This window comes from Nuphar pumila, chromosome 12 (genome assembly GCF_984573655.1).
Source record: "Nuphar pumila chromosome 12, dmNupPumi1.hap1.1, whole genome shotgun sequence".
Classification (NCBI taxonomy): domain Eukaryota; kingdom Viridiplantae; phylum Streptophyta; class Magnoliopsida; order Nymphaeales; family Nymphaeaceae; genus Nuphar; species Nuphar pumila.
Genome location: NC_143260.1, coordinates 106,534,284 through 106,678,462, shown reverse-complemented (window position 1 = coordinate 106,678,462; position 144,179 = coordinate 106,534,284). Strand labels below are relative to the sequence as shown.

At 37.3% G+C, this 144,179-nt stretch overlaps 2 protein-coding genes, 1 long non-coding RNA gene and 1 pseudogene across 5 annotated transcripts; 3 read left to right on the top strand and 1 right to left on the bottom strand.

The window, feature by feature from the left end:
* The first annotated feature begins 51,720 nt into the window (after positions 1-51,720).
* Positions 51,721-61,657, top strand: LOC149821491 (26S proteasome non-ATPase regulatory subunit 7 homolog A-like). The gene is made up of 9 exons (XM_089982986.1): positions 51,721-52,168; positions 52,956-53,048; positions 53,202-53,283; positions 57,511-57,607; positions 57,692-57,767; positions 60,038-60,096; positions 60,188-60,310; positions 61,041-61,184; positions 61,289-61,657. Exons 1-9 carry the CDS (start codon positions 51,982-51,984, stop codon positions 61,358-61,360), a joined length of 933 nt encoding a protein of 310 aa, XP_089839112.1. The 5' UTR covers positions 51,721-51,981; the 3' UTR covers positions 61,361-61,657.
* An 8,328-nt stretch (positions 61,658-69,985) lies between these two features.
* On the top strand, positions 69,986-82,715 carry LOC149821490 (uncharacterized; annotated as a pseudogene). Its single transcript, XR_016426385.1, has 9 exons — positions 69,986-70,327; positions 72,327-72,432; positions 72,779-72,839; positions 72,917-72,969; positions 74,053-74,143; positions 76,049-76,112; positions 76,241-76,345; positions 81,120-81,229; positions 82,512-82,715. The product of XR_016426385.1 is annotated as an uncharacterized LOC149821490 (transcript).
* An 11,343-nt stretch (positions 82,716-94,058) lies between these two features.
* On the bottom strand, positions 94,059-99,684 carry LOC149821489 (uncharacterized). Its single transcript, XR_016426449.1, has 3 exons — positions 99,546-99,684; positions 98,734-98,888; positions 94,059-94,333 (listed from the first exon to the last, which is right to left on the bottom strand). It is a non-coding gene; the product is annotated as an uncharacterized LOC149821489 (long non-coding RNA).
* Positions 99,685-117,913: 18,229 nt separating this feature from the next.
* LOC149821488 (sulfoquinovosyl transferase SQD2-like) lies at positions 117,914-134,697 on the top strand. 2 transcript variants are annotated; one of them, XM_089982921.1, is made up of 7 exons: positions 117,914-118,155; positions 119,215-119,281; positions 120,139-120,256; positions 133,266-133,321; positions 133,408-133,645; positions 133,755-133,830; positions 133,914-134,697. In XM_089982921.1, the coding sequence occupies exons 1-5, from the start codon at positions 118,059-118,061 to the stop codon at positions 133,427-133,429; spliced, it is 360 nt and encodes a 119-aa protein (XP_089839047.1). In that variant the 5' UTR covers positions 117,914-118,058; the 3' UTR covers positions 133,430-133,645; positions 133,755-133,830; positions 133,914-134,697. The 2 variants fall into 2 exon arrangements, with proteins under 2 accessions (XP_089839047.1, XP_089839048.1); XM_089982922.1 differs by lacking the exons at positions 133,266-133,321; positions 133,408-133,645; positions 133,755-133,830; positions 133,914-134,697 and adding an exon at positions 132,571-132,598 and having other exon boundaries at positions 120,139-120,330.
* The last annotated feature ends 9,482 nt before the right edge of the window (positions 134,698-144,179 follow it).

The following is a 144,179-nucleotide window of genomic DNA, read 5'->3' as shown; positions in this document are numbered from 1 at the left end:
GCGATTAACACTACAAATTTCCTTGATTCTTCTCTTTTGTCAAATCTTCCATCAATTTCTATCTTTTCTCATTAATTCTTTTTTTTCCCCAGTCGAGATAAGGGGGCAATCAGATCACATGCAAATAAATTTAGTCCTCTAAATGGTCATTCTCAATCCCAGGTGCGGTCCTCGCACTGGCAAATTTTCAAAACTCAATCTTTTGATTAAAAACTTTCTGTTAAAAACCCGAGTTTCCACTCGGGCTTCTCCCTCTATATCTTTTGTTCGAAGTTCTGAGTTCTGACCAGGACTTCCTTCTGAATTCAATCCTCGCATTGGAAACCCATCATTTCTTTAGAAATCCGAGTTCCACCTCGGGTTTTTCTTTTATTATTTTCGTTCGAAGTTTTGAGTTCCGACCAGGACTTCCTTCTGAATCCAATCCTCGCATTGGAAATCATACATTTCTTTAGAAAACCGAGTTTTAACTCGGGTTTTTCCTCTATTATTCTTCGTTCGAAGTTCTCAGTTCCGACCAGGACTTCCTTCTGAATCCAATCCTCGCATTGGAAATCCATCATTTCTTTAGAAATCCGAGTTCCAGCTTGGGTTTTTCTTCTAATATTTTTCGTTCGAAGTTCTGAGTTCCGACCAGGACTTCCTTCTGAATCCAATCCTCGAATTGGAAATCCATCATTTCTTTAGAAATCCGAGTTCCAGCTCGGGTTTTTCTTCTATTATTTTCGTTCGAAGTTCTGAGTTCCGACCAGGACTTCCTTCTGAATCCAATCCTCGCATTGGAAATCCATCATTTCTTTAGAAATCCGAGTTTCAGCTCGGGTTTTTCATCTATTAATTTTGTTTGAAGTTCCGAGTCCCGACTCGGACTTCCTTTTGAATCCAATCCTCGCATTGGAAATCAATCATTTCTTTAGAAAACCGAGTTTCAACTCAGGTTTTTCCTCTATTATTCTTCGTTCGAAGTTCAGAGTTCCGACCAGGACTTCCTTTTGAATCCAATCCTCGCATTGGAAAATCAATCATTTCTTTAGAAAACCGAGTTTCAACTCGGGTTTTTCTTCCATTATTTTTCGTTCGAAGTTCTGAGTTCCGACCAGGACTTCCTTTTGAATCCAATCCTCGCATTGGAAATCAATCATTTCTTTAGAAAACCGAGTTCCAGCTCGGGTTTTTCATCTATTTATTTCGTTTGAAGTTCCGAGTCCCGACTCGGACTTCCTTTTGAATGCAATCCTCGCATTGGAAAACAATTGTTTTTTTAGAAATTTAAGTTTTCAAAACTCGGGTTTCTCTTTATCTTTTATTTTCTGAAGATTCGAGTCCCAACTCGGACTCTCTTCTTTTTCAAAAAAATCCCAACTGCCAGGCCGGACATTCTTCCAAATTCCAGCCTTCCGGCTAATCCATTTCAAAATTCAAAAAATTCAGATTTTATTCTCTTTGAAAGTTCTTCTGCCCTTTCAGGATAAAGGATAAAACCTTATGCCTCCTGATAACAAGGTATTTCTTTCCTTCCTTTCCAGTTCAGGATAAGGAGATAAATCTTGAAAATAGACCACCACGCAGTTAGGATGTGACGGTCTATTGAATTCAGAATCTCTCATCGAATTTTACCTTTCTTAGCTCATCTTCACAACCCAGTCCTCGCACTGTTTATTTCTCAAATTTTTCAATCATATGTTGAGCTCATTTAGGAAATCCGGTCCTCGCATCGGTAACCTTCTAAATTCAGTGTTCTGATCAAATTCTTTCCTTTTTACAAAATTCAAGACTTAAATTTGATGTATTTCCAAAAGATCCAACATCTCGCTGGTCATGTATTTCCAAAAGATCCAACTTTTGTTGGTCATGTATTTCCAAAAGATCCAGATTTTGCTGGTCATGTATTTCAAAAACGTTCCAGCTTTCTGCTGGTCATGTATTTCAAAACGTTCCAGTTTCTGCTGGTCATGTATTTCAAAGGTTCCAGTTTTTACTGGTCATGTATTTTCACAATCAAAGATTGCAACTCAAGGTCTCATCAAAATCTATATTGAGTGATTATTTCACAAAGAGTTCATGAAAACTTTGCCAATTTGCTAAAAACATTTGTTGATTCTAAATATTCTTACTGCACAAAAAAGAAATTTTCTCAGATTACCTCCAATATTTCCTTCCAAAAGGTGAAACTTTTTGCGAAAAAGAGGTAAAATTCAAATCTTTTCATGTTGATCAACCAAAAGGATGTAAGAAATATCCTCGATATGATCAATGAAAGAAATCTTCAATGATGTTGAAAAGCCAGAAGCGAATTGATATTGATCTTGGCTATGGTGCATGTTTTAAAATGATTTTCTAGCAATCAGGCAGTGGAAATATCTCGAGCTATAGAAAGAATCCACTCGACCCATACCTTCTCATTCGTTTAAAGTTGCAATCAAATATCCGCAAAAGAGATCTCTCAATTGTCGTCAAGATGAAGGCGAATTAAGCGAGTAGAACCCCGGGGCCAAAGAAAATTTGAAACATTTCCAAGATGACGGAGTTTGTGACGGATCCTTCCAGGGAAAGTTCGGATCACCGTCGAGATGAAGGCGGATGTAATGGGCCTACCGACAAACCCTAAAAGATATTTGATTTCAGCTATCATCTAAAGACCTTTTGAGCCAATATCATATATAATCCTTGAGAGAAAGAAGGATTGAAGCATCTCCAAGATGAAGGAGTTTGTGACGTACCCTTCCCTGAAAAGAGAAAAAAAAAAGTCAGGACATCCAAATGAAGGATGATGTGAAAAACCGAAAAAGCCCAATGACTCGAAAAGAGTGCAAAAAGATCATCGTGGGGAAAGCACCCAAATATCAAACTGCCAAAGTTGCCAAAAGTCATCTTTTCTCATGCAAAATTCTTTTATCAATATCTATTTATTTCTTGCTTTTATGAAATTAAGAATATTTCCTCTACTTCTCATATCAGGAAAATGGATAGCTTCCTTAAAGAAAATCATCAGTGCTAAAATTTTGAATTTGACTCTTGGAACTGAGGAGTTAACCCCGATGGAGGAAATTCTCTAGGTAAAAGAGAAAATATCTTTGCACATACGTGCACATTTCCAAGCGCTTGAATCTACTATAATTTTATCTTATTGGCAAAATTTTCTAGTTATTCCAAGAACAAAATAAACATTCAATATCCATTTTGATGCAACCTAGCGTTGTTTATATTTCCCAAAATAGTTGCCTCTAAAAGAAGTATCTCTTCCTGTCCCATCACGGTTTTCTCATTAAAGAATTCCGTATGGACGACCCACTCAGGATAAGGGTTAAACCTGAACCATTTACGAAAGATCATTTGATTTTAAAAGCTATTTCAGTCTCAGCAATGAGACGCCCAATTTCTTCTCCCTTTTCAAAAGCTTTAGGGACCCTATATTTTCTCCTTTCGCAAAAACCCCTCTCGGATTTGTTCGTCTAAATTCCTAAGGTCCCATCGTGCTTTCTCCATTTCTGAGAAACGTGTATAATAGATTTTCCCCACTCAGGATAAGGGTCAAACCTGAACCATTTGCGAAAGATCATTTGATTTCAAAAGCTATTTCAGTCTCAGCAATGAGACGCCCAATTTCTTCCCCTTTTCAAAGCTTTAGGGACCCTATATTTCCTTCTTTCGCAAAAACCCCTCTCGGATTTGTTCGTCCAAATTCCGAAGGTCCCATCGTGTTTTCTCTATTTCTGAGAAACATGTATGGTAGATTTCCCCACTCAGGATAAGGGTCAAACCTGAACCATTTGCAAAAGATCATTTGATTTCCAAAGTTATTTCAGTCTCAGCAATGAGACGCCCAATTTCTTCCCCTTTTCAAAGCTTTAGGGACCCTATATTTCCTCCTTTCGCAAAAACCCCTCTCGGATTTGTTCATCCAAATTTCGAAGGTCCCATCGTGCTTTCTCCATTTCTGAGAAACGTGTATGGTAGATTTCCCCACTTAGGATAAGGGTCAAACCTGAACCATTTGCGAAAGATCATTTGAATTCAAAAGCTATTTCAGTCTCAGCAATGAGACGCCCAATTTCTTCCCCTTTTCAAAGCTTTAGGGACCTATATTTCCTCCTTTCGCAAAAAAAAAAAAACCCTTTCGGATTTGTTCGTCCAAGTTCCGAAGGTCCCATTATGGTTTCTCAATTTGAGAAACCCGTATGGTAGATTTCCTATCCAGGTTAAAAGTTAACCCGGAACCTCGCTTGGCGAGGTATCTTCCTTGCAGGTTTGGGTTAAACCTGAGTCTTGTTCCTACAAAATTCCTCGTTTTAACAAGATGATTTCTTCCAGTCCCATCATGGCTATTCTCATTGAGGAATCCATGCTTTGTATATCCATCCAAGAAAGGATTTTACTTGAGCTTCGTCACACGAGGCATTTTTTTCAAAAATGTCCCATCAAGGTCCTCGTGTATTCCTTTCCTCATTTCAAATTCACTTTCGATATATCTTCGTCCCATCCAGGTTAAGGGCTAAACCTGAATCATTCCAAAAGAGTATCTCGTCTCACCCATGAGACCGGATCAAAATTCTGATTTTCCATCATTTTTGGGATTTTCATCCAAAGTCCCATCACGATTTCCTCATTCTCTACTCTATCATATCATTCTCGAGGATTTCGTTTCCCCAAAACCATTCAGGATAAGGTCTTAAGCCTGAAGAGCCATATTTCCAAAATAATTCTTCCACACCCAGTTCAGATCTGCTGACTGGGGCATTTTCAAAATTTGGAGTGTTATCTTTGCCACTAAGCTCGGCTTTCAACCGTCTTAGTAGCAAAGAGGAGCATCTGTGAACACCCCAAATTTTTTAAAGTTTTGTAAAAATGACACTTTTGCCCCTAACCCCGTTTTCTGAGAAAATCAAGTCATTTCTTTAGATTCTCTGAATTAAATTCCATAAAGCTATATTCAAAATTAATTCTGGATCCAAATCCAGCGCTTTAAATCCATATTTCCTCCAAAAATCCAGATCAAAACCCATTTCTGAAGAAATTTCGTCAAAATAGCTTTTAAATTCTCAGAAAAACTCCCTTTTTGTAAATATTTTTGCAAAAACAAAAAAAAAATTAGTTTTAACCTTTATTTTTTCACAAACTTTAGGATTTTATTCTAAAAATACAAAAAAAATTGAAAAATAAAACAAAAAACCAAAAAAAATGGAAAATTTCAAGAAAAATGAATGAGTTTAAACTTTTTAAAGTCAATTTTGCTAAAAAAAACATTTTTTAAACCATTTTTATGATTTTTTTTTTTAAAGAAAGCCTCTTTTTTGAAAAACCAAAAATTTTCACAAATAAACCCTTCTAAAACCTCCCTTTTTCCTCTCTCGCCCGATTTCTCTCAGGGTTTTCCCTCAGAAACCCTAATCGCCTACTGATTCCCCTCTATCCCCTCCGTGGCTCTGCTCCTCCTTCTCTCCATCTCAGCCTCCATTCTGCTTCACCGTGACCCTCGATCGCCAACGGCATCCCTAACCGCTCGGCCCTTCCCGAACCTTCTTCTCCTCTTTAAAAAGAGCTCGCAAGACGCCCCATTCGACCACCCGTTCTCACCCTCCCATGTGCATTTCCTCTTCTTGATCGTCTTCTACCCCTCCATCTTCTTCATCTCGATCGGTTTTTCAACCTTCCCCTCTTTTATTTTCCCTTCCCCTTTGATGCTCTCCGATCGGCAGAAAGGTCGGTCATCCCCGTAGGGCCTCGGTGAGTAATCCTCCTCTTTCATTTTAGATTTTTTGTAAATATTCTTCTTCTCTTATCACCTTGTTCTATCACAATTAGATTTCTCTTCGTGCACACACGGTAAGATCGGTCTGCGTATAGCAAGACCGATCTACCAAGTGCTACAGCTACGGAATCCCCGATTCCAACACCTCATTTCTCTCTTTCATCCTTTATTTACGGTTTGTTCTGATTTTGATATTTTTTTTCTTTTTTTCTTTTTTTTCTTTTTGTTTGCTTGTCTTCTTTCATGTTTTCGCTACCTAGCGCCTTTCATCGCTCTGATCCCACTTTCGTTCGTATTAGTTTACCTGCATTTACATTATTAATGGTATATTATGCTTTACGTCATGCCATTTCCCCTGCATCTTCATGCTTTTTCTTTCAGTTTAGATTCAATCGTATCTGCATATTTCTTTTATTTTATCATCATTCATTTCCCTGTCTCGTTTTGTTTTAATCATGATGCATCATCGTGTTTAGAATGTAGCATCTCTTGCATGCTAAACCCAAGACATTATCGAATGTCATCCCCGATTTGGGTTCAACTCATCTCTGCAATTGGAATCGAGTGGGTTATCACCGATTTGAACATCAAGGGATGGCGGGTATTCTTCGTGGATTATGGGATTTATTGTGAACTCGTTGGAGGCTCTGCTGGATTCGTTGGTGCCAATGTTCTCTTTCCTTTCCCTCTTGTTGTTTGTTTTATGTATACTTGTCTGATTCAGTTAAAGGGGTATTCATGATGGGTCATTAAAAATGTTGTTTAAAACATCTTGGAATTACTGGCATCATTCAATGACCAGGTTCATGGGTATTAAACCATCTTCGTACATATCTCATCCCTGTGTTTACTTTCTTGAAATCTCTACTGAAGACGTATTCATTAAAATATGAAATGGTAACAATAAGTTCTGTTAAGATATCTTCAGACGACCATAAAGGTCGATCTTTTTGAACCCCTGCATGTAAAGCTTCTGCTAAAAATTTCCCCAAAGGCAAATGTTTGTTTATGGTGCTGCGGAGTGGGGATATGACAGCGAAAGAAGAAATTTCACACTGAATAAATCGGACTAGACTCCGGCTAAAAGGATATAATTGCTGCTAACAAGGTCATCAAAACAGGTAGCTCGGGTGATCCTAATTTGTATGACCATCTCCAGCCAGGTACAACTTATACAATCACTTTATTTGATTGCAGATTTCATACTGCCCCTCCACTTATGTTTACCTGATTCATAAGCATCAGTTCATGTTTTCATCGCATCAATTGAGCATTCCATTCACATTTCAATGCCCATTCATGCATTTGGTTTCTGCTCTCTGATCACATGATGACGATGACAATCACATTGTCTTGTTCCTACCATGTGTTCTCTCATATAATTGGAAATCTTTTTCAGTTTCGAACATAACGTCCTGGTCTTTTTAGGAGTTCTAGTGCTCTTTGTTGTCATTCCAGTGGTGAATTTGTTGGGTCCAGGGCAAACCTCGACTTGTTCAAGAGAGGATGATGAAGTATTACAAATCTGATATCAATAAAGGCTACAGGAAGCCTTTAGTTCAGATAGCAACAAAGGAGAATGCTGCTGCAAAATCAAAATCCAGCCACCAGATGGAGCTCACACTGCGTCATCTCTAGAAGGATTATGTTCCCACTGTTTTCAACAATTTTAGTGCAAATGTGGTGGTGGACGAACTAACTGTAAACTTGAGCCCATGGGACACTGCAGGCCAATAAGACTATAATCGGTTCGGGCCACTTAGTTACAGAGTTCCCATTGTTCTGGTGGGCACCAAGCAAGGTACGGCTTTGTCATTTCTAAAAACCTGATCGTGGTGTCAATCTTTCAGAAGCAAAAGGTAGAACTCGAAACTCAAAATCTTGTGATAGTATGACTTCTACTATGGTTATAGCAGCATGAAGTATCTATAGAATTCTGCAGCATTTGGTTCCCTGCAACACATGCCTTTCCATCACCTGTTACCAATTTTTTTTTTATGGTCACTTTCATTGTGGGTCATGTTAATCAAAAGTTACTGAAGGACACCATCAGCGCCAACAATTTCCCTTAACTTGAGGTCATAAATATTGGCCATCTCAAAGCAGTCATAGCTGCCTAAGGTATTGTTTCAAGAACTCGATGCAGGAAACACTCCTGTAAGCAGTGGCAGCCAGTGTCTGTCCCTGTTGTCTTCCTTTTCCCTTATGCATGTTACATTTTTTTTCCTGTCTCTGTTATTCTACTGCCTCACATTTAAAACTAGAGGAACATCCATGCTTCAGTTTTCGCCAGGGATGATGCTCATGAAGTCTGAATCTAGACAGCTCATTTAGGAAGTCTTGAAACCATCGTGATACCTTGATTTATGAAGATTGTTCAGATGATTACTTAAATATATGTGTTAGTCGTTTATGAGGGATCTCCTGTTTATTTTTCACTATGATTGTTTATTTTATTTCCCTCTGTTTGATTCATGCTATTTGCAGCATCACTTAAGCACTTCATAATCTTCACTACTCATTTACTGTATGTCCATAGCCATACTAATGTGATTTCTATTTTGGCACTTTTTAGTAAAGCTTAGCCCTGCTGTGACCCTCCTGTGTGTCCATATGGTTGTGTGTCCACCATTGTTGTTTACCTTCAGCACAGTGGCTCAAATGCCTTCATATATTCCTTCCCTTGTCTGATAAGCATCCTAGTCATAAAGCATTAGGAACCTGTTCAGATCTGATTTATGTTTCCATGACTTCAAGCCCATTGAAGGCTCGGCCATGTAATGTCTCTATCCTCAGGTAGGTCCAAGAATTCGGTTTATCATTAGATACCATAGAGTTCATTTGGCAAAGCCGTCGTCTGCATCATAAATAGCAGTGCCTGTTATGTGTCACGATGGTTCACCTTGAACCATCCTGGCCCTTGCCTTCATTCATTCACATAGGTTTCCACGACATTGCCTACATATATGTATATAAATATAGGCGCAGATTTTCTAACCAGTATGGGGTATGCTAGATACCCTTCTCATTCAATGTGAATAAAACATCCTATGCAAGAATTGGAATAGTCATTTACATTCGTATATTTTAAATTTCCCCTTTATGCTAATTCTATCTTGCAGGAATATATGAAAAACTTGAGTTAGAAGTTTTCGATGTTTTCAAATTCCGGTGTTATGATAAGCTAGATATTGATGAAAACTCTACATTTCCAGTCTTAGATTAGGATGTATGAGTATGTAAATCCCGTAAACCATGTGTTTCATCTCATTTTTATCTCTTATTTCAAAATTTCACAAATGGCAACACTAATGGCACGTGCACCATTTCGTAAGAGGTAATTGATACTAAGTTGATGATCCACATCAATGGCCATAGTCAGGATGTGGACAAAACTTAGTATTTCTATCTATTATAAATAACACTTGATCCACACTGGATCCTTTTTCAAAATCATCATATTTTCTTTAAATATTTTCCTCTTTTATGAGAATTTAATTTAAAATTAATTCAATATATATGCCAATGGCCATAGTAAGGGTATATTGAGAATTAATTTCATTTTAAATTCTATAAAAGCACAAAAAAAAAGTATTTTATTCTTCATTTGAATTTAGATATGACTATCATATAATACACTCAATGACCATAGTGAGGAGTGTATTATATCATTAATCTTATTTAAATTCATTCGAAGAATGAAATATGATTTTCAAATCCAATTTTAAATTCTTTAAATTCATTCATCACTTAGGATAAAACTGCATCATGTTTTCAAATATTCCTTTTTCAAAACTCCAAGTGATGTAAATATCCTCTTCAATCAATCTTCAATTCTTGTAAAATTCAATTCATCTTTTCATTTTCAATTTCTATTTCATTTCCAATCTCAAAGTTCAATTTAACTTTGAGATTTCAAATTCATTTTATATTCAAAAAACTCCGATCAAATTCAAAGTTCAATTTAACTTTGAGATTCTTGATTCATCTTCTAAATTCCAAATTCCAACTTCAAAATTCAAGGTCTAATTTGACTTTGAAATTCATTTGTATATTCAAGATTCGATTTCTAAATGTCATCTTTCAAATTCAATTGGAAATTCTGATTCATCTTCTGATCCCAAATTCTAAATTCAAAGTCCAATTTGACTTTGAAATCCATTTGTATATCCAAAATGCAAAATCTAAATGAAATTTCAAAGTTCAAATTAAAACTTCTGATTCGTCCTCATATTCAAGACCAAGTTCATCTTCAAAATCCAAAATCAAAGTTTGAGATTGATCCTAAATCTCAAAAAGCTTGGCCTTTTCTAAATTTTAAAATTCAATCTGGGTTTTTCAAAACCCAGATCCATACTCAAAAGTCCCATTTTGGACTTTCAAAAATTCAAATCCAAAATTAGATCAACTTGGATCCAATTTTCTAGATCCAACTCTACTTTGGATCTTAGACTTCAGATCCAATTCCATTTTAAGATCCAGAATCCAACTTCACTTTGGATCTCAGACTTCAAATCCAAATCCATTTTAGGATCCAGAACCCAGTTCTACTTTGGATCTCAGACTTCAGATCCAATTCCATTTTAGGATCCAGAGTCCAACTCTATCTCGGATCTGATACTTCAGATCCAAATTCCATCTCGGATTCCAAATCTTGGATCCAATTCTAATTCCAATTCCATCTCAGATCTCAAATTCCAAAAATCCTATTCCACTTTCATTTTCAGATTTCAAATCCAACTCCTATTTTCCAGGTTCTAAAATCCAGAATTCAATTTTAAATCTCCAACTCTATTTAGAATCCAGACTTTGGATTTAAATTTCATCTTGAATTCCAACTTTCAAATCAATTTTATTCTTCCCACATTTCATTTTGATTTCAAATTTCAAAGATAGAATTCAATTCCATTTCAAATATTCATCCAAGTTCAAACTTCTAAATTCAAAGTTCATTTATGACTTTGAAAAATCCTTTCTTCTCTTTTTATCTCAGTTTTAAGATCATTTCTCTCAAAAATCTAAATTTATTTTCCTAAAGCTCTGATTATTCTAAAAACTTAGAACTTTAAATCTTAAAGTTCTAAAATTAGAAATCATTTCTTCACTCCATTATCATATTGATCTCAAAAACTTGGAAAGTTTCAAATCATTTTCAAAAGGAGCATACATCTTTGCATTTGCACAAGCATGATTCTTTGTGCATTTAGACTTAGGATAAGTTCTTAGATAATTTCTTAGCAAAACAAAAGGCATAAATTCGACCCTTGGTTCGATTACCCCTGGTAAAAGCGCCAGGAACGGTCGAACCTCGTACCGACGAGCGGATCCCGTCTCCCAAGTTTTCCCGCAAATATTTCAAAAACGGAGGCGAGTTATTTCAAATATTTTTAAAATTAAGGTCAAGTGATACCCGCAAAAATAATTCCTCTTCTCTCTTCTTTTCTTTTCTTATCTCTTTTCTCTTTCCGTCTTCTATTTTCTTCCTTCAAAAAGGAGGACATAGAGGTAGGAAAGGAAAAAGAGAAGGAAGAGAGAGAATATTACGAGAGAAAAAAATTTGCGATGATCACAGTTTTGGCGATCGTGATGGGACTCATCTCCGTCTGGTCGAATTTAATGCCTTTTCTTTTGCTTTGATATTATCTAAGTCTTTATTCTACATATGTCAGCTTCATTTCCATACAAACCTTAGGAGCCTAGACTCTGTCCTAAAAGCTGACATCATTGCATATAGGATTTAAGTATGGTTTGGTAGGACCATATTGAGGAGATTATTCCTGGCTCACATTAGACTTAGGTCTTAAATACAACTCTCCTCAATTCTAGGGATTGAATGCAAAACAATGTATGCAAGTGTATGCTTCTATTTATTTAAATTCTATCTCTTTAGGACATGCATTAGAGCCATCTGTTTTATTTTGCATGTTGAACATGTTTTCAAAAACATCCCTTACCTATATTGTCCCGGTCTTCATGTTGCTGGGTTGTCTCACTGAACCATAGTTCGGGAGAGAGCCTCACAACTGGACCACTTATTTGGGTTCGCGCCCCCTACCACGTACCTAAGGGCCATAGTTCGAGGTATATCGGTAGATGCTCAAGGATGTTGTGAAGCCATTACCTTAGAACCGAAGAAATATTTCTATGCCACGTACTTTGAGTTTCGGCTTGGGTATATCGGCGTATCTTGATTGGAATCAGATGATCTGAGCCCTAGAGTTAGGATTAAGGTCCTACAAGCCATTTCAAATATTGCATTTAGAGTCAGCCTTTAGGGAGTGCTATTTGTGCATCCTTGTTTGTATATTTGTAATTGTGTAATATTTTATATTGCCCTTATATAATTTCCTAACAACCCTGGGTATATATTATTCAAAATTTCCTCTTTATTTTAAAACCCAGGTGTATTTTCCTTTTTTCTCTTAATTTCTTCTAATTCTTTTTTATCCTGCCTGCAATTCTTCAAATTTTTTCTTTTCTATATTCTATTCCTTACCCTCATTTACAATAAAACATCTTTTGTCAGGATATGTCCTTTTCAAAATTTATCTTTTTTTTCACATTTCACTTGTCTATCCTTTTTCAGAAAAACAGTGCGGTTGTCGCAAAATTTTGGTGACAACCCGATCCCTCGTAATGGGATGTTTTCATTTTCAGATTATGATTTCCTCCTTTATTAAAATTTCTTCCTAAATCTTTTTTCTAAAAGACCCATTTATGCTCTACAGAGAGCATCAGCGCTATCAGTTGAGTCAGGCAAAGCTCAAAGATTACACTGCTCTAACATCCCAAATTACAAGCAGAGAGAGTAAGGAATGGATTCTCAAAAATTTGTCAGAAAGAGAGTTCAGGACAGCAGAAGTGAGATCGATCCCGCGATATACCAATTATTCAAAAAGATGATGGTTGAGATCTTGTCTGAACAAGCTGAAGCCAATTGCGGAAAAGCTCCCACAGAAGGAAAGGCACCTGTCACTTTCCCCATGAATGAACATAGCAATATCAATGTAGGAAATTCCAAAGCCAACAGGGGCAGCAATCAAGGCAACCAGGGCAGCAACTTGAGAGAGTATAGAAGCCAGATTGGGAAATATTGCGAAAACCATGATAGACCTCTTCAATACAGTCCTCAGCAAAAAGGCAAGAAGCAAGAAGAACCAGAGCGCAAGGATTGGAGCAAGGGTCAAGAGTTTACTCCTTTAGATGAGCCGCTTGACAAAGTCCTCGAATACATGTTGTCTAGTGGATTACTCAGGCTCCCAAAAGTCGCCAGCCCTTCCACAATCATGGGAAAATATATAGACCAGTTCTGCGGGTATCATCGAGTAACAGGGCATGACACTGAGCATTGCTTCATCTTCAAGAATATAGTTCAAGACTGCCTTGATAAGAATCTCTTTGTCAAAAATGAAGAAGAAAAGCATCCAAATCTCCCAAGCATGCAAGCTCAGTCCAGCTACCAGGCAGGGGTCAGCACTCGGCAGAAGCCAAACAAGCCGAAGAAAGCAAAGCATGAAGGTTGGGGTTATGATCGTCAGCTTACCCCTCTAGGTCAGCCGATCGAAGAAGTTCTCCAATACCTGCTCGAGAAAGAAATGATCAAGCTCCCAAAGCAGGATGATCCCTCTGTCACCAAAGGGAAATGAAAGAATCACTTTTGCAAGTTTCATCGAGCGAGGGGGCATGACACGGAGCGCTGCTTCATCCTCAAAAACATTGTGCAGGATTACATTGATAAAGAGCTTCTGGTACCAGAAGAAGGAGAAGAGCAGCCTGCAGTTGCAACTGGACCTTTTCCAGACCAATCAGAGAGTTGAAAATACCAAGAGTTTTTCGCTTTCATCCCTTTCTGTCAGTCGCTTTGTAGGGGCAAGTCAGTCCAGTCTTTGTGATTTCTTTTAGTTAAAATGCTTGTAAAAATTCTGTTCTGTTATCAACTTTTTGCTTATCAATGAAATGTCAATTTTCTTTATATCTTTGATATTCAACACTCTCTTCCTTTTTGCTATATTGGGGCATTAAATTTCTTTTCCAAAATGCGGGACAATCCTGACATCATTCATGAGAGAAATGATATTACCTATGAGGGTCTTTCAAAAAAATCATGAAAATTTTTAGTTCAAATATTTTATTACAAACTTTTCAAAAATCAACCCATGTGTTGATCATATTTTCTAAAAATTGGTTTCAAACTATTGCATTCAAAGATCAACCCTCGTGTTGATCTCAATGATTTCATTACATTCAAAGATCAACCCTTGTGTTGATCTCATTTTCCAAAATTTGATTTCATTACATTTAAAGATCAACCCTTGTGTTGATCATATTTTTCTACAAACTGATTGTGAATCATTGCATTTCAAAAGATCAACCCTTGTGTTGATCATATTTTTTGAAAATTGATTTCGAATTATTACACTTCAAAGATCAACCCTTGCGTTGATCATATTTTCTAAAAAATTGATTTTTGAATCATTGCATTCAAATATCAACCCTCGTGTTGATCATATTTTCTACAAATTGATTTTCAAATCATTGCTTCAAAAATTAACCCTCATGATGATCTCTCATGAATGATCCCCTTTCAAAGATTAGCTCTCGTGGTTAATCCTTCTTTCCAAAAATGATTTTCTCATCTTCTTCTCTCATTTTAAAGATCCACATGCAGGCAGGATCAAACTCTTTTTCTCAACTTTTACCAACCTTTTGTTTATCCGTCTTTATCAGTTTTATCAATTTTATTATTCATCCATTTTTATTAATTCTTCTTAATTCTTATTTCAAAATTTCCCTTTCAGGTTAAGGGATAAACCTGATGCCTCTTTCCCATGAGGTATTTCTTCTTCCTTCTTTTCTTTCTTTCTCCCCCCCTTCAAGTTAAGGGATAAACCTGAAACTTCATCCTACGAGGTCCTTCTTTCTTCAGGATAAGGGATAGACCTGAATGTCTTTTTCTTTTAAAGCTGAATCTTTTTTTCATTCAATTTTATCAGTTTTATTTCTTAATTAAGTTTTAATTCTTCCAATTCTTTATTAAAGCTTTTTACCAACTTTTTGCCTAAATTTTATTCCTTTCTCATTTAGGATAAGGGGTAATCCTGAAAACCCCTCATAGGAGCAACAATGCTACCTGTGAGAATTCTTTTACAAAGATTCTTTTCATAAAATTTCCTTGATTCTTCTATTTTGTCAAATCTTCCATCAATTTCTATCTCTTCTCATCAATTCTTTTTTTTTCCCAGTCGAGATAAGGGGGCAATCAGATCACATGCAAATAAATTTAGTCCTCTAAATGGTCATTTTCAATCCTAGGTTCGGTCCTCGCACTGGCAAATTTTCAAAACTCAATCTTTTGATTAAAAACTTTCTGTTAAAAACTCGAGTTTCCACTCGGGCTTCTCCCTCTATATCTTTTGTTCGAAGTTCTGAGTTCCGACCAGGACTTCCTTCTGAATCCAATCCTCGCATTGGAAATCCATCATTTCTTTAGAAATTCGAGTTTCAACTCGGGTTTTTCTTTTATTATTTTCGTTTGAAGTTCTGAGTTTCGACCAGGACTTCCTTTTGAATCCAATCCTCGCATTGGAAATCAATCATTTCTTTAGAAAACCTAGTTCCAGCTCGGGTTTTTCTTCTATTATTTTTCATTCAAAGTTCTGAGTTCCGACCAGGACTTCCTTCTGAATCCAATCTTCGCATTAGACATCATTCATTTCTTTAGATATCCGAGTTCCAGCTCGGGTTTTTCTTCTATTATTTTTCGTTCAAAGTTCTGAGTTCCGACCAGGACTTCCTTCTGAATTCAATCCTCGCATTGGAAATCCATTATTTCTTTAGAAATCCGAGTTCCACCTCGGGTTTTTCTTTTATTATTTTCGTTCGAAGTTCTGAGTTCCGACCAGGACTTCCTTCTGAATCCAATCCTCGCATTGGAAATCATACATTTCTTTAGAAAACCGAGTTTTAACTCGGGTTTTTCCTCTATTATTTTTCGTTCGAAGTTCTCAGTTCCGACCAGGACTTCCTTTTGAATCCAATCCTCGCATTGGAAATCCATCATTTCTTTAGAAATCCGAGTTCCAGCTCGGGTTTTTCTTCTATTATTTTTCGTTCGAAGTTCTGAGTTCCGACCAGGACTTCCTTCTGAATCCAATCCTCGAATTGGAAATCCATCATTTCTTTAGAAATCCGAGTTCCAGCTCGGGTTTTTCTTCTATTATTTTCGTTCGAAGTTCTGAGTTCCGACCAGGACTTCCTTCTGAATCCAATCCTCGCATTGGAAATCCATCATTTCTTTAGAAATCCGAGTTCCAGCTCGGGTTTTTTATCTATTAATTTCGTTTGAAGTTCTGAGTCCCGACTCGGACTTCCTTTTGAATCCAATCCTCGCATTGGAAATCAATCATTTCTTTAGAAAACCGAGTTTCAACTCGGGTTTTTCCTCTATTATTCTTCGTTCGAAGTTCAGAGTTCCGACCAGGACTTCCTTTTGAATCCAATCCTCGCATTGGAAAATCAATCATTTCTTTAGAAAACCGAGTTTCAACTCGGGTTTTTCTTCCATTATTTTTCGTTCGAAGTTCTGAGTTCTGACCAGGACTTCCTTTTGAATCCAATCCTTGCATTGGAAATCAATCATTTCTTTAGAAAACCGAGTTCCAGCTCGGGTTTTTCATCTATTTATTTCGTTTGAAGTTCCGAGTCCCGACTCGGACTTCCTTTTGAATCCAATCCTCGCATTGGAAAACAATTGTTTCTTTAGAAATTTAAGTTTTCAAAACTCGGGTTTCTCTTTATCTTTTATTTTCTGAAGATTCGAGTCCCAACTCGGACTCTCTTCTTTTTCAAAAAAATCCCAACTGCCAGGCGGGACATTCTTCCAAATTCCAGCCTTCCGGCTAATCCATTTCAAAATTCAACAAATTCAGATTTTATTCTCTTTGAAAGTTCTTCTGCCCTTTCAGGATAAAGGATAAAACCTGATGCCTCCTGATAACGAGGTATTTCTTTCCTTCCTTCCTAGTTCAGGATAAGGAGATAAATCCTGAAAACAGACCACCACGCAGTTAGGATGTGACGGTCTATTGAATTCAGAATCTCTCATCAAATTTTACCTTTCTTAGCTCATCTTCACAACCCAGTCCTCGCACTGTTTATTTCTCAAATTTTTCAATCATATGTTGAGCTCATTTAGGAAATCCGGTCCTCGCATCGGTAACCTTCTAAATTCAGTGTTCTGATCAAATTCTTTCCTTTTTACAAAATTCAAGACTTAAATCTGATGTATTTCCAAAAGATCCAGCATCTCGCTGGTCATGTATTTCTAAAAGATCCAACTTTTGTTGGTCATGTATTTCCAAAAGATCCAGATTTTGCTGGTCATGTATTTCAAAAACGTTCCAGCTTTCTGCTGGTCATGTATTTCAAAACGTTCCAGTTTCTGCTGGTCATGTATTTCAAAGGTTCCAGTTTTTACTGGTCATGTATTTTCACAATCAAAGATTGCAACTCAAGGTCTCATCAAAATCTATATTGAGTGATTATTTCACAAAGAGTTCATGAAAACTTTGCCAATTTGCTAAAAACATTTGTTGATTCTAAATATTCTTACTGCACAAAAAAGAAATTTTCTCAGATTACCTCCAATATTTCCTTCCAAAAGGTGAAACTTTTTGCGAAAAAGAGGTAAAATTCAAATCTTTTCTTGTTGATCAACCAAAAGGATGTAAGAAATATCCTCGATATGATCAATGAAAGAAATCTTCAATGATGTTGAAAAGCCAGAAGCGAATTGATATTGATCTTGGCTATGGCGCATGTTTTAAAATGACTTTCTAGCAATCAGGCAGTGGAAATATCTCGAGCTATAGAAAGAATCCACTCGACCCATACCTTCTCATTCGTTTAAAGTTGCAATCAAATATCCGCAAAAGGGATCTCTCAATTGTCGTCAAGATGAAGGCGAATTAAGCGAGTAGACCCCCAGGGCCAAAGAAGATTTGAAACATCTCCAAGATGACGGTGTTTGTGATGGATCCTTCCAGGGAAAGTTCGGATCACCGTCGAGATGAAGGCGGATGTAATGGGCCTACCGACAAACCCTAAAAGATATTTGATTCCAGCTATCATCTAAAGACTTTTTGAGCCAATATCATATATAATCCTTGAGAGAAAAAAGGATCGAAGCATCTCCAAGATGAAGGAGTTTGTGACGTACCCTTCCCTGAAAAGAGAAAAAAAAAAGTCAGGACATCCAAATGAAGGATGATGTGAAAAACCGAGAAAGCTCAATGACTCAAAAAGAGTGCAAAAAGATCATCATGGGAAAAACACCCAGATATCAAACTGCCAAAGTTGCCAAAAGTCATCTTTTCTCATGCAAAATTCTTTATCAATATCTCTTTATTTCCTGCTTTTATGAAATTAAGAATATTTCCTCTACTTCTCATATCAGGGAAATGGATAGCTTCCTTGAAGAAAATCATCAGTGCTAAAATTTTGAATTTGACTCTTGGAACTGACGAGTTAACCCCGATGAAGGAAATACTCTAGGTAAAAGAGAAAATATCATTGCACATACGTGCACATTTCCAAGCGCTTGAATCTACTACAATTTTATCTTATTGGCAAAATTTTCTAGTTATTCCAAGAACAAAATAAACATTCAATATCCATTTTGATGCAACCTAGCGTTGTTTATATTTCCCAAAAGAGTTGCCTATGAAGGAAGTATCTCTTCCTGTCCCATCACGGTTTCCTCATTAAAGAATTCCGTATGGACGACCCACTCAGAATAATGGTTAAACCTGAACCATTTGCGAAAGATCATTTTATTTCAAAAGCTATTTCAGTCTCAGCAATAAGACGCCCAATTTCTTCTCCCTTTTCAAAAGCTTTAGGGTCCCTATATTTCCTCCTTTCGCAAAAACCCCTCTCGGATTTGTTCGTCCAAATTCCGAAGGTCCCATCGTGCTTTCTCCATTTTGAAAAACTTGTATGGTAGATTTCCCCCACTCAGGATAAGGGTTAAACCTGAACCATTTGCGAAAGATCATTTGATTTCAAAAGCTATTTTAATCTCAGCAATGAGACACCCAATTTCTTCCCCTTTTCAAAGCTTTAGGAACCCTATATTTCCTCCTTTCGCAAAAACCCCTCTCGGATTTGTTCGTCCAACTTCCGAAGGTCTCATCGTGCTTTCTGCATTTCTAAGAAACGTGTATGGTAGATTTTTCCACTCAGGATAAAGGTCAAACCTGAACCATTTGCAAAAGATCATTTGATTTCAAAAGCTATTTCAGTCTCAGCAATGAGACACCCAATTTCTTCCCCTTTTCAAAGCTTTAGGGACCCTATATTTCCTCCTTTCGCAAAAACCCCTCTCGGATTTGTTTGTCCAAATTCCGAAGGTCCCATCGTGCTTTCTCCATTTATAAGAAACGTGTATGGTAGATTTCTCCACTCAGGATAAGGGTCAAACCTGAACCATTTGCGAAAGATCATTTGATTTCAAAAGTTATTTCAGTCTCAGCAATGAGACGCCCAATTTCTTCCCCTTTTCAAAGCTTTAGGGACCCTATATTTCCTCCTTTCGCAAAAAACCCTCTCGGATTTGTTCGTCCAAATTCCGAAGGTCCCATCGTGCTTTCTCCATTTCTGAGAAACGTGTATGGTAGATTTCCCCACTCAGGATAAGGGTCAAACCTGAACCATTTGCAAAAGATCATTTGATTTCAAAAGCTATTTCAGTCTCAGCAATGAGACGCCCAATTTCGTCCCCTTTTCAAAGCTTTAGGGACCCTATATTTCCTCCTTTCGCAAAAACCCCTCTCGGATTTGTTCGTCCAAATTCCGAAGGTCCCATCGTGCTTTCTCCATTTCTGAGAAACGTGTATGGTAGATTTCCCCACTCAGGATAAGGGTCAAACTTGAACCATTTGCAAAAGATCATTTGATTTCAAAAGCTATTTCAGTCTCAGCAATGAGACGCCCAATTTCTTCCCCTTTTTAAAGCTTTAGGGACCCTATATTTCCTCCTTTCGCAAAAACCCCTCTCGGATTTGTTTGTCCAAATTTCGAAGGTCCCATCGTGCTTTCTCTATTTCTGAGAAACGTGTATGGTAGATTTCCCCACTCAGGATAAGGGTCAAACCAGAACCATTTGCGAAAGATCATTTGATTTCAAAAGCTATTTTAGTCTCAGCAATGAGATGCCCAATTTCTTCCCATTTTCAAAGCTTTAGGGACCCTATATTTCCTCCTTTCGCAAAAAAAAAAACCCTTTCGGATTTGTTCATCCAAGTTCCGAAGGTCCCATTATGGTTTCTCCATTTGAGAAACCCATATGGTAGATTTCCTATCCAGGTTAAAAGTTAACCCGGAACCTCGCTTGGCGAGGTATCTTCCTTGCAGGTTTGGGTTAAACCTGAGTCTTGTTCCTACAAAATTCCTCGTTTTAACAAGATGATTTCTTCCAGTCCCATCATGGCTCTTCTCATTGAGGAATCCATGCTTTGTATATCCATCCAAGAAAGGATTTTACTTGAGCTTCGTCTCACGAGGCATTTTTTTCAAAAATGTCCCATCAAGGTCCTCGTGTATTCCTTTCTTCATTTCAAATTCACTTTCGATATATCTTCGTCCCATCCAGGTTAAGGGCTAAACCTGAATCATTCCAAAAGAGTATCTTGTCTCACCCATGAGACCAGATCAAAATTCTGATTTTCCATCATTTTTGGGATTTTCATCCAAAGTCCCATCACGATTTCCTCATTCTCTACTCGATCATATCATTCTCGAGGATTTCGTTTCCCCAAAACCATTCAGGATAAGGTCTTAATCCTGAAGAGCCATATTTTCAAAATAATTCTTCCACACCCAGTTCAGATCTGCTGACTTGGGCATTTTCAAAATTTGGAGTGTTATCTTTGCCACTAAGCTCGGCTTTCAACAGGCTTAGTAGCAAAGAGGGGCATCTGTGAACACCCCAAATTTTTCAAAGTTTTGTAAAGATGACCCTTTTGCCCCAAACCCCGTTTTCTGAGAAAATCAAGTCATTTCTTTAGATTATCTGAATTAAATTCCATAAAGCTATATTCAAAATTAATTACGGATCTGAATCCAGCGCTTTAAATCCATATTTCCTCCAAAAATCTGGATCAAGACCCATTTCTGAAGAAATTTCCTCAAAATAGCTTTTAAATTCTCAAAAAAACTCCCTTTTTGTAAATATTTTTGCAAAAACACAAAAAAAATAGTTTTAACCTTTATTTTTTAACAAACTTTAGGATTTTATTCTAAAAATACAAAAAAATTGAAAAATAAAACAAAAAACAAAAAAAAAATGGAAATTTTCAAGAAAAATGAATGAGTTTAAACTTTTTAAAGTCGATTTTGCTAAAAAAATCATTTTTTAAACCATTTTTATGAAAAAATTTGTTAAAGAAAGCCTCTTTTTGGAAAAACCAAAAAATTTCACAAATAAACCCTTCTAAAACCTCCCTTTTTCCTCTCTCGCCCGATTTCTCTCAGGGTTTTCCCTCAGAAACCCTAATCGCCTACTGATTCCCCTCTATCCCCTCCGTGGCTCTGCTCCTCCTTCTCTCCATCTCAGCCTCCATTCTGCTTCACCGTGACCCTCGATCGCCAACGGCATCCCTAACCGCTCGGCTCTTCCCGAACCTTCTTCTCCTCTTTAAAAAGAGCTCGCAAGACGCCCCATTCGACCATCCGTTCTCACCCTCCCATGTGCATTTCCTCTTCTTGATCGTCTTCTACCCCTCCATCTGCTTCATCTCGATCGGTTTTTCAACCTTCCCCTCTTTCATTTTCCCTTCCCCTTTGATGCTCTTCGATCGGCAGAAAGGTCGGTCATCTCCGCAGGGCCTCGGTGAGTAATCCTCTTCTTTCACCTTAGATTTTCTGTAAATACTCTTCTTCTCTTATCACCTTGTTCTATCACAGATAGATTTCTCTGCGTGCACACACGGTAAGATCGGTCTGCGTATAGCAAGACCGATCTAACAAGTGCTACAGCTACGGAATCCCCGATTCCAACACCTCATTTCTCTCTTTCATCCTTTATTTACGGTTTGTTCTGATTTTGATATTTTTTTCTTTTTTTCTTTTTTTTTTTGTTTGCTTGTCTTCTTTCATGTTTTCGCTACCTAGCGCCTTTCATCGCTCTGATCCCACTTTCGTTCGTATTAGTTTACCTTCATTTACATTATTAATGGTATATTATGCTTTACGTCATGCCCTTTCCCCTGCATCTTCATGCTTTTTCTTTCAGTTTAGATTCAATTGTATCTGCATATTTCTTTTGTTTTATCATCATTCATTTCCTTGTCTCGTTTCGTTTTAATCATGATGCATCATCGTGTTTAGAATGTAGCATCTCTTGCATGCTAAACCCAAGCCATTATCGAATGCCATCTCCGATTTGGGTTCAACTCATCTCTGCAATTGGAATCGAGTGGGTTATCACCGATTTGAACATCAAGGGATGGCGGGTATTCTTCGTGGATTATGGGATTTATTGTGAACTCGTTGGAGGCTCTGCTGGATTCGCTGGTGCCAATGTTCTCTTTTCTTTCCCTCTTGTTGTTTGTTTTATGTATACTTGTCTGATTCAGTTAAAGGGGTATTCATGATGGGTCATTAAAAATGTTGTTTAAAACATCTTGGAATTACAGGCATCATTCAATGACCAGGTTCATGGGTATTAAACCATCTTCGTACATATCTCATCTCTGTGTTTACTTTCTTGAAATCTCTACTGAAGACGTATTCATTAAAATATGAAATGGTAACAATAAGTTCTGCTAAGATATCTTCAGACGACCATAAAGGTCGATCTTTTTGAACCCCTGCATGTAAAGCTTCTGCTGAAAATTTCCCCAAAGGCAAATGTTTGTTTATGGTGCTACGGAGTGGGGATATGACAGCGAAAGAAGAAATTTCACACTGAATAAATCGGACTAGACTCCGGCTAAAAGGATATAATTGCTGCTAACAGGGTCATCAAAACAGGTAGCTCCGGGTGATCCTAATTTGTATGACCATCTCCAGCCAGGTACAACTTGTACAATCACTTTATTTGATTGCAAATTTCATACTGCCCCTCCACTTATGTTTACCTGATTCATAAGCATGAGTTCATGTTTTCATCGCATCAATTGAGCATTCCATTCACATTTCAATGCCCATTCATGCATTTGGTTTCTACTCTCTGATAACATGATGACGATGACAATCACATTGTCTTGTTCCTACCATGTGTTCTCTCATATAATTGGAAATCTTTTTCAGTTTCGAACATAACGTCCTGGTCTTTTTAGGAGTTCTAGTGCTCTTTGCTGTCATTCCAGTGGTGAATCTGTTGGGTCCAGGGCAAACCTCGACTTGTTCAAGAGAGGATGATGAAGTATTACAAATCTGATATCAATAAAGGCTACAGGAAGCCTTTAGTTCAGAAAGCAACAAAGGAGAATGCTGCTGCAAAATCAAAATCCAGCCACCAGATGGAGCTCACACTGCGTCATCTCTAGAAGGATTATGTTCCCACTGTTTTCAACAATTTTAGTGCAAATGTGGTGGTGGACGGACTAACTGTAAACTTGAGCCCATGGGACACTGCAGGCCAATAAGACTATAATCGGTTCAGGCCACTTAGTTACAGAGTTCCCATTGTTCCGGTGGGCACCAAGCAAGGTACGGCTTTGTCATTTCTAAAAACCTGGTCGTGGTGTCAATCTTTCAGAAGCAAAAAGTAGGCCTCGAAACTCAAAATCTTGTGATAGTATGACTTCTACTATGGTTATAGCAGCATGAAGTATCTATAGAATTCTGCAGCATTTGGTTCCCTGCAACACATGCCTTTCCATCACCAGTTACCAATTTTTTTTTTATGGTCACTTTCATTGTGGGTCATGTTAATCAAAAGTTACTGAAGGACACCATCAGCGCCAATAATTTCCCTTAACTTGAGGTCATAAATATTGGCCATCTCAGAACAGTCATAGCTGCCTAAGGTATTGTTTCAAGAACTCGATGCAGGAAACACTCCTGTAAGCAGTGGCAGCCAGTGTCTGTCCCTGTTGTCTTCCTTTTCCCTTATGCATGTTACATTTTTTTTCCTGTCTCTGTTATTCTACTGCCTCACATTTAAAACTAGAGGAACATCCATGCTTCAGTTTTCACCAGGGATGATGCTCATGAAGTCTGAATCTAGACAGCTCATTCAGGAAGTCTTGAAACCATCATGATACCTTGATTTATGAAGATTGTTCAGATGATTACTTAAATATATGTGTTAGTCGTTTATGAGGGATCTTCTGTTTATTTTTCACTATGATTGTTTATTTTATTTCCCTCTGTTTGATTCATGCTATTTGCAGCATCACTTAAGCACTTCATAATCTTCACTACTCATTTACTGTATGTCCATAGCCATACTAATGTGATTTCTATTTTGGCACTTTTTAGTAAAGCTTAGCCCTGTTGTGACCCTCCTGTGTGTCCATATGGTTGTGTGTCCACCATTGTTGTTTACCTTCAGCACAGTGGCTCAAATGCCTTCATATATTCCTTCCCTTGTCTGATAAGCATCCTAGTCATAAACCATTAGGAACCTGTTCAGATCTGATTTATGTTTCCATGACTTCAAGCCCATTGAAGGCTCGGCATGTGATGTCTCTATCCTCAGGTAGGTCCAAGAATTCGGTTTATCATTAGATACCATAGAGTTAATTTGGCAAAGTCGTCGTCTGCATCATAAATAGCAGTGCCTGTTATGTGTCACGATGGTTCACCTTGAACCATCCTGGCCCTTGCCTTCATTCATTGCACATAGGTTTCCACGGCATTGCCTACATATATGTATATAAATATAGGCGCACATTTTCTAACCAGTATGGGGTATGCTAGATACCCTTCTCATTCAATGTGAATAAAACATCCTATGCAAGAATTGGAATAGTCATTTACATTCGTATATTTTAAATTTCCCCTTTATGCTAATTCTATCTTGCAGGAATATATGAAAAACTTGAGTTAGAAGTTTCCGATGTTTTCAAATTCCGGTGTTATGATAAGCTAGATATTGATGAAAACTCTACATTTCCAGTCTTAGATTAGGATGTATGAGTATGTAAATCCCGTAAACCATGTGTTTCATCTCATTTTTATCTCTTATTTCAAAATTTCACAAATGGCAACACTAATGGCACGTGCACCATTTCGTAAGAGGTAATTGATACTAAGTTGATGATCCACATCAATGGCCATAGTCAGGATGTGAACAAAACTTAGTATTTCTATCTATTATAAATAACACTTGATCCACACTGGATCCTTTTTCAAAATCATCATATTTTCTTTAAATATTTTCCTCTTTTATGAGAATTTAATTTAAAATTAATTCAATATATATGCCAATGGCCATAGTAAGGGTATATTGAGAATTAATTTCATTTTAAATTCTATAAAAGCACAAAAAAAAAGTATTTTATTCTTCATTTGAATTTAGATATGACTATCATATAATACACTCAATGACCATAGTGAGGAGTGTATTATATCATTAATCTTATTTAAATTCATTCGAAGAATGAAATATGATTTTCAAATCCAATTTTAAATTCTTTAAATTCATTCATCACTTAGGATAAAACTGCATCATGTTTTCAAATATTCCTTTTTCAAAACTCCAAGTGATGTAAATATCCTCTTCAATCAATCTTCAATTCTTGTAAAATTCAATTCATCTTTTCATTTTCAATTTCTATTTCATTTCCAATCTCAAAGTTCAATTTAACTTTGAGATTTCAAATTCATTTTATATTCAAAAAACTCCGATCAAATTCAAAGTTCAATTTAACTTTGAGATTCTTGATTCATCTTCTAAATTCCAAATTCCAACTTCAAAATTCAAGGTCTAATTTGACTTTGAAATTCATTTGTATATTCAAGATTCGATTTCTAAATGTCATCTTCCAAATTCAATTGGAAATTCTGATTCATCTTCTGATCCCAAATTCTAAATTCAAAGTCCAATTTGACTTTGAAATCCATTTGTATATCCAAAATGCAAAATCTAAATGAAATTTCAAAGTTCAAATTAAAACTTCTGATTCATCCTCATATTCAAGACCAAGTTCATCTTCAAAATCCAAAATCAAAGTTTGAGATTGATCCTAAATCTCAAAAAGCTTGGCCTTTTCTAAGTTTTAAAATTCAATCTGGGTTTTTCAAAACCCAGATCCATACTCAAAAGTCCCATTTTGGACTTTCAAAAATTCAAATCCAAAATTAGATCAACTTGGATCCAATTTTCTAGATCCAACTCTACTTTGGATCTCAGACTTCAGATCCAATTCCATTTTAAGATCCAGAATGCAACTTCACTTTGGATCTCAGACTTTAGATCCAAATCCATTTTAGGATCCAGAACCCAGTTCTACTTTGGATCTCAGACTTCAGATCCAATTCCATTTTAGGATCCAGAGTCCAACTCTATCTCGGATCTCAGACTTCAGATCCAAATTCCATCTCGGATTCCAAATCTTGGATCCAAATATGGTTAGGATATGGTTAGGATCATTCCAGCTTGTATTTTCGGATTCCTAATGAATACATGAAGCTTGGGATCTTTAGAATATGGTTAGGATATTTTCCTTGACTCAAACATAATAATCTTGATTTTCTGTCTCTGTAGATTTTAATTCTAAGGATATATGAAGCTTTACCCATATCCTTTATTTCAAATCAAGAACTTAATCATGATTTAGTCATATTTATCATGTATATGTTATTTCCTGCAATAAATATCTCATCAACATATAGGTATAACACAGTAAACTTACTCTCACTATTCTTGGCATATACACAGTGATCCAGACTATTTGTCTCATAACCCAATTTGGTTATAGCATTATGAAAAGTCAAATATCACTGTCTTGGTAACTGCTTAAGTCCATAAAAGGATTTATTTAACTTGTATACTTTATCTTCTTGACCTTTAGTTTCAAAACCTTTTGGTTGCTGCATAAAAATAATTTCATTTAATTTACCATTTAAGAATGTTGTTTTCATATCCATTTGATATAGGTCAAGATCAAAATAAGCTACCAATGACAAAATAATGCGAATAGATGCTAGTTTGGCCACAGGAGAGTAAGTTTCTTCATAATCAATCTCTTCTCGTTGATTATAGACTTTTGCTACTAATCTTGCCTTGAGTTTTTTTCTTAAGAACCCAATTGCCTATATTCATTAGGCAATGTAACTAGTTCCCAAACTTTATTCTTTTTTATGGAGTTTAACTCATCTTTCATTGTTTTCTTCAAGAGTTGAGACACATTACAAGCAATTATATCTTCAAAAATCAAGTTATCAAGAGTTTCATCCAAATCCATGAAATAGCATAATTCTTCACTCAAGAATGTATAATAATCATTCAAATATGATGAATGAGTTTTTTTTTTCTATCCAGTTACTGGTTATGAACTTTGCTCATTATTCATAACTTGATCGTTATGCTCTAACTCTTGAATGAGTATCCTAGGATCATTTATGATATTCAGAAAGACATCATCATCTTTAGAATACAAAAAATGCTTTCTTGAGTTTCCAAGAATTCTACCTCTTTACTCTCTATAAATTCTTTTTTTTAGAATTATATAGTTGATATCCCTTTGGGTATCCCATGAAGATGTATTTGATAGTTTTACTATCTAACTTGTCTCTTATTTGATTAGGAATCAACACATGAGTAGGTGGCCCCCACTTTCATAAATGACTCAAGTCTAGCTTCCTACTAGTCCATAATTTATGGAGAGTAAGCTCTACAGTCTTAGAAGGAACCATATTCAGGATATACATGGCAGTGCACATTGCTTCTCCCTAGAATTTCTTGAGAATATTTGCATGTGCCAACATGGATATCATATTCATTAGGGTTTTATTCTTTTGTTCTGCTACACCATTCTGTTATAGTGTATAAGGCATAGTTTTATGAGGAGTTATATTATTATCAATGCAGAAGGTCTTAAACTCATCAGAGTTATATTCACCTCATCGATCAGATCTAATAACTTTGAATTTTCTTCATAGTCATCCTTCAACTTCATGCTTATATGCCTTAATTTTTTTTAGAGATTATGATTTCTTAAAAATTAGGTATACATATTCATACCTAGAGAAATCATCTATAAATGTCATGAAATATGATTTCCTTTCATGTGTTTCTATGGTTAAAGGTCCACAAATATTTGTGTGTACCAGAACTAACAAATCACGTGACCTATTTTCCTTAAGAAAATGTTTTTTGTCATTTTTTTTGATATGCATGGTTCACATTTTTTAAATTCTACATTTTTAAGGGAAGGTAATAATCTCATATGAATTATTCTTTTTATTTTATTGATATTTATATGTCTTAATCTTAAATGTCATAAATATGCATCAACATTAAATGCACAATCAATATAACAAAAAATATTCATTGTATTACTTATAGAAGGAGTTACATTAAGATGAAAAAGATCATGATTAGCATCATAGCGACCCCTGAGTTTCACTTTTTCTTTTTTTTTAATAGTGACATTGTCACCCTGAAAGCGAATTTTGAAGCTCTTTTTAGCAAAATCTCTCACTGCTAAAAGATTTCTTCTCATGAAAGGTATATAAAGTACATTTGTTAGTAGGAGACTGGTCCCTTCTACCTGAAGCCTATAGGTCTCTATACCGACCATATCACTAAGATGTTATTTTCCATATACACCTTATGATCTTTAGGCTTCAACTCCTTTATTTTTACAAGTCCTTCATTTGTCCTAGACATATGTCGCGTTGACCCTGAATCTATCCACCACCTTGGGAGATCACTATCTACGATCAATGATTTAGATACAGTGTATATTAATTCTCGTTCTTCATTTACTTACTTTCCTGGAGTATCTTTCTTAGTTTTATTTGGGCCAATTATATGATTTAAAGTAGGTTGGTTGGATAAATGTTTTGTGAATGATATGTGGGTGTAGCAGTTCCTGAATTCTAAAGGAAGATGATATGTGGGTGTAGCAGTTCCTGAATTCTAAAGGAAGACTGATCCCAAAACTTGTTTCAGATCATAATGGGATCTCTATCTCAATTGCCTCTCCCACCAAACCTATGTCATCCTTCAAATTCTTCAAGGTTTGGTCTCTGAGAGAGGACTATGAATAAGTGGTTCCCATGGTTGCATGATGTTTGTCCTTCTAAATTAGAGGCAACTAAAAAGAACCTAATTGCATGGGCTAAGTCTACCCTAGGGGACATCTTGGATCGTATCAGCTTGAAAATTATCAGTGGCTCATGATGAATGGGGATTGTGAAGGGCTAACAAAGGAACTACATCTCCAAGATGAGATTAAAGCCCTCCAAGAAATTGAGAAATCGATGTGGCCTAAAAAATCTTAATGTAAATGGTTGAATTTGGGAGAACATAACACATCCTTTCATTCCCTATGCAAATGGAACATAAAAAAGAATCAAATCACCTCTCTGGTTACTGATGATGGCCCTATGATTTAGGATGTAGAGGGTCGCAACAAGGAGGCTATCACGTATTTCTCTCAACCTTTTCAAAATACTGTGAGAGGATCTTCAAAACTCGAAGGTGTCGGATATCCTAGGGTAAAGGAGGAGGAGAATGCTAGGTTGGTGGAAGAAGGTTTCTGAGGTGGAAGTAAAAAATAGTCTTTGAAATAGAAGGATTCAGTGCCCCAGGTTCAGATCACTTTTTCTGATTGCTTCTATAAAAAAAATATTGGCATATGTTGGTTATGTTACGACAATGAAGCCGTACATGATACTTCAAGTACAAGGTTTTGATGATGAGCAAGTAAAATCAACTGCATTTCAGCTAAGGCAATGAAGACATTGAAGAATTCGATGAAGAATCTTTGAAGACTAGTGTGCAAATGTTAAATTCATTAAAAGTCTTAGTTTTTTGTAAAAGCCTTACTTAGAGTACATATGTAGGTTGCATTTTACCTAAAAAGTCTTTAGAAAAACTTTTCTAAAAGAACCCCTCTTGAAAATCTTTTTAGAAAACTCTTTTCTTAAATTTTTGTGTTTATTAGTCGACCAATAGACTTACCAGTCGACTAATCCTTTCGCGCCATATTTTCTAAAAAGTCATTTTTGTCAAGTTAGTCGACCGAAGTTTTTATCAGTCGACTGGACAGAATGTCTGTTTTCTGGAAAATTAGCAGCAGTCGACTAATGGTTCTATCAGTCGACTGAACAGAACATGTGTTTTCTGAAAAATTAGCAACAGTCGACTAATGCTTTTATCAGTCGACCGGACAGAATGTATGTTTTTCAGAAAGTTTTAGCAGCAGTCGACTGAAAGGTTTTTCAGTCTACTGATGATATTATCAGTCGACTAATTTTATCTCTAGTCGACTAAGTTTCAAAAGTTTAGATTTTCAAACGGCTCGATAAACAGATCAGTCGACCGACGATAACTGTCAGTCTACTAATAACTAACTATTAGTCGACTAACTACTGTTCCAGTTGACTAATTTTGTTGTTTTTCCTAAAACTTCAAAAAGGCGTGTCTTTTCATTTTTCAAACGTTTTGATCGTTCAAAATGGACTGTTTTGATACCCTTTCATACCCTCAACGTATGGAAACTTTCAATTATAAATATGAGTGCATTTTATACTCAAAATCACTTACTTCAAATCAAATCCAATTGAATTACTTCTTGCTTTTCACTCATATTCATTCAAGTATTTGTTTTCTCACTCACGTGATATTTTTCACTTCAGTTTTTCACTCAAATTCCTTTGAGAGATAGTGAATTCGTGAGTAGAGTATTTCAACAACCTCAAAAGCCAATTGTATCTTATTTGCATTCAAAAGAAGGGCTCATAGGTTGTATTGTAAGTTGTTACTTATTTTTTGTAAAAGGAACGACTCCTTGGTTTAAAGGAGTTGTTTGCTTTCAGTAGGTGTGTTACTGAAAGTGGGACCGGATTTGGTCTATATGATCTTGTAGTTACACAAGGTTACTAGTGGAAATCTCAAGCGGGTTTTGCTTGGGGACTGGATGTAGGTCGGGAAAGACCGAACCAGGATAAAATCTTATGTTCCTTTGTGTGATTGATTTTCAAATTGCAAAATACGTTTATATTTCGCAGACATTTTTAAAAACACTATTCACCCCCCCTCTAGTGCTCGTTGCCTCCATCCTATTGCACTTTCATTTGATATCAGAGCAAGGTTTGCTATTTATTTTGATTTGATCATCATCTAGCATGGCAACTACAACATCTTAGCACAAAGAAGGATGCTCCTCTGTTCGTCCTCCTCTCTTCGATGGAACAAACTATGGATACTGGAAAGTGAGAATGACAATATTCTTGCAATCCATAGATCTCGATATTTGGAGAGTTGTTTCAGAGAAATACCAAACTCCATTAACTAATTTCAGCCAATGGACCGATGAAGAAAAGAAGACTGCTTCACTAAATACCAAGGCGATGAATGCATTATATTGTGGCGTTGACAAGGTAGAGTTCAATCGCATTTCTCAATGCTCTACAACAAATGAAATCTGGCATACTCTTCTCGTGACTCACGAAGGTACGTCAAAGGTAATGGAATCCAAAATTGCTTCTTTAGTTCATAAATTTGAATTGTTTAAAATGAAGCAAAATGAATCTATATCGAACATGGTAACAAGAATGACCGATATAACGAACACTCTGAAATCCGTTGGAAAAGAATATTCACAAGTGGATTTAGTCAAAAAGATCCTAAGGTGTTTAACTCCTGAATGGGAGAGAAAAAACACTGCTATTGAAGAGGCAAATGATCTTAACACTCTCACTCTTGAAGATTTGGTTGGTAACCTAATGGCATATGAAGTCTAACTTCAAGACAGACAAGAAGAAGAGCCTAAGAAGAAATCTCTTGCTTTTAAGGCTACTTCTGACTCAGAAAATTCAGAAGAAGATGAAGATATTGCCCTCATTATAAGGCAATTCAGAAGATTCATCAAAAAGGGAAGATTTCAAAGAAAGGTAAAGAAAGCAGATTCTTCCAATCCCATTGAAGTCAAGTGTTTTAGTTGCAAAAAGTCTGGACATATCAAGAAAGATTGACCTCTTCTCAAAATCAAGCCCAATGACCAATTCAAGAAGAAAAATGCATTTCAAGCATGTTGGGATGATAGTGACTCCTCTTCTGATGAAGAATCAAATGAAGAAGTCGCCAACATGTGTTTTGTAGCACAAGAAGATTTGGTAAGTCAATTTGACTATGATGAGTTATTAGAAGCATTTAATGATTTATATGTTAAATTTAAGAGTCTAAGTTCTAAAAACAAAGAGTTGAAAACTGAAAATTTAACTCTTGATTCTCAAAACAAAGTGTTACTTCAAGAGATAGAAGATCTCAAGAAGGAAAACTCTTGCCAAGCTTTTGAGATAAAGGAAATTGGAATTAGAACAAATCCCTTATAAAAAAAAATATCTAGTTTAAAAGAAAAATCAAATGATCTTTTTTCTATAGTGACCAAATTCATAAATGGTCAAGAGAATCTAGAAAGACTTCTTGGTTCTCAAATATGTTTGGTTAATAAAACCGGATTGGGATATAGTTTCTTTGATACTCAAAATAGACCAAACTATGTTGTGAAAAATCAAAGACAATATTCTCAACCATTTGTTCAAAGAACTAAATTTTCTAGTAGAAATGCATCTAATCATGGAACTTATAATACTTATAAGCCCAGACATGATTATTCTAGAAATGCTAAATCTTTTTATAGAAAGAATATTTATTATCAAAGGAAACCAAAATCCAAAATGGATATGGGTTCCTAAGACTAACTCTCATGGACCCGAAAATAGAAAGGGGTCAAATGCTTTGTCTTCTAATTTTGTTGTAGGTACACAAAATAAGGAGCAAATGGATATTGGACAGCGGTTGTTCCAAACATATGACTGAAAGGCCGGAGTTATTTTCCACCCTCCAAAATAAGGATGGAGGAACAGTCACCTTTGGTGACAATAACAAGGGAAAAGTAATAAGTATTGGTAATATTGGTAATCCAAAATTTCCCTTGATAGAAAATGTTCTTTTAGTAGATGGTTTAATGCATAATTTATTATCTATTAGTCAATTATGTGATAAAGGTTTTCATGTTTCTTTTAAAAATGATTTATGCTTAATTTCTGATTTTCAATCTAAAAATATCAATTTTAAAGGTAAAAGAAGGAACAATGTGTATGAACTATATCTAGATGAGTTACCCACTTTTAATGAAAAATGTCTTATTGTTTCAAATGAAATTCAATGGTTATGGCACAAGAGACTTGGACATGTTAATTTTAAAATTATTTCCAAGTTATCCAAGAATGATCTTGTAAGAGGCCTACCTAGAATACCATATAAGAAAGATCACTTATGTGATGCTTGCCAAAGGGGTAAACAAATCAAGAGTTCTTTTAAAGCAAAAGATATTGTTTCAACAAAACGTCCTCTTGAACTTTTACATTTAGATCTATTTGGACCATCTAGAATTCAAAGTTTGATTGGTAGCAAGTATGCTTTTGTTATAGTAGATGATTATTCTCGATTTACATGGGTGATTTTTCTAAAAAGCAAAAATGATGCTTTTTCTGAATTTTCCAAACTTTGTAGAAGAATTACAAATGAAAAATCTACATCTATAATTAAAATTCGTAGTGATCATGGTGGTGAATTTGAAAATGAATCTTTTCTAAAGTTTTGTGATCTACATGGTATATCTCACAACTTTGCTTTTCCTAGAGCCGCTCCACAAAATGGAGTTGTTGAAAGAAAGAATAGAACTTTGCAAGAATGTGCTAGAACCATGCTTCAAGATAAAAATTTACCAAAATACTTTTGGGCTGAAGTAATAAATACAGCATGTTATGTTTTAAACCGTGTTTTTATTCAACCAATCTTACATAAAACATGTTTTGAATTGTATTATGATCATATACCAAAGATCTCATATTTGAAAATTTTTGGTAGTAAATGTTTCTTGTTAAATACCAAAGATAATCTTGATAAGTTTGATTCAAATGAATCAATATTTCTTGGATACTCTTCTAAAAGTAAAGCTTATTGTATTTTCAATAAAAGAACATCTTGCATCGAAGAATCTTTACATGTTGCATTTGATGAGAATTGTGAGCAGGTTATACCTCTAAGCGAAGGAGAAGAAGTAATACTTCAAGAAGAACCCTTGATAGAGAGTACTTCTCAAGAAAATATTCCTCTTCAACCGGTTAGGAAAGAAGTTCCCAATCATCCACTTGAACAAGTTATTGGAGAAATAAAAAGTGGTGTTCAAACTAGAAGGCAATTAGAAAAATATATTATAAATGTTGCTTTCATATCTAAAATAGAACCAAAGAATATCAATGAGGCTTGTGGTGATGAATTTTGGCTTTTGACCATGTCTGAAGAACTTAACCAATTTACTAGGAATGATGTTTGGGATCTAGTTGATAGACCAAAGGATCATCCGGTAATTGGAACAAGATGGGTCTTCCGAAATAAGCTGGACGAAAATGGTGAAGTCATTCGAAACAAAGCAAGGCTAGTAGCACAAGGCTATAATCAAGAAGAAGGCATAGATTTTGATGAAACTTATGCACCAATGGCTCGATTAGAGTCAATTTGAATGATGCTTGCTTTTGCTAGTTACATGAACTTCAAGTTATATCAAATTGATGTTAAGAGTGCATTCTTAAATGGACAAATCAATAAAGAAGTTTATGTAGAGCAACCTCCAGGCTTTGAAAATGAGAAATATCCAGAAAAAGTCTACAAATTAAAAAGAGCTTTGTACGGACTTAAACAAGCACCAAGAGCGTGAATTTGCTAAAGCTATGCAGGAAGAGTTTGAAATGAGCTTGATGGGCGAATTAAATTACTTTCTTGGACTTCAAATAAAGCAAACTGAAGAAGGAATCTTCATCAATTAGGCTAAGTATACAAAAGAACTTCTCAAGAGACTTGGGATGGACTCATCGAAATCAAGAAGGAATCCTATGAGTACAACTACTTCTCTTGATAAAGATGAAAATGGTAAAAGTGTAGATACTAAGTTCTACAGAGGTATGATCGGATCTCTATTATACTTAACTGCTAGTCGACCTAATATTATGTTTAGTGTTTGTATGTGTGCAAGATTTCAAGCTAATCTAAAGGAATCTCATTTAACTGTAGTAAAACAAATTCTTCGTTATTTGAAAGATACTTCAGATTTCGGTTTGTTTTACCCAAAATCATCTTCCTTTGATTTAGTTTCATATAGTGATGCAGATTTTGCAGGAAGTAAATCTGATCGCAAGAGTACTAGTGGAACTTGTCATTTCTTAGGAAATTCCTTAGTCTCTTGATTTAGTAAAAAGCAAAATTCAGTGTTACTCTCAACAACTGAAGCAGAATATATAGCAGCTAGTTTAGCGTGTTCACAAGTACTATGGATGAAACAGACCTTAAAAGATTTTGGTTTGAATTACTCCACAACAACTATTAATTGTGATAACACTAGTGCTATAAATCTTTCTAAAAATCCTGTTAAGCACTCAAGAACTAAGCATATTGAAGTTAGACATCATTTCTTAAGAGATCATGTGTTAAAAGGAGATATTTCGTTAAATTTTATTTCCACTAAAGAACAACATGCTGATATCTTCACTAAACCTCTTAAAAATGAAGATTTTATGAGAATTAGGAGAGAACTAGGTATTTGCTCATTTTTGGATTTATAAAAATGTTGATTTTTGAACAAAATCTCAAAATAGCACTATATTAGTCGACCGATAAAATTTTAGTCGACTGATGCTTTAAAATTTTAGAATGAATCGCACCATATTAGTCGACCGATATATTTCTAGTCGAGTGATGTTTAGAATAAGTCGCACGTTCTTAGTCGACAAATAAAGTTTTAGTCGACTAAAAATTTTTTTAAAAATTTTAACTGAAGGGACCTGATACCCCTTGGATTTTTTTTAACACCCATTTTTTTTTTAAAGGCATTGTTTCATTTTATTTTCACACCTTTTCGTTTTTCTTAAAAACAAAACCCTTAAAATGAAAACCCTCTTTCTCTTTCCTCTCTCTCTTCTGAAAAACCCTCGGAGTACCGTTCGATCCTATCCTCGCCGGGATTTTCTTGCCATGATAGGGAGACGCCGGAATCTTCTGGCAGTGATAGGGAAACGTCGGAATCCTCTTGCAGTAACTGGCGCATCTTCAAAACACACCGGAACACTCTTGCCGTGACGGTGTATCTTCAGCCATTGCCGGAATCCCCTTGTGGCAGCCTTCACACTCGCCGTCCGCCACCGTATCTTCCTTTGTTTCTGTTTCACAACGTCGGACAACATTTTCCTTCTGTCGGACATCGTTTGGAAGCCGACATTTTTTGGTAAATCTGTTTTGTTTTTTAACCATGCCTCGTTCGAAGTTTGCATCTGCAAAAGGTTTAGGTTCTCCTCCTCCTACACCTTCTTCAAGACATGGATTTTCACTCAGATTACTTCAAAATTCTCTCTTATATGATACATTTGGATCAATTTTTGCACTACCTATTCTACCAAGCTGAAATGTATTGTTTCACCTGTTTTCTCGTTACAAAATAAGAGAATTATTTCCAGGAATTTCACATCGTTTTGATGCTTGTGCAGATACCCTTCATTATCCTTTTCTGATTCACTTATTTTATACGAATTTACATATTGATCATGAAACTGGAGTTTTGTCTTCTCTTGTTCATGATGTTGAAATTGAGTTTGATTCAAAACTACTTAGAGAAATCCTAGAAATTTCATCTTCAGACACTCTTTTCAACACTATTGAACTGAATGATGAGAGAATTTTTGAACAAATTCTTCTTCCAGGTGCACCTCACTGCCCTCCTTTCAAAAATACTAATCTTCAAACTCGTGCACGCATTGCTGGACGAATCCTTGCCCACAATGTTTTACCTAAAACTGGTTCTTTTGATTACTATTCCACAGATCTTTCTACGGCTCTTTATGTTTTATTTGGAAATATTTCTGTAAATTGGGTCAATGTGTATTTTACAAATTTGTGGAAACAAAAACCATTTCTTCCTTATGGATGTCTTCTAACTCGTATTTTTAGACATTTCAAAGTTCTTTTAACAAATGAAAAATATATTGAGCAAAAAGAGTTCTTTGATCAAACTATTTTTAAAAGAATGAAAATTAAATATTTGCCTCCTTTAAATGTTGATCAAACTGAACCATCTGATCCTACTGAACCATCAATTTATGAACCTTCACCTTCTGCGACACCTTCATCTCATGCAAAAAGAAAGAAATTTTCTACAAGTCAAGACAATGATGAAGTTTTGCAGCGACTGGAAGCATTGGAGCTGCATCAACGCACTTTTCGTGAAGATGTGACTCAACAACTTTCTTCGATTCAGAAAGATGTGACTGCAATTAAAAATTTGCTCAACCAACTTTTCTGATCTTTATGATCTGTCTTTACTAAACTTTGATACTTTATGGGTTGTAATATTTTAAACTTGTATCTCCATTTTGCTTATGCTAGTTCTGCCTTTATTCTTTTTTATTATGACAAAGGGGGAGAAAAAGATAAAAGATAGCATTACATTGAAATTACATTGAAATTGCAGAAGATCTTGCATTAGAATTGCAAAATTAAGAGAAAAAGAAAGCATTGAAATTGCATTTATGAAAAAGTTTTTAAATGCATGAAGTAATGATGAATGGAAATGCAAACCAATCAATATGTGATATATGTGCTTTGAATGTACTAACTTTTAATGTTTTGCAGCATATTGATAAGGGGAGTAAAATCTCCATCTATGTATCTAAATGCTTCATCTTTGATTAAGTTTGTCATCATCAAAAAAAGGGGAGATTGTTACGACAATGAAGCTGTACATGATACTTTAAGTACAAGGTTTTGATGATGAGCAAGTGAAATCAACTGCATTTCAGCTAAGGCAATGAAGACATTGAAGAATTCGATGAAGAATCTTTGAAGACTAGTGTGCAAATGTTAAATTCATTAAAAGTCTTAGATTATTGTAAAAGCCTTACTTATAGTGCATATTTAGGTTGCATTTTACCTAAAAAGTGTTTAAAAAAACTTTTCTAAAAGAACCCCTCTTGAAAAACTTTTTAGAAAACTCTTTTCTTAAATTTTCGTGTTTATTAGTCGACCAATAGACTTACCAGTCGACTAATCCTTTCGCGCCATATTTTCTAAAAAGTCATTTTTGTCAAGTTAGTCGACTGAAGTTTTTATCAGTCGACTGGACAGAATGTCTGTTTTCTGGAAAATTAGCAGCAGTCGACTAATGGTTTTATCAGTTGACTGAACAAAACATGTGTTTTCTGAAAAATTAGCAACAGTCGACTAATGCTTTTATCAGTCGACCGGACAGAATGTATGTTTTTCAGAAAGTTTTAGCAGCAGTCGACTGAAAGATTTTTCAGTCTACTGATGATATTATCAGTCGACTAATTTTATCTTTAGTCGACTAAGTTTCAAAAGTTTAGATTTTCAAACGGCTCGATAAACAGATCAGTCGACCGACGATAACTGTCAGTCTACTAATAACTAACTATTAGTCGACTAACTATTGCTCTAGTTGACTAATTTTGTTGTTTTTCCTAAAACTTCAAAAAGGTTCAATTATAAATATGAGTGCATTTTACACTCAAAATCACTTACTTCAAATCAAATCCAATTGAATTACTTCTTGCTTTTCACTCATATTCATTCAAGTATTTGTTTTCTCACTCACGTGATATTTTTCACTTCAGTTTTTCACTCAAATTCCTTTGAGAGATAGTGAATTCGTGAGTAGAGTATTTCAACAACCTCAAAAGTCAATTGCATCTTATTTGCATTCAAAAGAAGGGCTCATAGGTTGTATTGTAAGTTGTTACTTATTTTCTGTAAAAGGAAGGACTCCTTGGTTTAAAGGAGTTGTTTGCTTTCAGTAGGTGTATTACTGGAAGTGGGACCGGATTTGGTCTGTATGATATTGTAGTTACACAAGGTTGATAGTGGAAATCTCAAGCGGGTTTTGCTTGGGGACTGGATGTAGGTCAGGAAAGACCGAACAAGGATAAAATCTTGTGTTCTTTTGTGTGATTGTTTTTCAAATTGCAAAATACGTTTATATTTCACAGACATTTTTAAAAGCACTATTCACCCCCCCTCTAGTGCTCGTTGCCTCGATCATACTGCACTTTCAGGTTAGAACATGACAAATGTTGTTAATTTTTTTTTCAAACAGGTAGGTTATTGAAAAGGGTTAACTGCACAAACATAACATTGATCCCAAAGGTCGAGGGTGCAAACACGCTATTTCAGTTTTGGCTGATCGGCTTGTGTAACTTCATCTATAAAATTATTACAAAAATTGTGGTGAATAGGATGATAAGTATTTTGGATTGATTCATCAGCTAGAATCAACAAGCATTTTTTAAGGGTTGTGTTATTCATGACATCATTCTTATGGCGCATGAGATGACAAATTCTACCTTCAATAGCAAGAAGAAATGAGTCATTTTTAAGACCGGTCTCACCAAGACTTACGATAAAATTGATTGCGATTTTCTTAAGGAAACAATGGACTTCTTTGGATTTGATAAAATTTGGATGGTAAAATTATGGAATGTGTCATAACCCCTTCCTACGCGGTTATCATGAGCAGGAAAGCCAACCATCAATTCTAGGGAAGTTGAAGGATTCAGCAAGGTGACTCAATTTTGTCGTACCTATTACTGTTGGTGATTGAGAGGTTAACAAGCCACCTAAATCGCTCGGTTCTAAGGGGCTAGCTGAGATCGGTCAAGATGAGAGGTGTACAATGGCATCACTTCTTCTATATGGATGATGCCATGTTTTGTATCAGAGATGCTAAGCAATCAATTCCTCATTTCCTAGATAAAAAAAAACTTCAGGGCTCTAAATTAGCAAAGAAAAATCTATTTTCATTACCTATAATATGCCTCATCATATGGAAGAATCTATAGCTCATCGAAGTGCATGGACGGCCAAGAAGCTACTGATGATCACATGCCTAGGTTTACCTCTATTCTGTGGCAGACTTCAAAAAGTGATGTGTGAGCCTCTCATGAACAAATTCTTATCCGCATTGTTCTTCAATCCCTTTCTATATTTTGGATGGGGGCCTTCTCTCTTCATGCAGCAGTCATCTCGACGGAGGAAAAAATAGTATAGCGGTTTCTTTGGAAGGGTGCCTCAAAAGAAAAACACTCTCACTTATTAGGCTGGGACAAAGTGTAAAAACCTCAGGTCCAGCTAGCAAAGGTAGCTAACCAACACCAATGTCCATGGGTCCAACTAGTCACTATCTCATAATTGAATCAATTTGGGTCCCAGGATTTTCAAATCATGTCTCCCTTAGATAGAAGAGTATGAAGAAAGGTGCAACAAGCATACAAGAACAAGTACGGTGGAAACTCAGGGGAGGGTCTCTAGTCAAATTCTGGTATGATCCTTGGTGCCTTCAAGGCCCATTAATCCACTTCTTACCTCAAAATACCAGACACACTATGTATAATAGTCTAAGCCATATTATGGTAAAAGGTCAAATCAACAATGAATTGGCCCCTCAATATTGATTTGTGGACTCGATTCTTCGAGTCTCTGAAGTTGTTAGGCTAGCAGTCAACAATCAGTCTTGGGCACTTGGGTTGCCTAACCATATTAAGTGGTTGCCTAAAAACCAGTTTTTAGTTAAATCGGTTTAGAAGCCCATTTGTTCCAGAGGTCAAAGAGAATATGTAATGAAACAAATATGGATAAGGCAGGGGTTTCCAAGAGTTGTATTTACGATGTGATCGGCCTACGAGGACCGGTTACTGATCCATAACCGGCTTCACAGATTCGGCTAGCAATTCCCAAGTTCTCTATGTTCATCAGATGGTGAGGATCCTCGTCACCTCTTCTTTTTGTGCTTGGTAAGTCGGTCCTTGTGGAGGCTTGTAATGATTCTATATGGAGTTAAATGGATGCCCATAGGAAACATAAAGTTAAATATTCGATCATGGTTCTCTATCAAATTTGATGATATGCAGGTCCATTGGAGCTGGAAAAGAAATTTCCAAATCATTATCTGGTTTATTTGGAAGACTCATAACAGACAGATTTTTGGGGACATTTGCAAGCCTGCCCAACAAATATAGAAAGAAGGTCTGGTAACAATGAGGGAGCACGTTCTTTAGGTACTACACAATTCAGTTGAGCCTGTGGTAGGGCGATGGAGCAAATTAACCTATTGGTTTTCCCTAGAGGAAGGTTGGATCCAAGTCTGTTTGTCATGGGGTTTTTTGTATCAGTTGGCATTTTGGGTTCATAGTCAGGAATCATTGGGGCTCTTTTATTTGGCAGGTACTACAAGGATGCATGTCAGTAGCGGTGACTCATTAACGACAACACAAAAAGTCTCCGCTATTGTTGGAGTTGAATTGCCACAATAATAGTATATCACCGTAATAGATATATCTATAACAATGACTTTATATATCGTTGTTAAAGATATATCTCTAACAACGATTAATAAAGGTTGTTGTTATAGATTGTCTTTAACGATGACATATGTGGCCATTAAATATTGTCGTTAAAACACTTTTAATGACAATATTTAATGCCCATTAAATATCACAGTTATTGATCAATAACAAAATTACAACATCATTATTATAAGGTTTTACTCTATAACAATGCCCTTGTATGTCGCCGTTATCAATATGTCATTAACGATAATATGTGTTACCATTAAATATTGTCGTTAAACCACTTTTATGGTTATATTTAACGGCCACTGAATGCCATCATTCTAGGTTTTACTCTATAACAATGACATTCAGGTGTCATCATTAATTAGAGCCAGTACGATGCCCTAATTCTATTTTTTTTTCTCTCCCTCTGCAATCTCTCTCTGTTGCCAGACCACCTCCTTCCTATTATCACCCTGCCCAGGTGACACTACTTGATCATCGTCGAACCAAGGATTGATCCTATCTCTCACTGTGATTTCTCTAGGTGACACTATTGGCCACCACCTCTAATCCCTGTGTAGGGTGACACCGCCTGACCATTACTAGAGGATACTCTCTCTCTCTCTCTCTCTCTCTCTCTCTCTCTCTCTCTCTCTCTCTCTCTCTCTCTCTCTCTCTCTCTCTCTCTCTTTGCAATTTCTCTGGGTGACACTATTGACCACCACCTTCATCCCTACTCGGGTGACACTATCAGACCGTCATTCCTTTCTTTGTCTCTGTGATCTCTCTCATCTCTGCTCGAGTGACACTTTCTGACACGCCTCTCTCTGCTCTCTGCGATCTACATGGAACTTTAAAAGTAACATGGGGCTTGTTGTAAGGATAGATGTGCATCTTACTTTCTAGGCCCACTCTAAAGGGTGAAGTGAATTTCTCATTGAAAGCACAGAAGTGCATACAGAAGGGATGTATTGCTTTTCTTGTTAGTATCAATCTAGTCGAACCTAAGACTGCGTCGATAGAGGAGTTAAACGTAGTAAGAGAATTCTAAGATGTATTCCTGAAAGAGTTACCTGGACTTCCTCTGCAGTGAGAAGTGGAGTTCAAATTTGAGATATTACGTGGAACATCACCAATTTTCAAAGCATAGTACCATATGGCGTCAGCCGAACTCGAGGAATCGAAGAAGCAACTATAAGAGCTTATGGATCGAAAATTCATTTGACCGAGTGTATCTCCTTGGGGTGCATCAATATTATTTATAATGAAAAAGGATAAACAATGAGATTGCGCATTAACTACATGATGCTCAATCAAGCTACCATCAAGAATAAGTATCCATCCTGTATCGAGGATTTATTTGATCAACTACAAAAAGCAAAAGTATTTTCAAAGATCGATATTAAAACTGGATATCATCAACTCAAAATCAAGGATGAGGATATCCCAAAGACTATCTTTCGAACGAGGTATGAACATTATGAGTTCGTAGTGATACCTTTTGGACTCACTAATGCACCAACATCCTTCATAGATCTCATGAATTGAGCATTTCTACCTTATATGAATATGTTTATGATTGTATTCATTAATGACATCTTGATTTACTCAAAGAATTCAAAGCAACCTAGAGAGCATTTGTGGATCATATTAGGAGTTCTTTGGGAGCATTAATTGTTGGCTAAGTTCTTTAAGTATGAATTTTGGCTCGAAGAAGTCATGTTTTGAGTCATGTGATATTTATGAATGGAATATCCATGGATCCTGCCAAAGTAGAAGTCGTACTAGATTGAAAGCAGCCTAAGAATGTTAGCGACATTAAGAATTTCTTGGTCTAGCATGATACTATCGATGATTTATTCAAGACTTTTCTAGGATTGCTTTACCTATGACCAAACTCTTGCACAAAGAAATCGAGTTTGAATGGACAAACAAATGCAAAGAGAGTTTCTAGATTTTGAAGAAAAAGCTCACAACGGCTCATGTCTTGGCTTTGTCTTCTGATCGAGGAGGATTTATGGTATACATAGATGCCTCTAGAACAGGTTTGGGTTGTGTGCTGATGTAAAATGATAAAGTTATAGCTTATGCATCACATCGATTGAAGACTCATGAACAAATCTATCCAACCCATGACTTGAAGCTAGCAGTAGTGGTGTTCGCACTAAAGTTATGATGACACTTGTATAGAGACAAGTTTTAAGTCTTTTTGGATCATAAGAGTCTCAAATATCTATTCTCTCATAAAGAGTTAAACATGAGACAACGATGATGCCTAGAGTTCATCAAAGACTATGAATTTACCTTATCCTATCACACAAGGAAGACAATGTTGTAGCAGACATGCTTAGTCGCAAGTCTGGTAGTGTTCTAGCCAGTCTTGTGAGAAGTTGGAAGCTTGTGGCAGATTTTATTACATAAAACTCATTTTTAGATAGTCATAGAGTTATTAAGTTGTCTGGTTTAACCATACAATCAGATATTCTCTCGAGAATCATTATTGAGCAGAAGCAAGATGTGCAGTACGAAAAACTGAAAACGCGAGTGCTGAAAGAAGGTATATCTTTTTATATTGAAAATGATGAAAGTATCTGAATGAAAGGACAACTCTGGATATCAAATAACCCTGAGCTGAGACAAAAAATTCTCAATGAAGCCCATAAGACCAAATACACCATCCATCCTGGAGGTACCAATATGTTCAAAGACTTGCAACAAAAATATTGGTGGAATGGCATGAAGCGAGAAGTAGCGGCCTACGTTTCTAGATGCTTGACTTGTCAGCAAATTAAGATCAAGCACCAAAGACCTGAAAGAACGATGCAGAGAATCGATATTCTCTAATGGAAATGTGAAGACATTACCATGGATGTTGTGGTAAGTCTACCAAGAACTTGCAGGAAGCACGATGCGATTTGGGTTATAGTTGACAGACTCACCAAGTTTGCTCACTTTTTTACCCATCAGGATTAATCAACCTCTGAAGGGTTCTACTGATTTATATATCAAGGAAATCATAAGATTACATAGGGTACAAATTTTGATTATCTCGAACCATGATTCACATTGAGATGTTGGAGACAACTTCAGTAAGCATTAGGTACAAAACTTAAGTTGAGTACCGCATTTCACCCATAGACTGATGGTCCGTCAGAAAGGACAGTTAAAACCCTGAAGGACATGATATGAGCTTGTATGCTCGATTGAAAGAATGACTGAGATGTGCATCTAAGTTTGGTAGAGTTTGCATATAACAACAACTATCACACAAGTATTGGGTTGACTCCATACGAGATTTTTTATGGAAGGCCATATAGATCACCAACTTATTGGGATAATATCGGTGAACGATCAATCAAATCACCAATGGTTTTACAACACTACACTCCGCAAGTTCAGAAAATTTGAGACAGATTAAAAACTTCCGAGGACAGACATAAGAGTTATGCTGACTAGCGACATCAGAAGCTCACTTTTGCTGAAGGAGATATGGTGTTTGTGAAAGTATCTCCTACTAAGAGGGTATTCCAATTCGAGAAGAAGGAGAAATTAAGTCAGAGATTCATTGGAGCGTTCAAAAACCTTGAACGGATCGACAAAATGGTATACCACGTGGAATTACCACCATAATATGCCCAGATACATAACATTTTTCACGTATCTATGTTACGAAAATACATTCATAATTTGTTCCACATCATCAGATATGAGGATATGGAGGTACAAGAGGATCTAACCATGTTAGAAGGATCAGTAGAGATCATTGCTCGGCGAGATCAGGTTCTGCAATCAAAGATGATTTCGTTGGTCAAGGTACGTTGGCAACACCATGGCATCGAGGAATATACACGGGAACCCAAGACTAGTATGAGAGAAAAGTATCTTGACGTATTTGTAGAGTTTCGTGATCAAATTTTATGGAAGAAATCATTTTTAATAGGGGTAGGATATAAGACCCATAAATTTTCTAAAATTTTAATACGATAAAGAGGAATTTTAATGTGAAAAATCAATGTTGTGAAAAATACTAATTTAAGGTTTAACTTAGCCAATTAATGTTGTCTATATTATTAGAATGTAGAATCTTGTTATTAATTAACCAAAAAGATTAAACCAGTGAATATTTACTGAATTGATTAGAAACAAGGCTTAAATTAACCTTAGAGTAGCTAATTACTTTTGAATTATGCCTTAAGCTATGATGTTACTTAAGGAAAAATATATTAAAGTATTTATGTAGAGTTTTGACCTAATTAGATTAGATCAAACTAGAAGATCCAAAGTAGAAGCAAAAGTAGTAAAATAGAATTTCAAAAAAATAAGAACTAAAATAGAATTTTAGAAAAATAAAGATTAAATGAAATTTCAGAAAAAATAAAGATTAAAATTGAATTTCAAAAAAATAAGGATTCAATATAGAATTTCAAGAAAAATGAGAACTAATATAGAATTATCATAAATTGAGGTTCCTAAATAGAATATCAACAAATAATAAAATAATAAATAATAAAATAAGGTAAAAAGGTAACTAGGTAGTTAAGATACTTAAATTTGAACTTAACTAGAAGACAAACAAGAGGGGGGTGATTTTTGCTAATTATTACTTGGGGATTTGTAATCTAAGTGAAATCTACTAAATCCCAAGTAGAATCTCTATAAATCCTAGGTAAATCAACAGAAGAAAAAAAGCTAGAATCCTTAGCTTGGTGTAGGTTTCCTTATTAGGAAAAGTCTTCATGTGATATGGAAGTCAAGGGTTATGGATGGAAGAATTTTATTGACAACTGGGTTGGACAAATCTCAACCCTCCATTCCTTCTAAAATATCTAAGCCACACATCTTTGAGGTAATCATTACCTCTTGCCTATAAATACCACCCCAAGTTGAGAAGGAGAGACATCCAAGAGTTCACAAACTCTTCTCTCTCTCTTTTGTTCTCTACTTCTCCCACGGTTTTGGCATTTTGCTCATCTTTTAGACTTTAGTGTAGTGTAGAGTTTTAGTGAGTTGAATGTCCAAAGGTGAAGTAGATCATGCTAGTTGCAACCACAAGTCAATGTAAGTGGATTTAGATTTTATGCATGTTGATATTTATTCAAACTCTCTCTCTCTTATTCTCTTTCTCCCCCCTCAAACCATATAAATGTGTTTTATAATGCATGTGGGTATGGTGAAGAAATTTATATATTATGTACCATCATGATTATCCCTTTTTCTTTATGTACATACTTCTTGAACCCCACATGATTTTGGCAAGGTACATGGTTGAAATCGAGGTGCACCAACCCTAATAATATTTTCTCATTTTAAGAACCATGATCAATCATAGTATTTGTGTTTTTATAAAATCTTCACTCTTGAAAATTTTAAGCATCTCACAATTTTTATTTCCCTCTAAGCATTCTTAAGAAAACATCATATTTACTACGTAATATTGAAAATCCATGTGAATGTGAATGTGAATATGGGAATTGATTTCTCAAAAATTTGTATGATTGTGATGGGATTCACAAATGAAAAATGATTTCTTGATTATCTATGTGAATGTGAAAAATTGGAATTTGGTTTCTTGAAAATTTGTGTGAATGAGATAGAATTCAAAAGGAAAAATGATTTCTTGAAAACTATGTGAATGTGATAGAATTCACAAATTTGAATTGATCTCTCAAAAATTCGTATAAATGTGGTAGAATTTACTAATTGGAATTGGTTTCTCAAAAATCCATGGGAATGTGATGGAATTCACAAAGTTGAAAATAACTTTTTGTTGACAAAAAGTCTAAGAAAAACAATTGAAGACCTACTCAAATTGTTAAGCCTTTCAATGAAAGTAAGTAGTCTCAATTGACAACGAATGGTTTCAAAAAGTAAAATGCATACTCATAATGCTTCTAACCTTGTTTAAAATTTTTACCTTTGAAAATAAAAACAACAACTATGTCAACACATCAACATACATAGTTTTTTAAAACACTTTAAAATACATACATGCATGGATGAAGGCGGGACAAACCTAGTTCAGACGCTAGTGTGGTCCAGACTAGGTCTGCACCACACCCAGACCATGCAGGTTTGAACCAGCCACGGGTTCAGACCTGGGTCAATTTGGGTTGGCACAGGCCCACCTGAAACTGAGTTTGGACAGTTTGCGTAGAGGCAGCTCGAACCGGCTGGACTGAGTGGTTCGGTCCTGCCAAGGTTTAAACCTTTGGTGTTGTCTGATCTAGACCAGATGCTGGTTGGACAGACCAACATCCAGCAGGTTCACCCTTTGAAAAATTGAAACAAAGGAAAGAAAAAGATTTGCAAACCAAGAATTAGTTTTGAGGAATCGATATAAATTGTTTTACGCAACAAACTACCTTGCAAATTTTTTTATATGCGTACTTGAAAGGTCTACGCGAAAGCTTGAGTTTTTTCATACATAAAAATAGCATCATTAGATGCTCATACACTTTCAAAATTAAGTGTTTGGTGAGCTATGCAATACAAAGGATAAATTCTGATTGACTACACATTTGGATATGATTAAAACAATGATACATTGTTCAAAAATCAAATACATGTATGTATATGATTCCAATTAGTGCAATATGATTTTGCATGACTGACACTTTTACACATGCTTATGATAAAGGCAAGCAGCCTTGCAATATCTATGCTTATAGAATTCACCATATGAAAAACATTCACGGGAATCATGTTTATTTATGCTCATGAAATATGATGAGTGCACTTAGACATAGAACAATTATACTTATGCTTGACAACAATATATTGAGTCATAATGTCCATGCATAGGCCGAGTGCCATATGATAACTCTTGTTTTGTATTGTAGTAAATTGCTTATGAAATAGTAAGGTTATGCGAAAAAAAATGCATATGATATGAAAAAATGTGTGTACATGCATAAGTAGCATATGATGCATAGAAGCCTGTGATTATGATGTTTATGTTTTTATAAGATTATTGCCTCTAAGATCTGCTATGATGCCTTGGTAAAATTATATGCATAGTACTTAGAAGAAGTATATATAATTGCATCAGAATTGTTATGCTATAACATGATGTATTGAGGCATGATGAACATCATTTGACTTATGTGTGATATGAACTAACTCTAAAATGCATTGGTGCTCTAATGAGAGCTTGGGTGGGCTGCGACCCCACATCGTGAGAGGAAGTCTCACTACATATGCAAGCAGCCATACATTTAAGATCTTGGTTATCGCCTTCACAGGCAAGGTGTTCACTTGGGAGCACATGATTTGGGTTAGACAAGACCTTATCATGTCATATTGCCCTAAGGGGAGTATAGGGGCTATTAAGCCTAACTACCTCATGAAACTAGGGCATGATTACTAATTACCCTAATGAAGATGGAGCCGCCCATATCACCCATTCACACTTTGGTCTACCTTAAAGATGGTGGAATGATACAACCCCGAGTGACAAATGTTGTATGTAGGTTTTAGCTACATGTCATACCGACTTAAAATGAGGAGCAAAGGTGTTCTGCGGGTTGATCAACGCAGATAGGCGCGGATTGTTAAGCGCACGCAGGCACGTGATGTATAGCAAACTCATGCGCAGGGATATTGTGGTGCATGCAGGTGCAAATAATACTCAAGTGCGCACATGCACAGGATTGAGTGCACGCGGGCGTAAGCATTAGGGACACATGCAAGGGAGTGAGCGCACACGGGCGGGCGCATGCGTTAGGGAGCGCATGCATGCGCTTGCTGCTCTGATGCGCACGACTTAAGCGATCAGTTCTAGACTCGTGGCTTGTGTCGCGACTCATTACTCGTCATGAGCCGTGTCAAAACTGAATGGCATGTGAAAGATCAGAAACTACTTCCTTATCAGAAGATTATTTTAGCTCTCATTGATAGCTTCAAAGAATTTCAGCTTTATTATATCAAAAGAGAGTTCAATCAAATAGCTAATGGCTTAGCTAGCCTAGGCTCCATTATGTCCTTCAAAGACGGTGAATCTTGTCGTTCTTTTGAAATGGACAGACTTAATCAACATGCCTTCATTCCAGACATGCAAATCAACTAGGCAAAGCAAAGGAAGAAGCCTTGGTACTAAGATATCAAAATTTTTACTAAAATCGGTGAGCTTCCATTAGAATTGTCAAAGAGGGAACAACTAGCGATTCAGCGCATGTCCGCCCAATATTTCATTCTCGTCGATGTCCTTTATCGTTGTGGGTTCAATGCCGAGTATTCTAGATGCTTGGACAAAGATGAAACCAAGGAGGTCGTTCGAGAAACGTACGAAGGTATTTATGACGGTCACATTGGTTATCAGACCCTTGTTAAGCAGATCATTTGAGCAGGGTACTATTGAAAAATCATGCAACCTCTGTCACTCAGAGTTAGAGAGGTCGAGGTTACCTAGAAACGGTAGGCCTCACGCTGCAGTGGTTGGGATTGTAATCCGGGTTTGCCCTTGCGCAAAAAATCTCTTAGTTCTTTGAGACTACAGACTTGGGTTGGTTTACCCAGTCACTAATATGCTATGACAAAAATACAATTTGTATAATAAACACCATACTATGTTCTAGTGGCATGATGACAAATGCATCTGCGTACTCAGAGGAAGTAAAGACTATCAAAATTAAAAATACTAACCTTATTAACTGACTAACATAGCTAGTTATAATTTACTGCATATTTGAGATTCTAATTATGTTATTGCATATTTGAGATTCCAAGTTATGATCATGTTATTGCATAAAATGAGATTCTGAATTATGTGCAAGTTCATTCATATTGTTGTATGATATTTTATGTCATGGTATTAAAGCTACATGAATTGTAAGAAGCATATGACTGTCCTGAAGCATGTTATGATAGATGTTTTGATTATTTATCATAATGCATGATGTGTAATTTTGCTTATCGGCCTGTAAGAGTTTTAACCCCGTTTCATGAAGCACAAACAACGAATGATGATGTAGTACGAGAATGTGGTGTGCGGCGAGGCTATGATCCATTCTTCACTAACTAAGTTGTCGATCTTGAAACTAGTTGTTGAGTGTCTCATTTTTAATGAGATGTTTTAATGATATTTGATGATATATAACATTTCAAACTATATATGACTCATGGAATGAAAACTATTTCTTTTGGTTTGTGAGATGGATCTCTATTTCAAATACGTAACTCATTGTTGCAACCCGTTAGGATTGTTCGACCTTTAAAACCCAAACTATTTTCATTGTACTATTTCAAAAAAAAAATTTAAAGCTAAAATTTTACATTTTTAAGTTAGAAATTTTGGGGCATTAAGGCTTGAAAATCAATTGCTCAAAATTTGTGTAAATATTCAAAATTATATTTATTGATCTGATTACGATGATCTAACAGTCGATTCAAAGCAAATGGACCACGTTGAATGCATATTCAAGGTTAGATTTGCAAAGTACTATATAAAAATTTCAGTTCATCTTACTTTGAGTCTATTTATATTCATGTGCCATAAGTTTCAATTACTCCTTAAGGCCAGCCAACCCTTTCCAACTCCAACCCTTTACAGACTAAGAATGGTTTTGGGATCATGCGCAATCACATTGCACAAATACAATGTGCAGCTGCACCATTTGTTGTTGGGCTTCATTCTGACGGACTGTACAACCAAGATGGAACATTGCATTTGTGCAATGTGATTGCACTTGATCATGCATCCTCGTAATGAGCCAAGCCTAGAACAAAGCCAGATCATATTTTGCCTGTGTCCGTGTCTGTGTCCCTGTCCGTGTCCGTGTCCGTGTCCGTGTCTGTGTGACATTGGACCCACTTGCATGAAGAAGGGTACCAAACGATGTCATAGCCCCCCCCCCAAACAACACAACGGACATGCTCGGACACGTGCACATGGTAGCGTCAATATTTTAATATTAGTTTAATAATTGTAAGTATTATTTTAATATTTAAATATTAAAGTTAATTTTTTATAGAACAAAAATTGTAAACATTTTGGGTTTTCGTATCCTGTAATTTTTTAAAGAAAAATAATCCTAATCACCGACCACACATTGGCTGAATGAAACCCTAGGGTCCCTTACCCACAGAGGACTACACTCAACTATGACCTTGCAGGTTGCAGCAAGGAGTTCCAGCTGTGAGTTTTAAACTAGTGACGTCCCATCAATTTGGTGACATTCACATCTGATTCCTACCAGATGAACGGAGTGCCAGTAGGACAACTCATTCCATGTTAAAAAAAATCAATATTAAGAGTCGAGTTAGCGTCACACATCCTCGTGTCTACGTGTCCTTGTGACATAGACTGACTCGGGTGGAACCGAGCCAAGGGCTGCTTTAGGTTAGGGACATTTGGTTCGTTGAGGCAAATCTATTCCTTTCGTGTGGGAGAGGTTACCTTCATCCTTATTGCGTTAGCCTCTCTCTTTAGAGCTTCGGTGCGCTTTAAAAGGGGATCGCGACTCCGGCGATCCGCCAGAAGCCCGGCGACCTCTCCCTCGAAGCAGAGTCCGGAAACCCTAGATCTCAATCCCACCCTCTCCTCGTCTTCTTCTTCTTCTCTCTCTGTGTTTCCTGTTTTAGGGTTTTCCTGTTGCGCAGAGGGAGGCGGGGGATCGGGAGGAGAGGGCGCGGAGGGCGCCATTTCGGAAGCGTCGGCGATGGATGTGATCAAGACGCAGCAGATATTGTCCCGGCCCGTCGAGAAGGTGGTCGTCCACCCGCTCGTCCTCCTCAGCATCGTCGATCACTACAACAGGGTCGCCAGGGACACTCGGAAGAGAGTTATCGGCGTCCTCCTTGGCTGCTCCTTCAGAGGCGTCGTCGATGTCACCAATAGCTACGCCGGTTAGCGTCATTCCTCTCTCTCTTTCGTTTCTTTTCTTCTCCTTCGTGATTTCTGTTGATTCTTGGTTTGTGCTTGTTCGAACGTCATGTTCTCGGAGATTTGATTGGTCGATTCGTTTGTAAGTTTTAGTTCTGGTTGTTATGGGATCGAAAGGAGAAGATTTTTTTTCTGAAGTTTCACATATTGCTCGTTCGATGATGAGCTTCAAATTTTATACATCCTTTTTTAAGCGTGCTCTAGTGTTTTCATTTTGACAATTGAAAATAGAGATTCACATTATGAGGACAAATTTATTTCTATGTGGAAGTATTGTGAATATGGAAAGAGAGTAAACTATTTTGAAGTTCTAGATTTTATGTTTGATTCGGAGAGCTTTGGAGTTCTGACTAAGGTTTCCCCTTTTTCATTTAGTATCTTTTGGAGGTAGAAGAAAACTTAAAAATTGAGGTTCATTTTATAATGATTTTTTAAAAAATTTCGTTTTCCTATAATTGCAGTTTTCTCATTTCTTTGTGAAGGACCAATTGTATTAATGGGCTTGAGGTGAATGACATTTTAAACATATAAGTCTCTATAACCCTCCTGTTTAAGGGTTTTATGTATGTGGAATTATGAGCACATAGATTGTACTCTTTCAATTACCTGCAGCCTTTCTTGCAAAATCTGTTTGACATGGTGGGTCATGGTTCTGAGCCAATTGAGGGAACCACCTAAGTGAATTGGTCAGATATTGTGTTTCACACTAATTTTTTGTTGTTGATGGGAATCATTGTTTGACATATGCAGTACCTTTTGAAGAAGATGACAAGGACCCCGGCATCTGGTTTCTTGACCACAACTACCACGAGTCGATGTTTGGGATGTTCAAGAGGATAAATGGTATCTCTTTTCTTGAACTATTCTGTGTTTCTTCTGCTTGTTAGTATCTACCAGATATGCTGCATTGTCAATCAGGGCAAAGCTGGTATCTGAATTGATGCTTGCTGTTGTTTTGGATCTTATTGTACTGAATCTTACTTTTGTGTGCCTCAGCCAAGGAACATGTTGTGGGTTGGTATAGTACGGGCCCAAAGTTGCGTGAAAATGACTTGGATGTGCATGGGTTGTTTCACGAGTAAGATCATGCATCTCTTTTTTTCATGAAGTGGTGAAAATTTGTCTTTTATTCTGAAAACCATAATGTTGAAAGCTTATTATCAGGGTTTCTTAGTATTTTCCTAAATCCATCCATTTATATCATGTGCCTCCTTGTCGGATTGTTTGCTTATACTTTGATTGGTTGAAGCAATTAATGGTTTGATGTTTGGAGTTGAATTTGTTTTCAGCTTCTTATTTCTGTCTAATTAGCATACTGTTGAGAAATTAAACTGTAGGTTTTAGGATTTTGTCCTTTTTACATCCATTGATTTAGGCTTTGTTTGGGAGCCTTTCATTGATATGGAAACACCATTTCCATGTGTTTCCAAAACGTGGTGTTGATGATGGGGTTGCCAAAGACATCCTCTTGTGAATTGTGTTAAAATATGGTGTTGGGGCCACCAACTCCATTCCCAATGCAGTATTTTGGCAACAACACTGATCCCAAACAGTAGAGAGCATGAGAGAACTGGCAGAAACTATAACACACCTCCATTTCAAGGTTCCCAAACAGAGTTTTAATGTATCTTGTGGAATTTTTGATGATGTTTGTGCTGACTCTATCATTTCAATCATTGCGTAAGGTGTAAATGCATGTTCTTTCTTTAGGTTGTTGCCACAAGACCTATACCCTTTGTTATTTTTTGATAATTGTGTGCCTTTTTTCCCCCTCCCAAATAGAAGACCTAGTCTACCATTGAATGTCCTCGTGTATTTTCAATAATGTCACCATTTTTTAGGATGTTTGGTCATTTCAATCAATTGAATTCTGCTAAAGCTGGGAGGGAGAAGGAGAATTTTGTTCTACAATTTGAGCAACCTTAATTGTCAAAAGCGATGCCTAGAGGGGTTAGGCGCAGGGCCACCACCTAGGCTTATGGGTCTACGTGGTAGGGCCACGTTTTTTCACCTAAGCTGCCTAGGCGGTCCCTAGGCTGTCCATGCCTAGGCCGCAGGGACATAGTTGTAATTTTTTTTGTCTCCTTTTTTATTTCGTTTTTTCTTTTTCTTCCTCCCACTCCAAAAACTTTCTTTTTTGTTCTCTCATTTTCTTCTTCTTTTGCTTTTCTTTTTTACCTTATTTTTTTCCTTTTTTCTTCTTCCTCCTTTCACCTCTCCTCCTCCTCTTTTTCTTCCTCTTCTTCTTCTTCTTCTTCTTCTTCTTCCTTTTTTCTCTTTTCTTTTTTTTCTTTTTTTTTCTTTTTCTCCTTTTTTTCTTTTTTCCTTCTTTTTTGTTTTTGTTGTTTACATATATGCATGTGTTTTTTACACAAACACACATATAAATATATTTTTTCAATTATATATATATATATATCCTGTCCCCTTTTTCTTTATGTCACCGTTAAGGCCCTCCAAATATCAAAGTTTTAGGGTTTTATGCTCAATTTGAACCATTAGATGTGTTTATCAATACTTATTTATTGATAAACAATCTTTGTTTCAAATTGATTTGATGTAAAAACATGAACATTTTATCATGAAATTTGTGTACAATATCAACTGATGATTTTTTTAACCTCTTTAAAATACACATCTGAGCATAAAGATGCTTAATCAATTACATGTTCTCTATTCAACAACAATCATAAACACATCTAACGGTTCAGATCGAACATAAAACATCTAAAAACTATGATTTTTGGAGGGTCCTAACAGTGACTTAACAGAGAGAGAGAGAGAGAGAGTAATCGGATGGTGTGCCCCCCAAGTTTTGGTGTATCTTCAATATTATGCCATGAATTTTGTGACATGTGACACTGAATTACACACTTCATCCATAGTTACAATCATATGTTTGTTACTAAATTTAATTATTTATTGTAATATTTTTGTTTCTCTTGATGTTTTATTTTTTTATCCCACTTATGGCGACTAGTCCCACCTAGGCTTCGACTAGCACTTTTGACAACTAAGAGAGCAACATATGAAAATGTAAATAACTTGATCAAACATTCATGAAAACAAGTTGGATTCTATCACCGATACCATACCTATTGAATCTTATTAGAGAATGTAAAATGATTGGTCTTTTTGATAGATTCACAAATAAGTATAGCTTTAGTAAATAAAAAAATACTTTCTGTGTTGCAAACAAACTGTCAAACCAATCTTTAAATGAAATAAAAATCCATACCTATGAGACCGCAAGAATAGATCTATTTATCTATGATCGAAATCGTTTGAGACACCATTGTCAATGAAAACAAAATATTGGGGAAACAAATCAAATAAAACAAAATACAGCAAATAAAGCAAATATAAATAAGGTGTTGTGTTAGATTGGCACAAGAAATAAAAATGAAGGTGGGGAAAAAGGAATCTTGTTTTTATTCACTAGAGGCCCCAAGATTGATCTCTTGTTTCTTGAGGGAGTCCCAAGGAAAACCACCTGATTAACGGTTAAAGTTTGATTAATCCTATATATGAGCTTATGTATGTACATGTGTACTATTATAGGAAACTTTTTGGGTTACCTTGTTGCAATGCGGAATGATCTTCTTGATCCCATCTTAGGAGGTGTGGCTTTTATGTAACATGTGGGTTGACATTTGTTTGGTACTGAAGTGGTAACATGGTTGAAGTTGTTTTAGCACTCAAAGAATTAGACCACTGAACCAAGTATCTACAATAGAGCATTGGTGGCTATTTGTTAATGAGGACCACAAGTGTAGGTGCTGCACCTTGAAAGCTGGGGCATACACACCTAACTGAGATTGAGCCTGACCAGTTTGAACTGGGCTTGGTGTTTTGTTGAACAGGCTCGAGCTTGCCTTGAGCTCGACTCCAGCTCACACTTGAGTGTTCAAGCTTGGGTTGAGCTTAAGCATTAATTTTTTTTTGTAAATGACAAAGTAGAAGTGTGGGCTTAAAACGATGCCACCTATTCTAACAGACAACTCTAATCGAGCTTTAACGGGCTTAAACTAGTGTTGGAGCTCAGGCTTATTTACTTAATCAAGCTTACATTTAGGCCCACCCTTATTTATTTAAGCAAACTAGTGTTTGAAGCTCGGGTTTAAACTAGTGTGGGAACTCAGCTCCTTTTAATAAATAAATGAGCTCAAGCTATGCAGCTCATTGTGCACACCTACTTGAGAACCAGGTATGGGACCACAGGTGCCCTATGAGAGTGGGAGGAACTGTGCCATGTTTTGATCAAGGGACTTAAGACTTTCATGACATGAATTGCAGTGTAGTTGGGGCTGAAAAACTTTCTATTTGGGAGGATCAGTGGGCTCTTTTGTTGTGCCTTCCTTCCTAATTTTGGAGCATGTTCATCGTGTCCATCATTATAAAGTGCTGCATTCTAGATTGTGTTATGGGACTATCAATTTGATTGTGAATATTGATCATTGTCTGAGAATAACCGTTTCAGACTGAATTGGTCAAATAGTGCTTATTTAGGGAAAAGAATGCAGTCAGTTTTCTAGACATTGTTTGCTGGTTAAGAGAGAGAAGTAGAGTCCATTAAAGTGTTGTTACCTTGTGTTCGTTGAATCAAATGTTGAACCCTTGCACAAGAAACCATATTGGACCTGATTCTACTGACAACTTTATTTAAAAAATAAAATTCAAAAGCTAGTTGATGTATTTTTTTGATCAGAGGCACCTGGAGTTAATTTTTCATGTTCTCCATAGTTGTGTACACTTCCAAACTTTGTCCTTTTTTACATGGCACAAGGACTTTCTACATGTGTATGTTTGTTTTGTTATCGCTAGGTAGTAATAAATTGTCATGTAAGTGTCTACTGTAGCTTTTTCTGCTTGGTAGTTTACTGGGCTTAAAAACTTGTATGTTTTGGGTGAGAATTTCACCTGATTCATCGATCTTCTTGTGTATTGAAGACTTGTTATTAGTTGTGTCTTGTCTTTTGTCAGGTGGGAATCCTTTTCTGTTGCACCTTAGTATCAGTGACCTTTTTTTCTTGTCCTTCTTATCCTTAACAATGTTGTGTTGCCTTGAAAAGCATGTTTCCTTTTTCTCTTCAGGGTTCCCCCTTATTGTTAGTTGCAATCTATGCATTTTCTAAATCTTAGTTTGTCTGCTTTAAATTTTGATTTTGTTCAAATTCTTACGCCAGGTTAACTTTGATAGAATGCCTTTTTTTTCTAGTACCATTACCTTGTGCTTATCAAGAAAAATGTTGTTTGTTGTAAATTATGGTTCACTGTTAACTGATGATATATTTTTCTTGCTCAGTTATGTTCCTAATCCTGTTTTGGTCATCATTGATGTACAACCGAAAGAGTTGGGCATACCTACTAAGGCTTATTATGCGGTCGAGGAGGTGAAAGAGGTTAGAAAGTACTGCATTGCTGGTTGCTGTTTTGTACCTGTAGTTTTTTGTAGGATTTTTATTAAATTTTGTGTTTATTGACAGAATGCCACCCAGAAAAGCCAGAAGGTGTTTGTGCATGTGCCTTCAGAAATTGCTGCACATGAAGTTGAGGAAATAGGTAAGAGATTCTATTGAAATAATCTGCAAGTTTTGCAGTTCTATTTGGTGATAATTTGTTGTTGTACTATCATGGTATGTTGAAAAATAATTTAAAAGTTAAATTATCAAAATGTTGATATTTAAAAAACTCATGATATTGTTATGATACCTTTTTTATTTTTTATTTTTATGCAATGTCAATATGGTTTTTTTTTCACTGTAGCTGCCAAAAGTTTAATAAGTTCTACTGTTTCTTATGCTTTTGTATTATCTTTTACATTGTCCTTTTCAATAACAAAATTGCGTTGTGACACTCTCTCTCTCTCAACACACACACACACACACAAGATGTACAATGTACCCCAACAGATCTCTTTTTCTCTCTTCTCTCCATGTGTGTTGTTAATTTGGTATGTTCTTTTTCCTATTAAATCTGTTCGCACTGGAGCAATGACTTTCATTCCATATAGATGCTTGTCAAAAGACTTGATGACTGGTTTGCATTAAAAAGAGGTGATACAAATAAAAATCTTTTTGTTCTATTTGTATGTTGATGTATTCTGTGAGATCCTTGGGTGTTGGCTCTCATTCTAAATGCTTTTGTTATGAGTATCATACTCTTTATTTGTGGTGTCATTGCCCATCAATTCTTTTGTGTTCAGTGTTCATTATAGAACAATTCCCAATATGGTTCACCATGGCTTTTGGATTCTTGTTTTGGAAACATTCATTATGCGGTTGCAAGTGAGGAAGATGAGCTTGAGTGTGTCTGGTCTTTGTCTCTTATGCTGTAGTAACTCTTGCTTCCTTAGAAGCTTTCCATATATAATTCTTTGCCCTTTCGACAATTGTCACAATCCTGAATCCTGAACTCTAGGCCTGTGCTTGGTTTGAAGCTATGTCACACGGACTCTTCTAACAGGGCACTGCACCCGCACCTAGGCGGGTGCAACACTTGGACACAGCTTCCTTTGTGTTAGGTGAAGTCAACCACACTAAGGTCCATTTCTATCCAAAAGTAAATTCAGTTAACCCTAATCAAGTTTATATATATATATATATATATATATATATATATATATATATATATATATATCCTCCCCGCACCCCCACACCCAAGTTTTTTTAAAGTGCCGCATCACCGTACTCGTACCCGCGCCTGCACCTATGTGACATAGGTTCGAAGAAGCTTTTGAGAGCTAGATAAGGCTGCTTTAGACATTTGGTCTGTTTGTCTCAAAGTTTGTCTTTCAGTTTGAAGTCTTGCCTGCATGTCCATCAGAATGTTGCAGGAAGAATTTCTCCTCTTTCTCTTTTGTTTTGTTAATGAATAATTCACCCATCTCTATCAGTTATCCTTTGAAGTTCCTGAAGTATTAGCCCATAGGAAAAAGTGCATAAGACAAAATCAGAAGAATTCCTTTTTATGTTACATGGCTTGTGTTGTTGTGACTCTTTCATAATGCATCCCTATACTATTCAACATGCTCTAGTGAATCAACTATGGAACCTGATTTTGTCTATCCTAGGCTTGATCTTTGAGTTGACTATTTTTGCCTTTGAGATAGTTGTAGGTTCAAATACAAGTGAAGAAGCCACAACATGATGTGCTTAATTTCTTAAGTGGCTTGGCTTTATTTCTGACAAGAACTTTGCAAGGATCATGTTCAGACTTGTAGATATATGTTGAACATTGCAAAGCCCCTACATGTTGCCATGTTGCTATATGGTATACATTTCCCCCCCTTAAAATTTTGGATTTCTAATTTGATGATCTTACGTATTTCAGGATATCTTACATGGGTTTGTGATGATCAAGTGTGTTTTGCTTGTATCCTGTCTTACTGTTACTAGGGTCTGGTTGCTACTGTCAATAGGTTCATGTGTCATTTCTCCCAAGTTACCTGCTTGATAGATACAATTCCTACATGCCATAGTATTTGATGGTAGATTGTGTATTCTGAATTTAGGAATTGTAATTTGAAGACCTAACCTTTATGAATTACTTGGGTCTAGGCCCTCTCGGTGATAAAGTCATGTGCATGTGACGTCAATTAGCTCCATGCACCTGTTGATGCACTATCAACTCTTGTAATTGTGACTTAATTTTGGTTTTCATATATTTTGACCTCAAAATACTGGTATGTTGTGGAGCATTTTTGATGGTTCTGAGGGTTTTTCTTTAAATAAAGATGTGGCCTTGTGTTCCTTTTTCCTTTTTTCCTCTCCCTGAATGTGGCCTGAATCCTTGTATATGTCTGATTGAACACTATTGCAAATTGATTGCAGGTGTGGAGCACCTGCTCAGGGATGTTAAGGACACAACCATTAGCACCCTTGCCACAGAGGTTTGAATTTTGTTTTAGCTCTTTTTCATGTATCTGTCCTTGAGATTGACCTTGGTTTATATTGTTATATGCCTGTATCATTCTTGTGCAGGTTACAAGCAAACTGACAGCATTGAAGGGGCTTGATGCTCGGCTTCGAGAAATACGTGGTTACTTGGATCTAGTTATTGATGGAAGACTTCCCCTAAATCATGAGATTCTGTACCATTTGCAGGTGTGCTGATTTCTCATTCACGTCACAAGATCATGTACGGTTGTCCTTATTTTAGGTAGTTGAAGTGTGTACTTTTCACGTTCTTTTCTGGTTGCACTTTTTGCAAGTGTCAACTATGAGCAATTCAGTCTTCCACTTTATGTTTCATTTATAGGGATTTTTGTTTTCTTTACTTCAGTATCTATCTCGTTAGGGGTAGGACTAGGAACCAGAGAGTGAATTAAAGTTTTACATCAAGAACCTCAAACATGCCAACTGCGAAGTCATCTTTGTTTTAAGTTGATCTTATTGGACAGAGTCTGCTTCAATGGCACCTTCAACGGTGCATTGACATCTGCCATGTTTTATGCACTAGGATGCTTTTATTTGGACAAACAATAGCAGGGCACATAATTGCCTTAATAGTTTGTCTTGTGAAGAATTAGTGTCTTCACTTCTAGATATTTTGGTGTTGCATGTTGAAAATTTGATTGTCGTGTGGATCTTTTAGACTGCAAGTAAATTCAGTAGGTTGGTCCTTTCTGTCTGGACTTTAGAGTTAAGACTAGGGTGGGTCAACAACATGTGTCAGCCTCAGCCCGGTCATTTTACGAGGTGTTCTGTTGCCACACAACTTGAGTTCTCCATGCGCTCACATGCCGTTGAGTTGGACCAGGCTGGAGTGCCTAGTCAAGCCAAGAGCTTGAGCTTTGGCGAATTTCTCCTGTTGTTAACAGATGAATCCTTGCAGGATGTGTTCAATCTACTCCCAAATCTTAATGTTAATGAGTTGATCAAGGCATTCTCTGTGAAAACAAATGACATGATGCTCGTTATCTATCTCTCTTCCCTCATTCGGAGTGTCATCGCTCTGCACAACTTGATAAACAACAAGGTACTTCAATCTCCTCATTTCTAGAGAAGTTTTTAATGTTTTCTGGTATTTTGTGAGTTGAGATTGGTGTTGGATTGCCTTTTGAATGGGTTTGTTGTTAGCAGATGCTCAACAAAGAACATGAAAAAGCTGAAGATGCAAAGCCTATGCCAATCCCTGCAGCAGCAGGAAGCTAGGGTGGGTTCCTCTTGGGGGTGTTTGTTTCTTCTGGTTATTTATTACAGCAGCGCGCTATTAGTTGTGACTGCATTTTGAGCTGAGGATGAGTGCTGCAATTGGTATTGGTTCTTGTGAAAGTTTTGTATGATCTTTGTCTCAGAAGCCTATATGTTCCACGCCTCTTGCCCCACCAGAACCAACATTTGAGCGTTTCAATAAACTAGTTGATTCTAGTATAACCGTGTAACTTAACTGCTAGGATTTCTAAACGTATAAATTGGTTCTCCTGAAGTAATTGTGGCTTTTGAACTTCATGTCACATGTTCATTGTGTCTCCTAAGACAAGCTGGAGCTTGTTCCGTAAAACCTTAGCCTCAAAGACCTGGTTGTGTTGGCTCAGCCTGCCATGCCTACAGCTGTAGTGGTCGGCCCAGAGGCCTAAAACTCCGAGGCTACGTCTCCTGCTTCCAGGGCTTGTGTTGTGCTTGACCTTGGCTTTCTCAAGGGAGGGATGCTTGCAAGGATCAAACCTCGACTGCTCGTTTGATGGCTTAGGCCATACCCCACTACAACAAAACCCCTCGTGGCGTGTTGATTACGTTCTTACCTCTGGTAAATTAACACCTGAGAGAGTTGTTTGGGCTATATCGATGTCGGATCAATCGCTAGGACGCGAGCCTGACTTGCGGCTAGGCCCCTGAATCATGATCAACCGATCTTGTAATATCTTTTTGCAGGCTAGAGGTACAAACCAATTGGATTCAATTGAACCTATGATTCTAGTATTGTGCTTTATTCCCGGATATGGATTTTAAAATTATTAATAGTACATCTGCCCGGTCCATATGGACGGGTTCCTCTAAAAGGAACGGTTTGGTAAACAACTAAAATTTTTACCAGTGATAGAAAATAAAATGATCCAAGTTACGTCTCCACATCACCCTCCACAAAAAAAGGAAAAAGAAAATAAGATAAACTAATCAAATTTATACCTTTTCATGTCACTTAAATAAATGGAAGAAAACTGTGTCCAAACTGGACGGGTCATCTTTCCCAGCTTTCACCTATCTACAGATAGAGTTTTTTTGTATTTTTTTTTTGTGAAGGGGATTTAGTTAGGTGATTGGAGCTTCCGTTGATTTTGTTTTAGTTCTGTTTGCGTTATGGGGTAGAGTGGGCATAACGTGTGTAACCTTGTTGGTGTGTTCTTATTGGCTGTGTGGTAGTCTCCGTATTGTTGTGTTGTCGGAATTGAATGTTGGAACTCCCATTGATTTAGTTTCGAACGTATCATTCTACCGCTCCTGGCAAGCTTTCAATTTAAGTGTTATTTTATTGTCATCTTTTCAGTCTGATAAATGTCTCAAAGAATACAGGAGGAGATCCCGAGTCAAGCAGAAAAAAACCATTCTATGATGATTTTCGAAATGTTTTTTTTTATGTTGGTTAAGAATTTTATTCTTCCTCGTCATGAATATCTGCATAGTCGGCTGATGTTTGATGATGAACAAACCCCAAAATAGTTGCGTTCATACTGAAAGAGAGGTTTACTGGTGGGAATCATCCTTAGTTTGTATAGATGAATAAATTACTTAATACTCCCACTCTCTTGGGATTCATTTTTGCAAGTGACGGTAATGTTTTCCTAGAACATTTAGACACGCTGTTTGTAACACCTCTCAAAAATCATGATTTTTTCTTTCAAATGGTTTTAGAAATGACTGCAAAAATTTGAAACGGAATAAAGCTTTGGCAAGTTACAGATCCATCATACTATTCATGTATAAATTTAAAATTTAACATTCACATTTAATAAAAGTTCATTATAAAATTTTAATAATTAATATCAGAGTCTTGTTCCAAGTTTATGAAATAAATGTGAATGTATACAATCCAAAACATTAACATAATGATAATTTTTTTTGGCTCGGTCCCTGCCGCAACCTCCCACCATCTCATTGGTCCTCTATTCACTACTTGAAAAACATTTTTATAATAGGGCCAGACTTAACAAGTCTTTAGTAGGAAAACGCTATTCAACACACGTAAATTAAAATAAACATGCAAAAACATATCTCAAGACTCATACATGTAGATATCAATCAACACTTTAAAGATAAATACGATAAAATGCTTTGCACGATTTTCAATCATTCATATTTACATAATTCTTTCAATCAGAAGCAATTACATATTCATAAGTATTTAAACATGCATGAGCAGTTCATAAATACATGCACCTACCATTGCAGAACGATTAACCCTTTATGCATGAGTGACTTTATTACCTTTAATTAAGTTTTCTTTTTAAATGATGCATGTCATGACTAACTAAATGTATACTCAATTTAGGTTTCAATTCTTAGCCCTATAGGTACTAACACAAGCTTAAACTTGGATTAGTGCCATGACAGATGAGTGTTTTCATATAATTGTGGCTTTGGTCTAGCTGAACACCTTTCACCAGTCCTATAGGTAAGAAACGAGCACATCGAGAGAGCACTTTCAACAATATCATACTGATGCATCAATTTTTCATTTATGAGTTTCTATCATCCACGATGTAGTCTAATGTAGAGTGTTTTCTTATCTTCGTGGTTACAGAGGAGCAACCTTTCGTGCTAAAAAACAATATTCATAAAGCAAGAAGTATCACTTACCCTCTCCATACAAGCATCATATTTTAGTGTCACATGGTTAAACTTTTTAATTCATTAATTCCATGCAACACACATTTATGTATCAAATTTAAAGATTCAGCCTCTTCTGAGCCCATCGTTGAACATTCTTAAAAATGTAAACTTAATCAATCATATATCATTGTATATTGTTTTCATTTTTAGCATAAACACTTATTCATCAATAGGCAATGATAATAAACAATTAGATGCATCCAAACATTCATATTCTATGCATACTTCAATATCAATTTCGCAATGCAAATCATTTGTGCCACAAGCACCATACTCATGTCATGTCTCTAATTGGATACCTAATACCTACATATAGTCAATATTAGATTTTATATACAACATCATTCATTTCACATAAAAGCATGTTCGAATGCTTGGCAAAATCTTGTATACATTGATAATCGGTCCTTAGTCGAACAGACTGTTATGACTGTGACAAAATTGTGTACACTCTACAGACAAAGCTAAATTTTTAATACATTATAAGAAATTTTGTCAACTTTCTGATGTCACAAACCATTCATAAAAATTCCTTCGTATGAGGGATATACAACCGGTTTAGTGCACGCCTATACTTTTCATTTATGACTATCACTGTTCAGTGCTCATTCAAGCAACATAGTCCAAAATTTCATAGATTGTGTAAAATTTTGTTAGCTTTTCAACATAGTAAATCTTCATAAAAACTCCTCCAGATGAGAGAGATACAAATGATTTAACAATCAAATGTCAGGTCAAAAATATGAAATAACGAGAAACATGCATTCGGGTGAGCAAAAATAGGCCATCTGAAATGTGTTTTTCATAATTTTTCAATAACTGCATTCCATTCATTATTTCAAAAATCTCAAATCATGACAATAAAAAATTTCTTTCAGACAAATACCATTTTCATAGCCATTAGGCTGGAAAATTGATCTGTCTTCTTGAAAACTATTTTCTCAAAAAAGTTTTCAATATTTTTTCCTAGATTCATGCATAGATCTATAATTTTTTCACAGCAACATGACATATTTTCAATTGATAGCATACAACATGGATAGGATCATTAAATCAAGCAATATAATTGTTTTTTTTACAAAAAAATCAATTATATAACTCCCTATTGTGTTCAAAAACCAATTTTGTTTATGCGAAAACCCAATACACGATTGGCATAAAATCTTAGGTTCTTAATAAAAAAAATATTTTCTAGGGACTGAACCGACCTCCACTGAGAAATCTGGTCTGCAGCTTTTTGATCAACATATTTTAGGATTTACGAAGGGCTTTTATTCAAAAACCCTTCACGTTTCAAATCTGGGCTAATTGGCTATGCCTGATTTGCCCGTATTCAAATACAATGCAACACCCTATATTTTTTTGTTAAAACTCAAGATCAGAGCCTTTTTTCACACATATATGTGTATGTACACCTCTGATTCAGAGTATATACACGATATGTGTGTCACACTCTAAATTTAATTAAAGTCCATAAAACTGATTTCATATAAACCATTTTTTGAGAAGCTTTTCAAATCTAAAAACTGTCTCTACTCTAAATATGATAAATCATACGCCAAATCCTCATATGGGAGGTTCAATACATGATATATCTATTTAGAATCAGAATAAACTCATGCATGTGAGTTTCAATCTACATGTAAAGAATAGACCCCCCTCCATTTTTTGAGAAAACCACTTCATTTGACAAAAAAACCAGATCCTCTACTCGAACCGCCTCCTCCTCATTGTGTGGTGGTTGTAGCTCGATGCTTAGTCCTCCTCCAATGTTTGGTATAGTTCTCTTAGTTGTGTGAAAGAAGAAGGAGAAGAGAAAGAAGAAAGAAAATAGGGAGAAAGAGAAGAAAATTCTAAATTGGCCAAAATTGGAGGGGCATGAGCCCCTACTCCCTTTTTATAATCTTCAAGTTAGATCAAGTTGCTGGAGTAAATCTCAGTTTTTGATCTAGATCTCCCAATTCTTTCTTTTTCCCTTTTTCCTAATATCTTTATATGTTTACATTTTTTTCTATATATTTTACCTTACATTTTTTTTCTAATTAACTAACTATCTAACATAGGTTATAGGTTATGTATTCATATAATGTACTATTTGGTACATTATATGACTTATAGTTATACAAGGGCCGGATGTATAACCCCCTTGTGTGGTTTTCTTTCTTATTTTCAAAACTAGTCAAACTTGCTTGCCAAGCAAGTTTGACTTGGTCTTTTTTTTTCCTCATTTATTTTTCTTTTCTTTCCTTTCTCCTTTCTTTCCAATTTTCATTTTTTTTCTTAGCTATCCATCTCATCCTAGAACCTTCTAGGATGGGACTCTTCTTCTTGGGAGGGCCTTCCCTATGCTTTTTGGTAACTTTTGACTTAGGCTTTATAAATTGATTTTTGGTAACTTTTAAAAAACTTTGAAATTTAAAGTTTTAAATTAAATATTTTCAATTAAACCTTGAGGTGACACATAGGATGGGCCCCATAGAGGATGACCCACCTATGTACCTCTACTCTTTTATTGGTTTTAGTTAAATCAAATTTTTTATTTCAGATTTTTTTTATTTTATTATTTTTTTATTTAATATTTTGGATTTCAAGATTTTTAAAATCACATTTAATTTTAAATGAAGTGACTCTACATGTAATCCAAATTTTTTTAAATTCACATTAAAAATTTTTAAATACTAATTTATCATACTTATCTAAATTCCTTTCTCAAAAATACCATTTTCACTTCTCACCATTCAACCATGTTTCCTAGGGTCCACATTTGCTTGGTGCATTCTGAGACCTTGAGGTGCTATTATCAACCAGATTCAGACTGTGTTATCTCTCATGTTGTCCTCCATTGACCTATTTCTGGATCTGAGATTGCATCTTGTAAATAACCTACACCCTCCTATGAAGATTTATATTCAACTCTTTCATTTAAGGGGCCTAACTAATTTAAAGGACCCTGGTTCACCCCTGGTTTGGTTCTTTGATGAGTACTATGGTAAACCTTTATCGTCATGTTGTTTTTTTTCTAAAATCTAATCTATTTAATTCATAACTCTCTTATTATCATTATCCATTTATTATTTATAATCGATGAATATGCTTTGAGAAAAATCTTTCTTCAGATTTTTACCCTAACTTGCTTAAATCTTGTGTTTTGAGTTAAAATTGTATTAGGTGGGAGCAATATTAGACTGTAAACAACCTAAAAGCATGTTGAATATCTGTAATTTTCTTGGTCTTGCGAGATATTATAGAGGATTTATTCAAGACTTTTCTAAGATAGCGACACCGACGACCAAACTACTTTGCAAAGAAATAAAGTTTGTATAGACTCAGTAGTATGAAGGAAGCTTTCAAGAGTTAAAGAGGAGGCTTACTTCAATCTAGTGCTTACACTACCTTCAGGCCAAGGAGGACTTGTGGTTTATAGCTATGCATCAGGTACATGACTTGGTTGCGTACTGATGCAACATGACAATGTCATAACGTATGCTTCTCACCAATTGAAGGTGCATGAACGAAATTATCCTACACATGATTTGAAAATGGCACTTTTAGTTTTTGCACTTAAAGTATGACGATACTACTTGTACGGAGAATAGTTCTAGGTTTTCTTTGATCATAAAAGTCTCAAGTACATTTTCAGAAATAGTTGAACATGAGACAAAGGCAGTGGCTAGAATTCTTAAATGATTATGAGTTTTCCATATCTTACCACCCAAGAAAAGTCAATGTAGTAATCGATGCAGTGAGCAGAAAAACAAAAAGTCTAGCAAGTGTGATCAGCAATGAGTAGAGACTACTCGAGGACTAGATTGATTAAAGACCTTTTTGCATATATTCGGGTAGCATTTGGATCACAATTCTAGTTGTGCGAACGAAACTCATAGATTATATTATAGTTCAACAGAAGGATGACCCAAGCTTCGCAAAGATAGTTGCAGCATGCAAATAGGATGAGTCAACCCTACATCTAGAAGAAGATGATAGCATCTGGTACAATCAGAGGCTATGAGTGCCAGATGATCAACAACTACGTAGGGAGTTACTTGATGATGCACATAGAATTCGGTACATTATACATCCAGGTAGCACCAAGATGTATAAGGATATGCAGAGGAACTACTAGTGGAATGACATAAAAAGAGATATTGCAAAGTATGTGTCGAAATGCTTAGTATGCCAGCAGGTCAAGATAGATCGAGATATTGTAATTGAAGTGAGAAGACATTACCATGGATTTTGTGGTAGGTTTGCCCAAGACATGACACCAGTATGACACTATATGGGTCATAGTGAATCGTCTTATGAAGTCAACATACTTCTTACCGACAAGGGCGAATCAAACTTTAGAGAGTCTAGCAGACTTGTATCTAGAGGAGATCGTTAGGTTATATGGAGTACCTGTTTCGATCATTTCAGATAGAGATCCAAGATTTTCATCCAAGTTTTGGGAACAACTTCATAAAGCTTTGGGGACAAAGCTTAAGTTATAGCATAACTTTTCACCCACAGACAGTCGGAGAGGATGATCCAAATGCTAGAAGACATGTTGTGTGTTTGTGCATTAGAATGGAAGGGTGATTTGAGTAAACATTTGAAGCTAGCCAAGTTTGCTTATAATAACAACTATCATTCGAGCATCGATATTGCTCTATATGAGGCTTTATATGAGAGAACTTGTAGGTCTCCTGTATATTGGAGTGAGGTTGGTGATCAAGCTATCGAGTCGCCAATAGTCTTACAACACTGCACTGACCAAATGCAATTGATACAGAAGAGACTTTTGATCACTTAGAGTCATCAGAAAAGCTATGCAGATCCAAAGCATCGTAAAGTCACTTTTGAAATCGGGGATCACGTATATGTTAAGGTTTCACCAACCAAGAGTGTGTTTTGGTTTGGCAAAAAGGGTAAGCTAAGTTCGATGTATATAGGACCTTTCCATATTCTCAAAAAGATTGGAGGCGCAGGTTACATATTAGCACTTCTACTTCAGTTCTTGAATATCCATGATGTATTTCATGTATCAATGTTGAGAAAATATGTGTCAGATTCGATATATATTATCCAGTATGACGAAGTAAAAGTATAGACGGATCTCACGATCGAGAAACGTCCGATAAAGGTTTGGAACCGACGAGAACAAGTGTTGTGAAATAAGACGATTCCCTTAGTGAAGGTATGATGGCAATACCATGGACTCGAAGAATATTCGTAGGAGTTAAAAGCAGAGATGAAAGCAAAATATCCAAGCCTATTCGATTGTAACCTTAGTTAAATTTTGAGGGCAATTTTTTTTAAGAGGGGTTGAATGTAATACCTGTAATTTTTTGTGATTTTTTCATGAACATTCTTATAAATAATAAATAGATATTGATAATAAGAAAATTATGAAATAAATAGGTTAGATTTTAGAAAAAAAATTCAAAACGACTATGTCCTGTTGACCCTAGTGGAAATCGCTTTCGAAATTAATTTTAGTGAAAATGGTATTTTTGATAAAGAAATTTAGATAAGTATGATAAATTAGTATTTAAAAGAATTTAATGTGGATTTGAAATAATTTGGATTATATATAGTCACTTCATTTAAAATTTAAATATGGTTTTGAAATCCAAAATATTAAATAAAGTCAATTAATAAAATAAAAAAATTTATGGAATGAAAAATTTGATTTAACGGAAACCAGTAAAAGAGTAGAGATAATAGGTATGTTTCTGGAATTTTCCAGAAATAAAGCCCCTATTATGTAAAAAGCATAGGCATAATTAATAGAAAAGGAAGGGGCAGTTTGGTAAAAACCACTTTTAAAAAAAAACTAAAGCTAAAAAAAACTGAGTAGGTTCTAGATTCTTCTTCAAACCCTAACTTCCCCCCTTTTTTTTTCTTTTCATCCATAAGAGGGGCCCGATTAGAGATTCCCCCCTTTTTGCAAGAGGGAAGATGGAGTGAGCAATCTCCACTGCTTTTTCCTCAGCGGTTGCCATTGTGATTCCAGCGTAACCACCTGACGAAAATGGTCACCCCTCCTCTCATGGCATAGGGCACAACTGCCTCCCTTTGTAGAAGCAACTTTGTCGCTTATCACTTCTGTCTTTGCTTGTGGCCCTAAAGGCCAAACGTTGGAGATCCTCAAATCCTTCTCTTTCATCTTCGTTAGCTCCCCATCTGGTCATATTTTGGCTGATGATTGGGGTTGTTGATGAACCAAAGAAGGTGGCAGAGCATGTCGATGATGGTGTTCGCTGCTGTAAACTCACCCTTGAACCACGTGAGCCAAGCGTTCGAGGCCAGGTTTCAACTAGCTTCGACGAACTCCATCTTGTGGTGGTGGCATCCACAAGAGGGTTTTCTTCTCATTTTTTTTATTCTACCGCCTTATTGCACCATCACAATCTCTATCCCGGTAGGCCACAAGGGACCACTGATCGGCGGAAATGTCATTCGCAACACTTGACCCTGGCAGCAAAAGGCTGCCTGCACAAGAAAAAAGGGTCCCCTTTTCAATTTTTTTTTTTTTAAACTTCTTACCTAGAACCACCTGTTCGGTGGCTCTGACTCCGACAACAGGCAGACTTGCTGCAGGGGTCTCCTCCTCCTCTGTCCCTATCAGGAGGGATTGTCGGAGACCGACGACCATATGACAGAGGGGTTCTTTGTTGTCCCTAATGTGGGTAGCAATGCGGGCCTCCAACAACTCCACCTTTCTCAGCATCGATCGACAATTCTAGGCGATGATCGATGTCAATGATCTGTGCCGATGGAACCTGGCTCTGATACTATTGAAGGATTTAGGACCGTAGTGTACGCAGTGAATATGAGTTTTTAGTGATAGAGAAGGAAATAGGTAATAGATTAACGACCTGCTTTAGGAAGAGATTCCTCAATGAAATTATCGAGCTCTCTGTCATCCTGCAGAGGCAGGGGCTGAGATACTTATCCTCCTTAGATAGCCGTTACCCTGTCATAATCATTTTATTGGATTTCCAAACCTAAAAATCCAATGTGATGTGGGGGCCACCACTCTTATACTGTTCATAACTCAACTACGTAAGCTGGTCATTGAATCTAATTACTTAGAATCATATTTCAGATCCATTACTTAGAATCTAACTCAGGATTCAACACTTGAGTTTCATGTGTGAGACCCATTTGCCACCCTCAGGACCCAACATATTTTTCATTTATTGATTTCAGTGGTTGATTAAAGTTGTTTTTTCTTGAATGGTATAGAGTGATTTTCTTTTTTTCTTTTATGGGTTTCTGGAGTCGATCTTTCTTTCCTTGTGAGCTACCTTCGTTTACTTGCAATCCTTGAAGAAGTCAAACACTGGATAATGCTCTCTCTAACAAAAACTTCAGCTTTCATCACACTATTATTTAGATATTTTATATTGAGTGCTACTAGACTTCACCATAGTTGCTGGAAGCACTTAGACAGAGTGGGAATCCTGCCTCCTAGGAAGCCCGACTCAAAAGTGGGAAGTCGCAAAGCAGTCTGGAATTTTGGGTTTCTACTGTAAGGATTCTTAATTTCTCATATTCAAGAAACATGATTCTTTAAATTAGGGAATTGGGATTCTTGAAGCAATTATTTTATGAATTGTGGCTTATAGGTTACAATATTCATGCATTAAATAGTTTTTTCCCCTTTACCTTCCTCATTTCTCCATATCCTCACAGAGAATCCTATTCCGCTTTCTAAATTTCTCCTTGCCGATGCCCTCTTGCTTCTTGCTTCCCAAATCCTTTCAAGCTTTAGAATTGCTACTTCCTGCTTTTGATAGTACCAACGCTTCAATAAAAAAAGAGCACTCCAGATAAAGAAGTTAGTCTTGGTATTGAATTCACTCTTTCTGTTTCCTTCCTGTTTTTGCTCCCCTCTCTGGCAACTATGGACTTCACATGTTTAAGATCTCTGCCGTACTCATGATATAGTGTTCCTGTATAATGGATGGGAAATTTTCTTTAAGGAAATTGTGACATGGCTAGGAAGTGATTGTTCGAATGAATGAGCTCTTGGAATAAAATAAAAATTCCTTAAAATTTTCAGGAACCAAGGCTTAGGGCTTCATGTCCTCATCATCTTTGGTACTATTATGGGAGGCCTATTATATCCCATAATTGGTCAACATCTTGCAAATGGGAATTTGATAAAGTAATAATCGGGAATCCTGTAGGAAAAGGGAAAGAGCAAATCCTTTTGGTTGCTTAGCATCCTGTAAACAAGTAATCTTTTTGAAAACCACATTATTCTGATTCAATTTCTAACCAGGTTATGATATTTCCACAGGAAGGACATGGAACTTCCCCTTGTTGCTATTGATCTGCAACCAATGGCCCCAACAATGTTATTCAAGTGCAGGGTGATATTACCAATGCCCGGGACAGCTGAAGTGGTAAGAATGCAAGTCTTATGATGCTTTTATGGTGTAATTCTGTGCGCACATGTGTGTGTGTGTGTGTGGTAAGTGGTTGAATTCCTCTGTTTTTTCATGGAATAATGGACCACCACCTGGACTTTCTGCTGACACAGGCAACCATGGATTGAAACCACTCCTAATATTGCATTTCTCTCTCTCTCTCTCATGATATGTGATATGTCTGGCTCACTGGATGCAACCTGTCGTATTAGTTTACTTGTGAGATGTGGATGTACTCTCTTCCTGTTCTCTTTTAGTTCCTAAGGTTTATTCATGGGATTTAATAATGTGGAATACCTTATACATGCAATGCCCTTATCAGGTTATCAAACATTTTGATGGATGCAAAGCTGACATGGTAGTATGTGATGGTGCTCCTGATGGTGAGATACTTTGGCTGTTTATTGCATTTGTCAAATTCCAAACTACCAGTGCCATTCAAATATTATTTTGGTTGCAGTTACTGGACTTCATGACACGGATGAGTATGTCCAGTCCCAGCTTATCTTAGCGGTGAGAGCAACTTCTTGTTATCCAGCTTTTCCCCTTTTTGTTGTATTCTATATTTTTTGGTAAAGATTGAGTAATTTTGTTAGATGAAAAACTTATAATAACATCAAGCCTTTCACTGCAAAATATAATCTCAGCGGCTACAATGATATCCAAGTCATGAATATAAACCAACACTAATATTCCCTTACATGCCATATTTTCCCCCTTCATGAGGAAGGCAAACTGAATTCTGTAAGAAGTCTTTGCTTATTGGCTCATTCAATCTTATGACTCACAATAATTGGATTGTCGGTGATGATGGACTGTTGAACTTGTGAGGGAGTTTACATTCTGAACATGCTTCATGCACGCAAGAAACGTTTCTGAGAGGGGAACCTGAGATTTCACATCCATTTGCCTTTTCTCTTCTGGATTATATTGCTACCGTCCAGCCAACTTATTGAAAATGGTGCATACTTGCAGTTTTGTAGTTTTAGTAACGACTTCTTAATATTATTTTTCTTTAAAATTATGTTTGGTGGACTTTCAGTCATTAGCATCTTTGGTATTTCTCCCATTCTTGAACTATGCTAGTAGAATGTAGATTATAGACCATCTATTTATACATGTTTTGGACCTTTTGTATCATGAGTCCTGTATTGCCTGAGTAGGATTTCTAATTAACACTTTCGCTCCTTCAAGGACTCCCTTCTGGTCAGGCATTTTGGGTCGCGTCACAGCCTTTTGGCTTTATACATGTTTTGGACCTTTTGTATCATGAGTCCTGTATTACCTGAGTAGGAATTCTAATTAACACTTTTTGCTTTGGTTGAAATCTACTTACACAAAGGCAGGCCCCAGTTGGCGAGTTTCCATCAAGCACCCTTGGCTGAATGACTAATTTCAAATATGTTTAATATCAATCTGAACGAACTCTTAATTGCTGTCAGTTACTAAATGGCTTATCATTTCCAATGAGATCAATTATTTGGTTAAGGACTTCATTATTTCCAGATGCCTTCTTAAAAGGTAGATTGCATGCATCAGATTAGAAGTGTTCGATACTTGTTGGACACTAAGTTATCATCTTGTTTTTGTTTGCAGGATCTTACTATCATTACTCGTGTTGCGAGTTGGGGGGAGATTTATTGCAAAGATATTTTGGGGTAAAGATACAAGCCTACTTTACTGTCAAGTATGACACTCGAATTCCTTATGCCATGTCAATTGCATGAATTGGTGCTTGGTTCTTGTTTGTGCTTTATAATTTCTATTTCTGTTTTTGCTGTATGATTAGGTAGACTTGACTGATCCTGGGTTCCAGACTTGACTTACCTCTAAGTGAGGTTGGGGTCCTAGTTGCATATCCTCATGGTATGGGTATGGCCCTGCTGGAGAAAAGGCATGTTTCCATACCAAAGACTTATCAAAGAATGCTATGGGACTAGGGCTGTGCTTAGGCTTGGTTTAATAGCTTTTTATCCTTTTGAAGGGTTGTCACTCTTTTGACAGAAATAGAATGTCCTAGGGGTTGTGGGTGTGGGTTAAATAAGCGTCCAGGGACTTGCATGTAAAAATGGAAGGGAATCCTAACTTCTTGTTATCGCTATATGGTCCATGCTTTCTTGTAAAATAACTTCTAGAAATAACTAAAAAGTCAAGTTCCCACACTAGTTTTAAAAGATGTGAAAATACATGTGATTCTTGTGATGTTTACAGTTACACTAATTAATGCACTCTCTACTTTTCCCCTTCCCCTTTTGGTCTTTTATTGTAATGTATAGGATATTCATTTTCATGCATGCAAATGAGGTGGTTAAGATTAACTTCTTCTGAATCTAGGCATACCCTTTTGCGTTTAACTATAGGAAAGAGTATGAATACCTCAAATTTAGGGCAAAGTGCTTGAAAATGCTGACTTTTATTATGCACAGTATGCTGCATGGTCAAATCCATATCCACCCATATTCCTTTGAAGTCTTCAGAAATTTAGGCCCTCATTTTCCTGGATTATTCACTCTTATTCTATTCTCACATGTCTAATGGTTGTATGCGTGATGCTTTCTCTTCTGGGTGCATTGATACCTCAGATCTCTGATCTGAGGGATCTTTCTCAGATCTGAGGATCTCAGTTCTGACCCCTCCCCATTGGGTTTCAAATCTGTGCCCTTCACAATTTTGTGAAAAATATTTTGGTGAAAGGTATTCCTATGAAATGATTAACATGTATGGAAAGAAGTATCTGGAAGGTATAATAAAGCAAGAAAAAAAAACAGGAAGAAGATGGGTGAATTATGGCTCACAATGTGCATGTATTCTAGAAAAACAACATATGAAGGCTTGCATCTTTTTTCTATTTTTTCCTCAAGAAAAATCTCTCATTTTTATATCAAGTTAACATTTCCAGAACATTTGCGGTGACTTCCTTTGGGCTTGCCCTAGGCATACACCATAGTCTAGATCCCTTCACCTCTTGTCATGCACCCCATGCCCTGTGCTGATGTTTTTTTGAAGTGGAAAATGATTTTCTGACCTGTTTATTTATTTTGAAAAATAAAACTTGATAATTTATACTGCCATGTATTATATCAGATTTTGCAAGATGGGGGTGGGGGTAGAGGCATTGTTGATGCCAATGCGTGAGATTTGCAAGACTGGGGAGAAAGTATGAAAATCATCTGAAGAGTAAGAATTCGTGATAAAGTATGAATGATAAATGCACGTAGAAGGGATGATTTCTTCGTCATGACATCCATCTTGAGTTTGGAGTTTGGACAGATTTGGTTGGACATAGTATCCCACACAACTTTGACCATGTTCATTCATATATAATGAGTCCTTGTCCATGGCCAATCGTATTGATGGGGAGATAAGGGATAGTATGCATGTCCCATGACAGGCCATGTGTGGTGTCAGCTTTTTCTGTGGATTTGTCTTTTTAAAATCTTCAAATTCCCTTGTTTTGTAAAGTTGGCATCCTTCAATGTAACCTTGTTCTATAGGTTCTTGTCTGTCACCACATCACTTCTCACAATGAGGCTGCGGTAATTTCCTTGCTTGTATTTGATGTCTGACATGATGCCCTCGTTGGATTTTGCAGCTGGAGCTATTTTTTCCTGTTGTTACTACTGCTAGGCCTAAGAGCAGCCGCAATTCTAGCATAGGTTAATCAATTCTATTACCTTCTTGGCATTCTGATTAATGTATTAGACACCATTGTAGTTGTGCCTTTTTTTTTCTTTGGTCCCTTTCTCATTGTTTATTAGAGAATGTGGTATGTTCTGCAATGCAGAGGCTTTTGTAGTTTGTGTGAATTACAGTCCTCCAGATGGTTTTAATCCAAAAGATCTATACCGACTTCTTGAAAAAGTTGGCAGCCCTTCTGGTGATGTATCAGGTTCTCTCTCTCTCTCTCTCTCTCTCTCTCTCTCTCTCTCTCTCTCTGGTTAAGCCAAAATGAAAACCAATCTATTAGAATTGAATCAACCGATTAGAATCAAATCAGATCACCAATTTTCTAGAAAATTGGCTGAATTGGTTTTTCTTCTATTTTTTAGTTTTTTATTGTTTAGCCATTAAATGCATGTTTTAGAATTTGATTGGACCTCATAAGAGATCATTTACTTTATTTCTGCATTTTTATAGTTTTCTGTTTTTTTTTATGATTTTGAACTTTTTTTTAAAATAAAAAATGTAAAAAGGCACATTAAGAACTATTAGATTCAATTCTGAATCAGCTGATTCATTGAATCATTTAGAAAGATGATTCGGTTCAGAAACCAATTGTGACAACAACGATGAAAACAATTAATTTTCCTGGGAAGCTTTATGAAGCTGGAAATTTACTTTGCAGACTGCAGTTGTTCCCTTGCGACTTACAGTGTATAGTTGCGCTTAGAGTCTGTTTTGCTTTTGTTGAGTCTGATGTAAGCTGCCCGGTTCAGGTGAATCAATACCCCGAAGGGGCAGCCCGTACACTTGAACTGTAATAGCCTGCGGGCAAAATTGTGAATTAAATGCATTGAGCTTTCTTTTGTTCACCCTCGTTGTGATTGCAATTTCTCTCCCTCTATTCTCTCTTGCTCTCTTGCACTCTGATTACAAGCTTCCGCGACCGGCAAGCGAGCTGATGAGTAGGCTTGCGGCGGTAAGGAAGGACCGTCGCGCCGCGCTGGCCCATTGAAGGAAATAGGCTCGTGACAAGTGGTACCAGAGCCCGTTCTCGTGCTGGGGAAGGGACTCCGGAGTCGGTGTCAACAGACACGCCGACAGACTGTGATTTGTGAGCAAGACATCGTGGCGCCTTATCAACACTTGCGCAACACCAAAGGCAAGACAGTTGCCGAAGCTGAAAAGATGGGTTCACCTCAGGACCAAGAAGAGTTGGCTGCAACTGTTAACAAGCTGGTAGAAGATGTGACTTCGCATGATGAAGCGATTTCACGTGCATGTGAATCATTCAATGGATTGAATGATGTGGTGGTGAGCCTGTAAGAGCAGGTGAACTTACTAATGGGGCAGGTCACGTCATTGACGACTACAGTGACTGATCTTGAGTTGAAGAACCATACGTTGCAGCGGAAAGTGACCCTAAATGGCGGAAACGGTGAGAGACTATCAAAAATTGATGTACCTAGACTCGCAAAATTCAATGGTTCTCGCGACAGCAAGACCATTGAGAACTTGTTTCAAGTAGAAGACTACTTAGATATCTAGAATGTGACCCTCGAAGATCTGAGGATCAAGGCTGCAGCGGCCTTACTTGATGGGGATGTTATCGTTTGGTGGAGGCGGAAGCGCAATGACATGGAGAGGGGTCAATGTGTGATAGACACTTTTGATGACTTCAAAGTAGAGTTGTGCAACTACTTCATGCCAAGAAATGCGCAGAGACAGACTTACTGGATGGTTCATGAGCTCAAACACACTGGTTCGTTGCAAGATTATGTCAGAACGTTCCAGAAGCTTATGCTGGAGATACCTAACATGCTAGAAGACGACATGCTCAACTGGTTCATTGTGGGACTTCAACCATGGGCACAGTCTGAAGTGGAAAGGAGCAACCCCCGTATTTTGGAAGATGCATATGTGGCGGCAGAGCACTTAGTTGACACTCAGCGCAAGCCTCTCACCCATCACTCTCACTCATCAACCAAAGTTGGGAAGAAGCCTGACCACAGAGGCAAGAAGGATGAACAACGCAATGATAAATGTGAGGCGTCGACACGCCATCAATCCGAAAAGAAACAGAACTTCACAAAGCATAACAACAAGGGTGCGGTTGTGACATGTTGGTTCTGCGGCGATAGACATATCGCTAGGCACTGCCTAAAGCGCCTTGTAAAGGACGACGGGCAAGCCAATGCTGCACGGGAAGAATGCAGCGATACTGAATGCAGTGACATTGAGATCATGCAACCAAGGATGGGGGCCATGCGATCGATTAACGCAGCTATAAGTTGCGCATTTAAGAACATGCAGGTCAGTAAGGAACTTATGTACGTAGAAGTCATTATGAATGAAAAATCTACTTCAGCAATGGTAGACTCGGGGGCCACACACAACTTTGTCTCTCAGGAAGAGGCAGGGCGATTGGGCTTGAAAACTGGGCCAAAGCAGAGGACTATTAAAACGGTAAACTCTGAGGCCAAGCTTATCCTTGGTGAAGCAAGAGATGTGGCTACTCAAGTGGGGAGTTGGGTCGGCAAAGCCAACTTCTCTGTGGTGCCCCTAGACGATTTCAAGGTGATTCTGGGTATGGAGTTTCTGCGAAGCCAGAATGTTATGATGCTGCCAAAGTTTAACACGTTGACGATCATGGGGTCAGACCTGTCACACACTGTGCAGTGCCTTACACAGAAAGGCAAGTCTTCCGTGTTATCGGCAATGCAACTGAAGAAGGGTGTCAAGCATGGGGAGCAGACATTCTTAGTTGCAGTGCGTGCGGATGAAAGGAAGGTAGAAGCAGCAGTGCCGCCGACCCTAGCCCCCCACTATTGGAGGAGTTTCGGGAGGTGATGCCCCCGGAATTGCCAAAGCGTCTTCCGCCAAGACGCGAGGTCGACCATAAGATTGAGTTGACTCCGGGAGCGAAGCCTCCTGCAATGGTTCCATACCGTATGGGGCCAGCTGAGCTGAAGGAGCTGCGCAGGCAGCTAGACGAGATGTTGGACACAGGCATTGTTCGTCCATCAAAAACCCCATTTAGTGTCCCGGTCCTTTTCCAGATGAAACATGATGGCTCTAAACGGTTATGTGTGGATTATCGTGCCTTGAACAAGGTCACGGTGAAGAACAAGTACCCATTGCTATTGATAGCGGACTTGTTTGATCAGCTAGGCAGTGCCCGTATCTTTTCCAAGCTAGATCTGCGATCGGGTTACTGGCAGGTGAGGATTGCCGAAGGTGATGAGCCGAAAACAACTTGCGTCACCCGCTATGGTGCTTACGAATTTCTAGTAATGCCATTCGGGTTGACAAATGCTTCAGCCACGTTCACGACTTTAATGAACCAGATCTTCTACCCTTACTTAGACAAGTTTGTGGTAGTCTACCTGGATGATATCGTGATCTACAGCAGCAACATGAAGGAACATGTCGAGCACTTGCGAACAGTATTTTAGGTGCTGAAGGAGAATGACCTCTGTGTCAAACGAGAGAAGTGTCTCTTCGGGCAGGAGGAGATCAACTTCCTTGGCCACGTTGTGGGGCGTGGTGTGCTGCGTATGGATGAACAGAAGATAAGGGCCATCCAGGAATGGGTTTCGCCAAGCAAAGTGCCAGAATTGCGGTCATTCCTCAGTTTGACAAACTATTATCGGCGTTTCATCGAAGGTTATTCCCTCATTGCTGCGCCCCTTACAGATTTGTTAAAGAAGAATCGGGTATGGCTCTGGACAGGAGCGTGCCAAGATGCCTTCGATGGCTTGAAGAAAGCCTTAATGAGGGAGCCAGTGTTGCGACTGCCTGATCATTCGAGACCCTTTGAAGTCCACACTGATGCCCCAGACTTTGCCATTGACGGAGTTATTATGTAAGATGGTCATCCGATGGCATATGAGAGTCGCAAGCTGAAGGATGTAGAGAGACGCTACACAGTGCACGAACGTGAGATGACCACCATTGTGTATTGCCTCAGGACCTGGTGGCACTACCTTTTGGGTGCCGAGTTCGTCGTCAGGACGGACAATGTGGCCACGAGCTATTTTCAGATACAAAAGAAGTTGACGCCTAAACAAGCTCGATGACAGATGTTTTTGGTTGAGTTCGACTTTGCCTTGGAGTACAAGGTTGAAAAGACCAATGTTGTGGCAGATGCCCTGAGCCGTAGGGCTGAACTGGCAGCTGCGCGCGCAGAGTCTTCTGAAGTGCATTTGGAGGGTGCATTGCTGAGCCGCATTCGCGAGGGTACGCAGGAGGATCCTATCGCACAACACCTTGTTTCTCTAGCGCAGGCAGGGAAGACTCGACGATTTTGGCTACAAGATGGCCTCCTCGTAACAAAAGGGGGGCACATCTTTGTACCACGGTGGGGAAGCCTTCGTCGAGAGCTACTCAAGGAGTGCCATGATACACTATGGGCCGACCATCCTGGTCAGGAGCAGACCTTAGCACTTCTTGAGCACGGCTACTATTGGCAGCAAATGAGAGACGACGTTGAGGGGTATGTGCGGACATGCCTCACCTGCCAGCAAGATAAGGGGATAAACCAGAAGGCTGCCGGTCTCCTTGAGCCTCTACCAATTCCAGAACGTTCTTGGGATAGCATCTTCATGGACTTTATTGTTAGTCTGCTGAAAGTAGATGGTCTCAGTTCTATTTTGGTTGTGGTGGATCGTTTCTCAAAGTATGTCACATTCATCCCAGCTTTCAAGGAGTGCCCTGTAGAGAAGACTGCAGAGTTGTTCGTAAAACATATGGTGAAGCACTGGGGCATACCAAGGAGCATTGTGAGTGATCGCGATGCTCGCTTTACGGGCAAGTTCTGGCGTGAAGTATTTTGGCTACTTGACTCTGAGTTGCTGTTTTCAACAAACTTCCATCCGCAGACAGATGAGCAGACAGAGCGTATCAACAGGATACTGGAGCAGTACCTTAGGCATTTTGTTAGTGTCAATCAGAAAAATTGGGTGAAGCTCCTTGATGTGACACAGTTTTATTATAATCTGCAGAAGAGCGAGTCTTCAGGCCACAGTCCGTTCGAGATAGCCACGGGGCAGCAGCCACTGACCCCGCACACTCTTGCCACACAAGAAAAGGGAAGGCCATCATTCGCCTATCAGTTTGTTCGCGACTGGCACAAACAAAATGAGTTGGCGAATGCATTTTTACACAAAGCGGCAAAGAGAATGAAGAAGTTGGCGGACAAACACCGTCGGCCCGTAGGGTTCCAAGTTGGGGACCAAGTGTTGGTGAAGTTATATCTTAGTCGCACAGGCATCTTCCGCGGGCGGCACCGCAAACTACTCAGAAAGTATGAGGGACCCTTCACCATCACAAAGAAGGTGGGCAAGCTGGCATACAAGCTGGAGCTGCCCCCAGACTTCAAGGTGCACCCGGTGTTCCACGTGTGCAACCTCAAGCAGTTCCATCCAGATGATGGAGACCCGGAACAAAGTGTGCCACAACGCGCTCCCATCATGCAGAGGGCCCCGGCAGTGCAACGGGCCGAGAAGCACCTCAGTCAGATCCTTCGCCACAAGGTCAACTACTTGGGACAACCGAAGAAATACTTGGTGTAGTGGGAGGAAACAGTGGAACCAACGTGGGAGCCTGCATTTCGAATGGGACCCTTCACCATCACAAAGAAGGTGGGCAAGCTGGCATACAAGCTGGAGCTGCCCCCAGACTTCAAGGTGCACCCGGTGTTCCACGTGTGCAACCTCAAGCAGTTCCATCCAGATGATGGAGACCCGGAACAAAGTGTGCCACAACGCGCTCCTATCATGCAGAGGGCCCCGGCAGTACAACGGGCCGAGAAGCACCTCAGTCAGATCCTTCGCCACAAGGTCAACTACTTGGGACAACCGAAGAAATACTTGGTGTAGTGGGAGGAAACAGTGGAACCAACGTGGGAGCCTGCATTTCGAATGAACAGCCGCTACCCGGCTGAAGTCAGGGCTTACCATGAAACAGATGGTGCCGAGGACGACGCATGATTTGAAGGGGGGGCATGTTCCCTTGCGACTTACAGTGTACAATTACGCTTAGAGTCTGTTTTGCTTTTGTTGAGTCTGATGTAAGTTGCTCGGTTCAAGTGAATCAATACCCCGAAGGGACAGCCCGTATACTTGAACTGTAATAACCTGCGGGCAAAATTGTGAATGAAGTAAATACGTTGAGCTTTCTTTTGTTCACCCTCGTTGTGATTGCTTCTTGTGATTGCAATTTCTCTCCCTCTATTCTCTCTTGCTCTCTTGCACTCTGATTACAAGCTTCCGCGACCGGCAAACGAGCTGACGAGTAGGCTTGCGGCGGTAAGGAAGGACCGTCGCACCGCGCTGACTCATTGAAGGAAATAGGCCCGTGACAGCAGTAGTGGTTGGTTGAAAGGACCAAACAAGGTTTACATCCCATTCTTGGCTTGTGGGGATCTGAGGGGCTATGACTCTGATCACTTGTATCCCCTTCCGGCCGTTGCAGGAGGTTCATACCAGAGCCTAGATCCTGTTCAGCCACCTATTGCTCCACCTTACAAAACTGCCCTGGAGATGAAGAAGGCTGCCTGTCGTGCACCCAAAGATGAAAAGCTGCCTCTGGATGACTGATTCTTCAACCTCTTCAGTATCTTTCTCATTAATTTCAGAATGATTAAGTCTGCAAAGTTCAATGTATTGCAGAGTTCAGTCATTTACTGTACATTGAGGTGTTTCTTTTTACCAGTTTGAATCAGCTGCCACACTTCAATATGTTGCTTTAGAAGACTGCAGTATGAGTATTCCAGACTATGATGGTGAGAGAGATGATGCTGATGCTGATCACGAGAACTTTGGTTCCGTGGAATATTCTTTTAATTCGACAAACCTAACAGGAAATGATTCCTTTCTCTTAGTCACTTTCAAAAGGCTATAGAGAAATTATAGGGAGTTCATTCCAATGTTGTCAGTATAGATCGGTATTGGCCAACAATTCAGGTGAATGGGCCAATACTGATTTTCAAGTGAATTGTTCTGATTGGGCTAAAAAATAATTTAAAAATATTTCATGTCAATCAGAACGTGACAAGTGTTAAAACTATTAAAATAATTAATTTTAAGCATTTTTTACATTTTATTAAAAAATAGCTGATTCAGGTTAGTATTGTACCGATTTTCTGCTGGTACGTACTTATCGGCCGATTCAGTCCGATACAACATTGGTTCATTCTACAGATTGGCAGTGTGATGAGATGAACTCTGCCATGTTTTTTGTTTTCCTCGCCGACGCAAGGAAAACCCCAGGTGGAGCCCACGACCATCCTGCCTTACGTGGCCCACCCAAGGTAATTAGAGTAGGTGATCATAATTGTCAATGACTGCCGCTGGAGTGGTTGTGATATAAGCTTCCAAATCATTAAATGTGTCCCTTGACTAATCTGATGTGTTGGTGGACCTTGTATTACCAAAAGCTCTAAGCAAAATAATACCGGCAAATTTTCAATGTAAAAAAGATGAGAAATATTATTTTATAGGGTATGGTCTGGGTCTGGGTCTGGTTCATACAATTCTTATAGAATACAGGTATGGTTTCTCTTGTGGTGGATTCTATTGAATCCAAGTCTGGTCCCGGTACCATCATCTCAAATCAGGGTCGGGTTTGGTTCTGCCTAAGTTCAAACAAAACCCGACCCATTGACACCCTGTTAGTAAAATAACAACTGAAAATCATCAATCGTTCAGAGGTGACCTAAGACTAGTTAGCCGACTGAAATCCCAACAGTTCACACCAATGTTTCTAGGGGATCCCTTTTCGCAATGATTCGAGTCCACGTGAACTTGCAACGGCAACTAGGAAGGGGACCACTTGATCCAGACATTCTTCTCCTACCCACATTAATTACATTTCAGATATGGAAGTCAGGGTCCAACCGTCCAATTGTCCAACAAGGACAAGTCATTCTTGTTCATGGGGACTGGTGTCTGCAAGCAAGCAATCTATAGTTGGGACCATGCCTGAATCAAGTCTGAAAATGGCATTGTAGTTACTTTTCTTTTGATATTTACACGAAATAACCACTCGCTGGATCTACCTGCCAGTGCCATACATATGATCACTGTCCTGACAGGGTAAAACTCACTAGGGACTTACCCCCTTACTTCAGGAAGTCATCACATTTCGAGTGACGCCTATGAGATTTGAACTTAGACCGCCTGCCTAACGGCCTAGGACCCATCCCACTGTGCCAAACCCTTTTGGGCCTTGAAATTACCTTTCCCATTCATGATCCATACCATACCAAATAAAGGTTGAGAGTTACACAGAAAACAAGAAAAAAAGCAGTCAACGGGTATCTCCTTTTTAACGGAATCATTACTTTCTGCTTTGACAAAGAATACGGGCAAAACCTTTTTTAACATTGGTATATTAAGACGCAAAAAAAAACTACATATATTTGCCAAAAACGCTTATAAATACAAACACATCATTTTTTTTTGTTATTTTTCATGGGATGTACATGTTTTTCTGTAGTGGGATCGACTCTTACATTGTCCAACTATGACAGATAGGCAGGTTTCTATAAGGCATAAAAAATTTGGCTACTTAATTATAACATGTGATACTTTCCCAGGTTATAAAATCTTGTTTTTTTTCTCAAAGAAACATGATCCAAAATGCGATTCCTATTATTGTGAACATGCAGAATTCATCTATGAGGTTCAATTGGATCAAAACAGCCAGTGCTATGCTGATCCCTAGCTGTCTGTACCTTGTGGCAAAGAAATTTTATATATATATATATATATGAACTACAAATATGTGAACCTTAGGGTTTTTTGGCAAATTAATCTCCGTTTGCTGTGAATAACAATTGGATAGTTTTTTGAACAAAAAATATGATTTTTTAGGGATGAATATTTACGAAAAGATTAAGCTGTTGATTTTTAAACCCTAAAAAACCAGCTTATTTGGTGTAATGGAGGATCTAAGAGCTGGTTCCTATAAAACCAAGCATGTAGATCACATTGATATGGTCAAATTTAAAACAATAAAATCGCCTGCACATAAAAGTTCACATATATCTAGTTCAAAATCTCTAGAGCTGGTTACTCTCTCTCTCTCTCTCTCTCTCTATATATATATATATAATGAAAATCTACAAAATAGGCACCATGCTATAAATAAAACGTGTTATTAGATTTGTGGTGCCGTTTTTAAATTTTGACCATACAGATGTGATCTATATGCTTGTTTTTATAGGAATCACTTAATGAAGCATTTGATTTCGATGCATGGATAGGTTTTTATAAGATTTCAAAAATCAATGACCTACAATTTTTATAAAATTTTGATGCTCTTGATACCATTTTTCATCCAAAATGCATGATCCAAGTATCGATTTTTAGTAAATCAATCATGCTAAAACACATCTATGGAGTCAGAATTGAAAAAAACACCAACATCTGGTAGCATGTTTCTTTTAGCATCATGCTCATTTTGTAGTCTCTCTCTCTCTCTCTCTCTCTCTCTCTCTCTATATATATATATATATATATATATATATATATATATATATATAGAGAGAGAGAGAGAGAGAGAGAGAGAGAGAGAGAGAGAGAGTTTAACCACCGGTAAAGATCTTTGACCTTTTAGTGACTGCAATACCTATATCATATAGATGGCTAGATTAGTGAGGTATCTAGACCTAACCTCTTGGATGTGCTTGGCATAATTTACAATTCCAATAAGTTTCATAATTAAACACCACCTTCTTTCAAAAAAAATAAAAATTAAATCATCCACCAAAATACACATACATACGGCATAGATCAGTGTGGACCGCGGCAAACATGTCTAAGAACTATACATGATGAGAAACTAAGATAGGAATTTTTGGTGGTAGTTGTCAATCAGTCACTACATTTGTTGAACATTACTGAATGCATATGGATGATCTATTGCTTCTGCATTCTTTCAATCACCATGTTGGTGATTTGCATTGGTTGACAACCGCACGCTTGGCCTGGCCTCTCCGAGACAGAATTTGATCTTGACAAGGAGGAAGAGTTGATGAACTCTATGCAATCCTGCATGGCTTCCTTGTGATGAGATTCGCCTGGAGAACTCACCCGCCTCGGTCTCGCGATCGGTGGCTTTGCGGCCGGCTTCCTGAACAGGGACCGAACGGCTCCAGAGGCACCAGCTCCTACGCGCCGGAGAAATTTTAGCGGCGAAAAAATGGGATTCTTGGTGAGGTGGAAGTAGCAGAGGTTGGTCATTCTTCTTGTCCTTCCTCTCCTCATACTTTGCCTTGGTTCCGTGTTCTGCTGCTTCATGATGGTTGGTTTCTCCACGCTGTGTGGACTATAACTAAAGGGGTTGCTGCCCATGCTCATCTGTTAGGAGCGACTTGTGAATGTCAGGTGGTCACGAGATCAAAACCCACGGGCGTTCCTTGCTGTAAGGAGGCCAAATCTGAGTGTACTCCCCGGTGAGAAGAGCGACTTGGTTTTTTTTTTTTTACACCAATGAGCTCACGAGTGAGAGGTGTTTTTTCTCGGTTGTCGCTTGTGTTTCTCAAAATTCACAGAAGAAACTCTAAACAGAGCAGATTTGTGATGCCAGACCCAAATAAAATATGGTCGCTTCTTGTTCTTCTTCCTTAGGGATGATTGAGCAACTCTTGTTTGTGGTTTGCTTATTGATGTGTTTGTGGAAATGACAAAGATAAAGAGAAAGGAAAATTGAAAAGAAAAAGTTGGAAAGGCTGTTGAGTGCTCTTGAGGAATACCTGAACAGCGTTGAAACTGGTGCCTGCCTGCAGACAAAAGTGTCCCAAAGGAATTTCTGCTACTTATGACCAATGATGGAGGACATGGAATTTCACTGTGTGCTTCATTCTATGTTCAAATAAAGGGTTTAAAACTATGTTTATGCACATATATGCATGTGGACCCCACCTCAAGTTAGCAGCTGGATAACCTTTTTCACCCAGTTAATTTATACAAGGAACTAGATATGGTAAAAAAAGTGTGCTGAATGATTGAAATGAGTCTCATTGTGAGGGGTTATTTCGCATTGATTCAGATTGGGACCTTACGATGAAGCCCTGTTGCATCACCTAATCGGTATTTACAAATTTTCTTTTGCAGAATTTTATTTCGGATGACAAAGTTTCCCGCCGGCGCAGGCAATCTCAGAGTGGGGTTACCGACACCCAAATCCTTACAGAGCCCACCAGTGAAAGGTTTCCGCACACCTGATAGAAGTCGAACCTGCTTTGGCAGGCTTCTTATAGCATGATATATCAAATTTTTCTGTAGACTTGTTATATTACAGCTTTAAGGTTTTGTTTTAAGTAAAGAACTTTTAGAAAACATTTTAAGCAAAGAGATTACAAAAAAATGTTTTGGCACCAATAATAAAAAAAACTTCAGTTGTCTGATTAATAAAGGCATCATCTATACCTTGCCAGTGCAGCGGTTCACCATGGGTCAAGCAACTGAGCTTGAACCTTTGGAGGCACCCGTATACATGCACTATCTTTCAAGCGTTAGTTGCCTCAGTTAGGATTAAGTCCTCGATGCAATTGGCATTCATGCAATTACGTTCTCAAGATATAACTGAGCTTTTGCTTACTCATAAAAAATCGATCCATGCCTTTCACTGGGCGAGGGGCGAGACCGGTAACCTCGACACGAACCACTTTGAACAACCTCTTGTGTAGGCTAAAATAATTTAGGCTCGAGTTGGATGTGAATCCTAGGTTCAGATATGAGTATGGATTCAAAAATATAAGTGGATATGGATTCAAAAATATAAGTGGATATGAATTCGAACAACAGATGGATATGGGTATGATCAGTAACCAGATTTAGATCTTGTATAAAGATCCGAACTACAATCAGATTTGGATCATGAATAGGGATCCAAACTAGATTCTCAAAAATCTAAACGAGTAGAGAGAGCAGAGCTCATGGAGAAGAGAAGAGAGAGCACTTGTGAGAGAGGGGAGAGGAGAGAGCTGAAAATGAGATGAATGAAATGAGAGAGGGCTGAGGTTTATGTATGCCCCACCCCAAGGCCATCCAAAAGGCCATAAAGGGCCTTTAAGAGGCCAAAACAGTAAAAAATAATAGGTCATGGTTGGCCAAAATGACTAGCCATAAAGGTCCAAACTATTATGCAAAGACGGGCGCTAAAACATGATATAAAAACCCAAATCTTGAATGAATCAACAAGTCAACGGTCAATCAAAGCAAGGATAAGGGTAATTGCTGAACCATTTTGAACCTTTAATGCCCATGCAAAACTGTTGGCCAACATTTAAATGAATCTGAATAAGATTCAAAAAGATCTGAATAGGTTTAATGCATAGTCAAAGCCAATAAAATGGACTGATCAAAGTCAATTTTAGACTTAATGATTAAATTTATCCCAAGTACTAAAAAGATAAGTAAAAGCTCAAGCCCAAAGCCAAGTCAAAGGTTAAGGGTCAAAACTAAGGCCGAAGTCAAGATTCAAGAACCAAGATTCAAGGTCTAAGGTCTAAGGTCTAAGAAAAAAGTGATGCACAAGCCCAAGATCTAATGCCATGAGAACCTTGCCCTTTAAGGCATTACCCCTTTATATAAGGGCAAGTGATTTCTCAAAATCCTTCAATGTGAGACTAAACTTTTGTAGAGAACCCAACACCCACAAACTTAGAAAAATATGAAAAATAGAGAAAAAACTTAAGGATATTTTTGAGCTAAAATCAAACAATATACTACGTAGATCAAAACTATAGAAAATATGAATACAAAGGATGTTCGCGAAGATTCAGTGCATAAGGTACTTTTTGGGTTTTTAACCCTCATGTTAGTGTTACTTAGTCATGGTCAGTCTGGGACCTCAATAGCATTAGCATTGAGTTAAGAATCCTAATTGGCCGTTCAGATACCACAATATATACTTTCACTTCAGGTGGTTATATTGTGTACCAATATATAGAAGCTGCATATTAAGGGTCATGTGCTGTATTCAGTTTCATGAGTGCTCTACAGATAAAGTCTAAGTTCCATAGAAGGCGACCCCTACCTTCATATTCACATAGGTAAGTACATCAAAGGTGTAAACATGTTTGAAACATCCCAGCCTTAAGACCTATGGATCTTATTAAGAGCTCAATTTGAGCTTAACCTTCATACACAAGTTTCAAGCACTTGACATTAGGAATGAAAAAATATTAAGTGCTCAATCAAATCATTCAGACTTTTTCTTACCATTGAACCACTCGATATGGTTGAACCCTTATCAAGTGGTTGAGTTTTCGCCAATGGTGATTGCTTTTTTAAACTTTAACCTTATTTTTCTCAATGTCTTAAATACGATATCTCAAGAAAGTTCATTTGTCAATGGATTAACTAAGATTTAATAAGATTTCACATATTTAATTGAGATTATACTTTGCTTGAGTAAACTATTCACATAATTGTGCTTTAGACTGATATGCCTAGTTTTCACTATAAATATTACTTTCAGCTTTGTATATAGTTGCTTGACTATTGTAATACATAGCTATTAGAGGTACTGACATATCTCTTAATGATATCTCCATTAAGAGATTCTTTAGCCACTCTGCTTCTATACTAGTTGATGCTAGTGCTATTAGTCATGCTTTCATTATAGAATAGGTTATCACAATTTGTTTCTTGAATTCTTAAATAATTGCTTCAGATCAAAGAGTAAATATCTAACCACTTGTGTATAATGATTCATTGGAATCAGAATTTCAGTTTTCATCACTGTACACCGCAAGCACATTAGGTTCTCTCTCATAGAATATTTCATATTCCAGAGTTTCTCTCAAGTACTTCATGACTCGATATATAGCATCCAAATGCACTTGTCCTGGATTATTAGTATATCAGCTCAACTTGCTCATGTTAAAAGATATGTTTAGTCTAGTTTCATTCATAGCATACATGAGACTGCCAATAATATTTGCATATTCTAATTGAGATATACTTCTTCCAGTGTTAATCAACAATTTAACACTATGATCAATCATAATAACAATAAGCTTACCATCATAATTATTATATTTTTTAAGATTTTCTTAATGTAGTGGGTTTGAGTTAATGCATAACTATTCTCATGTCTAATCAATTTAATACCAAATATAACATCAACTAAACTCATATCTTTCATATCAAATTTGGATGAAAGAAAACTTTTGATATTATTTATACATTCTATATTATTACTTATGATTAACATATCATTCACATAAAGATAAATAATTATCACATTACTATCTTCTACTTTGCTATATATGCACTTATCAATGTCATGAAATCTAAAACTGTATGAAATGATTACTTTATCAAATTTCTCGTTTAAGCGATTATTTTAAACCATACAATAACCTTAATAATAAAAAAACTTTTTTTCTTGACTTGATATTATATAACCTTCCAGTTGTTCCATATAAATTTCTTCTTCTAAGACACTATTCAAAAATTCAATTTTGACGTTTATTTGATGATTTTTAAAATTATAAATTCATGATTTTAAAGCAATCATAGTTCTAATAGATGCAATCCTACTTGCAGGAGCATGTGTGTCAAAATAATCAAGTCCAGTTTTTTATTTGAAAGCTTTAGCTATAAGTCTAACTTTAAAATTTTCAATAGAGCCATCAATTCGAAGTTTTTTTTGAAAATCTATTTGCATCTCAAGTGTTTAAAACCAAGAGGTAAATCAACTAAAATCTAAGTTTTATTTTCTATAATAGAATCTAATTCACTCTCTATAACTTCTTTTCAAGAAGGAGCATCAAGATAGGTCATACCTTTTATAAAAGAAACAGTGTCCCTATCTATCATCTAGAGATAAAAATTAGGACCAAAATCTTTTGATTTTCTTGATCTTTTACTTTTTCAAATTTCAGGATTTTCAGGCCCATGAATTTTTTTGCTTGAATTATTTTCAATTACTTTTGGAGCTTTAAGTGATTTTAAAGTTTTTTTTCTAAATTCATCTTGGATATACTCTAAAATCATTTTGGTTTAAATATCTATAAATCCATATGTCTTGCTATTTTGAGAGTATCCAATAAAAACACATGTTATGGTTTTTGGACAAAGTTTGGTTAATTTTGGTTTAGTAAGTTTTACATAAGCAATAAAACCCCAAACTTTTAAATAATTTAAAATTGATTTTTACTTTTCCAAAGTTCATAAGGTGTAGTGTTTGACTTAGAAGATAAAACTTTATTTAAGATATGACATGAACTAAGCAATGCATCATCTTACGAATTATAATCTATATCAGAACCTAATAAGCATTGAATTAACTATGTCAATTAAAGTCCTATTTTTACATTCAACTACACCATTATGTTCTTTATATGAACCAATATTTTGTCTATGTATTCTATGAATTTTATAAAATTCATTAAATTCATTTGAAAGCTATTCATTACCTCTATCAGATCTAAAAGATTTTATTTTGCAATTATGAAAGTTTTCAACCTCAACTTTGAAAATCTTAAAATTTTCAAATGATTCATCTTTTGTTTTCATGAGATAGACAAAAGCATATTCTGTGAAACCATGAATAAAAGTTATACAATAATTGTTACCCTCACAAGTTGGAGTATTTTTCAAATCACATACATCATTGTGTTTTAAATCTGATAATTTAGAAGTTCTTTCAGCACTCTAAAATATTTTTTTTGAAAAATTTGCTTGAATACAAATATCACATTTTCTAAGATGTTCAATTTTGTATTTAAGAATAAGTCCTAAGTTACTCAATTTTCTCAAAGATTTATAATAAACATGTCCTAATCTAACATAAAATAAATCATATGAGTCAATCATATAAATAGAAGCAGAATCAACTTTATTCATCAGATTAAGCTTAAACAACTCATTGGTGGCATAATTTTTGCCTACAAACTTATGGTTCTTCGACAATGTAATACTGCCAAATTTTAATACAACTTTGAAACTGTGAGTTGTAAGCAAATAGGCATATACAAGATTTTTCGTGATGGTAGGTATGTGATACACATTTTGGAGGGTTAAACATTTTTCGAAGGTGAAGTTTCATATTTTCTTTTCTATGAACCTTAGCTTCATGTTTATCTCTCATATAAATCATATGGTCTTTCTCCACGGTTTCGTATGTTTCAAATATACTTTTATCATTGCATGAATGAATCATTGATCCAGAATTCACGTGCCACCTTTTATCCGAATTAATCATAAATATCTCACTAACTACAACCACCAGGTCGTCATCGAGTTTATTGGCTTTATTACCTGAAAATTTCTTTATGTATCAACATTCTCTCACATAGTAACCCAATTTTTCACAAGTATAGTAGGAAACAAAAGTTTTTTTAGCAATCAACTTGCATTTCTTATTCTTATTCCTAAGTCTTGGTTTGAACTTTTGTTGGCGTTCAACTATGTTTACCTTAGCACAAACTTCTTTTACTTCATCTTTCTTATCTTGAAATCGAGCTTTCTTCTCGATTCTAAGATGTTGAATAAGTTGTTTTAAGGCAAACTCTTCATTCTTATATTTTAATTCATTTTGATAATCTTTCCAAGATGAGGGCAATCTACCAATGATTGCAGCTACTTAAAATGTTTCATCAAAGTTCATACCTTTAGACTTGATCTGATTAGCCAAGATATGCATCTCATGAACTTGAAGTAGCACCAGCTTATCATCAAAGAATTTGAAATTCATATACTTGTTAACTAAAAACTTACGATTTATTGCATCCTTCATTTTGTACTTGCTTTAAAGGGCTTTCTATAACTTCTTTGCCATAGTAACTTTTGAGTAGAGGCCGAAAAGGGTGTCGAATAGTGCATTCAGTATGTGTTCGCGACACATGAAGTCATTGTACTTCCACTTTCATCTCTTGTAGTTTTCAGTAATGGTTTTATCCTCACGTTCTTTAGGACAGTCATCTATGAGCACACACACTATATTTGCAATCATGAGGAAGATGAACACCTTGTATTGCCATCAAATTGGGACAATTTGGGCAGCTCCTCGTTTCCAACCTTTACAGTCACCATATGCAGAAATATCACTTGAAAATTATTGGAAATATTGCTTAACTTAGTGGGTCATGCAATTGAGTTTGAACTAGGTAGGCTCAGATGCATGCGTATACACATGCTATATTTCAAGAGATAGTTGCTCCACTTAGGATCAAGTCCTCAGTGTAATGGGTATTCGTGCAACTACGCTCCCAAGATACAATCAAGCTTTTGCCTACTCGCAAAAAATTGATCTACATGCTGCACTAGGTGAGACCGATAACCTCTATATGAACCACCTTGAACGACCTCTTGTGTAGGATAGGATATTTAAGCTCGAGTTGGATATGGATCCTGCATTCAAATATGTGTATGGATTCAAACTACAAGTGGATCTAGATATGAACAACAATTGGATATGAGTCTGATCAACAACCAAATCTGAATCCTAGATAGGAATTTGAACTTCAATCAGATTTGGATCCTAGATTAAAATCCAAATTAGAATCTTGAAAACCAAAAGAGGAGAGAGAGCAGAGCTTGTGGAGAGGAGAAGAGAGAGCACTTGTGAAAGAGGAGAGAGCTGGGAATGAGATGAATAGAATGAGAGAGAGTTTGATTTTATATAGGCCTCGACCCAAGGCCACACATAAAGGCCATAAAGGGCCTTTAAGAAGCCAAAATGACCATAAATAATGGGCCATTACTGGCTAAAAAGGCCAGCTGATGCAACTTTTTTAATAGAGTATTTTAAAAATATATTTTCCATAAAAACGTTTGTGCAAACTATGCATCAAATAATAAAAACCGGTTCACACTAGCAGTGAAGTCCGGGTCGAACTCAGGGAACGGGAAAAATACTTTGTATTTTATAGAAAAGCTAAACTACCCTTTATTGCCTTGAAAATAAAAATTAATTAATGAAATAAACAAGAGTACGACCCTCTGTGGAGGGCTTAAACAAACAAAAATAAAGTGCCTTATTACAAACCCAATTAATGAAATAAAATAAATCTTAATCTAAAAGAAAGAGAAAAAAATCTTCAGTGCTTCGAGTCTTTAGTCCCCTTAATGTTTTACTTTTCTTCTTTGCATATCACTTTGTGGTCCTTCTGAGGGGCGCTCTGAAGGGCTTGAAGGGCCTTAGAGGGCTCTTCGAGGGTACAAAAAAGGGGCTCACCGTATGTCCGATCGTTTTTCTGCAAAACAAACAAACACGAAATGCAGCAGAAAAGAAATAAACTAAACAAAATCTAAAACTTGATTGAATAAAAATTAGCAAAAATACAGATCTAAACTCATTAATAACAACCTACTAAAAGATGAAATAAGTATGAAAGAACAACTACTGAACTAAAAATTAATAAAATGCAGCAATGTATACTATAGACGACTAATGAAAAACATGAGTTTCAAACAGCTAATAAAAAGAATTCAAACTAGCCTAACCTAAAACACGTTAAACTATCTAACTGCTTCAACTAAAAAACCGTGAATAAAAACTTTCGATTAATCTAAATTATCATCAAATAAACTGAAAACATTGCTAGTTAAGCAAACAAACATCAAACCAACTATAGCTAATTATAGCTAATTGAATAAAATAAAAACACAAACTAAATGCATGGTTAATTGACTGACAACAAGAGACGTTATTTTCCTATGATGATATTTATTGAATAACCTCTAAACTAATTCAAAAGAAAAATATTAACATGGATGTAACTACTTCTTAATGTAATATGTGTATTATTAATCAGCAAGATACGAGAACTAATCAGATTGAACTGTCCCAGATCAAATGAAAGAAAATGAATTAGAGTTAGTGTCAATCATGCTCACCCATGATTGACGTTAACACCAAGATGAAGATCAAAATACGAGATTTGTTATTTCGGGTTGACCCTAGAGATTGCGCTGCTTGCAATCTGCTGTATCCAAAATAATAAATAAATGTTTTCTTTTGTCACACTCTCAGTGGGATTCAGCAGCTTGCATAAGGGCGACCCGATCAGCAGAAAGCAATGATAGGTCGCAGTGCATAAACTCTCTTATACAAGCGAAAAAAGAACTATGCATTTTCTTTATGCTCGTACACAGATCTACGTGAATGAAGGATCACGCAGATCAGTGTTTTGCAATGCATGCTTTCCGCTGTCCATGATTTGAGATTCAATCAATATACAAGAAACGACTAAGTGAGAATGACAAATTAATTATGAACAAAAAATAAATAAATCTATGTCTATATTAATTGAATCTATCAATCACAAACCAAGTATAACACACAAAAAAACAAAATTGAATAAACCTAATTTAGATGACATACGAACTAGTCTAAGATGCGAAAATAACATAAACAAGAAAATCAGACTATGCTATATGCTATGATAATGCAAAAAATAAAGAAATATGCATGCAATGATCCTAAAAACTATGGAGATGGGGGAGAAAAAGCAAACTATCGGATCCGCTTCCGATGGAAGGGTTGAGAAGAAAAAGGTGGTCTTCCTCGCTGCAATCAAACACACTCCGCTCTCTCTCCCCGACAGAGGGGATGCGAGGAACCAGCGATGACGGGGTTTAAAAGAAGGATTGAAAAATATAAGAAGCAAGAAGAAAGAGGTAGGCAATTGGTCGATGGAACAATGGAGAAAAAGAAAGAAGGGGAGGCAGAGAGGAAAGAGAGAAAGAGGGGTGCAGGCTACAGAGATGGGAAAAACATTTTCCTCTCTCTCAAAAAAACTATTAATATTATGAGAATTAGGTTAATACATTTTTTCAGAAAACTTTGACATATTTTTAAAATTTTCAAAACAATGTTTCTGAAAAACGTGTTTCACAAAACTACCTCTCCTAAACCAAATAGACTATGACTTAGACACTTCTACACTAATTAAAACACTAATCAAAACATTCTAAACAAAAGTAAACATTGAAAAATGCATGAAAATATTTAAAAACATGAATTTTCCTTTATTTTCAATTTAAATGCAGTTTCTCAAAAATATCGATAAGACTGAGTTTTTAACACGATTTTTCAACGAATCATGCATAAAATAATATGAATAAAATGCAAAAACATATGCATGATCACCAGCCATGAAGGCACAAACCGTTATGCAAAGAGGGGCACTAAAACAAGATATAAATGACTTTGGCAAGGTCAAATTCGACCTTGACTGAGTCAACAAGTCAATAGTCAATCAAAGCAAGGATAAAGGTGGCTTCTGGATCATTTTGAACCTTTATTGCCCATGCAAAACCATTAGTCAAGTTTCCTTCAAATAAGATCCAAAAAGATCCGAATAGGTTTAATGCAAAGTCAAAGCCAATAAATGAGCTAGTCAAAGTCGGTTTTAGACTTGGGGATTAAATCCATCCTAAGTACTAAAAAAATAAGTCAAAGACCAAACCCAAGATTCAACATCCAAATCTAAGATCCAAAGTCAAATGTCAAGGGTCCAGATCAATGTCCAAGGTCCAAAGTCCAAGGTTAAAGAATAAAGTAATGCACATGCCCAAGGTCTAATGCCCTTGAGGGTCTTGCCCTTTAAGGCACCAACCCTCTATATAAGAACAAGCGGTTACACAAAATCTTTCATTGTAGAACTAAATTTTTGAAGAGAACCCAACACCCACAAACTTAGGGAAATAAAAAAAATAGAAGAAAAACTTAGGGATAGTTTTGAGCAAAAATCTAATAATTTAGCAATAGACATTGGCATTTTATTTCTAGTTCTTCTTTTTCATTTTTTTTTTGTTTTAACTTGTTTACAATGTATCAAAATAATATAACACATATAGAAGATGAGACTTTGGGTGCTTGTCAATTGATCAACTTGATGATGTTTGTTGTTCTTATCAGCATTATCAGACTAGGAAGTAAAAATGGGAAACGATACGAGAAGTGAAAGCAAGAAGCGATGCATTTTAAAATGTATAGGAAATGAAAAGCATAAATAACAAACCAATATAAGAATTGAAAGTTAATCAAAATGAAATACAAATAAAAACTAAAATAAAAGTGACTATTCTTAAATTTCATGATCTTTTAGTGTAAAAATTAAATTTTTAACAAAATCTAAAAATGATGGCTGTCAATTTATAAAAAAAACACATGAAAGTGAGTTAAAAGTGTGAGATGACACACAAAAATATGAAAAGTTGAGTGAAAACGTTAAGAAGAATAAATGAAGCATGTGAAAAACATAGGAGAAGCGCGTAAGAATCGAGATTTTTATCATGTTCCAGAAGCGAGTTTTCGAAATATAAGCTTCCCACCAATATAATAAGCTTTCGGTAACTCTGGTTTTTATGCAACATTGAACAAATCTTCTAAGCTTCAACCTGTAAGAGTAGGGATGGCAGTAGACCGGGGGGAAACGGGGTGACGAGGCCCCGCCCCATATGGACCGGGGATGAAGGGCATGAAACGGAGATGGAGGCGGGGATGATGGTCAAAATTCATCCCTATACGGGGATGGACTTACACTTTCCCCCGCCCCGCCTCATTCCCGCCCCATCCTCGTTAATAAAATTACTAAAATACTTAAACCTAACTAATAAAATTACAATAAAACCATAATAATATATACTAACTTACTAGTCCCTCTCAATTTCTCTCTCTCGAGCTCACCCTCTCTCGAAAAATCAGAATCCTACCGCTGTTGGACCCTCTCCTCCCTCTTGAACTCTCACTGTCGCCAGACTCTACCACCGTTCTGCAGAAGCAGGTGGTGACCCCGCCTGCACGCCCTCTCGTCGATCGTCGACAGAAATCCATAGAAAGCCTCGCCAAAGACATGGGTAGTGTGAATAGGTTAGGCTCCTGGCATGCATGTGAGAGGCAGCCCAACACCAGCCTCCCATCACCAGCTACAACCTTAGCCCATTGCCCCTCTCCTTTTCCCACGCCTAGTTGGAGAGAGCGCCCTCGCCACTTACTAACCCTAATACTGGATGGGGATGGGGATGGGGACGGGGACGGGGAACGAGGACGGGGCGAAGCAAGGCAGGGATGAGGATAATTAGTTTGAGACAGGGTGGGGGTGGAGGTCCAAAGTCCCCCCGCCACAGGGATGGAGGTTAACTTTTTATGACGGGGCGGGGGTGGAGACCTTGTCCCCCGTCCCCGCCCCGGTCCACTGCCATCCCTATGTAAGAGGCAATTCATGATTTCTTTATGTTGTTTAGTGATTTCCTTTTTTTAAATTTTTTTTTTTAGAGAGAAAGAAAGTTTTGGTTACATTTTTTTTGAATAATCTAAATGAAAAACCCTCTATCACCAACAACACATTGGTTGGCCTCCTGTTGCTAAAACCCTTGAGGTCTCCCTGCCCACCAGGGAGTACACCCAGCTTCCACGTTGCAGCAAGGGATGCCACTCATGGGTTTTGAACTTGTGACATCCCTTCAACTTGGCGACATTTACAAGTCGCCCCTATCATATGACTGGAGCCAGGACTTACCATTTAAATTGGTCTTACAATGAGAAAATTAATTGTCTGGAGGGTGTGGATGATATCAAATGAAAAAACGCAGCAACAAATCTTTGGGAATTTTCTGATAAGTTTGAGAAAGTGTAGTGTTTCATTACCTGAACAGTAAAAAATATGAAACAGAAAAAATTATGCAATGAATTTAGGTAATAGTAGGTTATTCTATCGAAAGATCTTGGGAAGTGCACTCACAATTCCAGTGCACAGAATTGACACAATACCAGAAAGCCCAAGACCTTCAGCAAGCATGTACCTGCATGGCAAAGATTAGCTCAACAGACACCAGATAAAGAATAATCACCATATTAAGCAAACATATTAAAAGATTGGATTCTTAATAATGATCAGAATTGAACTCATGCGGATGAAACCAACCTTAATGATCAGAATTGAACTTCCTAAAAACCATCCAACAGAATCCCAAAGAAAAACTGTCTGTTTCTGTTACAATAGAAAGAGAATATTAAAGACACTAAGTCCCAAACCTTTTAGACAGTCGTTAGCCTTCTAGTCTACTTCTTGATTGGAAATCTGCAAAAGAAAAATACTCGGCACCATGGCCTTCTAGTCTACTTCTTGATTGGAAACATAAAAATAAAAGAAGAGGGAAATTAGAAGAGAAAAGTAAAAGGTTGAGCTTCAATTTGCATCTCTCACACCAGCAATTGTATTTTGTAATCATCCAAAAATCTTGGTTTTGACATCTATAACACCTCCACCCCACCCCCCCACCCAAAAAAAAAATGGTAAAATCAACAAATATGTGACTTAACTACTGCGCGAAGAAAAATCAAAGTTAAGAAAGATAAAGGATCCAATTCTATTCCAAACAAGAAAATTTGAATTAAAGCGAGCGTAATCGAGTTCATACGCCGTGAGGAAGAGGGAAAAAATTGCGTGACCAACTAACCTAGCCAGCAGAATGGTGGAAAATGGGCGAATCCAGCAGAGTGGTGGGTCTAAGGCCCGGTGGGATGGTGACGAACAACGACTGAGGGCCAATGACGACAAGCCCCAAGGGGTTCCCCAGCTTGAACCTCAATCCTCCCTCTTCACCCCCGACATCTCCTTCCCCCTTCCCGGATAAACCCACTGGCTTGCCGCCGCTGCGGGGGGCAGTCAAAGCGTTGGGAAAGGCCTTGGCGTCTGCGAGAAGGAATGACACTCTGTCTCGGGGTTGTTATCGGTGAAGAAAGAGGAGACGAGGGTCATGGGGCCGGGGCTAACCTCCCCCTTGAAGAACCCCTTCAGTGAGGGTCTTCCCAGAAGGGTGATCATCAGTCGAGGAGGAGGAATAGAAGCAGCCAAAGCAGAACCACCACCATCGCTCTCCCCTTAATTAGCGACCAGTCTGCGGACGAGGAAGAGAAAGGAGAAGAAGAAAAGGCTCGAGGAGCCGCATACAGTGAAAGGGGGAAAAGTGCGACGAGGGTGAAAAAAATTTTGAGCCCCGGTTTAAATAAAAAAATAGCCACAGAAACATTCTCTCTCAAAAATCGTCGCTAATTAGCGATGGCGTAGCGATGAAAAATTTTGTTGCTCATCCATCGTGAAGTTGCGACGGATTTTGAGACAGAATATAATTAGCGATGGTAGCGACAGATTTTGAGACCAAATTTTTTTGTCGTTAATTCCGCAAATAATTCCAATTTTAAGGACGATTAGTTTTTTTTAGCTAATTCATCACAAATTTATGACAAAAATAATCCATCACAAATTTCCGTCGCTAATTAACATTTTTCTTATAGTAAGATTTGAGCCCGATACAAGCTCGAGCTTACTCCTTACTAGCAGGGCATGCTTGCTAGGTGATCAAGAACATTGTTTAGGTGAGCGGCGTTGTGACCTGAGCCGACTCTTAAAACTAGAGATGTAAATGGTTTGGATTCGGATCAGATGCAATCAATACCATACTCAACTAATCGGATATTGGATAAACGAATTTGAATTCAGATTCAAATCTGGATAGTGAAAAACTCATAGCAAATTCAGTTTTTTTACATGTAAATAGATTCAGATATCCATTAAATCTGAATATTTATTGGACTCAGTAGCTAAAATTCAAAGTACCTGCATCTTAAATCAAATTTGAGTTTGGTCCCACCTGAGTCCAAACCAAACCCAACCCGTTGACACTCCTACTTGTCACAAGGCCAAATGTGGGAGTATTGCTGGGAGCAAAGTGGATCTCAAGGGTTTTGTTGTTTGAGGCATGCACTAGTGTTGGTTGAGTCCATACCTATCTTAGGTTTTTTCTTTGTCAAAGAAATACCCTCCTATCACCAACCACACATTGGCTGGTCCTGTGGTAAAACCCTTGAGGTCCTCTCTGCCCAACAAGAAGTACACCCAACAGAGATTTTTTTGCAAAGGGCGCCCCTTGTAGGTTTCAAACTCGTGACATCTTGTCAACTTGGTGACATCTCTGTTACATATCGAAAAGAAGAACCTGTTCCAGTTGATAGAATGAGTCCCTTGGTTTGATACCAGGGTGTCTGTCCTTTGTCACAAGGCCAAATGTGGGAGAAATGTTACGAAGCTTAGGGGTTTTTTCAGTGGAGATAAGGGTGTCAACAAGTCGGGTTTGGTTCAGACCTAAGTGGGACCAAACTCATATCTGATTTGAGATGTTGCTATCGGGTCTTGATTGGGTCCAATCGAACCCAACATAAAAAAAAAATACATGTAAGGATTTCATAAACTAGTCTAGGAGCATACCTGGTAAAATAATACTTTTTTTAATTTTTTTTACATTAAAAAAATGCAAATCTTAGTCGAAACTTGGGTGGGGCGGTAGAAAATTTCAATCGTACTAACATCACTTTACTTATTATTACTTAATAATCACCATTATCAATTGATTAACCATGATCAACACTGAAAACAATGATGTGCAAATGATAGTTACAAGCATATCAGGGTGGTGTGTGTTCTCCCCAAAACCCAAATTCGCGTGTTCTTGTGTGTATGAAGGAATATCTTGGAACCCGCGATAATTCATATGCCAATGTTGCCCATGATGACTTTATAATAAAATAATATATAAAAAAGGTAGATATGCTTTTGAAGAAAATGTCCTCCCGTAAGATAGATATGCGTTGGACGAAAATGTCCTCCTGCTCCCCGTATATACATTTGCATGTTCCGCCTTTATTGTAGCACAAGCTAAAAACAAAGGCAAAAGAAGGAGGAGGAGGAGGAGGAGGAGAGGGAGAAGCAAAGAAAGGCACTTGTCAGATAGAAAACTTTTTCTGGTTCGTTCCTACCTCGTGGAGATAACCATAAATTGATCGAACGACTGGTTCGATCATTGGTGGGCGTCAAGGGGGATTTGTCGGCTATCTCTTTTTACAATCTTCTCTTCTTCTTCGTTTTCATTAGGCAGTATGGAAAAAAACAATGAAGCGCAAATGTTCCAACAAGTGTCATTAAAGTGTCGTGAGTACCTTTTCATGTCATTGTGCTATTATTGAAGAACGTATATCGTCGTGAGTGTCATTAAGGCATTGTTTTATTATTTCAGGTAGATTTATCGTTTTAATGGCTGGAAACTTGAAGACATTTGTAAGATGCTGGGACCTATTGACAAGAATGCTTGGTTACAGATGTGAGCAAGGGCCTCTACCCCATCCAGTATCGTCCATTCACTCAGTATATGCAATGTAACACAAATTGCAGTTGTAGTAACATGTATATTGATTTGTGAGATATTGTTTTGTTTATAATATATTATACTGCATTGTCGTATATCGATTTATAAGATATTATGTGTTTTCTAGTATCGATTTGTGAAATATTGTTTTGTTTGTTGATATTGATTTGTAATATTATGCTAAATTGCCGTATATTGATTTATAAGCTATTATGTGTTTTCTAGTAATGATTTGTGAGATATTATTTTGTTTGTTAATATCGATTTGTAATATATTATGTTGAATTGTCGTATATCGATTTATAAGATATTGTGTGTTTTCTATTGTTGATTTGTCAGGTATTATTTTGTCTTTTAATATCAATTTGTAATATATTATGATGAATTGTCGTATATCGATTTGTAAGATATTATGTATTTTCTATTATGGATTTGTGAGATATTGTGTTGTTTGTTACTAGCGATTTGTAATATATTATGCTGAATTGTCGTATATCAATTTGTAAGATATTATGTGTTTTCATGTATCAATTTGTTAGATATAGTGTTGTTTGTTAATATCCATTTGTAAGCTATTATGCTTAACTAATTGGTAGTCGTTGTTATATGCATCTTGAATAAATCGTAGTAAACGTATGCGCTGGCTAACACAAATTGATATTTTGCATATGACAATGTTGAGCATATCAACTAGTTGCAGTGAAGATGACGTATCTCAATCATTGGAAAGTCATGGAGCAACGGACATCCATACTATCGACGCATCGGAAGAATTGAATACGTGCACTAATGATGCACATGATAAGAATGGTGCATGCATTTGATTCAATCTTGACTTGAATATTCCAGCAGACGAATTGCAATTCGATAATGAGGTAGACGATCATGATAGTGCACTTGACAAAGGTGCAGGCACCTCAAGTCTACATGTTAGTACACTTGACTCTATTCCCGTAAAGGGAATGCAACTTAATAATAAGAAAGCTGTATATAAATTTTACAATGGTTATGCCTTAAAAATTGGCTTCAGTGTTAGAAGATATTCTTGGGCAAAAAATGCACAGGGTATTATGGTGAGAAAGACATATGTTTGTTCAAAGCAAGGTTGGAAGAAGTCAAGTGGAAATCTAACAAGGAGCAAGCCAGATTCAAGATGCGGTTGTTCAACAAGAATGGTGTTAAGAAGAGTTCCGAATGGGAAATATGTAGTTCATACTTTAATCAATGATCATAACCATGAATTAGCCGCTTCATTTATGAGTCATATGTTAAGGTCACATCGTAAAGTAACTGCAGCGCATGCTGCAATTGCTAAAATAACTGATACTACCGACATTGCACCAAGAAAGACATACAATTTTTGCATGCACGTAGATGGTGGTCGTGAGAATATACCATTCACACCTATGGATCTAAGAAACCACTTGAGAAGGAAGATGTCAGAAAACATGAAGAATGAAGGAATATGTTCTTTGGTTGATTACCTACAGAAAAAATCAAACATTGACCCTGGTTTCTTTAGTGCAATGCAATTGAATGAAGATGAGTATGTTGTGAATATATTTTGGGCAGATTCAAAGTCAAGAGTGGATTATGAATGCTTTAATGATGTGCTTGTTTTTTATATGACTGTGAAGATTAATACAAAATAATGGTCATTTGCGTAGTTTGTCGGAGTGAACCATCACTCACGGAGTTGCATATTAGGCGACACTTTTTTGTATGACCAGACCAAAGAAACCTTTGAGTGGTTGTTGAGAGTATTTATATAGGAAATGAATGGGAAACACCCTAGAGTTGTACTTACAGATGGTGATCATGCAATTGCAATTGCAGTGTCTCATGTATAGCCATATGCACATCATAGCCTATATTTGTGACATATCTTTAAAAATGCAGCAAAGAACATAGGGCACATTTTTAATCAGAAGACAGGGTTTGATAAAAAGTTTAGACAGTGTGTACTTGAGAGCATAGACAAGGTCACCTTCATGTCTGATTGGGAGCAAATGATTCAGATGTACGACCTTGAAGACTATGTGTGGTTACAACATTTATATGCAGACAAAAAAAAGTGGGCATTGATATATGGAAGACAATACTTTTGTGAAGGTATAATAAGCACACAAAGAGCTGAATCTATGCATGTCACACTGAAAAAAACATTGTATTCATGTTTAACAATGTTTCATTTCATGAAACATTATGAATTATTTATAAACGGTCTTAGACAGAATGAGCTTGAACAAGATGTAAAATGCTTCAACACCCGCCCTGTAACTTTGGGCATGAAAATATTGACGCAACTTGCAGATCTGTATACACTAACTATATTTGAATGAACTAAGAAGAAGGTTATACAGGTCATGAATTGCAACATAGAAGGACATATGCAATATGAGAATGTGCACAAATACCATGTTGTATGGGATGGCAAAGAGTATTCAAAAGGCAAGAAGCACATGTTACGTATAATATTGATAACAAAACAGTTGAATGTATGCGCAAAATGTTTGAATTCAAAGGTATTTTATATTGTCATGCATTAAAGACACTTAATCAAGAGAAGATACAAGAAATACCTGAGTCATATATAATACGAAGATAGACGAGACAAACAAAGATTGAACTGCTAGAGACAAATAATGTCAGTCCATCTAGTGTTGATGAGAAGTGCCAGATAGCCTCCCATTACCAACAACTATGTAGGTCACTTATGTATGTTGCAAACTTGGCATCGAAAAGCGAAGAAGCTTATGTATGTATGAGAAACGTGTCAAGAAAATTACTTGAAAAAGTGCAGTTAATTTACCATGAGTTTGTTGCAACTCGTGAAGACTAATCTAAGAAAATAGGATCGAACAACGTAGGTGAAAATCACGCTTTCCCTGACCCTTGTGAGAAGTTGGGCCAAAGCGTAAACATCATCTTCGACAAGTCACAAGTAAACGTTGTAGATTATGATGGGAATATTCACCTAGCGAAGGGTATAAAAAAGAAACCTGTCTCTGATCGCAGTCGTCGGAGGACAAATGGTGCACTAGAATTGGTTGGCAAGAAAATGTTTAAGAAACAACCAACCCCTAAGCAACTAAGTCCTTTGCATGAACATGTATGTAATACAGTATATTGCTTCCCATGTAAATTATATTACGTGCAACCTATCAATATCTAACTTAAATAATTTTCAACATGCAACAATAACATACAGACGCGCACTACAATGTTGTAACCTGCAATCCACCTGACCTATTTGAGTGGAATGATGGCATGAGTATGACAAGTCTTTTGGTATGTAGCAATTTTGGGAGGATGTTAGCATTTCTTGTTGAACTTAATGTAGTGTCTGATATTGTTCTGTTTCATGACAGACTCTGTTTAATTCAAAAGCGAGTAATGCAACACAGGAATCACGTGTGGATTCTTCAGCTTCAAAATAGTTGTAGCATTTAACTTTCATATCTTAAAAATCATTGTAATGTTAACATTCTATAATTCTTTATTGTAGTTCTATAATTCTTTGTTGTAAATCGATAATTCTTTGTTGTAATTCTATAATTCTTTGTTATAAATAGATAATTCTGTGTTGTAATTCTATAATAGAAATCATACTACAAATATCATAAAAATCGACACTAGAAAACACATAATATCTTATACATCGATATACAACAATTGAGCATAATATATTACAAATCAATATACGAAAATTCAACATAATAGCTTACAAATCGATATTAACAAACAAAACCATATCTCACAAATCGATACTCAAAAATATATAATATCTTACAAATCGTAAAAGGGATTAGTGATGTATGTGGTGTACAAAGGCTTGTAATGTTTGCCCTTCATCAATGAAAATCCAATAAGCGATTAGAGACATGTACTGTTCATAAATCGTTGTGATGCTCACCCTACGTGAATGAAAATTGCAAAAGGAATTAGCGATGTATGCAGTGAACAAAGGCTTATAATGTTCACCCTTCGTTGACATAGACATAGCCCGTAAAAGCGATTAAGAAATATCGTTGACATAGACATAACCCATAAAAGCAAATCGCGATAGCACGTAGCCTTCATACGTCATTGTGTAAATCGCGATGGTACGTGTCATTCAATTAGACAAATCTCATTGTCTAAAAGACAGACGTCATTGCGTAAATCGTAATGCTATAGCGATTTACACAACGGCGTCTATATCAGCCACATCTGAATAAAAATTGCACTGTGCATGAGTACAAATCGCGGTAAAATTACACGGTCAATGTTTGTGCAAATTATTTGACTTTTATCAATCATTATGTAAATCGCGATAGGAACACAACTCGTAAAAGCAAATCAGTGGCATTTTCACGCTACAAAACGCTAAACGATAATTTTATGTTGTAATGTTATAATTCTTTGTAATTCTATAATAGAAATCATATTACAAATATTGTAAAAATTGACACTAGAAAACACATAATATCTTACACATCGATATACAATAATTGAGCATAATATATTATAAATCGATATTAACAACCAAACAATATCTCATAAATCAACATTAAAAAACACATAATATCTTACAAATCTATATACAACAATTCAACATAATATATTACAAATCGATATTAACAATTTGTTCAATGTGAATTTTGTACATAGTCTTACAAAATTTGTTACAAAAGTCTCTACACAAACAATTTGGAAATTGAAAGTTGAACCAAAAATTGCTCTTTCTCTCTCAGCAGTAGAACATAACCATCTTCACGTTATCCTTGAGAGCAGGTAGACGTTTAAAATGACTTCCTTTTACTTTTGGGGGCCTCGCATCCTTCGTAGCTTTCTAGGTAATCTTGCAGTCTGAGTTTTTGTATCATTCTTAACTAAAAAATCCTTCAATTCCTTGCATAGTTCTTTGCGGAATCCAGGTATATCATCATGAAAAAAAAACAATATCTTAAGAATCAGCATAGAAATCAATATTAAACAACACACGACACAAAAGTGTATTCGAGTATCTCTGTGACATAGGTTGCGAATAAATCAACTTTGTGCTTGAACCTGCGCTCTATGATGCACAACTCTCACTCGACCAGAGTGCCCTCAGGTCGATTCTTAAAGTTATTGAACCATGAAGGCTCACAAAGCATAGAAAGCTAAAAATGAATCGCATACCTCTCATCCAAATCTAAATATATTACCATTACAGGCAAAATTAAGACTTTATAAGTCATACTTTCAAGTATTTTTTGCTCGATCTGAACCATTAGATGTGTTTATCATTGCTTATTTACTAAAAAATAAGTTTTCTTTCAAATTGATTTAATGTAAAAATGTAAATATTTTATCATCAAAATTTAGTATAATATAAACCAAAATACTTGTGATTTATGGAAGGTCCTAACGAGACCTAACTAAAAAATGGGTAGGACCATCCCCCTTCTCAAATATATATGGTTGGTTAATATTTGGTACTATTGAGAGCATGGAACCCTCGAGTATAAATCACCTTTTTTCACATTTTTAACTTTTTGTAGATCAGACCTTATACATGTGATATGAGTCTTTGACAATATGATCGTGAGTCCGTGACATGTAAGTAGGTTTTCTAAGGGATTAAAAAATCAACGACCCACAATGCACTAAAATTTCACAAATCAAAAGTTTATATTTCTATATCAAAATAACACGATCAAAGGTTTGACCCTTAGCAAACAACCCATGGTGAACAAATCTCTGTCATCAAGCTTGAACCTATGAATTTCAGCTCAAGAATCAACATAGAAATCGATATTAAGATTCAGAGCAATATCTTAAATCGATATTGAGAATCAAAACAATATCCTAAATCGATATTAAGAATCAGCATAGAAATCGATATTAAGAATCTAAACAATGCCTTAAAAATCGATATTTAGAATCAGCATAGAAATCGATATTAAAAATCAAAATAATATCTTAAATCGATATGCAAATTCCTATTGATAGCTTAAAATCGATATTAAGAATCAAAACAGGATCTTAAATAGATTTAACATCTTACAAATCGATATGGCCACAAACCTTTTCACTTGAAAAAAATCTGCCATTTGGTCATCGTCACCCCAGTATTATATTCCGTCTAGAAATCCAGTCGTGTATGGTATTCGACGGACAATACTCTGTTGAACAAAAAAATAATAATAGTAAGTTTAAAACATGAAGGTACATTAGTAAATAAAATAATAAAATAAACATATCAGATAACTGATATACCATAAAATAAGGGGTGACGACGCAAACCAACATGGTTCTTCCCTTGCTTTGAATATACATGACGAAATCATGTATAGTCTGTTTAGAACAATGTGTTGTTAATATACATACCCATGGCATACATTAATGTATAACTGAGAATGGTTTCATACGTACAAAATTACTGATAGTGTTTCCTTCTGCAAATTCATCTCGCATCCGGTCGATGTTCTCTTCGAGCACTTTGTTGAGTTTTCTGGCACCTTGTTTTGTAGATACTACACTGAAATTAGCTGAATATTCAGTAAAATAACCGTAGCATTATATTCAGTAAATGAACTATAAACGATGTAAAAAGGCCGAAGCAAGTTATAGAAATCGAAGGTACCCTTTTTTGCGGACGTTCGACTGAATCATAGTGTCCTTCTTCGACATCGATACAACTTGCGCTTAGAAGGAGGTTAGAGGAAACATTGGTTTTTCTGTTTGTTGCTCACGAAGCAGGTTATAGGAAAGGCTCATTTTTTTCTTTAAATGAAACATCGCTTGTTCCATGCTAATAAAGGAAATGTCTTGTGTGCCTTGCGGAACACGACGATTCATTCATTTATTATTCACGTCGTTTCACAACCTGCCAGTTTTCAAAAATCACGCAATGAAAGTTTATTAACAAATAAATAAATTATATTGCACATTAATTAAAAGATGTTGTTTCATTTGCTAGTATCATCGACTCGATGTTAGTACATGTAAATGAATGACACGTAGCATAACAGCAGTAGCGTGTCAGATCCTAAACCCTATACTAATGTTATGCGGCATTTCTTGCAACTCAAAACTAGTAATCACTATACATAATAAACTCAAAACTAGTAATCACTATAATTGCTATCACAGGAAGTACAAATTGTGGTAACTGCATAATTGCTATACCTATTAATCACTAAACTAAGTAATCGCTATCACACGAAACACTATAAATAATAAACCCTAAACACCAGTAATTGCTATACGATTTAACAAACGTAAGTACAAATAATGGCATCTTCATAATCTCTATACTGAGTAATCGACATAGTAAGTAATCGCTATCACAAGAAATGCTAAAAGTAATCAACTTTAAGCTAGTAATCGCTATACGATTTATCAAACATAAGTATAAATCATTGTAACTTCCTAAACACTATACATATTAATCGCTATACAGAGTAATCGCTATCACAAGAATCACGATACATAATAAACCCAAAGCCAGTAATCGCTATACGTAAGTATAAATCATGAAAGAGTTAGTGGCACTTCTGTGCTACACTTATTAAGGAAAGAATTATATAATTACAACAAAGAATGTCAGAATTACAACATAGAATTATCGGGATACACAAATCACATATGTTTATTCACTTGCGCTTGACGAGTTAGATAGACCTATAACTCGTCTCTTGCTTGCACTTGGTGGAGTCTCTTTATTGGGTGGCCTCTTTGTTCCCTTGATCTTATATAACCCACTGGTAATCAACTCAACTAGCGACCCAATTTGTTTACTCAAATTCTGTATGTCCTTCCGTAACTCCTTATTCTCACTCTCCATCATCGCAAACCTTTTGTCGGATGATACCTTCTCCTTTGGGAGTTGTGTTTGCTCTTTATTGTGTACTGCAACAAATGAAAACGTAGTATCCGCTGAATGGACACGATGGACGTTATGTTTATGCTGGAGGACGACATGCTTGGGGATAAGAGTGACCTCACTTTCAGGTTGCTTCTCCTCAATCTGTCGATTTCCATGCATGGGTTGCCAATATTTTTTGAAATAGTTGGGGTCATATTATCGTTCTTTATAATCATATGGTATGACACAAACATCTCCTTTGTTTCAGTTATCCAATTATTCCCTGAAGCGTTCGTGTTAATTCACGTTTGTGGCCCCACCACTATTCATCTTCCTTTTCAATGTCAGAGGCAATTTTGGTTACGATTGTCCCAAGCCAGCTTATAGGAGTACTCGACTACCATGCTGCATATCGACTTCACATTTGCTAAAGAGCCAAATATCACATACAGACAGTCTCACAACCTCAATAACAACCTCGTCCTCTCCATCCCCATAAGGTTTCCAGACAACCTGTATAATCGAGATTATGGTTTAGATATAGACATAATTATTCATGCAAAATATTGAATGCGATAACGATTTGTACTAAAGAAGACAAAATGTTGAATGCGATTATTAGTTAAGAATGCTAAACATTACAATGATTTACAATAATGAAAGTTAGACGCAAATGCGATAATGATTTGTACTAAGGAAAACGAAATGCCGAATGCAATGATTACTTGAGAATGCTAAACATTACAACGATTTATGGTAATGAAAGTTAGATGCAAATGCGATAATGATTTATACTAAGAATGAAATGTCGAATGCGATGATTACTTGAGGATGATAAACATTACAATGATTTACTGTAATGAAAGTTAGATGCAAATGTGATAACTATTTATACTAAGGAAAATGAAATGATGAATGTGATGATTACTTGAGAATGCTAAACATTACAACGATTTACGGTAATGAAAATTAGATGCAAAGGCGATGATGATTTGTACTAAGGAAGACAAAATCCTAAAGCGATAATTACTTAAGAATGTTAAACATTATAACAATTTACGCTAATGAAAGTTATGCAAATGCGATAATGATTTTTAATAAGGAAGACAAAATCCTAAAGTGGTGATTACTTATGAATGCTAGACCATATAACGATTTACGCTAATGAAAGTTAGATGCATAGGAGATAACGATTTGTACTAAAGAAGACAAAATCATAAAACGATGATTACTTAAGAATACTAAACATTACAACGATTTTAAACCATTTACCTTATTTAATTGCAGCCCATCTAAAATGAATTGAGCATTTTCGCACTTGACATTTATTGAAGCCCACGCACCGATCATGAAAAAACCACAAATCGCAGAGCCACATTGAGGATGCAAGACAACAATATGCTCCCAATTTCAGGCCTACAAAAACAATATATTAGTAAGACTACAACCTTCAACGAGCTTAGTCCACAAGAACTAAATATGTAATAAACAAATACCTGAACAAATGACCAAAACCCCTTGACGGTTTTCGTACCCCTACTCACACGATAAAGTTGACTGTACAAGTGTACGAGCATAGCAACACCCCATGCCCAGTGTTCGACTTCATCTAAGTCTTCCAGGAAGTGCAGCCACAAATAACTTATTCTCGATCCAAAACAATCAAAAAATAAAGTAAGTCCAAAAAAATAAAGAAAGAAGTCACACAACTCTTGGTCAACTGCTTCAGATGCACATGCAACAGACCAACCTTCCCATTTATTACGAAAAAATGAACTTTCATCGATGAGGAATTGCCTCCACCAGAAATACACTCACGCCATTCCTCCATAGACATTCCTAGAAGGGTCGTGCAATTATCCTTTGGGTTATAACTTGAATCTTGTATTAGGACAACACTGTCATGGCACTTAATACCCGTAATTTGTGCCACATCTTCTAGGGTCATGGTCATCTCAAAACCCCCAAACTGGAACGTGTTCGTCTTATGATTTCACTTATTGACCAGGTGGGTCATGGTGTTCCAACAATTTTTAAAATAATGTTGGTCCAGAAGGCCGCCAAAGTGCATCTTTCGTAATCGGTCCTTCTGATATTCACTCAGCTTTCTGAACCACGACAAAACTACATACCACATACACCGCCCTTTTCAGTTTTTTATCTACTGCTCTGCTTCTCTTCTGATCTGCCTGTAACATAAAATATCAAATCACAGTTAATCGCTACACCTAGTAATCACTATACAGAGTAATCACTATCACATTAATCGCTATACAGAGTAATCACTATCACATTAATCGCTATCACAATAGTTGCTTTAAAGAGAAATCACTATACATCATAATCGTTGTACATAATAATCGTTATACATAGTAATTGTTATACATAATAATACCTATAATAATGCATCATGACATATAGTAGTGATTAACGTACTTTGGTCACACTTTTCTCCTCTTCATCCACTCCCTTCCTCTACTTTTGTACTTCTTCCTTCCTTTCGACCATCGTCTTCTTTTTCCTTTCCATTTCCTTCTCTTCCTCTTGCTTCTTCCTTTTTTTTTCTTATCTTTCTCATCCTGCTTCTTCCTTTCTCTTTCCTTCTCTTCCTTGTCCTCCTTCTCCTTCCTTTGTCTTTCCTTCTCTTCCTAGTCCTCCTTCTTCCTTTGTCTTTCCTTCTCTTCCTCATTCTGAATATGTTTTCTTTACCTTTCATCTTCCTTCTTCTTCAATTGTCTTTGCTTTTCTTCCTCCTCCTCTTTCTTTTTCAACTGTCTTTGCTTCTTTTCCTCTTCCTCCTTATTATTTTTTTGCTTTTCCCTCTCCTCCTCCTCCTTCTTCTTTGGCCTTCGCTTCTCTTCCTCCTCCGTATTTTTTCTTTGCTTCTCCCTCTCCTCCTCCTCCTCCATTTGCCTTCGCTTCTATTCCTCCTTATCCTTATTATTCCTTTGCTTTCCCCTATCCTCCACCTCCTCCTTCCTTTGCCTTGGTTTCCTTTGCTTTTTTTCATTATCCTCCTCCTTCCTTTCATTTTGCTTGTCTTCGTCATCCTTCTTCTTCTTTTTCATCGTTGGATTATCATCTTCAATATCTGACGGATTAGGCTCTGATCTATACTTTACCGATAATTGCTCCCTTTCTTTATCATTCTCAATCTTCATTATTCTGTAGTACGCTTCTACTTGCTTATACAAAGTATACTCTTGGACCATTACGTCAAGAGTTTTTCCCGCTGACGATGAAGCGTTTCTTCTCTTAGGAATGTAAGCCATTGGAAACCCGCATAACACAAAAACTTACCGAGACGACAAAGGGTGCCTCGACGAAAGAAGATGAAGCGTTAGAATTTTTGTGGAACGTTTAATGGAAAATATTGCGAAGAACTCATGTTATAGCCAAGGAGTTTAATGCTTATGGGACCCGCCAAATTTTTTTGGTCGGTTCATATTTTTGGCAGTTCACATCTTATAATAAAAGATTTTAAAATGACATCGTTGTCGGCCATAAAGATTTGCCTTTGTTGCAAAAATATTGTCATAGTATAATGCAATCAGATGACCAAATATCATATAAATCAATATAGAAATTACAGTTGATAGCTTATAAATCGATATACAGAATCAAGATAGAAATCGATATTTAGAATCAAGTCAATATCTTAAATCGATATTAAGAATCAAAACATCTTAAATTGATATGGAAATTCTTATTGATATCTTAAAAATCAATATTTAGAATCACAATAATGTCTTAAAATGATATTAGGAATCAAAACAATATCTTAAATCGATATTAAGAATCAACATAAAAATCAATATTAAGATTCAGAACAATATCTTAAATCGATTTAGAAATTCATGTTGATATCTTTAAAATCGATATTTAAATTCAGAACATCTTAAATTGATATGTAAATTCTTATTGATATCATAACAATCGATATTTATAATCAAAATAGTATCTTAAATCAATATTAAGAATGAAAACAATATCTTAAATCGATATAAAGAATCACGATAGAAATCGATATTATGTTGAATGCCATATCGATGATTAATATATTATGCGATATGTATATCGATGTGTAAGATATTATGTATTTTCTAGTATCGATTTTTAAGATGATATACAAAATTTTGCTTGATATCGATTGTCCTTTCGCGAATTAATTTTATGAGCTTTATATAAGTGAATATGTCCTACTGCAATTTATACAATGACTGATTCATAAAAGGCCTAAAGGAAAATACAATAAACAAATCAACATGATGTTTAGGTACAGTAAACTATAAATCGAGTTAACTTCAACGATATATTACAACCACATTCATTTACAAAATATATGAGTGCTGCACATTCTATGCTTCTCATGCAAATATCCCCAGCTGAACATTCTTTGCTTTCAGAGATTCTCCAATGTTATCACTCTTGGCACAAAGTTCATATTTCGGCTAGCAAGAGCTCTAGAAAGGTATATATACGAATATGCTTCACAAACATCAGCTCAGGCAATGTTCCCTTGAAGCAACCGATTCTATGTGCATATTTGTCATGAAGTATATCGAAGGTAGGCAGATATTTTTCCAACTACTATTTACGGTTTGCGAACAATGGAGGGTCCGACAGTAGGAATAGATCAAATAGATGAACATCAACATCACCCTCTGTCTATCATGCAGAATATTTGTGCTTGCTCCCGTATGGCGGCAATGATTGAAGACGATTATGGTTATATTCTGCGTAAGCTTCGATATACTTCATGACAAATACGTCATAGTAGTACGTGTTATGAATATATCGATGTATACACAGAAGATAACAACCACAATCATCATCGAAGATTATACAGATCTTTCCTCACAGCGTGAAACAACTACGTTATCAGCATCAAAACCCATCTATCGAGTACAGGTAGAAGAAACACAGAAGAATAAAGAAGAAAAAAAAATACAAGGGAGAAGAAGAAGGCAGAGGAGAAAGAAGAAGAAGAAGAAGAAGAAGAAGAAGTTGTGATGTCGCAGAAAAGAGGAAGAGAAGTTAAATAGATTAGGGTTTTAGACATGGACAACAGTTCGGGTAGGGTTTTACATAGAATAGGGTTTTACACAGATCTATATTCGGGTTTTACATAGAATGGGGTTTTACGCACGTGTACATAAATCGATACAACATTTAGACTTAGTAAAGTACAAATCGATTTACAACTTGATAACTATTAAAAAGTTCTAAATCACTATCATTGTTATATAGAAGAAGTGTTTTATCACGATCTGTAAAGCAACAAACATTAAGTTAAAGTTGCAAATTGTTATCACTATTTTATAGAAAAAGTGTTCTATCAAGATCTATACAACAACAAACCTAAATCATTAACGATTTGTCCTATAGTGATTTTGGTTTATCAGCTTTATCTATGTGAACGATATCCTATCGTGATTTGCTTTGACTAGCATTTTCTGCGTGAACGATATGTCGTATCACGATTTACCTAATGACTGATTCATAAAAGGCGGAAAGGAAATAGCTTTAAACAAATTGACACAATGTTTAGACTTACTAAAGAACAAATCAATACGATGTTTAGGGTTTAGGATTTAGGGTTTAGGGTTTCGAGGTTTGGAGTTATGGTCTAGGTTTTAGGTTTTAGGGTTTAGGGTTTAAGGTTAAGGGTTTAGTAATTTATTAAGGGTTTAGCGTTAGGGTTTAGTAAGATATTAAGGTTTAGGGTTTAGAGGTTTAGGGTTCAGGGTTTCAAGTTTAGGGGTTATGGTTTAGGGTTAGTATTTAGGGTTTAGGGTTTGGTAATATATTAAGGGTTTAGTGTTTGTCGTTAGGGTTTAGTAAGATATTTAGGGTTTAGGGTTTAGGGGTATGGTTTAGGGTTATGGTTTAGGGTTTAGAGGTTATGGTTTAGGGTTAGAGTTTAGGGTTTAGGGTTTATGATTTAAGGTTTAAGGTTTAGGGTTTATGATTTAGGGTTTAAAATTTTGGGAAAAGGGTTTAGGGTTTAAGGTTTAGGATTAGATACTTATAGTATGTAATTGAAACTTGTGCGTGAGGAATATCAATTGTAGGGACATGAGGTGGCCATTTGCGTGTTTAAATCATTGCTCCTTTAGCGATTTCTATGGAAATCACTTTAAAGCGTCGTACTGGCAATTAAATAGCTATCACGTGAATCACTATCATCAACAATTATAAATCGCTATTGCATCAAACATATAAATCGTTTCTAATTTAAACGTACAAATCGCTGCTTCAAAGTTATAAGTCAATGTATAAATCACACCCTTCATAAGTACATATCGTTGTAACGTTTGGGCTTCAACAGTAAACCTCGTTGTACGATTTAGCAAACTTGAGTACAAATCTTGGTAACTTTATATATCATAAATCGCTACTGTGTTAAATGTATAAATCATTGCTGCTTTAAGCGTATAAATCATAAATCATAAATCGTGTCGATTTGACTTTGTTACCAAAATATGTCATTCAATATCTAATGGATCGGGCTTCGCGATTTGTATTTATGATTTATGAAGTTACCACGATTGTTGTTGTCCAGGGTTTGTGAGGCATAACAGTACTTACGTTTATCGTATCGATTTGTAATATGAATAAGCGATTATGCTGAATTGCCGTATTGTTTTATAGTATATTATGCGATATGTACATTGATGTGTGTGTTCAAATCATTGCACATTTAGCGATTTCTATTAAACTCATTGCACATTATTTAAAGTATGAATCATTGTAAATAGATATTATGTGTTTGCTAGTGTCAATTATTACGATATTTGTCATATGAATCGTGTTAAAACATGCTAATACTATAAATCGTTACTTTTATTGGCATGGTAAATAATAACTCGAATATTATTACAAATAACTGAATTACCTTTTTTTTGGCAGGGTCAACCTATTCTTTGTAAAGATCTTCAATTATTTCTCTCGGATGAGTATGTACAACCACCAATTGAAACAATATTGAATATAACAAACATTTGAGAAACTATATCAATTTGAATGGTGCAGTGAGTTGCCATTACGAATGAGCTCGTTTGCTTGCAAAGGATATGTGAGATCTGACTCCTGATACAGAGTTGTTGTCAAAACTTTTGCAGAAGAACATGGAGCTACCAGCTGCAGAGTATACTTTTGAATCTGTTCTTGTTGATTTAATATCTGATAGATCCTCAACTGCACGACAAAGGGTGGTCTGACAACAGACGACGGTAAAAGGTAGTCCAACAGCAGACGACGGTAAAATGTGCTCTCATGACAGCAAACGACGTAAAGAGTGCTCCTCCAGAGGTGTAAGGGTGATCCGGAATGGAGAGACGACATATTTTGAGGTTGAGACTCTTTAAGAAGAGGCGTTGCTTAGGGCGAAAACAAAAGATTATCCTCTATTTTTTGGCTGAAAGAGATTTTGATACATTACTCAAAACATACGCTAACAGTGGAAAAAAATACTTTTAGTCTTTGCAAACTCACCTGATGCTAAGTGATGCAGACACACGCGGGGAAACGAACCCATGTGCCATAAGTGGCGCTCATTAGGACCGGAGAACACGCACCTGTTCCGGGGGCATATAACCTGCTCCCCCTTTCCATTATTCCTCCCTCCCATGGAGAATACCCTCTTTAAAGCCACTGCCTCAGATTCTCCATATTTTCTTCCAACTCTCTCTCTCTCTCTCTCTCTCTGCACCTATAAATCAATACCACCATGGCTACTTCTCTATATATGAATCCACTAGTCCCTCAGAGTGTTTCTCCGGCGTATTCTGTGCAGAAACAGCTGGTAAGACTCTTTCTTCGTGGTTGCAGAACGACCACCTTGCGCAGAAACGCGGTATCGGTCGCTAGAGGCAAGAGGTGTAGAGTCGGAGGAAGGGGGAACCCGAATTCGGGTGAAATGGCGGTGGTGGATGGGGAAGAGGACGTTCCACCGGTTAAAGAGCCGCACGTTGAACCCAATTCTAGGCCGAGAAGGATCGCCCTCTTCGTTGAGCCTTCGCCTTTTGCGTGCGTCTCCTTCTGTACTTACTGTTTTCTGCATTCCGATTGCCTTATGATTCGAACTCTTCTTGAAGTTGGGTGCTCTGTTTTTCTGTTTTTTGTCAGACCAATTTCTTGGTTTGCTGATACCTGTGAGATTGTTCCTAAATTCGTTTGATCCGGTTATTGTTATCTGAGCTTCAGTTCGGAGAAACAGAAAACTTGGTTGTTGAAATTTTGAGTGTTTTGTTGCAGTGGACTTCAGAATTGTGATGTTGGTCTTGTTGGTTTGTTGCGGGTGTCAAAATTTTGAGTGTTTTGTTGCAGCGGATTTAAGAATTGTGATGTTTGTCGTGTTGGTTTGTTGATCTTTTTGGTTGAATTCTGGCATCTTGTTTAGGTAGCTTGCTTAATTTATTTGTTGTTGAACTTTTTCAATCTGAGTGATTTACTCTTTTGTGGTCAATTTATTCCAGGTTTGATTCCTGTCGAATAACAGAAATTGCATAGGTTTTAGCTGGAAAGAAAAAATAAGTTTCAGAGAATGATATCTTTCTGATGTATTTTTTGGGTTGGTGGCTTCATTGAATAAAGAAAACTAGGAGAAAAGATTGCTTGGAGGCATATGTACAGATACACCATTTAGCTACTTGTTTGAGGAAATGTCACAGAGAAGTTCTTCCTGAATACCTTTTTCTATCCAGTCTCCAGAACAGTACATTTGATTCACTGTGTTAATTCTCAGATCTATGATTCATTTAAGCCCTGTTTATCGATTCTAGAAAATTACATGTATATTGAGATCTGAACTTGAATCTGCATTTTAGGAAGATCATCAGATCTTGTATTCTTTGAGGTAAACGTCAGTTTGTGCTTCGAGCGAACAGATTTCAAGTCAAAGCAGTTATCTTGCTACAGTTAGCAGGAAGTTGCACCTACTTTTGATGTCGTACCAGTTCTTTCATGGAGCTAAGCTGATAAAATATGGATCCTGATCTGTCTTTTCTCCTGTTATATTCCTTTATTGAAAAAAAGAGGAGAAAAAAGCCACATTATAAACTGATGGATACTGTTTCAATGCTGCAGTTACATCTCAAGGTATAAGAATCGCTTTCAGAATTTCATCAAGTATCTGCGTGAAATGGGGGATGAGGTATTGCTTTATCCACTTAACTCATTTGTTTATCTTACAATTCTAATCTCACAACTTTCCTTAAATAAGTGTAGAAACTACTTCTGGAGCTTTAGTTACCCTAAAAGATGTACTCTTAGTCAGACATCGACTGGTTTTGCTTCATTCAGATAAATATAATGATATCTTTTACATAGATTAGTATTAATGCTGTATTTGATATGTAGGTCATTGTGGTCACCACCCATGAAGGTGTCCCACAAGAGTTCTATGGTGCAAAATTAATTGGCTCATGGAGATGATGTTTACATACATCATATGTTTGTCTGGCATTCTGACTTTTAGCAATATCTGTGTGTGTGTGCATGCATGCATTATGCACTTAAATACACCTAGAAGTTTTGAATATATAGTCATTCACTTCCAAGTCATCATTGTCAAAATTGAAATCACCACGTATGGGTATGACAGTCTGCTGAAGGAATCTTCACAAAAATAGAGATTTTCCAGGTCCCGAAACTCTAAAACTTCCAAGGCATCGCCACCAGTAGGGTTTTCTCATGCTAATTCTCTTTTGCAAAAGACTGGATTTTGCCTGTGCTACGGTGATGCTTATGCATTTACTATTATCTTGAAAACCTGCAACTTATTGACTGTGGGTTGGAAATGTGTTGTGTTCCTGAAAAAGTTGGTCCACCTTTGACAGACTGTATTATTCTGTGTTGCCTAGATTGTAAACTGAGATAATCAAGTTTTTAGTATGGAAGCTGTACTTATAAGCTTAACCTCACCATCATGGCACATTCTGTGTGGAGGTTGTCTTGCTTTTTTCTGTATTCATCTATCCAGGGCTTTTAACACTTGTGTTTTGCTTACAGCTTCCCCTGCCCATGGTTCCGAAATGTGCCACTCTCACTGGCCCTGAGCCCAAGAATCATTTCTGAAGTTGCAAAGTTCAAGCCTGACATAATCCATGCATCATCACCTGGAATTGTGGTATGTGACAAGCGGGAATGACTTGTCATCATAGGTTCATATTTCATTACTGACTGTTACTCATGAACCTTCAGGTATTTGGTGCACTAGTTATTGCCAAACTATTATGTGTTCCCTTGGTGATGTCTTTACCACACTCATGTTCCAATGTGAGTCCAGTTGCTTCTGTTCTAATGTTGATGATACAGTTGAATTCACAAGATGTAACGCCTCGATCTGGGACCTCGGGAGTCCAAGTTCGGTTGGTATTATTTTCCAAAGAGAAAGTGTACAGTGTTCACACAGATGACTATTTTGTTTTTCATTATCTTTCAATAACTTACTTTCTTTACATAGTTAATCATTCATAACAAAAGAGAGTAACAATTACATAAATGTTCAATGACAAGAAAGTAAAAACTATCAAGTGCTCTACCGAAGAAGTAGTCGATCAAGTCCTGTCTGTGCTAGTGTGCCTGAAACCTACAATTATAATTAAATAGGGGGTGGGTCTACAACCCAGTAAAAAATAATTATAAATAAACATTTAAACTTACAACTTTAGTGGGCTTTAAGCCCCTAGTCTGAGTTTAGTTTTTGACACACCACACATGTTTGTATGTTTTAATTACCCTCGATATACTTTTAAATATTTTATCACACCAAACTAATCATAGGTTAGTTATACCAGTCATAACTGTGTATGGGCATAGCAACCCGCGTAAAACACTCTAATTCTACATGTTGGCTAGACAATGAACCATACACTCCCAGTGGTTCCCGGATCACCAAGCACTGTAGTGAAACAAAAAGAGAACTCCGCCGGTAGCTAGCTGGGAGGTCAGACTCAATCTAAATCTCAGTATGGTTCATGCTACATCCTAATCATAGTAGTTCTCAACCATCCATAGTCGTTTAGAGTCCCCAAACACTGTGTGAGTGTAACCCTAAGTCATAGGCTAAGTTCAACACATAGACCCACATTCTCAAACTCGTATTTCACTCATTCTTTCACAAGTGATATCATGAAATGATCACGACAAATCTCATTCTTTAATCTTAAGATGATATTAGGACTCACACTTATTCCATAATAAACACGCAATGATGTAAGATCTCTACATTGTTAAATCATCGGTGGCCCACTCTCCATGGTGTCTGCACTATGGTCGCAAACCAAATAACCCTTACCACAGGTCGTCACTTTTGGGATTTAAGGGGTTATTCATGTTAATCTCAATATATCTATTCATGCAACATGAATATAATAAAAATGAAACTCAAGTCTAAACACAATCTCATCACAATGCATGTCATTAGCAGTTTATTACATAATTATGCTATCACAAAATAAATTTTCTAACATGCATGACATACAACAACTAATATGTATTCCACAATTAACATGTGTATTTAATCATCTTATAGTATCATACATGGTTAATTTATGCATATCATTTTCACACTTAAAAGCTATCATGTTAATAATGTTAATTTACAACAATAACATACAACATAAAAATGTTTATTCATATAAAAAATTACTTATAATATTCCTTACCTCGAGTGCGAATACTGTGCTCTAGTTGCAATCGAGTCTCAAGGTTCCCTAATAGTAGAATCTGGTCATCACATAAGCATATTCGTATTAATGCACAAAACCTCTTATATTCTCACAAAATTAACAAAATACCCTTCCTAAATTGACTTGTGAGACTTCAATTTTTGTGTCACTAATTTTACCAAAATCAATAGATAAGTAGATTCCTCTTTACGATATGAGTCCAACGCACCAAATTTCACTCAATTATGAGTTCGAGGTGCAAAGTTATGTCCATTTTACCAAAATGGATCTTGAGTACACCTAAGAGTATTTTGGTCATTCTGGATTTATTTTTAAAATTAAAAAATAATCCCTACCCAATTCAGGTCCAATGTTGATATGGATCTAAAGCTGTCTGATTGGATCCAAATCCATAACTCATCTGGATCCAAAACTGTCTGACTAAATCCAGACCCAGTTCTGATATGGATCCAGAACTGATCCAATCAGATCCAATTCTGATTTAGATTCAGAACTGATCCGAACCAGATCCAATTCTATCTGGATCCAAAACAATCGGTTTGGATCCAGACTCAGATATCTTTGGATCAGGTTCTAATTGGATCTGTCCTGGTTAACTAGATCCAGAATTGGTTTGATCAAGATCAAACTGGATCCGAACTGAGAGCTGAGACCTAGTCAGATTGAAACGGTTCAGTCTGATCTAGGTTGATTCAAATCGGTCCAGTCTGAACCAGAGTTATTGGAAGCGCATAGGCATATGGGGAAGCACGCTTCTCCAAAGCACATTTCGGAAGCGCGGAACGTCATGCTCTTAAAATGTGGAGGGAAGCGTTTCCCTTTTTTGGAAAGCACGCTTCTCTTTTACAGGAAACACATCTCCCATTTATGGGAAGCACGCTTGCCCTGCGCTTCCCCCACGTTTTCCCCTTTTTTCATTTTTTTCCTCTTTTTTCGCTTCCCCCTCGCTTCCTAGGTCACTTTCGGTTTGCTTCCTGCTTCCTAAAATTTTGAAAGTGCCTCGCTTCCCGTATCGCTTCTCGCTCCCTCTTCCTCGACTGACAACCATGGTGTGAACCGACTCAACCTGAACTAGTTCAGCTAGAACCGGTTTGGTTCAGATCGGTTCGATCCGAACTGACCAGATCTAAACCCGATTCAGTCTAAACCGGTTCAACTTTTTTTTCTTCATCTGGGTCGGTGTCGGTTTGGGTGACCCGGTTCGGTCTGGGTCGCACCCAGGCTGGACCGACTCTTTTTTTTAGTATCTGATTTGTTCTAGGCGCGACCCAGGCCAACAGGTTCGGTTTGGGTCATGCCCAGACCGACCCGGTCCCTTGTCAAAAAAAACTTAAAAGCGAAAGGGGCAGAGCCCCTTCCGTTTTTATATATGCAGAGGGTTGGCCGACCCTCTCCCTCCTTCCTCCCTATCGCAGAGGGGCCGACCATCGGTGTCTGTCAGCCGACCCCCTCCTCTCTCTCTCTCTCCTAAACCTCTATTTTTTTTTCGTTTAATAGAAGCTCGCCAGAAGCCATGGCTGTCGGCCCCTCCTTTGTCGATAACGAAAAGGACAAAACGAAGAAGAAGAAGAAGAAGAAGAAGAAGAAGAAGAAGAAGAAGAAGAAGAAGAAGAAGAAGAAGAAGAGATGGAGGCTTACCTCGTCACCGACGCCAAAATCCGGTAAGTGCCCTACGATTTGTTTTTCTTCTCTCCCTCGCTCTCAGTCGCTCTTGATGCAGGGTGGGGGAAGAGGGCCTGCGTGAGGGTTTTTATAGCCCTCACCCCCTCTCGCGAATTTTGGGGGTGAGGTTTATCCTCACCCCTTTTCAATTTATTGAAGGCGGTTCCCTCAAATGGGGAACCGTCTTCTTTTTTTTTAACAGTCATCTCCTCCGACGAAATCGTCGAAGGAGGTTTACAATTCTACCCCCCTTAATAGAAGATTTGTCCCAAATCTTACCTGAAAACACTTGTAGAAATTGTGCACGGGCGTCTGATTCGCGCTCCCATGTAGCCTCATTTTTATTGTGATGACTCCATCTAACTAATATCAGAGGTATTTCTTTGTTTCTTAGTTTCTGTACTTTTGCATCCAAGATCTCTATAATCACTCATGCTTAAGTAATCTTGTATTTTCAATACTTACCCGACTGCGTTTCAGTATGTGGGAGGGATCGGGCATATACTTCCGCAACATAGATATATGAAATACGTTGTGAATTCCAGACAAAGAAGGTGGCAAAACCAGTTTGTCCAATATATCTTAAATTCAAATTTTCTCTTCGACCAAAACATATCACTCGCTTAAAAGAAAATATCTTCAAAAATACATGATCACCATACTCAAATTCTAACTCACGACGTCTTTGTTCTGCATAACTTTTCTGTCGACTTTGCACTGCTAGAAAATGCTCTCGAATGAATCTCACCTGGTCTGCCATCTGCTGCACCAAATCAGACCCTAACAATCTTCTTTCTTCGACCTCATCTCAACATAAGGGTGTTCGACACCGTCGACCATACAATGCCTCAAACGGAGCTATGCCTATACTTGCTTAAAAACTATTATTGTAGGCAAACTCCATCAGAGGTAGGATGTCATTCCACAAATCACTATACTCTAAATTGTATGCTCTTAACATGTCCTTTAGGGTCTGAATGATTCACTCTGACTGGGGGTGAAATGCTATGCTCATTTTTAATTGTGTCCCCATAGCTTCCTGAAAACTCTGTTAGAATCGTGATGTTAACTTCGAGTCTCTATCTGTAACAATCAAATCAGGTACTCCATGAAGTTAGACAATTTCTTTAATAAACAATTGGGCCAACTGGTCACAAGAGTGAGTTGTCTTACTGGCTAAAAAGTGAGCTGACTTAGTTAGCCTGTCAACAATCACCCATACTGAGTTCATCCAATTTTTGGTCCTTGAGAGTCCTGAGACAAAATCCATATTGACATTTGCCCTTTTTCATTCAGGTATAGGGAGTGGTTGCAGTAATCCACCGAGTCGTTGGTGTTCAATTTTCACTTGCTGGCACACCAGATACTTGCTTACAAACTCAGCAATATCTCTCTTCATTCTGCTCCACCAAAATGTATCTTTCAAATCTCGATACATTTTAGTGATGTCCGAGTGGATGCAATATTTAGAGTGATGTGTCTCGCCTAATAACTAATGCCTGAGCTGATTATTCTTAGGAATACACACTCTATTAAGACATTTGAGAAGTCCTTGATCATCAACTTTGAAGTCTGACTCCTTACTTTCCGAAATCTTCTGCCTCACTTGGGCCAACTCTAGATATAAGGGTTACTTTTCCTTAATTTGCTCCTACAATTCTGACCTCAATGTGGTTTGCATAAATAATAACTGATCTGGTAAGCATTGAGCTTCTACTTTCTAAAGCGCGGCCGAAGAAAATAAACCCCAATCTGCGAGTCTGGCTAATGATCCTGATTTTCTGCTAAGAGCATCAACAATTACATTTGCTTTTCCTGGATGATATTTCAGCTCAAAGACATAATCTTTTAAAAATTTCAGCCATTTCCTCTGCCTCAAATTTAAGTCATTTTGCGAAAACAAATATTTGAGGTTTTGATGGTTGGTAAAAACTTCAAATTACTCACCATATAAGTAGTGTCTTTATATTTTAAGGGTAAAAATTACCATTGCAAGCTTCAAGTCATGCGTCATATACTTTACTTCATGTGTTTTGAGTTGGCGAGATGCATAAGCTATCACCTTACCATGTTGCATCAGAACACAACCCAATCCCTTATGAGAGTCATCGCTATAAATAGTGAAACCTCCGAATTCAGAAGGTAAGACCAACACTAGAGCAGTGGTCAAACACTTCTTTATCTCCTAAAAACTTCGCTCACACTTATCATTCCACTCAAAGTTTACGTCTTTCTTAGTGAACTTTGTCATTGGAGCTGCCATCAGAGAAAACCCTTTCATAAATCGTCGGTAGTATCAAGCCAATCCCAAGAAACTACGAATCTCGATAGGATTCTTAAGTTTAGACCAATTGCTGACTACTTCAATCTTCGTAGGGTATACCATGATTCTGTCTTTAGAAACAATATGTCCAAGGAAGGACACTTGTTTCAACCAAAAGATATACTTAGAGAATTTGACATAAAGTTGATGTTCTCTTAGTGTCTGCAGAACTATCCTTTGGTGTTCTTCATGCTGCTCCCTCGTGGTGGAATAAATGAGGATGTCATCAACAAATACCACTACAAACTTATCTAAATATGGTCTGAAAACCCTATTCATTATATTCATGAAGGCTACTGGTGCATTAGTCAGACCAAAATGTATGACCAAAAATTTATAATGATCATATCTTGATCTGAACGCCGTCTTGGCTACACCTTCTTTCTTAATCTTCAGTTGATGATAACGCGATCTCAGATCCAACTTCGAGAAACATGCAGCTCCTTGAAGTTGATCGAACAAATCATCAATTCGCGGCAATGGATATTTATTCTTGATGGTCACTGTATTCAGTTGCTGATAATCTATACACATTCATAGTGATCCATCATTCTTCTTGACGAACAGAGTTAGAGCACCCCAAGGAGATACTGACGATCGAATAAAACCTTTCTCCAACAATTTTACAATTGCTCATTGAGTTCCTTAAGTTTTCTGCAGGTCCCATCCGATAAGGAGCCTTCGAAATGGGAGTTGTTCCTAGGATAAGGTCGATCTGGAATTCAATTTCTCGATCGAGAGGGAGACCTGAAAATTCCTCCAAAAAAACATCAGCATATTTATAAACTATGTCCACATCAGATAAGGTGAGATCTTCTCTTTTCGGTCTTCATATAGGCCAAAAATCCCATGCATTCTTCTTGAATGTATTTGTTGGCCTTTAGAAAAGATATGATCGTTGGTTTGGGTAGTTTCCTAACACCTTGATATGTGAAAGTTGGAGTCTGGGGGTTTTGGAAACTGACACACTTCTTTCTGCAATCAATGGCGGCATGATGGTTCGACAACCAATTCATGCTAAAAACATCTATGTCATTGAAATCGAGTTATAATAAGTTCACAGGCAACTCATGGTTTTCTATTTTTACTATACAATTGTTATATACCGTGTCCACAACGGTGGACTCGCCTATAGGTGTTTCTATTAAGTAAGAAACACTCAATCGAGAAGGTGCAACAGATAACCATTTCCCAAAAGTTGAGGTGATGAAACTATGTATAGCTCTAGAGTCAAACAATATATATGCTAGAATACTAAAAATAGGAAGTGTACCTTCAACCACTCCAGGGCTAGCAAGAACTTCTTAAAGAGCACCCGCATAAGCGCGACCTGGTACCACGGACTTCTACTTCGGGGGTGCACTGCTTCTCCCATCATGTTGCGGGCAGTCATTGACATATTGACCCATCTGCTGGCAGTTGAAGCACCTGACATTCTTTAGGTCACATGTTCCCTCGTGCCTCTGGAGAGCACAAGTCCTGTATGCGTTGTCCAACTGGGCCGACTTTTGGATCTTTTTTCTTTTAGCTTGCTGGCCTCTCACATTTGACTTGCTTACCTTGGTTCTGACCAAGGGTTTGACCTTCGTACTGTCTCTTATGCTCCTGCTGAAATCTCCCCTTATACTAAATTTTTCTTCGAGAGGACTCTGCTATATCACTACCATTATGCCATGCCTTATCTTTATTCTTAGGCTTCTCTTTCGTCTTCAATTATCAAAATTCGTACCTTGAGACGTAGTCCATGAGCCGACTGTACTTCTTTATCTGTTGTAGCCCTACCAACCTTAGGATTTTGGGTCTAAGCCCCTCTCAAATCGCCTGCGCTTCTCTTTCTTATTCTCATTTGCCACCAAGGACTTGGCAAAACGAGAAAGAGAGTTGAAGCGAATTGTATATTGGGCTACAGTTATATCGTCTTGCTTCAACTTCTTTAATTCTTCCTCCTTTTCCACCCTCTGGCACTAAAAGAATTGTATGTAGAATCTCCTCACAAAAGTATACCAAGGCAAGGCAAATATGTGTCCTTCTCCAAGGTGTCTCTGATTGACCTCCACCAGTGCTCTGCATTGCTGGTCAAATTCGACACGGCTATCCATACCCTCTGATCCTCTGGACACTGAATAACATCCAAGGCATTTTTCACCTGCATGAGCCAATTCTCTACTACAACATCATCAGGAATGCCATCGAAAAGTGGAGGTTACATGTTCTTAAATCTTTCCACCCACAAAGTGATGCCAGAAATAATCGTTTGGGGTTGATTTTGCTGAGCTTGGGTCATTTGCAAGAGCTCATACGGAATGCGGTTCGTGGTATACTCTAGCGGTATCCTCGTGCTTTCTCATGCGGCGCTTCCCATTGGCGATCCTTAAGAGATCCACATGCTCTCTTCTCTACCCTCATGCGGAGCATGCCTCTCAGGAGTACGAAAAGACAAACGTGCTCTACAAACTTGCGCACCTTCCGAGGTGAAGGACGATGAAGGCGCCCTTCGGGATGGTCCAGCAAGGCGCTCTCCATCCCTAACTGCTGCGTCGAGCCGACTCATTTCTCGCCTGGCGGCTACAGTGTCCTTAGATAGATAGGACGTTCTCCTATGAATGACAATGTATGCTGCATTGAAATTATCACGTAATTCACTTGTCCTCATTTGCATCATTTATACTCGCACGAGATTTCATCACGTAAATCACTTGTCCTCATTTGCATCATTTATACTCGCACGAGATTTCATCACAGGCAAACAATTATGACACTGATATAAGAAAATATTTATTTTATTCTTCATTTCATTACATGAAAAGAAAATATAACTAGCAAGCAAAAAGAAAAATAATGTAAGACAAAAGATAATCAAATTAAACTAAATAAGCTTAAGTATTCCTAAATACTTCACTATATCATTCTTCAATCCATCCAAAGCTTGGTTCTCTCCGTGAACTCCTTTGTGTCTGCTGAAGGTGAGTCGCAGGATGAGCATTCAGGTCATACTGGGGCGAAGCAAGAGTGTAGGTCGGTGAAGCAGGAGTATAGGTAGGTGAGGCGGGATCATCAGTGAGATTTGCATCCTCGCCTTCTTCCGCCGAACTCCCTGATGTTGTCCATCCCTGCCCTAATCCTGAGCTGCTCCTGTTTGCTTCAGCAACTTGCCATACTGCTTCAGTGGCCTGAATTGCCGCCCTCCTAGTTTCTTTAGAAGGAAACTCCCCAATTGGATGCGAAACTCCTCGATTGGCTATACTCATTGCAGTTGTATAATTGGCTTGGGGCATATGTCGTCCTCGTGCATTGGTCATACGAGACCATCTCCGAGACTTAAAGTTTGCGTTAGGGGATGCCCTCCTCGAGCTGCCATCCAATCTCTCGTCATTCGGCTACGCGTTGACCGAGTTCTCTGACGATGGGATTGATGAGTCTCTCGCCCGTATGACTGTGTCTGTCACCCCCGAATAGTGTCGGGGTAGTCCTGTCGGTAAGCGTCTCTTTTCCCGACTATGATATAAATCAACGAGAGTCGTGGTGTCAGATCTCGAACTATTTAAGCCATGCTTGCCATAACTCCAATCACCATCGTCATTGTAGCGACAAACTCCTCTCTTCCTATAATAGGTGGCTCTGAAAGGTCTTGTACCCTAGGGTCTTCGTCATTGTTGCGCTCGCTAGCCATTTCCTAATCACAAAACAACCTAGTTATTAACATGTTCTCATCGAGTAGAGACTTATGTCATATCCTATGTCATTGAAGTTGTTATGAATGATGAACTTCTTTGTGAGAACCTGGCTTTGATACCATTTTGTAACACCCCGATCTGGGATCTCGAGAGTCCGAGTTCGGTTGGTATTACTTCCTAGAGGGAAAGTGTACAAAGTTCACACAGAGAAAACATGACTAATTTTTTTTTTCCATTATCTTTCAATAACTCACTTTCTTTACATAGTTCATTATTCATAACAAAAGAGAGTAACAATTAATAGATGTTCAATGACAAGAAAGTAAAAACTACCAAGTGCTCTGCCGAAAAAGTAGCCGATCAAGTCTTGTCTGTGCTAGTGTGCCTGAAACTTACAATTGTAATTAAACAGGGAGGTAAGTCTACAACCCAGTAAGAAATAATTATAAGTAAATAAACATTTAAACTTACAACTGTAGTATTATAAGTAAATAAACATTTAAACTTACAACTGTAGTGGGCTTTAAACCCTAGTCTGAGTTTAGTTTTTGATACACCACACATGTTTGTATGTTTTAATTATCTCCCAATATACTATTAAATATTTTAACACCATACTAATTCTAGGTTGGCTATACCGGTCATAGTCGTCTATGGGCATAGCAATCCGCATAGAACATCCCAATTCTATATGTTGGCCAGACAATGAACCATACACTTCTAGTGGTCTTCGGACCACCAGGCACTACAGAGAAACAAAATGGGACCCCATCGATAGCTAGTCGGGAGGTCAGACTCAATCTCAATTTCGGTATGGTTCATGTTACATCCTAACCATGATGGTTCTCAACCATCCATGGTTGTTTAGAGTCCCATAACACTGTGTGAGTGTAACCCTAAGTCATAGGCTAAGTTTAACACATAGACTCACATTCTCAAACTTGTATTTCACAAGTGATATCATGAAATGATCACGACAAATCTCATTCTTTAATCTCAAGATGACATTAGGACTCCCACTTATCTCATAATAAGCATACAACGATGTAGGGTCTCTACATCGTTAAATCACCGGTGGCCCACTTTCCATAGTGGCTGCACTCTGGCCGCGAAACAGGTAGCCTTTACCACAGGTCGTCACTTTCGGGATTTAAAGGGTTATGCATGTTAATCTCAATATATTTATTCATACAACATGAATAGAATAAAAATGCGACTCAAGTCTAAATACAATCTCATCACAATGCATGTCATTAGCAGTTTATCACATAGATATGCTATCACAAAATAATCTTTTTAACATACATGACATACAACAATTAATATGTATTTCACAAATAACATATATATTTAATCATCTCATAATATCATACATGGTCAATACATGCATATCATTTTCACACTTAAAAGCTATCATGTTAATAATGTTAATTCACAACAATAACATGCAACATAAAAATGTTTATTCACATCTAAAATTACTTATAATATCTCTTACCTCGAGTGCAAATACTGTGCTCTAGTTGCAATCGAGTCTCAAGGTGCCCTGATAGTAGAATCTGATCATCACATAAGATATTCGTATTAATGCACAAAACCTCAATTTTTGTGTCACTAATTTTATCAAAATCAATAGACAAGTATATTTCTCTTTACGATACGAGTCCAACGCACCAAACCTCACTCAATTCCGAATTCGGAGTGCAAAGTTATGTTCATTTTACCAAAATGGATCTCGAGTATACCTAAGGGTATTTTGGTTATTTGGGATTTATTATTTAAGGGACGACTATTAGACCCGCTTTACTATATGGTACGGAATGTTGGGTTGCCAAGAGACATCATATTCAAAAAATGAGTGTAGCTGAGATGATGGATGTGTGAAAATACAATAAAAGATAAGATTCAGAACGAGGAGATACGTAAGAAGGTAGGTGTTGCACCCATTGAAAATAAGATGCGAGAGAATCGTTTACGGTGGTTTGGACATATTCGGCGAAGGCTTAATGATGCTCCAGTTAGAAGGTTGGAGAAATGGGAAAATATATTAGTTAAAAGAGGTCGGGGTAGGCCTAGGAAGACTTGGATGGAGATGATAGGAAAGGATATGAATGCTTTGAACCTCACCGAGGACATGACATTGGATAGAAATGATTGGAGGAAAAGGATTCATGTGGAGGACCCAAAATGAATTTCTTTTTTGGTTCATATCGCTGACCCCAATTGTTTTGGGATGAAGGCGTAGTTGTTGTTGTTGTTGTTGGGATTTATTCTTTAAGTTTGAAAATAATCTCAATTCGATTCAAGTCCAATGCTAATCTGGATCCAAAGCTATCTGACTAAATCCAGATCCATAACTCATCTAGATCCAAACCTAGTTCTGATATGGATTCAGAACTGATCTAATTTCGATATGGATCCAGAACTGATTTGAACCAGATCCAGTTATGTTCTATATCCAGAACAGTCAATCTGGATCCAGACTTAGATCTCTTTAGATCTGGTTCTAATTGGATCTGTCCAGGTTAACTAGATCCAAAATTGGCCTGATCCAGATCAAACTGGATCCGAAGTGAGAATCGAGACCTAGTCAGACCGATTCGGTCTGACTCGAGTTGGATCCAAATCGGTTCGGTTTGAACCGACTCAACCTGAACTGGTTCAGCTAGAACCAGTTTGGTTTAGACCGGTTCAATCTGAACTTACCAGATCTGAACCAGGTTCAATCTAAACTGGTTCAACCTGAACCTGTTCGGTTTGAATCAGTTCAACTTTTTTTTTTCATCTGGGTTGGTCTCGGTCTGGGCCTAGGCCGAACCAGTTCTTTTTTTTTAATATCTGATTCGGTCTGGGCGCGACCCAGATCGACGGTCTGGGCGTGACCCAGATCGACGGTCTGGGTCGTGTCCAAACCGACCCGGTTTGGTCCGGGTCACACCCAGACCGACCCAGTCCCCTCTAAAAAAAAAACTTAAAAGCGGAAGAGGCAGGGCTCCTTTCGTTTTTACATGGCGTCGGCCGACCGGCTCCCTCCTCCTCCTCCTCTCTCTCTCTCTCTCCTAAACCTCTGTTTTTTTTTTTCGTTTAACAGAAGCTCGCCAGCAGCCATGGCTGCCGTCCCCCCCTTTGTTGAGAACGAAAAGGAGAAAACGAAGAAGAAGAAGAAGAAGAAGAAGAAGAAGAAGAAGAAGAAGAAGAAGAAGAAGAAGAAGAAGAAGAAGAAGAAGAAGAAGAGATGGAGGCTTACCTCGTCGCCGGCGCCGGAATCTGGTAAGTGCCCTACGATTTTTTTTCTTCTCTCCCTCGCTCTCTGCCGCTTCCTCTCTCTCTCTCGCTCTCGATGCAGGGTGGGGGAAGAGGGCCTGCGTGAGGGTTTTTACAGCCCTCACGCAGGGTGAGGATAAACCTCACCCCCTCCCGCGGATTTTTGGGGTTGAGGTTTATCCTCACCCCTTTTCAGTTTATCGAAGGCGGTTCCCCCAAATGGGGAACCGTCTCTCTCTCTCTCTCTCTCTTAACGGTCATCCCCTCCGACGAAATCGTCGGAGGGGGTTTACACAAGAATAATTCACTTATTCAGGAATGCGGTTTTAATATTAAGTTAATAGTAGTGATCTCTCAGTACTCTGGACTTGTTTCAGTACTATCAACCTCACTGATATGTCTGATATGACTTGCATTGATCTGTCCATGTCACTCTAATATCTTCTTAATTTTCCACATACATGCTAACACTGTTTTTCCTGACGCTGTCACCTCTATCCTGTTTTGATGGCTGTGATGCAGATATATCCCAAGATATACATTTACCTGGCTGGTGAGGCCTATGTGGTTGATCATAAGTATGCAAACTTGTCACCCTCTGTATTTCTTTTCATCCTAATATTTGAATGGTTTTAGTTGCTAAATCTACATGTACTTCATGAAGAATTTCTGCACACAGCTGCTGATCTTACTCTGGTTCCTTCTGCTGCCATCCGTCGAGACCTCCAAGCTGCTCCTGTGACTGCAGGCAAGCTGCATATGTTACCAAATTTGGCTTCTATTTATACACCTCTCACTATTTGCTATTTTTCAGCTAACAAAATAGGACTTTGGAACAAGGGGGTTGACTCAGAGAGCTTCCATCCACATTTCCGGAGTGAAGAGATGAGGATACGGCTTACGTAAGCAAGATGCTCGTCTTCATTTCTTTTTCTAGGTCTTTTGTGTCTCCAGACTCTACACATCTTCTCTTAACAAAGTTGCTAAGTCTTTGCTTTTGCTGCTGGCCAGTAATGGTGAACCAGAAGCCACTCGTAATTCATGTTGGGCGGCTAGGAGTTGAAAAGAGCCTGGATTTCCTTTAAGGGTATGATCTTATGTTGTCTGAAGTGTTGAGCTGGAACTAGTTGTGGTTGAAAATTTATTGCTGAAATCATGATAAGCGTGTAGGATGATGGAGAAACTTCCAGGTGCACGGATTGCATTTATAGGGGATGGACCGTATAGGTAAGCGCAAGGTTTAGTCACTAGCATCTGCAAATTATGCATACAAGCTGGTTATGTCTGCAGGCGGGAACTAGAAAAAATGTTCTCTTGTATGCCTGCTGTCTTCACAGGGATGCTACAGGGAGAGGAACTATCAGATGCATATGCTAGTGGCGATGTGTTTGTGATGCCATCAGAGTCAGAAACGCTTGGGCTGGTTGTGCTAGAGGCTATGTCGTCAGGTGTTCCGGTAGTGGCTGCACGTGCTGGAGGAATACCAGATATAATTCCTGAAGATCAGGATTGGAAGATTGGCTACCTTTTTACGCCTGGTGATTTAGATGATTGCGTTCACAAAGTGCATAGCTTGCCTTCTTGTGAAGAACTGAGAACAACTATGGGAAGAGATGGAGAAGTTTGATTGGCTAGCAGCAACATGGAAGATACGCAACGAGCAGTACAATGCTGCCATTTGGTTCTGGAGGAAAAAGCGGGCCCAACTGTTGAGACCTGTGCAGTGGTTGGTTCGGTTAATATTCAAGTCGCGAGCGGTCAGATATGGTTAGGTTTGTGGATGGATGGATGGATGATTACCATTTTGTGTATGGTTTGTTGCTTTTCCAAATATTCTCTCACTGCATTTTCTTGCGTGCAAATTGTATCGTATCTTGTAGCAAAGGAAGCATTTTTTTTGGACCTTCCTGCACTTCCATTTGTAATCGAAAACAAGGTAAGAATCTTTCTTGATATATCATGTTATTCATTATTGATGAGATAACTGATGCACCATGAAACAAAGAAGCAAGCTTACTTCTGGAGGAAATGCTCAACCCATAGAATGTAAACTGACCATCTTCATTATCCAGCCTTACGGCTCGTTTGTTTCATGCCCCACTTTCATATGAAAGACATGAAAGTGTCACTCTTACTTGCCTGGATTGAAACAAACACCCAAGCGGGAAACAGCGAGTGCCCACACATTTTCCACCAAAATAAAGAGTTTCAATGGAAACCCGTGATACACCTCCCCTCCTGGGGAAGCATTTTCTGCCCAAGGGGGGCTTTGGAGGGATTTCAGTTTCTGCTGATTTCCCTTTCTACAACGTGAAACAAACGGGCTCTTACAGACTGCCCCAAATTCTGCATCCACCATCACCTCATTTATGAGGTGCAATGACCTCCCCATCTGAGATAACCAATTTGGAGCAGACATTGCTAACCACCAAAGCTCCAGTGGAAACCTTTGTGACATCTAACCTGAATCCAGAAATCGAGTGTGGGGATACCACTAGCCCAAATGGCACTACAACAGACAACAAATGCTGAGGAGAGGCAATGAAACCTAAAATGAGACACAGAACATCATCTCTTTCATTCCATTCTCTGCACCAGGGCCGCTTTTGGCCTGCATCATCAGGACCTCAGACGCTTTAATGGTTCAGAAAATGTAAAAGGAGGATCACTGCCAAGCATCACAGCCATCTTTTTCTCTAAGCAGCCTATGATCAACATGATGATCACCCAACCCCATAGTTACCAGGAAACAAAATGGATATGAGAAGCGATGTGTAAAGCGGAAGCAGGGAAGCGAGTGTTAACATGTAGTATGAAGCCGGAGGCGGGATATGGTTTTGAAGCGATTATGTAAGTGCATGAAAAATGCAAAGGAAACACATAGAAAGCAATATGAAGCATGAGTGAAGGCAAATAGAAAATGACATGAACAAGTATAAAACTATATAAAGTCAATATGAAAGTTTGTTATAAAAAAAATATTGTTCTGTAATTTGAAAAACATAAAAAGTGAGTGGGATATGACAAAAAGTGAGAGTGAATAATCTATTTGGGAAACGAGGAAGAAGCAGGCTTCCTATTAAAAGGAAACGAGACAAACGAGTTTTCCCATCTAGCAAGAAGCTTACAGTAACTATGCCCAACCCTTCCCTTCAATCCCATAGAGGAAACCAAGCTACTTTTCTTGAACGTTACACCAGTAAGCACAGGAATTGAAAAGAGTGAAACCATAAGAAACAAATCAAGCAACAAACTTAAACATTTACAGCGGGGACTTATTTTCATCAATCTGGCACTAAACCTTGATTTTTTTTTCCTCAATGATGACATAATGATAATAGAACCTGTTGATTCCTATATCACAGGAATACTCCAACACACCTGCATAAATGAAAAATTACATTAAAATCGCATGTCCCACGTCTTTTTTAGCCGTGTCCTCATGACACACTCCGTGTCCTCCTGGATGATCAAAATCTCATTGCCCTGCGTAAGAATTGCCATCCAGGAACTCCTCTGCTTCATCTGTTCATCATTATATCAGAGCGCTTCATCTTTGTATTGCAATCTAATGCCAGCCATGACAAACCCCACAAACCTTTTTACTAGAATATGAGCGTGATACCAATAAAGTATCCGGATATATATTGGTCAAGGTTGATAGCAGAAGCTTGATTTTGGCGATAGTTTTTTTTTTTATATTTACAAGGAGAAACCACCCTCAAGATCAGAGACCTAGCCTCGCTTGCTTTGTCGGCCGTGGGCTTACCCCTTGCCCCTAGGAAGTCCCCACGCTTCGGCTTGCGCAAGAGGTGACACCCATACGATTTGAACCTAGCCCACCTGCCTAGTGACCTAGAACCCATCCCACTACGCCAAACCCCTTTGAAGCTTGATTTTGGCGATCTTGCAATGACTTTTTTTTTAACCTTCCACTGGGTGTTGATCTAGCTATGGTGGTTTATAACTTAGATCCGACTTACCAACGAGGTGGTATTCCATGTGGTAAGTGGGGTCCTGTGTCAAGCTGAAGGCCCAGGATCGAATCCCTGTGACACTTGGGGCGGCTGTTGTTCTGCTAGGGGTCCGGTGAACCCCAGCTTGCTTATCACAAAACAAAAAAAAAACTTAGATCCAACTTTCTACAACTGCAATTTTTTAAGCAAGATAAGAGCATTAAGGGTAGGCATATGCTTTGATGTCCTAAATGATGAGGTCTTTATGTGGTGGTACTTAGATTACTTAAATTCATTCATCTATGGAGAAAAGGTGAGATGACTATCACAGCATTTTATGCATCCAAACATTCCATAATTTGGAAGTGGTTCAGCTTTTGACTGAGAAAGCTTTCTGAATAAGTGTAATGCGACTTCATGTGATAGGTACTGGAAAAATCTGAATGTTTTCTCAACTGTGGAATATTTTCCGATTGTGGGAATTACAATTGAAGACAAATTACAAGGGAAGGCTTATCCCTACCTCTCCTTATGCTCTTTTTCTTTTTGTTAATTTAATTAGACCTTTTTCGGAATCACACATATGGACACATTTTTTTTTTTAGTGAAACACACGCACATGATAAAACCATCTAAAGGGTATTGTTGGGTATTTTTGTTTCATTTTTTAATTTTTACCATACAATTGTGATGTACCTGCTTGATTAATTATAGGGATCAGCTCTTGAAGTGCTTGATTCCCACACGTGTAAGTTTTTATAAGGTTTGAAATTTCAACGGCTCAAAATCTTACTAAAATTTCAAGGCTCCATGAGATCAGTTTTTTTTTCATCAAAAAATCATGATTCAGGTATCGGTTCCTAATAAATCACCATGCTGAGACAGAATTGTGAAAAGGGCACTGGAAAACCACTAAACCCATCTAGCATGTTTTCATCTCTCTCTCTCTCTCTCTCTCTCTCTATATATATATATATATATATATATATATATATATATATATATTGCAATATTTTTCATTTAAAACAGCAATAATATATATTTCTGTTTTAAACAGCCAAAATATTGCAATATTTTAAGAGTATCACGATATTATCGTTTTATCATGTTAGTCGATTTATATATGTGTTTGTTCCTAATCTTGCCATTTTTTAAATTTTACAGACATTTTGCCAATAAAATATGAGAAGAAAATTTTCAATTTCTCACCAAAATTTGGTTGTCATTATTGTGGTTTTAAACTTTTGTCACTATGCTTGGACTGTGGAGTGTGGACTAGGCAGTGTTGATAATGAAATAAAAACAAAAAGGTCATAGTTTTGCCAAGACAAGATTTTTGAAAGGGATCAGAGGTGGGGTCGGGTTATGCCATGTTGGACAAGATCCGGGTGCAGATTGGGTGAGCTGAACTGGATTGATGGCAACAACCCAAGTGGTTAAAGTCTACAGAATTGAAAGGAGGTGCAATTACATTTGCACAAATGCAATGTGCCCCAGCACCTGATCGCTCTTTATCTGCTGTTGGGCCCCACTCTGACAGGTTTCAGGTACATTGACGGGTGGAGAAGATTGTAAAACGTGGAGGAACCTAATTCTCATGAAGCCTTTGGGAAGGGAAAAAAACACGTTTATGGAGAGAGAGAGAGAGAGAGAGAGAGAGAGAGAGAGATGACTGGGTTTTAGGCGGCAACCCATCTGACTGTGATGGGTACTTGTGCTCTTTGGGAATTAGAACGATGCAGCAGCCAGAGCAAGACATCCCCATAGGTTTATGGGGTTCATTCGGATCTATCTTGATTATTTGAGTTTTTTTATAATTATTTTGTTGGATATTAGTGTAACACCCCGATCTGGTATCTCGGGAGTCCGAGTTCAATTGATATTACTTCTCAGAGGAAAAGAGTTCAAAGTTCACACAAAGAAAATATGACTAATTTTTTTTATCTTTTTATTCATATAATCAACTTTTTCTTTACAATGTTCATCATTCATAAAAAAAATAAAATAATTACATCTTTATTCAATGATAAGAAAACAAAATCTATCAAGTACTTTGCTGATGACGAAGAAGCTGCTCACGTTCTGTTTGTATGAATATGCCTGAAACTTACAGTTGTAATTAAACATTAGGGGTGAGTCTACAACTCAGTAAGAAATAATTAGAAGCAAATAATATTTAAATTTACAACTGTAGTGAGCTCTAAGCCCCAAGTCTTAGTTTAGTTTTTGACACACCACACACATTGGTATATTTTAATTACCCCAATTAACTTTCTTAACACTCTCTCAAAATAACTATCACTAAGTCGACTATACTGGTCATAGTCGTCTATGAGCATAGCAATTCCGTAGAATACCTCAATTCTACATGTTGGTCAGACAATGAACCATACAATCCCAGTGGTCCATATACCACCAGGCACTGCAGTGAACCACCACGAAGACCCCACCGGTAGTTAGCCAGGAGGTCAAGCTCTCAATCTCGGTATGATTCATCCTACATCCTAACCATGATGATTATCAACCATCTATGGTCCTCTAAAGTCCCAAACTCGATGTTAGTGTAATCTTAAGTCATGACTAAGTTCAATACATTAAAGTATATTCTCAAACTCGTAATTCACTCATTCTCTCACGAGTGATGTCGTAAACTAATCACAACAAATCTCATTCTTAAATCTCATGATGACCTTAGGACTCACACACATCTCTCACTAAGCATGCAATGATGTAATATCTCTATATTGTTAAACCACCGACGACCCACTCTCCATGGTGGTTGCACTCTGGTCGCGAACCAGGTAGCCCTTGCCACAGGTCACCACTTTCAGAATTTAAGGGTTCCTGTATGTTGATATCAAAATATTCATTCATACAACATGAATATAATAAATAAGATTCTAATCTAAACATACTCTTATTAAAATGCATGATATTAATAATCACATAGATATGCGTTCACAATTTAATTCTCTTTCTAACATTCATGACAAACCATAACTAACATGCATATCACAACAACATATATCTGAATTCAACTCAGAATGTCAAGCATAAATTTTTTTACGCATGTCATAATCTCACTCGAAGAATATCATGCTACTCATGTTCATTCACAATATTATAATAACATGCAACACAAAAATGCTTATTCACATCTAAAATTACTTATAATATCCCTTACCTCGAGTGCAAATGTTGTACTCTCACCGCAATCAAGTTTCAAGAAGCTTTAACAGTAGGATCTGGTCATTACACAAATATGCTCACATTAATGTACAAAACTTTTTACAAAATTACCAAAATACTTCTCCTGAATTGACTCATGAAAGCTCAATTTTTATGTCATTAATTTAACTACAACTAATATATAAATAGATTTCTCTCTTCGATACGAGTCTAACGCACCAAACCTGACTCAATTCTGAGTTCGGGTGCAAAGTTATGTTCATTTTATGAAAATGCATCTCGGGTACCCAAAAGGGTATTCTGGTCATTTTGGATTTTGGTATAATTCTAGAATTACCCAATCCAGATTCATCTATGATCTAGATTCATTACAGTTCAACTAGATTCAGATCCAATACTCATATGTGTCCAAAACTGTCTGACTAGATCCAAAATGGTCTGACTAGATCCAAAACATTCTAACTGGATCCAAAATAGTCTGACTGGATCCAGGATAATTTAACTGGATCCAGAATAGTCTGACAGTATCCATACACTCTAACTGGATCTAGAACTGTCTAGCTGGATCCAAAACAGTCTGATCTAGACCTAGTTCTGATATGAATCTAGGACTGATCCAATCATATCCAGAACAATCAGTCTTGATCCAGCACAAGTCCAGATCAAACTGGATCCCGCTAAAAACCCAGATCCAGTTAGATCAAACCAGTTCGGTTTGACTCGGGTTGATCCAAGCCTGACTCCACATGAACCAGTTCAAACGAATTCCCCCCCTTTTTTTTACTTGCTCAGTTCTGTCTAGGTGCAACCTAGACCAACCCGATTCGGTCTGGGTCGCACCCATGCCGAACTGGTCTCTTTTTTTTTTTGGTTGCCTCAGTATGGGCACGACCTAAATCGATAGGCTCGGTCTGGGTCGCACCCAGATCGACCCAGTTCGGTCTGGGTCACCCTTGGACTGTGCTAGTCCCCTTTTAATCCAACACTAAAAGAGGGCAGAAGGGGCATCACCCCTTTCGTCCTTCCTCTTTTCAAACACAGAGGGTCGGCTGTCGGGCCGACCCTCTCTACGTCTCCTTCTGCGGTAGAGGGCCGACCATCGGTGTTGGCCGGCCGACCCACCGGTGTTGGCTGGCCAACCCACCGGTGTTGGCCGGCCGACCCACCGGTGTTGGTCGGCCGACCCACCTCTCTCTCTCTCTGACCCTTGTTCTCTATTTTTTTAATCGAAACTCATCGACAGCCATGGCTGCCGGCCCCCTTTGCCCAAAAAAGAAAACAAAAACAAAGAAGAAGAAGATGAAGAAGGTGGAGGGGGTTTTACCTTGCTGCCGATGCCAGAATCCGGTAAGCCATCTGAACTTTTTTTTTCTTCACTCTGTCTCTCTCTTCTACTCTTTTTCTCTCTCTCTCTCTCTATCGTTCGCTCGTAGCGTGGTGGAGGGAGAGGGACTGCGTGAGGGCTTTTATAGCCCTCACACAGGGTGAGGGATGAGGATAACCCTCACCCTCCTCCCGCGAATTTGGGGGGGCGAGGTTTATCCTTATCCCTTTTGGAAACACGGTTTTCCTTTTGAGGAAACTGTTGTTTCCTTCTTTTGTTTGTTATTATCCTCTTCGATGGTTTCATCGGAGGGGGGTTTCACAATTCTATCTTCTTTAAAAGAATATTCATCTTGAATCTTACCTAAAAATAATTATGAAAATTATTCACGAATATCAGATTCACGTTCCTATGTAGCCTCATTATTGTTGTGATGACTCCATCTAACCAATATAAGAGATAGCTCTTTGTTTATTAGTTTTTGAACTTTCATATCCAGAATCTCTATAAGCTTCTAACTCAAGCTTAAGTCATCTTGTATCTCCAATACTGACTCAACAATATCCAATATATGGGAGGGATCAACCACATACTTTCGCAACATAGATACGTGAAACACGTTGTGAATTCGAGACAAGGAAGGTGGCAAAGCCAGTCTGTATGCTGTCTGACCAACTCTCGCGAGTATCTCGAAGGGTCTAATATATCTTGGATTCAATTTTCCTCTTCGATCAAAGCGCATCACTCCCTTAAAAGGAGATATCTTCAAAAAGACATGATCACTTTACTCAAATTCTAACTCACGACGTCTTTGGTTCGCATAACTTTTCTGTCGACTTTGAGCTGCCAAAAGATGTTCTCGAATAAATCTCACTTAGTCTGCCATCCACTGCACCAAATCAGGCCCTAACAATCTTCTTTCTTCGACCTCATCCCAACATAAAGGTGTTCGACACCGTCGACCATACAATGCCTCAAATAAAGCCATGCCTACATTTGCTTGAAAGCTATTATTATAGGCAAACTCCATCAAAGGTAGAATGTCATTCCATGAGTCACTATAGTCTAAAGTACATGCCCATAGCATGTCTTCTAGGATCTGAATGGTTTATTCTGATTGTCCGTCAGACTAGGGGTGAAAAGTCGTACTCATTTTTAATTACGTCCCCATAGCTTTCTGGAAACTCTGCTAGAATCGCGACATGAACTTTGAGTCTCTATCCAAAACATCCGAATTCGATACTCCATGAAGTCTAACAATATCTTTGATGAACAACTGAGCCAACTGGTCACAAGAGTGAGTTGTCTTACATGCCAAAAAAGTGACCTGACTTAGTTAGCCTGTCTACAACCACCCATACTGAATCCATCTCATTCTTGGTTCTTAGAAGTCCTAAGACAAAATCCATCGTGATATCCGCCAATTTTCATTCAGGTATAGGAAGTGATTGCAATAGTCAACCAGGTTATTGGTGTTCAATCTTCACTTGCTGGCACACCAGATACTTGCTTACGAACTCAACAATATCCCTCTTCATACCACTAAACCAAAATGTATATTCAAGTCTCGATACATTTTGGTACTGCCAGGGTAGATGGCATATCTAGAGTGGTGTGCCTCGCCCAATAACTGATGTCTGAGCTGATTATCCTTTGGAATGCACACCCTATTACAAAATTTGAGAAGTACTTGATCATTAATTTTGAAGTCTGACTCCTCACTTTCCGAAATCTTCTGCTTCACTTAGGCCAACTCAGAATCTAAGGGTTGTTTTTCCTTAATTTGCTCTCATAATTCAGACCTCAATGTGGTTTGCACAAATAATAATCATCCTGGTAAACATTGGACTTCTGCTTTCTGATGCACAACCAAGAAAAATAAATTCCAATCTGCGAGTCTAGCTAATGCTCTTGAGTTCTTGCTAAGAGCATCAACAACTACATTTGCTTTTTTAGGATGATACTTCAGCTTAAAATCATAATCTTTTAAAAATTCTAACCATCGTCTTTGTCTCAAGTTCAAGTCTCTCTGCGAAAACAAATATTTAAGGCTTTGATGGTCGATAAAAACTTCAATTTGCTTGCTATATAAATAGTGTCTTTATATCTTGAAGGTGAACACGACCGCTACAAGCTCTAAGTCATGTGTCAGATAATTGACTTCATGCATTTTGAGTTGGCAAGATGTGTAAGCTATCACCTTACCATGCTGCATCAGAATGCAACCCAATCTCTTATGAGAGGCATCACTATAAATAGTGAAACCTTCAGACCCAGAAGACAATATCAACATTGGAGCATTAGTCAAACGCTTCTTAATCTCCTGAAAACTTCGCTCACACTTGTCATTCCACTCAAACTTTATGTCCTTTTTAGTGAGCTTTGTCATTGGAGCTGCTAATAGGAAAAATCTTTTACAAAACGTTGGTAGTACCTAGCCAATCCCAAGAAACTACAAATCTCGGTAGGATTCTTAGGTCTAGTCCAATTGGTGACTGCTTCAATCTTCACAGGGTCTACCATAATTCCATCTTTAAAAATAATATGTCCAAGAAATGACACTTGTTCAAACCAAAAGGCACACTTAGAGAATTCAACATAGATTTGGTGTTCTCTAAGTGTCTGCAAAACTATCCTTAGATGTTCTTCGTGTTGCTCCCTCGTGATATAATATATGAGGATGTCATTAACAAATATCACCACAAACTTATCCAAATATGATTTGAAAACTCTATTCATCATATCCATGAAGGTTGCTGGTGCATTAGTCAGACCAAAATGTATGACCAATAATTTATAATGGCCATATTTTGATTTGAAAGCCATATTAGCCACATCATCTTTCTTAATTTTTAACTAATGATAACCTAATCTCAGATCCAACTTCGAGAAATATGCAGCTCCTTGAAGTTGATCGAATAGATCATCAATCCACAGTAATGGGTATTTATTCTTGATGGTCACTGC

Excerpts from the sequence above, each read along its gene's own strand:
- LOC149821491 (XM_089982986.1), top strand. The coding sequence starts at position 51,982 with ATGGATGTGATCAAGACGCAGCAGATATTGTCCCGGCCCGTCGAGAAG. Across the intron at positions 57,608-57,691 it reads CGGTCGAGGAGGTGAAAGAG|AATGCCACCCAGAAAAGCCA; the intron begins GTTAGAAAGTAC and ends GTTTATTGACAG. Across the intron at positions 61,185-61,288 it reads ACAACTTGATAAACAACAAG|ATGCTCAACAAAGAACATGA; the intron begins GTACTTCAATCT and ends TGTTGTTAGCAG.
- LOC149821488 (XM_089982921.1), top strand. The coding sequence starts at position 118,059 with ATGGGGAAGAGGACGTTCCACCGGTTAAAGAGCCGCACGTTGAACCCA. Across the intron at positions 118,156-119,214 it reads GTTGAGCCTTCGCCTTTTGC|TTACATCTCAAGGTATAAGA; the intron begins GTGCGTCTCCTT and ends TCAATGCTGCAG. Across the intron at positions 119,282-120,138 it reads TGCGTGAAATGGGGGATGAG|CTTCCCCTGCCCATGGTTCC; the intron begins GTATTGCTTTAT and ends TTTTGCTTACAG.